The 118,432-nt window shown below is 38.5% G+C and overlaps 7 protein-coding genes and 2 long non-coding RNA genes across 12 annotated transcripts; 4 read left to right on the top strand and 5 right to left on the bottom strand.

Annotated features, from left to right (window-relative positions):
* Positions 1–1,444: 1,444 nt before the first annotated feature.
* LOC131329308 (E3 ubiquitin-protein ligase CIP8) lies at positions 1,445–2,962 on the top strand. Its single transcript, XM_058362390.1, has one exon. It carries the CDS (start codon positions 1,651–1,653, stop codon positions 2,719–2,721), a length of 1,071 nt encoding a protein of 356 aa, XP_058218373.1. The 5' UTR covers positions 1,445–1,650; the 3' UTR covers positions 2,722–2,962.
* Positions 2,963–7,694: 4,732 nt separating this feature from the next.
* Positions 7,695–17,218, top strand: LOC131329504 (DEAD-box ATP-dependent RNA helicase 28). The gene is made up of 19 exons (XM_058362647.1): positions 7,695–8,098; positions 9,108–9,290; positions 9,372–9,440; positions 9,618–9,724; positions 9,841–9,919; positions 10,268–10,441; positions 11,079–11,227; positions 11,322–11,417; positions 12,235–12,337; positions 12,484–12,546; positions 12,845–12,906; positions 13,446–13,542; positions 14,184–14,302; positions 14,388–14,430; positions 14,664–14,765; positions 14,964–15,062; positions 15,161–15,244; positions 15,960–16,234; positions 16,692–17,218. Exons 1-19 carry the CDS (start codon positions 7,781–7,783, stop codon positions 16,705–16,707), a joined length of 2,238 nt encoding a protein of 745 aa, XP_058218630.1. The 5' UTR covers positions 7,695–7,780; the 3' UTR covers positions 16,708–17,218.
* Positions 17,219–18,604: 1,386 nt separating this feature from the next.
* Positions 18,605–25,495, bottom strand: LOC131328843 (uncharacterized). 2 transcript variants are annotated; one of them, XM_058361793.1, is made up of 3 exons: positions 25,173–25,495; positions 24,411–24,495; positions 18,605–21,892 (listed from the first exon to the last, which is right to left on the bottom strand). In XM_058361793.1, exon 3 carries the CDS (start codon positions 21,817–21,819, stop codon positions 18,952–18,954), a length of 2,868 nt encoding a protein of 955 aa, XP_058217776.1. In that variant the 5' UTR covers positions 21,820–21,892; positions 24,411–24,495; positions 25,173–25,495; the 3' UTR covers positions 18,605–18,951. The 2 variants fall into 2 exon arrangements, with proteins under 2 accessions (XP_058217776.1, XP_058217777.1); XM_058361794.1 differs by having other exon boundaries at positions 24,441–24,495; positions 25,173–25,480.
* Positions 25,496–36,102: 10,607 nt separating this feature from the next.
* On the top strand, positions 36,103–37,527 carry LOC131329539 (uncharacterized). The gene has a single exon (XM_058362708.1). It carries the CDS (start codon positions 36,569–36,571, stop codon positions 37,151–37,153), a length of 585 nt encoding a protein of 194 aa, XP_058218691.1. The 5' UTR covers positions 36,103–36,568; the 3' UTR covers positions 37,154–37,527.
* Positions 37,528–41,665: 4,138 nt separating this feature from the next.
* LOC131329071 (ABC transporter B family member 13-like) lies at positions 41,666–51,012 on the top strand. Of its 2 annotated transcripts, XM_058362136.1 has the most exons (10): positions 41,666–43,482; positions 43,948–44,002; positions 44,114–44,289; positions 44,505–44,705; positions 45,323–45,582; positions 46,043–46,356; positions 46,773–46,996; positions 47,476–48,256; positions 48,667–48,908; positions 49,554–51,012. In XM_058362136.1, exons 1-10 carry the CDS (start codon positions 43,204–43,206, stop codon positions 50,763–50,765), a joined length of 3,744 nt encoding a protein of 1,247 aa, XP_058218119.1. In that variant the 5' UTR covers positions 41,666–43,203; the 3' UTR covers positions 50,766–51,012. The 2 variants fall into 2 exon arrangements, with proteins under 2 accessions (XP_058218119.1, XP_058218120.1); XM_058362137.1 differs by lacking the exons at positions 41,666–43,482; positions 43,948–44,002 and having other exon boundaries at positions 44,150–44,289; positions 44,557–44,705.
* A 795-nt stretch (positions 51,013–51,807) lies between these two features.
* LOC131329843 (putative F-box/FBD/LRR-repeat protein At3g49030) lies at positions 51,808–54,977 on the bottom strand. Of its 2 annotated transcripts, none has more exons than XM_058363241.1 (4): positions 54,908–54,977; positions 54,467–54,536; positions 54,132–54,384; positions 51,808–53,034 (listed from the first exon to the last, which is right to left on the bottom strand). In XM_058363241.1, exons 1-3 carry the CDS (start codon positions 54,922–54,924, stop codon positions 54,136–54,138), a joined length of 336 nt encoding a protein of 111 aa, XP_058219224.1. In that variant the 5' UTR covers positions 54,925–54,977; the 3' UTR covers positions 51,808–53,034; positions 54,132–54,135. The 2 variants fall into 2 exon arrangements, with proteins under 2 accessions (XP_058219224.1, XP_058219223.1); XM_058363240.1 differs by having other exon boundaries at positions 51,808–52,739; positions 54,908–54,970.
* LOC131329845 (uncharacterized) lies at positions 51,808–74,527 on the bottom strand. The gene is made up of 2 exons (XR_009200871.1): positions 74,268–74,527; positions 51,808–52,372 (listed from the first exon to the last, which is right to left on the bottom strand). It is a non-coding gene; the product is annotated as an uncharacterized LOC131329845 (long non-coding RNA).
* Positions 59,086–60,550, bottom strand: LOC131329846 (uncharacterized). Its single transcript, XR_009200872.1, has 2 exons — positions 60,311–60,550; positions 59,086–59,385 (listed from the first exon to the last, which is right to left on the bottom strand). It is a non-coding gene; the product is annotated as an uncharacterized LOC131329846 (long non-coding RNA).
* Positions 74,528–76,377: 1,850 nt separating the features above from the next.
* On the bottom strand, positions 76,378–114,662 carry LOC131329841 (putative F-box/LRR-repeat protein At4g15060). The gene is made up of 3 exons (XM_058363238.1): positions 114,504–114,662; positions 76,824–77,719; positions 76,378–76,540 (listed from the first exon to the last, which is right to left on the bottom strand). The coding sequence occupies exons 1-2, from the start codon at positions 114,630–114,632 to the stop codon at positions 76,862–76,864; spliced, it is 987 nt and encodes a 328-aa protein (XP_058219221.1). The 5' UTR covers positions 114,633–114,662; the 3' UTR covers positions 76,378–76,540; positions 76,824–76,861.
* Between the last annotated feature and the right edge of the window lie 3,770 nt (positions 114,663–118,432).

Below are 118,432 nucleotides of genomic sequence, written 5' to 3'. Positions count from 1 at the left end.
TAAACAATTACTGTAAAAATTATGTTTATTCTCTTTTAAGTTGGGTGACGGTATTCGCATGCGTTTCGACATTTGGTTAAGAAGATAATATTGATAAACTTTATAGAAATAAAGGAAATATAAAATTGTAAGAGCTAGAAAATCATATCATTAAATCGAAATTTCTCTCATTCATGTTGACCATGGATTTTATATCGAACTGATAATAGGTTCACTATTTTCACATAGTAATAATTCAGAGCTCTCCAGTAGCCCAAGAAACACAAAGGAGTTATACCATCCCGGCCCGGGCTGATCTTTTAGGAAGCCCGCTCCCACCGCGCTCATGAGTCATGACCCGGCTCAATTCATCCCGTGCATAGTACAGATTTTTTTGCTAGTACTCCATTTAGAAATAGAAAGTCAAGCAAATCAAGAAAATTGGATTTGCCAAACCCTAATACTGATTGGAAGATGAAAGGAGTCTATGATTTACCGAACTAGTGGTTCACTCCGTAATGACCACATGGGATCTGGACACAGAGGAGCCATGCCCTAGCTTCCCTGGCTTGATAACATCCCAACACGATCGTGCGGCGGAAAATCACTTGATACGTGGGCACACTAAAATTTAAGTGCAAAAGACCACATGATCGAATCTCAAAACATAATCCCGCGGCTAAAAATGACTTAGTACATGAATACACCAAAAATTCGGTAAAGAGGACCCCATAAAGAATGACTCTCGATTGTCCATTGTCGAGATGAAATTCGAGCCATCAGATGCATGATCCGACTGCTCGGATCGCACACGCCCCCCAGGTTCTAGGTTAGCAGTGCGTAGGACTGTAAACGAGCCGAATCGAGCCGAATATTAGAATACTCAGATTCGTTCGTTAAGTTTTTTAGCGAACTCGAGCTCGAGCCGAACTCAATGAAAATTATGACGAGCCAAACTCGAACCAAGCTTGCCCAGGTTTGGGTCGAACTCGAGCTTGTTTACGAGCCTTAACGATTCAATAATATCATATTTTTATGTTCATATACAGATCTAAAACTGCAAATAAAATTTTCATTATGTACATAAATATGTTCATATACATATAAAAAGATAAAAACATATACATAAGTAAATTTTTAGTAATTGTAAACGTTTAGACTTGTACAAGTTTTAAAATTTTTACTATATAACTATATAAAATCCCCATGATACACATATACTTCAAGTTCGCGAGCCTAATCGAGCCGAATATTGTTGCGTTTATGTTCGGCTCATTTATGAAACGAGCCTAAAATTGAGGCTCAGGTTCGGTTCATTTAATAGACGAATCGAACTCGAACAAGTCTTTACCGAGTCGAGCCTCGAACAGTTCACGTACGGCTCAGTTCATTTACAACTCTAGCAGTGCGTGCCCATTCTTGAAAGGAAACAAGCACAACAATTTGGGACCGAGTGGTATATCCAACACAATTACTGACCGTCCGATTGCCCACATCACTCCTCTTTTCCTACCATCGCTGCACGACGTGCCACCACACCACACCACCCACAATCAATCAAATCTCATCTTCCACCTCCTCTCTCTCTCTCTCTCTCTCTCTCTCTCTCATCAAGTCCTTCCCACTTCGCACGGGATCTTCAGTCTTCTCCTCATATCCATCCAAGTCGCCATGGCCGAATCGCCGTCGCATCACCAAACCCCATCACCACCGACGGAACCCCAGTCGGCACCCGCACCCGATCCGGTCCAACAGTACTGGTGCTACCACTGCGACAAGCGCGTCTCCGTCGAAACCCTAGCCGACCTACCCGACGTCGTATGTTACGAGTGCAAGAACGGATTCGTCGAGGCAATCGCCCACTCCGCCGCCGCCTCCACCGCCCGTCCCCTCCCATCCGATCTGGTCGACGATCCTTCCTTCAGCAGCCAGTTCCTCCAGGTCCTCCGCCTCATCGCCCAGGCCGCGCGTGACGAAGACGCCCCGCCCCCTCCTCCGTCCGAACACGCGGATCCGTCCGACGACGATTATTTACGGATCGAACTTGACGGCTGGGACAACAACAACGATGAAGACGACGACGACGACGAGGATAACGGCGTCATGGTGAGAAACGAAACGGACGACGAAGAAGAAGAAGGAGAAGAGAACGATCGTCGAGACGAGCGCGACGAGAACGAGGAAGACACGCGCAGGCAGAGGCGGGACGTGCTGCGCCTCCGCCTGCGCGACTTGGCCGCGCGTGCGGCGAATCGCCGTAACAGGATTCTTGACTGGGCCGAGATTCTGATGGGCCTGGAGGACCACTCGATCGAGCTGAGGTTACACGCGCCGGAGATGGACGACTACGTGGGGAATCCGGAGGATTACTTGGACGCGGCGGGGTACGAGGCGCTGTTGCAGAATTTAGCGGAGAGCGACGGGAACGGGAGGAGAGGGGCCCCGCCGGCGTCGAAATCTGCGGTGTTAGGGTTGAAGAAACTGGAAATCGTATCGGAAGATGATTGTGTGGCTTGTGCGATATGTAAGGATTCGGTAAATGTTGGGGAAAAGGCCAAGGAAATGCCGTGTGGGCATGGGTACCATGAGGAGTGCATCGTGCCGTGGCTGGGGTCGAGGAATTCGTGCCCGGTGTGTAGGTTTGAGCTGGAGACGGACGACGCGGAGTACGAGCAGGAGAGGAAGAAGAGAGGGATGGGGAGAGCTGCGGGGATCGGTCCTTCGACTTCTAGTCATGGTTAATTTTTGTGGCTTGGGATATTCTCTTGCTTGTACGCGTTTTTAGTGTCGGAATTGAAATAATGCTTTTCTTACTGCTTTAGTCTCTCCTTCTCCCACTTCCTGAAGAAAAAAAGGAATCTTGCTTTTGTGGACTAGAATTTGGAATGTTCTCTTTTGTTTTTCTTTTCGTTTTGCATATGTGGGGTGTAAATAACAATTCACTGAATTTGACGTTGCTCGCTTTAGCAAGTTTAGAATGTTTGCTTGCTGCTGTCTTTGAGTAGTAACCTCCTGATCGTACGAAGTTCTGTGCTTTTTCATGAGATTGCGTTCGGGTTCGGGTTATATGAAAGTAGGTTCGCTGTGCTTTTAATTTTTCTGTTTCTGTTTCGTAGTTGCAATTTCATCTGTATGCTAGTTTCATGAGTTTGTTCCTTACATTTGGATTCTTAGGGAGTAGAAAACCAGTTCTTCAATCCGTTACTTTGACTAGGAGCTTTTAATCCAGGAAATGGACTGAGTGGTAGGATCATGATCATCAATTCATCATGTAGAAAACCATATAGCATTTAGGTTTCAGATAGTAGCTGGTGTTTCTCATGTTTAGTTACTTACATTGCATTGGACAATCATGTGCGTGTTATTGTACCCGCGCAGCACCACATAGATCGCAGTTGTGCCTCTTTGCACAGAATTGGATTTCATGAGAGGTAGAACATGAAAGGGAAACAGAAGGTTATACATTCCTGCGTTACAGTAGCGTCTGAGAAAGTTACATTATGCCTTCTGCTTCTTAAGTCTAGAAAGACTGATCAACTCTCAGTACTTACATGCAATCCAACATTTATTTTCTGCTGTTTAATTCAACGATTGATCAACTTTTAGTGCTATATGTGCAAGCTGGATTGATGTGCAATTGCTCTCTCTGCACAAGCATGCATGCGCACACACACGAGCGCGCGAGTTCACGCGCACAATAAATCACAATTCTGGACCTAGGTTGTAAGCTAAAGGACTTTGAGACCTTTTCTGTTTGCAATACTCGAAGACAATGAGGAAAAATGTGCTTCTTGTCTTGTGGAGTAGATGTTCTTTTCTTTGTTTAGGCGTCCGTGTTAGATAATAATTTACTCAATGGGAAGTGCTGTTATGTTTATAGTAAGTTGAATTTAATTGCTATGTTCTATCAAGATAGATGTCGTCGACTTACGGTTGTTATCGTGGATTCGTGGCAAAATATACTTAGTTTGTGACTTTGTTTCAGCATGTTACGTTTACATGCATGGGCAAAATAGCACGATTGCTCCTCTTGTAAGCTGCAATATTCATTGGTATCCTAGGTTGATTCCTTGCAATCAAATCTTTTTAGCAAGTGATGTCCCTTTGCAGCATCAGTGATGGCAATTATGTAAAAGTAACAGACAGGTTTGCGCTGCGTATGCTGAAAGAGATGTGGGGGAAGTTTGATACATAAGAAGTTTCAGTAGGATGAAAACCCTTTTTACTGCTCTATTAAAGATGGGTCAATTCTCTCTTATATGCATGCAATCCTTTGGTTTCTTCTAACTGGAGCTCAATACGTTGTATCCAATTTTGTTTGTGCCGGTATGCTGGTACATTGTTGGTCATGATCACCCTTCCCGCTTAAAATTCTCTAGTGATCCTGTGGTCGAAAATGTACCTGGACACCAGCACTAGCTTGTTGGGTACAGAGGATTTGAGGGGCTTCAAACTGTCTGAGTAATGGAGAAATGCAGTTGACGTCTCTCTCACTCTCTCTGGATTCAATTCGAACATCTATTCTGTTTGTGATGGCAGGGATGCAAGTAGGCCTGTCAATGGGCCGGATCCGATCCGGATCCGACAGATCCGGATCCGGATCCGAATCCGATAAGACACAATCCGATCCGGATCCGATAAGACTCAAATCCGATAGCGAGAATCCGGATCCGAATCCGAAAAATCCGGATCCGATCCGAAAATCCGAATCCGATCCGGAAACTTTTTTTACTTCAAAAATTTTAGCCAAAAAAAAATATATTTTTCAAAAAAATACAATTTTTTTTTTCAAAAAAAAATTATTTTCAGAAAAAAAAATTAAAAAATTTAAAATAAAAAATAAAAATAAAAATACAACTTCTTAAACATTTTTTTTTTCAAAATAAAAATTTTACTATTTTTTTAAAAAAAATTAAAATTTTAAAAAAAAATAAAGTTCGGATTCGGATTGATAACGGATTTAATCCGATCCGATCCGGATCCGATCCGGATCCGTATTGAATTACCGGATCCGGATTATCGGATTATCGGATCGATGTTATCGGATTCGGATCCGGATCCGGATCGGATTTTCCGGATCGGATCCGGATCGGATCCGGTCCATTGACAGGCCTAGATGCAAGTCAGTTTAATCACCTTATGGGTATCTTTGTCAACAAGATATTAAGGTGAAAGTTCTGTCCCTCTGACCTCAGTCGCGTTTCTCTGAAGTATCACAGAGACATTATGCAATCTGTATTCACAGGGACCTCCTGTCATGGTGAAAGAGGCAAGAGAAGATTGCAATGTAGTTGCGGGGAAGGCTACATGCACAGATTTTTTACACAATTCCGGACACAGTTGGAACCGTGGATGCACACGAGCTCATATGCATCCAACGGTTCTGGACACATTTGTGTCCGGAGTTGGGTAAAAAAATCCGTGTTGCTAGACTTTCCGATGTAGTTGCAATATCTATGTTCACATTGTACTTCTTGTTTTGGCAATCAATGGTGCTTGAACCGCAAACATTGCACCATTAAATGTGTGTGAGCCCCACACTTATCAGTTTGTGTATTTGTTTGTGCATGTGTTTGTGGTTATAGAATTATTGTTTTTTTTTTTTTTTGGGTCAAGAGGAAAATGGTTATAGAATTATTGTTTGACTATTGCAATTCCATTACAAGTGTTCAAGAGGGCTAACATCTATGTCCCTTTCCTCTCGCAATGGGGGCTACTGTATTGTGAGAGGAGGGGGATATATACCCATTACATAAAATGCCCTTCGAAGACTAGAATATTGTTTCTATACCTAGTGTGACACGAGTACTGTCCCTATCAAATCAGAATTCTGCTCAGTGATTATGTTTGGCCTTCACCAAGGATATGTTGTGGCGGGGCTTTTGATTTTTATATATAAATCGAGTTTATTTCTGGACAAAAAAAGAAAAAAAAAAAAGCTGAACGAATCATGATTGGCGAACCAGAAAATGAAATCTTTCGATTAGAAGCTGAAAATAGTTCATTAGAAATTATTAATTTTCTGTAAAAATCAAACATTTTTTTGACATTTCAAACAATTGAGGTGCGCATACGAAATTGTAAGATCGTTTCGTTTCTTTCTTTGCATTCTCTTCCCTGCATCTGAGCTTCAAAGCTGCATGCCAGTCATAAGGGAAAAAATCTTTTAAATTTAGAATGGACAATGGAGTTGTTATTGTTTAGGCATCCAAAAGGACTTCCTAATAAGTTACACTTCCGTATCCACGGGGACGGTGATCATAATTCCTCGATTACTAGGGAGACAATCTCATCCGAATAGATGGATACCCGAATTGACCCGCACAAATTGAGCTGGTTTTTACCCACTTTTTAACCATGGTTTTGGATTGTAGTTTATTCACACATACGCCCTCATATATAGTTTGTAGAAGCAGTCTTTAGAGAACTGCTTGGGCGTTTGGTAGAGAAATTTATGCATGATTTTGTTGTTCTTTTCTTCTTCTCCTAGCGCTATTGTGTAAGGAACGTCAAACTGGAGGAAGGGAATTCCTTAAGATGGGATGGGATGACTCCAGCCACTGGAACATATATAGAACGGTACACATAAGTAGGTGTTTCGTACCGTCCCAAATACCGATCGAGTTTTTTTTGTACTTTTGTTTGTTTTTTTTTTAAGTAGTTTATAGTGTTGATTGTTAATTCATACTAGCTCTCTCTTTTTTTTGATTTTTACAGGACAATAAAATCGTGTAAAGGAAGGCCAAACAATTTTTCCAACTTCGGAGTAAGCCTCCTTGATGTACTTATTGTACTTTTATGTGCTTGTTAATACTACTATTTTCTTTTTCTTTTCGATCGTACATGGAGGACGAGTCGATTTACTCCATTTCAAGGTATGTGAGTCGATATCTAATCATTGATATCTGCTTTCTTCCAGTGTGTGTACACTCTTTGTTGTATTCTCAATCTCGGAGAAAATGATTTTCAGTTTCTCTTTGATTTCATTTTAGTTTTGAATAAATATGCTATAAAAATATTTGTGCTTTATGAGTATCCGAAATCACACAAACAATAGCGTATAGCAACCTAAAAGGTACATAAAGCGCAAGACTGTGGAGGGCGTAGCAACATGCCTGCTTAGTTTTTTGGAATTGCAGTCTTAAAGTGTTCGACAATTTTAGTTAAATTGAACAAATACGCTCACGTATTTTTGATTGTTTGTTTTTGAATTGCTAAATAAATCTGTGAACGAAGAGTGTGATTTTTTTACGTTTTGTTCGGGTTTTTAAATCTACTTCGTTTTGTGAATGAAGAGTGTGATTTTTTTACGTTTTGTTTGGGTCTTTAAATCTACTTTGTGCATATAATAGGCTCTATGCTAGCATGTTATATACGTAATTGCTTTCATTTATATGCACATCAAAACAGAAGTGATACCCGTCAGATACAGTTACAGTCTAGGTGATATAAAACTCGTCAATTTCGGTTTCGGTTCAGTTTTGGTTGCAATATTTCCAGTTTCGAATTTGGAACAAACCTGAACCGAACCCATCCGCTGCCATCCCTAGACGACGGTTGCTAGTTCTTTGACCCACATACGAATGTAGTAGGGTTTTATTTGTCCAAATTAGGAACTGAAGGTTAAAATTGTTACTAGGGCAGACCTTTTGGGTTCTATATGCAATTTTCCAATAACTCAGGGAAACTGAAGGTTAAAAAATGCCATACGTTCAAAACCCTGCGCCTAAAACCTAACACACACACTCGCCTCCGCTTAAACCTCTCAATTCTGAACCAGATAGCTCTGCAACTGCCGCACATGGAGGAAAACGGCTTCATGTTCGACCCCCCCAGCGACGAAGAACTGGAGCTCGAGCTCGAAAGCAACGAGGAACAAGAAGACGACGAGGAAGAAGTGGATGAAAGAAGAGCCCTAGGTCATCAGAAACCCAGCAAGCCATCGCAATCGCCGTGGGACTTCGCTTCCTACTCCGAATCGGTCGCCGAAGAGCACGCCCGACGCAGCACCACCTCCATCGATTTCAAGATCTCCAAGCACCGCTCCTCCGCCCCTTTCCCCGCCGCCGCCGCCGAAGACGCAGAGGATGACGCCGACGATTCCGAACCTGACCGACAAGTAAGCACGATTCAGATTCTTAAGTTGCTCATTCTTCGTTGAAATTAATCCATACTACCCTTAGTTACATAATGCGGTGCGCTTGCGGAAGCGAAAGCTATCTTCGGAAAACATGCTAAAGTGTTAAATTCACAAGAGCAAGGATTGAGATTGAGTGCACGAGCGAAGGGTGTACTAATAAAGGATTATGCGACTAAGGTGCACATGCGGGTGGAAGACATGCTAAAGTATTAAATTGGCAAGACGAGCGAAGGTTATACTTAAGGGTTATGTGACGAAGATACTCCCAAAAGATTGTCCTCTCTGCAAAACATTAAATTATGAATAATGCATTTTGGTTAAAAAAAACAGAATTTTGGCCGCTAGTTACTGAATATCAGTGATTTCTTTTAATTTATCAAAAAAGTTTGAATTTTTCTTGATAAAAATGCATTTTCTTTAAGTTCGCATATTTTGGAACGGGGGAGTATTATTTAGGGAGATTTTCAGCCCAATCTTATGCTATAGATATCCTATTTATAGCCTGTTTGGATCGAATGATTTGGTAAGAAACAGTTGAACGTTTTAATCTCTTGCTAATAGCTGAGAATGGCAAAGCAAGTTAAGGTCAAAGTTCACAATTTTTGTCGTCAATCGTATACATTCCCATGAATAAAATAGTCTACCTAGAGCGCCCATAGGATTACATGTTTATTCTAGGCTCATGCATTTTGAGAATTATTGCTGCTTGGGGAAAATTTACAGTTTTGAGCATTTGAGGATCTTTATTTTAAGCATATAGTCATTGCTAGATGTAGAACAGTTTTTTGTTTGGAGAAGTGTATGGAAACTTGTTACGAAAATTATTGCTAATCCTAATACCATTGAAATCGTGCTTATATATGCCAAAACCATATCCCCCTTTTTGAAAAAAGGACTTTTTGGTCTTCATACGTTACTCATGGAATATTCAATTACCACATCCCCATATAGGATGATCAAGTAAATTTCTAAATCGTGTATTTTGTAGGAGGATTACAGACCTGATGACGGCGATGACGTGGCTAACACCACTGCAGGTGAGAGTAAGGCGTTCTTTGCGTCGTCTGAAGGAGCCTCGTTTCATGCCAGCTCGTTCATGGAGCTTAATCTGTCTAGGCCATTGCTTCGAGCTTGCGAAGCATTGGGCTACTTCAAGCCTACACCTATACAGGTCTTCTTCTACCTGCAGCTTCATTTATTTTCTTCCTTATGCTTAACTTTCGTGTAGTGAATTATTGTCTTTGGTTTGAAGGCAGCTTGCGTACCACTGGCCTTATCGGGGCGTGACATATGTGGGAGTGCTATTACTGGCTCTGGAAAGGTATGCTGTAGTTGTCAATCCCAATATGTGTTTGCGCTATCGGAGTTTCATGAGTTTGTTTTAGACTAAGACGAGTTTATGAGGTTAATTTGAGGAAGTAAAGTATTGAAGCACTAGATGATAGGTGGCAAATGGCAATAAGGTGAAAGTAACTTATTCTGGTGTTTTTTTCAACAGACTGCTGCATTTGCTTTACCTACTCTCGAGAGACTGCTGTACCGTCCAAAACGTGTTCCGGCAATTAGAGTTCTTATTCTCACACCAACTAGGGAGTTGGCTGTACAGTGAGTGCTTTTGTATCCAAGTTATCTTTATAGGGTTACTATGATTAAATTAGTGTTGTATGTACATTTTATATTCATTGATGAAACCATATTAAGTTTCAAACAATTTCTTACAGGGTTCACAGTATGGTTCAAAAAATTGCTCAATTCACGGATATTAGATGCTGTCTGGTAGTAGGTGGGCTATCTACAAAGGTTTGTATTTAAAGATTTTTAATGGTTTTGTTCCATTTAAACCTGGTTTTGGTAATATCAAATTATCAATGCCTCTTGGGATGGGAAAAAATGCTTTTAGTTTGGGGGAATTGAGATTATCGTTTTTCGTCTATCTAAAAATGCTAGAATGGAAAGCAACGATGCCTTTTCCCTTACCGGTAAACGATGCCTTTTCCCAAACACACACACACCCACACCCACGAACTCACGATCTGCTTCTAATAGGCATTTTGTTGGGATGGGACATCCTTTTCCAGGTACTCATATCATTTGAATTTTCTGGTTCTGTCTGTAAAACGGTTTTTATTGATCCTGAATATATTTCAGACACAAGAGACAGCGTTGAGATCAATGCCAGATATTGTTGTGGCTACTCCAGGACGCATGATAGATCACCTGCGTAATTCTATGTCCGTGGATTTGGATGATCTTGCAGTTTTGATCCTTGATGAGGCAGATCGCCTTCTGGAGCTTGGGTTCAATGCTGAAATTCGTGAGCTGGTATATTCCAAGTTCAGGTTTTTCTTCTTTTGCACTTGACATGCATGATAGATAAATGTGATTGTAGTGGTTGTAATATACTCATTTTATTCACTGATGGTGTATGGTTTTCTCTATCTTGCTAATAAAATTTGCTTGATAAATTTGCTGATGCCTACAAATCATATTTACAACTAAAGAATAAGTGCTTGACATATTTGATTGTTTTTACATTGAAACTGTGTAGTGTGGACCAATCAATAACTAGTATGTCCCCAAAACTAATAAAGTCACATGTCAAGTATGACAAGGGCATTCCCTTCAGATTATGAAACTCAGAATGCTTATAAGTTGACAAAGATTCTCCTTTTTTTTTTTTGTGACAAGGATTCTCCTTGGAATGTGCTTCATGCCTACAGTTCATTGCTAAGTAAAGTGGTACAGGATTTGAAAGCTTGTGGCTATCTCATTTTCCGATTGTCTTAGGACCCTTATCATTACTGTTTTTCATAGGCTTGAAACTCTGTCTGAGTCCAATGCAATCCATAGGCTGCTGATCTCAGCTTGTTAACAACCATGCTCATAGTTTAACATTTGCATGCAGCCCTAACCAAAATCTCCTGTTTATGTCTCATTTTTCTTTCTTGTATTTTTTCAGGTTAGATTGTGCCCTAAACGAAGACAGACCATGCTATTTTCTGCTACCATGACTGAAGAAGTTGATGAACTTATCAAGCTTTCTCTGACCCGACCGCTGCGCCTCTCTGCTGACCCATCCACAAAAAGGCCTGCAACATTGACTGAGGAGTAATACCTCTTACTTATATGGTCCCTTAGCTTTTGCTGGAAGTGTTAAAGTTTAAACTGACGGACACACTAACTGTTGATTTCTTGTGTGCAGGGTGGTTAGGATACGCCGAATGCTTGAGGTGAATCAAGAAGCAGTCCTTCTTGCTTTGTGCTCCAAGACTTTCACATCTCAAGTGATAATATTCAGGTGTGCGACATTGTTAAACATATTGTCACTGGTTGTCTTTGTATTTGAGAAGGAATCATATTGTGGTTTGGTCTTTCTCTTAATATGGTATTTTCATTCATTTTGAGTGCAATTATGAACATATTTAGGTCTGTTTAGACGAAGTGTATCGATTGAGTGGAAACAAGCAGAATATACAAAAACGAGCTAGAGATATGAGTGTATGGTGTCTGATTTTATTGTTGCTTGATAGTAACAGCCCAATCAGATTTTGTTTTACATAGGAGGTTAGAGGAGTTCTATACATAAAGGTATTGGCATGAACACTGAACCACCTTGATGGTCGTATACCTAGCCCCTAATTCACAAAGTAGGTTGGAGTTTGATTTGAAATGATTCAAAGATCAATGTTGATTTTGAAGATTCAAGGTTTAAACGACTTTCTGAAGATAATGTGTTGCAACTTCCATTTTGAATCCATATTCCATCCTTATGGAAACATGAAACGCAAAGGAGACTTGCATCATGAACACCATTCTAGTCATTAGAAGAGAGGGGAACATGAAACGCCATTGTTTAGCAATTTTTCAGAAGTCATGTTTTTAGCTGTATAGTTTGCTTTAAGTTGATCAAAACTTCATATTCCACATCACCTCGCACAGGTGCATGCATAGGACCTTAGGGTTATCAACTTATCAATATAATTGGGAGGTTAACAAAGTCAAAAATGAAACAAACGAGAGTCTCTTCATTCACTTGCAATTTCTCTCATTATTTATTCCTTTCTTCTACTGATGTGGTCTCCGGGATTCCATTGTTTTTACTTTTCCATTGGCAGTGGCACTAAGCAGGCTGCACATAGGCTGAAGATTTTGTTTGGATTATTTGGGTTCAAAGCTGCCGAACTCCATGGAAATCTTACTCAAACCCAACGTCTTGATGTGAGTTGCTAGTTATGTTTATTGTTCTCCCTTGTTCGCTCCCCATTCCGCCTCCAGAATAAATTAAACAAAAAATTGAAGGCAAAAAGCTGATTTCTATTAACCTTATGTTTGTGCTAATGTCTTATGCTTGGTCTTCTGTACAGGCACTGGAGGTTTTCAGGAAGCAACAAGTGGATTTTCTTATTGCAACTGATGTTGCTGCTCGTGTAAGATGAGATTCTTCAACCCAGTGTACTCCTACACTGCCCCCATCCCATCCCAAACCAAGTAAATAGAGTAATATTAAAGTAACATGATAAGAAAAGGGGGATATTAGGATTTATGCCTTGGATGGAAATTTATTTCCTATTTGTTTGAACCTTTGTAAACAGTTTTGTAACCAAAATTTGTGTAGAATCACTTGTTTAACCAACTTTTGATGATCATCTATGAAGTTCACTTTTCAATCTATGTTCCAGTACTGACAAGATGTGTGGCAGCTTATGACTTGTTTGTCTTCTGTAGGGACTTGACATAATTGGCGTTAAAACAGTTATAAATTTTGCATGCCCCCGAGACCTTACTAGGTATACCTTGTCTTTTCCTTGTTACTTTTGAAACTTTGAATTGTTGATTGCTCCATCACTTTCACATCACAGTTTAATTTTCTGCTTTTCATGGTGTGCATACTCTTGCTATCTATGTAACATTTATTTGGTCATCTAAATCCACCCCCTTCTTCGTGGATGGGGCAGGATCCATTTTAGTTGATTACTGTGTTATAAACTTATATTTGTTTTTGCAAGTTCATTTGTTGATTTCTTTTGGGATCATACCCTCTGTGTAGTTTAAGGTAATCATGTCTGTCCTTATCTCAATGCATTTTCTCCTTGGCCTATCTATATTCATTTTACCACCCTGAAATGTGGATCAAATTACTCCTCATGAGAGGCACCTATGACAAACATGACCATACCATCTCAAATGGCTCCTCATTTTATTTTGAGTTGCTGTCACTCCTAATTTTTTTGTAAATTAGTTTTTCTCTCTTGCCACCGTGGCATATTTAGCTTAGTTCAGAATGGCTTCAGCATTTCACCTTTTCCCCTTTTGTTCTTTTATGCAGCTATGTTCATCGAGTGGGTCGCACAGCAAGAGCCGGTAGGGAAGGATATGCTGTTACATTTGTGACCGATAATGATCGGTCCCTCTTGAAAGCCATTGTGAGTCATCACATTCTTCATCATGTCTAGTTAACTTCTTATGGGTTCTATTAATTCTGTTTACGTAGTGGCTTATGCTTCTCATTAGTCTAACTCTGGAAATTTTGTCGCCATTGTAAGCATTATATAGAAGGGATCTCTAGATTGTGGTCGAGAATTCTCATTCTTGAACTTTATCTTTTAAGATTTCACTGCAAAAAATCATTTTGTTCTTCATTTTACTGAAGATCAGTATTGTTTAAGAATTCAATTCTGACAAAGATGCAAACAATTGTCTTATCTTGTTCTTCTTTCAGTCCCTGAACCATAACTAGATCTGTTTCTTGTAGTTTTTATTGGATCTCAAATCAACTTGTGTTTGTCGCTTGTTCTTTAATCTTTTTGGCCATGTTGACATCATCTGGGTGATCATGCTTCCCATGAGTTGTGGAACTCTGGTCCCTGTGGTTGCTCTCTTACTTACGTGAAATTAATAAAAAAAAGGTTGAATGTTGGTGGGAATACGGTGGCTGTAGCTTCCCGTGGTTCATACCATATGCGACTTCATTAGCAGTTTAAAACTCCTGTGAATAGGCATATTGTGCTGAATCTGCTGACAGATGGTGACTGAGAGTTATCGTCTTGTGGTTTTATGGTAACAGGCGAAGAGAGCTGGTTCAAAGCTGAAGAGCCGGATTGTTGCAGAGCAATCTGTGACTAAGTGGTCACAGAACATTGATCAGATGGAGGATAAAGTGGCCGCAGTGCTGCAAGAAGAGAGGTTCTCATTTCATCAAATATCAGTTTGTTTCCGTAATTACTGTCCCCTTCTATGTTAAATTATCCTTTTTTTGTGGTTTATGCAGGGAAGAAATGGCTCTGAGAAAAGCTGAAATGGAGGCAACAAAGGTTTTCATCCCCATTCTCTGCATGTTTTGTTACCCATATATATTGCTAAAGGCAGTTGACTGACTTAGATTAGTGGTATTGTTTTGTTAGTCATTGGCACTAAGTTCAATGTTGTGAATTCTGGAACAGATGCCATGAATGCTTTGCGCCAAATTGAAAACTTTTCTTTTACACAATCTTTTGCTGAAAGCTATAAGTATTTATTGTAACATACATTCTTAATCACTTCACAGGCAGAGAACATGATTGCTCATAGAGATGAAATCTACTCACGCCCTAAAAGAACCTGGTTTGTTACAGAGCAGGAGAAAAATGTTGTAGCTAAGGCAGCAAAGGTAATTTTTTGTTACACAATGTCGTTGAATACTGGATTCATTTGAAGTTCCATCTTCCATGTATGGTTTTCATGTCCTCCCCTAATATGTTTGATATGAGCTGGAATTTGTTGATGTCCAAGGTCCATAACACCATTAGTTGTTTCCAAACGTGATTGAATGACTGTTGATGAGAAAGTCGGAAATCCCTTTTTACAGGAATCTGTGGACAAAGGAAAAAGCTCCGGAAATGAGGTTATTAGTGCCCAAGAAGCGGCTGACCTTAAGATGAAGGAAAAGAGAAAGAGAGAGCGTGAGGTGCTTGTTCTGGACAGTTCATTTACATCTTTCAAATAAAAGATTGCATGGAGTAACTCAAATGATTTAGTACTCACTCGGCTATTTTTGTTAATTAGAAAAATCTCCCGAGGAGGAAAAGAAGGAAACTGGAAGCAGCTAGAGAGAGATTGGATGACGAGAATGATGATGAAGAGTTGCAAGTATGTACCTCACTCTTTTCTCTGTTTTCGTTTGAGAGTATGTTATTGCAGTATGTTTTTGCCTCCTGGATAATCACTTACATGCATTTGAGGGGAGAACTGAGTAATATAGGGCTTTATGTTAAGTTTATGGCTATAATGCCATTTTTGTAAATCTTCAATCAAGAATGTTCTACTGTTGAACCTAGAGTGTGTAAATCTCAATCAAGAATGCTCTACTTTTGAACCTAGAGTGTATAGTTCCTTCTACAGTAATATTGATATTATATCACTGAGCTCATATTGGGGAATGGGGATGTTGTGGGGTAGTTTGGTCCTTTTCGTAGGCTTCTCCAGTTCTGGGGTCCCTCTTCGATAAATGAACTGCACAAGCAATTCTACTGTCATCCAGGTGGCACCAAGCTGGTGCAGGTTGGGCCTATCAGAGCCCAGAACTCAACTAGCCCAAAGATGACCCATGTTCTCCATGCGGCAACCTGGGCTGTGGTGGTGAGCCCAGTACTTTGGAGCTAGTTAGCCTCTTCAACAGGTCGGTCATAGGATCAGGCATCCTTTTCAACGGGCCTTGGGCCTAGCCCAATGAGTTTAGCCCATCAACAGATTATTCAGCCCTCCACAATGGACATGCTTTCAAGTCTTCTTAGTCAAGTAGGTTTTTTGTAAGCCATGCATTCCAAGACAGTTGAGTTATTAATATTAATATTTGTACTTGCAGGGACATGGGAAAAATAAGAAAGAAAAATCTGGGATTTCCCTCATTGACCTGGCTTATCGACGAGCAAAAGCAGTGAAGGCTGGGAAGAAGGCAGCCGATGCAGGTAAGATTGTTCAGAAGAAGAACAAGCAAGTGAAACGGCCTTCACAAACAACCCAATCAAGGACAGGGGAGATGCATGAGCTCTTCCAGAGTGAGATGGGTGAGAAAAAGCAGAAAAGAAACCTTCGTGGAGGTGGTGGAAAGAAGAAGTCCTCGTTTAAGAGCAAGTCACGGTATGCATTTTGTTCCGGAGTTCCAATTTACCAAAATAATCCTTGTTTTGCATGTGTTAGTGTTCATATCATATGAGGTATAAGAGTTAGGGGGCTCGGTTTCTTTGTATTATTATATCATCTGCAGTTGTATGTTACAGTGCTAGCCTAATTGGTTGGCCATAATCCTTCAGTTCTCCTATGGTAGGCTATTTATTGGGCAATAACCCTTAAATTCTGACCTGTGGTAGGTTCACTGCGTTGAATACGTTCTGCTGTCATATGTTACCTTAATACAAAGGAGTTCTCTTTAGCATGAACTTGGAGGAAAATTATAGTTTCTCAGATTTTTTGGAGATTGGGATTGAATTCTGGGTGAAGGGTTAGTTCCTGGGTTTGTTTTGTGCTTGATTATGATGTAGTTTTTGTCATAAATAGTTGGATAAGCGTTTCTTATACTGTCTTTGATTTTCTGCAGGTACAAGCGGAGGTAGTATTGTCGAGAGAAATTGTTGCGATCACTTTGAAGTGCCTCAGAATTGGTTCTGAATCCATGCTAGTATTTTAACGCCGGAAAAGAATGTACCACCACTTTGTCCATCTTCTTTGGTTACAGGAGGAGAGATACCATCATTGAGCAGGCAATCTAACTTTGTTCTTATAGTACAAGGGGTTTGAGGCATCAGCAATAGACGGAGCGGGGTTGGGACTATCAATTTAGCTACAACTGCCGTCAGGGGAAGGGATATTTGTTGGATTTTCGTGCAAATATTGTAAACAGCTTTTCATAGTTTTCTTATGCAGTACTGTATCTTTATTTAAAGTTATAAGAAGTAGGCAATGTGTCTTTAACTACAGAGAATCCAAGACCCGGTTGATTGGGAACGTAGTAACCTCTTTATTTTCATATTTTTCTTATACTTGGTGAAATTCCTGATGTACTTTTTGTCAACTCAAAGTATTGGAATCAACACGTATCTCGCCTGACTTTGCCTTTTGTGTTCCTACAGATGAACTCTCTATAGGGGTGTTTCCGGTAGTGAAAAATTTGTTGATTTTTATTTGTGATCGAAAAGTTTAGGTGTTTCCGATAGTGAATAAGTTGATAGATTTGTGAGTAGAGTTACTGTAGTAAAAATAGTTTTTGTCTGACAACTTTTTTTGTTAATGGAAACAAGACGGTAAAATGTTGAAATTTTTTTTGTTTGTGTAAACGAGATGGTAAAATGCGTTGAGTTTTTAGTGTTTTTTGTAAGTGGAAACGGAGAATCTTTTTTGTTGAACAGCCGGAACTGGCCAGTGCTATCTTCATTGCAATGTGAACTAGTTTAATAATTCAGATCAAATTTGCGGGACTTGAAAAAATACCGGTCGTTCAAATGCGAATCCTACAAAATTTTGATATTATTGAGTAATTGCAATAAACCTACCTTAAACTTTGGTATATTTTCGTGGTACCCCTGAATGTCTAGAACTCAACCCCTTTATGATAGCTCTTTTATGATAGTTCTTTTATGATAGAACTCAAGCCCCGGAGTTAGGGTGTAAGATGGGAAGTTGGAACTCTGTGTGTGAGTAGCGTACTGAATGAGAAATTTAGACTTAACACTGCTCTCATATCCATAACCAACCACTCTTACCCATGCTCATATCCAAACATGGCTTATCCATGCTTCACGTCAAACGCGAAAAGAGAGAACCATTAGAGAAAGAGGAAAAGAGAATGAGTGAGAGATCGAGTGAAGTTGGGAGGGAGAGAGAGAGGGGGGGAACACAGAGAGTTGAGTGGCAGTGGTGGTTGAGGAGGTCGGCGGTGGTTACAACTAGAAGAAAAGCTAGTTGGTTGATGACCGCGGAGAAAGAAGGGGGAGAAAGGGGTAGGGGGAGGTTGAGGTATGTTTAAAATCCAATATGAAGAATGTAAATCTACATTTTTTCGCAATGAAAAGTCCGTTTTTGAAATGCATACACCTAAAAGTAATTTATAAATTGTTGGATTTAAACTTTTCCGTGGGGTAAAGTAGAATTGGGCCGTGCATGAGGGAGGTTTACCACAATTTACCCTTTACATCACCTTTCTCATTATTCACAATTGGTAGGAGAAGAATATGGAATGAAGACTGCACCTTCCAGCATTAAGACTTCTACCTTAAAATCAGGTCTAACAACCCTCTAATCTGTTACATATAGTTGCACAAGAATGGTAAATTTAGCAACTAAAATATGCATGAAACACATTTAGAATACAGTAAATTAGGAAAATCAAGAATCTGATGTGTCATCTGCTCAACCCAGAAGGCTTGATACACATTTATTTGAGATATATTCTGTATCAAGACAATAACATGGAAACACAAGAAAATGGTAAAAAACAAACAAACAAGAGAATCATTTCACTAAATGTCTTTGATATATATAAGGAGAGATTACAGCTACATGTAACAAGCTTTCTATGGTAGTAAGGGCCGGCTATGAACATAGACAAAGCAAAATAAGAAAATAAACCATTTGAAAACAATAAATCCTAACCTTTCCTTTCCTTCTTTGGCAGTTAATCTCATGAATCACATAACATCCACAATTATCGTCTTTATTCACTTCTACAAACTCTCCCTCCCTCCCACTAATTTAAATTAGGATAACCTTCTCTGGATCTCACCTATAGCTATGTAAAAAACATTAGTCTGTTGTGTTTAGTTCCTAAACTGATCCAAAGAGGGGACCCAGATATAAATACCCTATTTCCACGGCGGTTGTTGATGTTTATAGCTAAATGGGTAGGGCTCCCACCCACCATCTGGTTCCTTCCGTTTTCCAACACCACCGGAGCCCGAAGAGGATTCCCTGTTTCCACCTTCAAACATCAAGCCTGAATTCAGATCAAAATGGGACCGAGAAGGCCCAGCACCGTTTGAACCTGGAGGGGTTTCAATCATACCCAGAACAAACTGAGGATGAGAGTAACCAGCTGGAGATGCCGATGCAGAACCCAAAACTTGAGGCACGACAGTTGCTCCTCTAGAATCTACCATGTAATGGGGCCCGTACATGGCCGATGAAAAAGTTACTGCAGGCCCTGTTGGAAGCCCATTGTACCCAAAAACCGGAGGACCCGAATATGGAAATGCAGGACCCACCCCCAAAACACCCCCACTATTTCCCAGACTAAAGTCCAAGGTAGGGTTTACGTTCCTGCCATTTTGCAAGGAAGGAGTTTGAGGAACAAAATCTTTTTGATTGACCTCCACTCTGGTACCCAAGATGGAAATCACTGAATCATGTGATCTGACTCCTCTGGAAGCATTTAACATTTGCAAAGATGACTTACCGAGAAAAAAAGGCTGCACTAGATCTGATGAAGAATCATTCTGAACAGACGGCTGGTCGTTCAAATCAATGTTCCTCAAGGCAGGCTGCATCGATGATGATGAAGTGGAAGGAGACGGACCATCACCATCATCACTGACATGATTAAGATCCAAATTGAACAACCTCTCATGTCTTTTTGTGCTGGCTTCAACTGAAGATTCCCCAAAGGGAAGCCCTGAAGATGCTATGTGTGTATCTTTGAACTGTATTAGATCTGCAGCTTTATTATCATCGCCGGCCTCTGCCACATTCAGATCAAAATCAAGCCGCCAGTCCTGCCGCTGCTTTGAGCCGTTTTGGGTACCATCCGTAACATGAGTCTTGTCATCTTCCAGAATTCTGCGAAAAGCACTGGTTGCAGCGGATCCTTTCCAACCATGAGCGCCCTCAAACTGCAAAGGAGATATAGGAAACCCAGGAGCCGCTGCAGCCCTTGAAGCAGAAACCACGGAGATGGTGGTAGAGTTTGGATTTACAGGGCGATCTATCATATCCTCAGAGCAAAGTTCTTGATTGAGATCAAAATCACTGAAACCCTTCTCTGCGCTAACTTCAGGTTCCTTTTGTGCTGCCGCCTCAGTGACCTCATAGGAGTCTATATCTTGGTTTTGATCTTCTGTTTCAGCATCTAGGGTTTTTGCACTACTTAACAGATCTTCCCCACTTGGAGAAGACACAGTGGACTGATCAGGTCCAGTTGGCACCTCTTTTTTAGATGAGGCATCAAAGGGTTGGATTTCTTTACCACATACACCCTCTGGGCTATCCCGCTGCCCACCTTTTTTACAGGTTTTTTGAGAAGAGCCGCTGCAACTTGGCTCTCTGCTGCGATCGACAACTTCTCTCTCCACTTCTATGGCTACTTGTCGAGCAACCTCAAGAGGATCTAGCATGAGATCATCAAGCTCCAAATCAGACCTGCTCTTGTCAACAATCACATCAGAGCGTTTGAAATCCATTGCAGGTTTCGAAAAATCAGAATCAAATGCCAGATCATCGCTTTCATCACTATCGTGCTCCTTAACTTCATCAGTTGCCCCGCTACATTCACTGGAGAAAGAAGCCTGTGTGTCCTCCTGTTTTGTCAATTTACCCTCCTTGCCGGCAAATTCTGATAGAACACCAGTATTGCAATCTTGACCTTGATTTTCGAAAACCGCTGTGCTGCTGCATTGATGAAGTGGAGATTCAGCATCATCCCTCCTGCTTTTCCCTTCTGACAAATCTGCCTCTGTGCCACAAACAGATGAAACTTGTGGACAAGCTTTGTCTTTCGTATCAACATTGTTTTCAAAGTCCAAATCTGTAACAGATTCCTGAGCATTTGCAGTAACATCATCACCCAAAAGAGAAACAGAAGAAGTTTCCATTGTACCCAAGAGAGGACTTGTCACCTTCGGTATCTTGTTTGATTCATCATTACACTCATTTGAATCAGGAATGTCTGGCTTTTCCTCAATCCCTTGTTGTGGGACCACAGAAGTACTAGTTTCAACTGAGGCAGTTCCTTCCAAATGATAGGACGGGGATTCTTCCTCGACAGAAGAACTTTCTTTAACAGGTTCTAACACGATGGATGACCCTACAGGATCTGATGAACCCTCATCTTTCAAGACTTCGTGATCTGAAGTACTTTCCTTGTTAGAGGTTTGGGTCTGACAATCATCAACATTTTCTGTTTGGAAATTCCCTGAGCATGTAGATGGTAACATTTCTTCCTTTTGTAGTTCTAGAGGTTTTTCTTCATTCCCAGCCTTCTGAAAATCTTGAGGAGCTGTTTCACTGTCACCGTCTTGCTTCCAGCTATCAAACAAGGCCCTAGCCCTATCCTGAACCCTAGAACTAGTGTGGCCAAGGAGATCCTTGACTGTTATCCAAACTCCTGAAGACACTGATGTTTTACAATCTATGTGCAGTTTTTCAAGTGCACGTAGTAATGCAGTGATGGACTCTTCCACAAAGCTTTCACCTGTGTCATTTCCAAACTTTTGAGCATCCTTGAGCCACCTATCAATAAACCAGAGCCCCTCTAACTGAACAAAAAGGTCAAGGCAGTCTCTGTCCTCGGTGGCTGCTATAGTGCTCGCAACAGTAGACCACTGCCTGGTTGCATCACCAACATTCTTCACAATACAGTCTCTCTCTTTCTGCATAACATTGACCAGTTCCTTAACTCGACCAAGAGCAGTAAGCCCATCTTTCATCTCAGTAAGGGTAAAAAAGTCCTCAAGCGTCATAATGCTTCACATGTCACTTAGGACTTCCAAGCATCAAAGATATCCTTCATCTTGACAAAATTACAACCATAGCCTGCAAAACCATTGGATCATAACATGGATAAACACATACTTGTAAGACAGCATCTAAAGCATGCCAAAGGCCCAAACTTGATGCAATCAACTATTTTGCACAAAGTGATTGATTCTGTGAAGTTATGTTCACATTGAGAGTTGAGCACGTCACACCTCTACAGAACTATCCAAATGCTAAAAAGCTGTATGATGTTCACTAACTCAACATAGAAGACTAAACACCATAAAGAATAATGCACAAACTTCCTCATCATATCTACTATAAGCAGAATCAAATGTTGCAGAATCACTTAGAACACCCCTTAAATAGCATCCACAATAAGATAAAGACATTACAGATTTTTTAGGAGATAATATGTGTGGATATTTTAGTGCACCAAGGCCTGTGCATCGGCGTGCCAGCATCAGTATACAATCACAAAATAAGTAACAATTTCAGTAAAAAGTTGCAATACAGAAGTAAAGAATCAACACAGAGATCAACCACTAAATTCATGACTTTGCCTGCATCAGTATGCAATCACGAAATTAGTAAGAGGTTCCATTAAAAAAAGTTACAAAACAGAAGCATGTAAGAACTTGGTTGAATCCTCCCCATAAAAAGTAACAAAACAGAAGCATATAAAAAGTCGCAAAACAGAAGGAAAAATCAACACAGAGATCAATCCACTAAATGGATGATTTACAGGCTTGGTTGAATCCTCCCCATCATATAAGGGTGAGCAAGTAGTATATTCTAGTAATCCCAGGTTCGTGTACCTTAATGCCATAGATAAAGAACGTAATCATTCTATAAACTTATGCCTAATTATAACTGCTCAGAACATATTACCATGTCAGTCATATTAATCATGTGAACAACAATGAGATTTCAGATAAAATAGAAATGACTAATGAGCGAATCGGAAACAGTGTTTATTTATCAGTTATGACATATCAAAGAAAATAACTGGATGGTTAGGTAAAATGGTTTATTCTTGTCAACTTAAATCATATAAAAAGAAAATCCAAGCAGAGCCATTTGGCAACAAACATGGATAGCAGGGTAAAATGGCTTATTATGGTCAGCTCACCAGTTTAGGAGCACAAAATGAAAATAAAATTTACCCAAAGTTACATTGACAACATAAAAGTAACAAGCAACAAGCGAGGTCGAAACATATATGATTATGTGCTTGGGGGATTAAAGTAACCAGAAGAAGAAGAAGTAGGAGAACAAACGACGGAAAAAGATCAAAGACAGAACCATCTTGGATTTAACAGGATGTCATGTTAAAATTTAAGATCAATATGTTGTTTCTTTCCTTTTTGGGAAAAGAGTGTAAAATTGGTCTGCTAGTGTACAGTAGTTTAGGACAGAAAAACACATATTTGTTTCTTTCTTTTTTTCTCTTACTTAAATAAAATATAGTTAACTAGGAATGCCAACGGCTGGGTTTGGAATGGGATTTGCTAGAGATTTTCTAAGCACCAACTCGATCAAAATATCAGAGAGATGGATGAGCGTGTTTGAGATGCACTTGTCTACGACCAAGAAAGGTTTTGCACGAAGTTGAAAGGTTTTAAAATCTACCAAAGGCACATTAGTGCAAGTAAAACAAGAAAAGAAACAGGATCAGGGGTGTAGGATCACAGGAAAACAAACTGATCCTCCATATCATAGTTATTGCACCAAGACTACTAAACAAGGATGTATGCAGACAAACACAAGGAGAAGGGATAGGAATCCATTCAAAGCTAACGCGACCCAAACATAAGACCATACACCATATATTCTAGCAAGCATCCACACCAGATATGGCTATAGTTTTGCTCAAAAGAACTTGATGACCAGCTCGAAGAAGCCATTCAAAGTCCATTTGGACTTTCCTAATAATCGAACATATTGCATCATCATGAATGACCTAAGTCCAAAAGTATAAAAGGATCTCGGAACAAGCTTTGCTGACACTATAAGATGTCAAAAGGTCAAGTTACATATATAGCACCAAAAGGGTACTCATGAAAGAGAAAAAAAATCTCTTCCCACTAAACAAACACGCATTTAACAAATTTTACCATTCAAGTACATATCACTGGACCAGTATACGTATATGTCATGATCCGTTTTCCAATAGATAATTAAACACCATGAGTATGACAATGAAGGACATAACGTGTAGGCACAGAGACCACAATAAGAAGGCATGTAGAAGAACTAACAAATACAAGTTCCCTTCTTTTCACATAGATATACAGGAATATAGAAATCTCATTTCCCCCAAGCACTTCCTCCATCAAAGAATTATATCGCAATGGGAAATATCACTAGATACATATTAACTGCTAAGTTTCATATATACAGAACAAATCTAATGTCAGTCCTCGTATACTACCATTGTTAAGATGATGATGTCAGCATAGGATAAAACAAAAGCCAACAAATGCAGAAATGCAGAAATGCAGAAGCTGACAGCAGCACATTCACTCGTGTCAAAAAAACAACCATCTAATACTGTCAAACAACAGGTAATTACCAGTTGTTCAGTGTCCTGTTGATCAAATACCTAAACAGAAGTTGGGTTTTCCAATCAAAACCACCAAATAAATTGGCCGCCAGTCCTGAAATAAAAAAACAGAACAAGCACATATTCAATAGATGAACAGAAATAAGTTAAATGAAACCATAAGGAGAAAGTCGGATTAAATAACACTGCAAAACTGAAAGCATGCTAATTCGCGGAAAACAATCCAGGATAGTTGGCAAAACAATCTAAAGGCCCAGGCTGAATGTAGCAAAACATAAAATCAAAAACCCCAGAAAGAAAAATTGAATAATACCATGGTATCAAAAAGCACAATAACTCACAAGAACAAAACAGGCGAAATTACAGGAAACAACTAGGGTTTCCTGATAAAAACCCTAAAGGAACAAATACGAGCAAAAGACGAGTGACTACCTGAACACCATGCCCACGGCAGAAAATTCTAACCGTAGAATTCAACTTCAACCCTAGAAAGGAGCAACCTTTGATGATAAAAATCGAACCCTAGAATTCAACCTCAACCCTAGAAAGGGGGACTTGTTGAGCACGCATGTGTGGTGCGAATATGAAGGGAGGAATTATGGCGAAATACCCAATAACGATTACACTAATTAATGCAGCAAGATACTAGTAAATTAAAAACGCCAATCCTCAATTGGCCCACCCAAACACTCAGTCAAATTCAAAAAAATTAGGACTTTTCCCCTAATTACAATAATTAGAACTGCTAATACTTAAAAACCTGAACTTTACCTTGTTCAGAATTCGGAAACCCTAGCCGAGACAGAGCCTCTGGTTGGAGTAGAAGAAATAGACTTCAACTTTAAGCCTAAGCAGCAGCTGGGCGAACAACAAGTAGTCTTCTCTCTCTCTTGATTTCTCTCTCTAAACCTTAATAACTGCTTTACTTGTGCAATCTCTCTCTCTTCTTCTAGTTGGGACTTTATTTTTCTCTCTCTTCTACTTGACAAAACCCTCGGTTTGTCCTGTGTGTGGCCCTTTTCGAACCACAGAGAGAGAGAGAACAACAACCTTTGTTTGTTCTTCGGGGAGTAGTATTAAAGTATTTTTCTATTTATACAGTCGTTTGTTTTCTCGGAATCCTATTTTACCTTGTCAATTTCCTGGTCATCGTTTCGGTCCACAATTGGGCTGTGTTTGGTTAACCTAAACTTATCAGTTTTTTACTATTTGGCCAAATGTATAACACCCAAAACAACCTTTAGTAAATTGTCACGTTCAGCTAAAGAAAATAAGTATTTAGTTTTTGAATTAAATGTGATATATTGTGAGAAAATAACATGACTCGTAAAGCGAAAAATAAGTATTTAAAAATAAGAATCTTAGCGGAACGAGAGTTATCTAAGACAATCAAAATAGCTCACAGTAGGGTTAGTACATTCATTGGTGCTAAAATAATTTTGTCAATTTTTTTTTACTTGTTACTGTTTAAAAAAAATGTTGCACTGATTTGATGGTATAATCTGGCAAAATCTCAACTTTAGACTATTGGATTAAATCCATCTCCTTTTCGATGAAGATCAACCGGTAGCAATGATGGTGACAAATCTCACCACGTCAAAATTGTTGCAAGTTGTCTAATTTGATGCCAAAAATAACAATTTTTAGTTCGCTGGGGAACATGAATTTTGTGGGGGGAAAAAATCTCCCAAGTTATGATTTTGACAACTAATTAATATGGCAACGAATAGCCAAGAATCCAAAAAAAAAAAAAAGAGTCTAAAATAGTCCTTGCAACTTGGTTAAAAAAATCAACAATTTTTTCCCTTTCTTTTTCTAATGGCAAATTGACTCTTATAAATACTCCAAACAGGGCATAGGTAATGCGTGCCTTCGAGTGACAGTCAACACGGCCACGGGTCAGCTTTCGCCCGACGGATCGCCCGGTATTCTTCTGGCGAGCTGGCCAAATAAAAAATAGGTGAGTGAAGAAAAATACTAACTCTAGAAAATGGGATTCAAGGAATTGGCCAGTTGGCTTTATACATAATCAGGGCCGCCTAGAACACAAGGCCACCCTGTTCGATTTGGATTTTAAAAGAGGTTTTGAGTGAAAAAAGATAGATAGAGAAAATTTAATGGAGATAGTGCCCAGGAGTTTTGAGACCCCAGAACGAACTCAGGGACCGTGTTGTTCCCATCCAGGCAGTCCAATTTTGGCAATGAACAACTTAGAATTTATCTCGGCGATGAACAAATGGATGATTGAGATCTGTTCGGCTGAGGAGATGAAGTCTGAGCCGAAATGGACAGCCCAGATGGAGACAATAGAGCCCCCAAGTTGCCCCAAAACGAATAAGGCCGAAAATTTGGGAACTAGGGCTCTCAATTAGTAAAAGTAATATATATGCTATATCAATTGGGTCTTTTATTAATACGAAATCAGCTGTTGTTTTACTGGCGAAAGCTGACCTTTTTTTTAAGAATTTGAAAAGGCGGCAGTGGATGATTGAATCTTGACAAATTTTAATGAAACAGCGAAATGATTAAGGATGAATCTTTAATAGTACTAACAAATTACTATAAACTTTGCCAATTAAAGTATGAATCAACAGAAACATGGGGCATAAATAATTTCTAACTGATTGACTAATATTATAATTTTGCAGTTAATTTTATCTATGAAGTTGTTATAAATTACATAGGGTCTCATTTTACGAGCTCGTATGCTCCTCGAAAAAGTCAGGAACAGTCCTACGCATAAGTTAATGTTTTGCAGTTCTTACAGAAAAAGTATGGATAAAAAACCCAAACAAATCAAAGTTGTTTGATTCTATTTTTGGTTGTTTTGTTTGCAATGAAGAAAGCAAATATATTTTCATTGTTTTTTATTTTCCCCGACAAAACTGATGATAGACTAGTAATTAATTCATCGTTATCGGGTTTTTCCCGACACTAAAATATATTTTCATTGTTTTTTATTTTGGTAATGGAAATCAAATAAAATAACGCGTGGGACTTTTGTTGAAATTCCTTTAAAAAGAAACTAGAAATTTGTTTGCATTGACTGATAATGATTATGCTGTGTCATGGGATTTAAAAAATGACTAAAAAAGCCTAGCCTAAATACCGATTAAAAGTTTTTTTTCTTTAAATTTCCTACAAAATGGATTATATTGATAGAGGTTAGGGCGAAGGCATGTGGTGGCAAGTGGGCTTACTTAAACCCGTTATATAATATGCATTGTTATTTTACAAATTCGACCCTACGAATGTTAGACAATTGGTTCAAAGCCTTCTCAAAAAAATTAATATTTTAGTGAAATATTATTTGCCAAAAAAATTGGTTCGATCAATCTTGTTATCCCGAGACTTTGTTGATAATTTTTGAAAAAGCAAAAAAAGTTTCCACTGATGATTATTATGATGAGTAAGTTTGGGATAATGTCATTTTTGAGTACGATTGAAGGCAAAAAGCACAATCTAAAAGAAGGATGAAGGATGGTGCAAAAAAAAATTTTGATTATGATTTTTCCAAAAGCAGTCTCACTAATTAGTTTTCTTCAGCCCCTTCTAAATTGGAATGCACTACTGAGCTTAGAATTAATGCTAATATGAATAATACCTTTATTTTCATGCCTACCGGCTACTTCCTCCGTCCCATAATGTTTGTCCGGTGTACAAAACAAAGACATAAAAATAATACAATTTTTGCAAAAAAAATTCTATTTTTTTTTCAACAATTCATTAGATATTGATGAGTTTTTGTAATTTATGAAAAAAGTTTGAATTTTTTATTGAAAGAAATGCATTATTTTTTAGTCCTCGTTTTGTGGACCGGACAAATATTTTGGAACAGAGGGAGTACTTTACATCGCCTACTCTGATTTCACGTTTCTATAAAACCTATTCTTACACATCCAATCAAATTCACACATCAATATTGCCTCATGTTAAAATTTTGATCCGAAAAATCAATTACTCATCTTTTTTTTGGTATTATTAATTACTAATCTTTAAACCAGTTATTTTTTGTATTGCTTTACCGCGTATGGTTAAGTATGTTTTCTCAGATTGTAATTTTAAAAAGGGTCTAGACAAGAAAAAAAAAATTTACCATGATATGAAAAAAAAAATTGCTGGGAGGCAAAAAATATTGTAATTAATTTGTTAACAAATACTTCTCAAATTGGTGTGTAATTGAAATGAATCCTTAAAGCGTTTTGGGATTTTATGTTGAGAGGTATGCTCCGTTCAACGGATGAAACAATAATTTATATTTTAAACTATAGCAAAATTGAGGGAATAATAGATAGTCCTGATCATAGGATTTGGACCATGTCCTTTAATTGAGGTGATGGGGAATACATTGGCTATTTGATTATTTCATCTGAATCGTATATTTTGATGGTTGGGTTTGTCGATAACCTATGACTCAACAGGAATCAATAAATGACGAGGACACCACACTTGACTACGACACGTCATATACACCAAATCCATGATCATATTGGCCCATATTTTCATAATATTTGCAAAACTTTCAGTGTATCAGTATTTCAAAATTCATTAATGTCAAAGAATTCGTAGTAAGTGTAGTGATTACACATATTTTACCCTAACTAAGGCATCTTTTAGTTTCACATTAAATTAAAACAATTGGTTAATGAACAAACCAATATCACTGGGTTAGCCATTTACAATTTGGTCTTACACTTAATATTTGATGTAGCACGTGCTCCCAGCTCTTGAATGTTGGAGATCTAAACTCGTTGTATCGGCAACCCTAAAATGTTTAACACACTAATACTACTCCATGCGTCCTCTTTTATTTGTCTCTTTTGATAACATTTATTTTCTTGAATAAAAAAAATGTCTTCATGGATAATTTTCTAAAGTTTTCCACATCATCAGTTAAAAAGAGCTCAATTAGGTATTATAATTGATTTAAGAAAATAAAAAAATAACAGAAAATACGTTATGTTGTCTAAAAAATACATGTATATCAAAATTACAACAAAACAAAAGGGACTAAGAAAGTACTAATTATAGCGATAGTAAAATTATATTGTTTTATTCCAAAAAATACAAAAGGAAAAGGAAAATAATACTTACAAAACGGAAACAGATTTTAAAAAGTGTTTTTTAAAGTAGGCTTTAATTGAGAATAGGTGTTTTCAATCGGTTAAATAACGACTGATAAAAGAAGAAGTGATGGCCGGATTGATTGGTCTAAACTCTAAAGTGATGATCGAAATAAAGAGACATTGGTCCTAAAGCCACTGAAAAGAACTGAGGTTCGGTTCGAGCTGACCGACAGCAATCACTCAAAATGCCCAAGAAAGTTTGGGCCAAGTCAGGTTTTGATTGATTTCATTTCATTTCATTTACCACTGATTCGAGCCCGTTTCCCGATGATTCATTTCTTCCGCCCAAGTCATTAGTTTGTTCCCTGTATAGCGGTGCGGAAAAAAACCCGCGGACCAATGAACCCGATCCGACTTGATTCGAAGGGTTTCGGGTAGGGTTGAACATGTGGTTCAGACAGATATGGGTTTATTTTCTGTTAGAAATAAGATTTCGGTTCAGGGTTCGGATTGGTGCGTTCCTTACCCGTCGGATTGGACCCGATCCGACCAATTCATAAAGCCCAATTTAGTTTTTGGTGCAACCCGACCCGAAGTAAAGAATCGGGCTCGCGGACAATTTTTACCACCTGCGTGGTTTGGTTGCGGGCCTAAATATTCTTACCCAACATGGTCAGATTCAGGTCAAAACCGACCCGCCACGTGCATACCCCTTGTTTCCTGTGGCAAGGGCAGAATTAGGAATTAATTCAACCCTAGGTTGACCGAAATCATATATATATTAATTATAGTTTTAACCATATTTTTATAAAAGCTTTATAATCAAAATTTAATTATGAGAGTAGAAACTTAATCATAAGAACTTTAGAGACAAAATTTAATTATGACCATTTACTAATGTGATCAGAATAACAATATCTTCGTACCGGTTCAAACGAATTAAAAATTGGAGCACTTCATTTTTTTAAACCGTGTTATATATTAAAAAAATATGGTTATAAAATTAAGTGCTCCAATTTTCAATCTGTTTGAATTGGTGTGAAGATGTTTTGTTGATCATATTATTCTAAAGGGTCATAATTAAATTTTGTCTCTAGAGCTCTCATAATTAAGTTTCTGTTCCATAGGGTCCAAAATAAACAGCAGAAACTTAATTATGATAGCCCTAGAGATAAAATTTAATTATGATCCTTTAGAATAATATGATCAGAAAAATAATAAGATCTTCACACCAATCCAAACGAATTAAAAATTGGAGAACTTAATTTTTTTAATTATATTTTACGGAATCTCACCCATCTATCACTGAGGCCTAGATAATCATAGAATCCGCTAGAAAATCATCATCTATTTTGATACAAAGATCAATTTCCACATGCTTCATCGCTAAAAACGCTCTTTCTGTAACAAAAGTGGGTTGGGCTAAATTTTTTGGGCCAAAATTTTACATATATAGTAAATTCTTTTTCTAAGGGGTTTTTTGAAGGTCCACTTGGGCTATAGCCAAGGCATTCACTGGTTCCGCCCTTGCACTATGGTTGCAAAACCCATACTCTATGATCCTGTTCCGTTTGAGTTTTAGGGAGGTTTTATAAGGTACTAGCGCATACATATTCCTTTAGGCCCCGTTTTGGATTACAAAAAAATGATCAGAGCCATTCATTTTGTTTAAAATACTTTGTTAATGGATCTTAAATAAAAATAAGCTCAATTCGGTATCGATAAGGGCGTTTACGAAACATCCAACTTCGTTTTATAATTCAAGCTTAAATTCTAGGACAAAGTTGGATGTTTCATAGACGCTCTAATCGAGATATTGGGTTGAGCTTACTTTTTGTAGGGACTACAAATAACACATTTTAAACAAAATGAGTGGTTTCGATTATTTTTCTGGGACCCAAGGGATATGTACACACTAGTACAATAGCACCGCTCTATCTCTATTTGAGAGTACCAAACCTCTCTAACCCATCCTCTCAACCCTCTATTTATTTGAGAGTATTTGATTTTGATCAATCTATATATATTTAGAGTATCTCGGGTCGAATGTGACAGTTCGGTCACGACTACTATGCTCCGTGGAAGGCCGGCTTTAGTCCCTGAATTTTGTCTGATACGACTGAACCGATGACTGGGCTTATAGGCTCGCAATCGAGATTTGGCAATGATGATGTTTCGGGTTATTAGCAGTTCTAGGTTGTTAACTCGCGCTGAGGATAGACCGATCCTCTCTGGTTCAGCCACCGAGGCTCGGCCAACTTCTATATGCCAGCTTGCCCACTTGTAGCTAACTGTCTTATCTGAATACGTTAGACGTGACGTAATCCCAAATAATTATCACCAAAAATTTGTCTTAGTTTATTCATGAAACATTATCAAACTTAAGTATGTAGGTGTTCTGCTTATTGAACGAATGAACAACAGAGATTGAGTTGATGTGTTATATAAGGTAGCCAAGAATATATAACGTCGTTGAGAATACAACACACTCAAGACAGTAGGGATGTAATTTCAAGTCAATTACGGTATTTTTGTCAAAATTTATTTTTTTTATTTCCCAGTTTGGTCCCTCTTGATTGTAGATCTTGGCCCCTTCCTCCTAAAAATATTTGAAATTTTCCCTTGTTTGTGTAGAATTTGTTAGTTTTCTCAGCATATAGAACAAATAGATGCACCAATCGAGTAGCGTTTTTCAAGCGTATTCACAAAGTGAAATGGTCTCTCTCTCCCTCCTCTTTTTTTTCTCTTTCGGCGCCTAAATGGGCGCTAAATCCAACACACTTTTCTTTTTTGGTAAATTTCACTCAAACAATGACAAAACAGAAGAGATCCTAGGATGGCACGTGCCAAAGGATCCCAATATGTCTCCCTCATGGACGATAAGATCAGTTTCCAAAAAAGTAGGCAAGCGCTACAGGCAAGCTGATGATCAGATGCCGAGTTATAAGAACAAATCTTTTGAGTAATGACGACGTTGTTGCTTAGTGCTCTCCAATTGAGCATCCTTCCCAGAATCCTTTGATAAAAGCTAAGCTAAAGCTATGGCCTTTGGAACCAGATGGTTATGAGAAAAAAGCCACTTTAGAAAGCTGAATCATGATTGTGTTAAAAGTTTGCCTTCGAACCCTTAATTTAAGTAGTTCCAGCGCTGGAATTTGGCTGGCTCGTTCTAAAAGAAGCTTTCATTTCCCTTTATAAACATCTCCCCGCCTATAGGGGCGGAGCCAGGAATTTTGGTTAATGAGGTCAAAAATTATATTCATATGTAATATATTTTTTCTACGCACAAGTCTAAAAATAACTAAATTAAAAGTTTAATTATAAGATCGATATGCACTAATAATTCATTTTTGCCTCATAATTAATTGGCCCCAAAAACTTGTTATATTTGAAAAATATTACATGATAGTCTCATTTCTATCACTATCAACTCTCAAAAAGAAGAGAACGTTTGGAATTTCTATGCACTTAAAATAAGTTGGGGCAATTTAGCTATTTTGACCCCACAAAAAATCTCTAAATTATACCTATTCCTATGAAAATTTGGGGTCAAATTATTAAAAATAGGATAAAATTATACCTATTCCTACGAAAATTTGGCAGCCAATGGGGTCGGCCGCCATTCCTTGTACCCATGTGCCTCCACCCCTACCCACCTATATTTTAATCCACCACATCCCACCGTAAGACTCAGAGGAGGGGTTGGTCGGATGGGAGTATGACAGCCAGTAAAATTCTCTCTCCCTTAATCCTCCAAGGCCGGCTCCCATCACCAAGAAAAATCCCCGGACCCACATGCTTTTTTTATAACCGAGGAACAACTCTATAGTCGAGCCACAATTGAAACTGACTGTGCAACCCAAACCTTAGGGGAACTAACGCAGTCACACCAGTCACGTCCCCCCACTTACTATCAGGGTACTCACCCGGTGGAGAATCGAACCCCTGACCAAGGAAAGTACTCCAAAGTCAATTATTCGCTCTTACCACTGGGACAACCCCTGAATGTATGGACCCACATATTTGTTCGGTCCTTACCTTCGAGGTTTCCAAAATGTGCATATTAATTAAACTAATCCGGACACCCAATTGAAAATGGACTTCAGATTGGTGTTGTGCAGTAAAGTGCACAGCACCGTGCTACGCCCCTTCAAGCCGTCGGATCGTGCATTCGACGGCTCGGATCTCATATCGGCAACCAACGATCTTGAGATGAGATTTGAACCGTCAGATGCACGACCCGACGATCCGAAGGTGCGCGTCACGGTGACATAGAATGACACGTTTTCTGTCTTTAATGCTGAATTGAAAGTGAAGTTGAAAACCAAGATGAGGATAACCATAATAAATCTAGCTGATTAAAAAAAAGGAGACCATATATAATAAATCTAGTGAACCAGAAGATTTGATAGACGTTAGCCATTGACGAGGTTCAGATTTTTCTCTCTCACATGCCGTAGTGCAGGGGGCAAGACAGCCAACCTTGACACTTTCGGTGACCAGAAAATCAGTTAAAAAAACCCCATGCTTAGTAATAGCAGTCCGTACATCAAAGCAAGTGATTTTCAGAAATCCTCTTAAGATAACCGGAAATCTTAGAGTTGGCATTCTTAAGGTTGGAATCTGAGACAACGGAGAGAAAAACATTTCATTAATCAAGCTCGTTTTAGTTAGGGAAATGATTTTTGCATTCTTTCGTTGACAACTACATTGCAATAATTGTATTATAATGATAAGATTATATGTATTTTGAACACCAGAAGACAAATAATGGAATGGTTTTTTTTTTTTTTTAATTAAAAGAGGAGTGCCAAAATCAATTACATTTTATTTACTCTTCCTATGATTATGAGAGATCAAATGGCCGCCAATGTCTAATAAAATTTATAAATATTGAAACTTCAAAAATTATTGCATGGAATTATCAAATTGGACTCCTGGTGGGCCTCACAAGTCCAACTACATGGTTTTGGCACGATAAGCCTATTATTAATCCGTATCGAAGAGAAGAATTAGAAAAGTAAAAAAATTATGATCGAAACCCATGTTTTTTTTTTGAATAAATCCAAAAATAAGGCCTTGTTCTGCTAAGTTTTTTTTTCTTCAAATAAGCACTTATTTTTTGAATTAAAAGTGATATATTATGAAATAGTAATTTATTTTATAAAATAAAAAACAAGTATTTAAAAAATAAAAAATTTAACGGCACCGGGCCTTTAGTGAAAAAGATTTTTTCCGCCAATTGTTTGGTCCAGTCAATTTAATGAAAAGAATACTACGTAGGACCCATTCCCCCCAAATTTCCGCCACCACAGATTTTAATTTAATCAGTTATTTTGGACCCCACCAATCATTCAACCAAACCCAGAACCACGAAATCTGACACGTGTTGCCTCCAGCGCAGCATCATCCAGAAAAAGTATTATTATATTGTGCTGCCTAACCCGATTCCGATTTCCAGTGCAGATGAAATCGTCACCGCCCTCCAAAGTGTGGGACCCACAGCTCACGAACGTGGACGGCTACGATGTTCCCACGACTTTTCCAGTCCGGACCTAGATTCGAGGAAAACCGGGGACACGAATCAACGGTCACAATCGCCCCAACGGCTATTTCCTAATACGAGGATCCAACGGCCGCCGTCGAATTGGCGGTAGCCGCCCAACAGTTTCCCCACGGTCTTCAACGAGGGAGTAGCCGACTGCAACGGTTGTCGGTTAATTAGCCTAAAAAAAATTTAAAAATCTCTAAAGAAAGGGTAAATATCTTCGAGACCCCCTCGTCTGTCGGTTAATTAGCCCTTATCTAAAAACCTTTCATCAGCACCCCTCCTCCCGTTAAAAGTTACTTTCCTTTAAAATACCTCTCATCCCTCGTTTTGCTCTATTTCCAGGCCATCTTGGCAGTTTTTGGCTTGTTTAGGCCATTCTAGGTTCTTAATAATACCATGGTGATGTAATATATGAGGCCCAAAAATTAAAACTTCATTTCTTGAGTTAGGATTACCACCATTGTTGGTGCTTTAATCAATTTATTACTCTCTCCATCCGGATTTAATAGTTTCTTGTTCAATTTTAACAGGATAAAAAATGAGTTATATCTTTAAATTGGTAATGAATTTTATATTCAATATAGATATTGTTTGATAGATCTCAATTAGTTTTATAAACTAATGTTTTCAAAATTACATAAAATATTATAAAATTACAAGATATAATTGATTGAAAAATGGTACGAACTCCCAAAAAGGACTATTAAATCAGGACAGAGGGAGTAGTTTTGTGGAGTACTTTGGAACGACTTTCTCACACTTGTATGTTCGTGTGTGTACATATATATGTGAATGTATAAAATGTGTGAGAGAGAGGGGAATGTATTTGAAAGTACTGGATCTAAGAAGTTTGCACTTCTTTTATTGTCTAGAAAATAAATAATTTGGCAAGAACAAAAAATCTAAGTATAAACTTCTTTTACTTTTTGAAAAGAAAATTTTGAAGGCAATAAAATGTAGGGCACAACTTCACTCTTTCAAAATTGAAAAGTAATCTCGCCAATAATTGCACTCGGTTAACGGCGTTAAGCCCATCTTCTTCACTAATAAATAGAGGGTGCCGATGAAAGATTTTTGTAGAGAAAAAGGTGTCTAGTGATAAAACTCGATAAATGAGGCAGTGTCTTGAAATTTTCCCAACAAGAAATGATAAAGTAAAGTAGCCGTTGGAGTTATCGTCTATTTAAAGACGTCTCGGCCTTACCCAAGAAAGTCACCTTCTGAAAAAGCAGGGTCCCGAAAGATCCTCCATATATCGATACGCAACGCCTTCGTCTCTCTCTATCTCTCTCTCTCTCTCTCTCTCTCCAAGAATCTAACTTTTTTTTTTCTTATCAGAAAGATCTAACCTTGAAGAGGTTTTGTTTATGAATTAAGCTGTTTATATTTACTTTCTAGTGTTTATTAAGTACTTTTAATTCCTCTGTACACAATTTTCTCAGAAAATTTTCAGGCGATTGATCCGTGTTCATTTGAGATCATTGCCCACTAGCTGTTTTTTTACTATTTCTTTCGCTGAAATTTCCATCTAGTTCAATCATTAACCAGTTATGGAAGCAACTCTGTTCAATTCCTCCACAGATAAATCGATTTCTTCATACAAGCAGTTGGGGAATGCTAAGAGAAACAACAATCGGAGTCTCAACTCTTCCAGTTTCCACGGCGGTATCCTCCACGCGCCGCCACTTTCTCTCTCCTACTCGTACCCTCCTCCGCTCTCTGTTTTTCAACAAAATCAGCAGCAGCAGCCACCTCTTCTCCCTCTTCCAATCCCCAAACCAAATAACAACCCTAGGAACCGCGGCATTTCGTGCCCTCCCGTGAACCGGAAGATCAACAACAAGCCGAAGTCCAAAGCGAGGGCGTTTGGCCCGAAAAGAGTTGACGCAGAAAAACAAGTCTCGAAAGCTTCTTCTGCGAGTTTGGTGGTTATTCCGTCGGGCAAGCCGGTGGGACCCGACCCGAATAACCTCCCGAAGGATGCGTACGGGGTTTTTGCTCTCTCTCCTCCGCCGAGTAGCTTGCCTTTGCCGACTTTTTCCCTCAGGCCAAAGCTCCGTTGCAACGCGGAGGCCGCCCCGGGAATCGATGACGGCGCGACTGATAACCTCCGGCGACTTCTTCGACTCCGTTGAGTGATACTAATACTCTGTGTGAACGATGTTTATGGTGTTTTTAAGGGTATTTTTGTGGGTGTAATATTGTGGTCACCGCCTAAGATTTTAAAATGGGGTGCCCAAAGTAAAATGTGTTGGATGGGCTTTGAGGGTAAGATTCTACTTCTTTTTTTTTCCTTTTTTTTTAACCTTTGTACGAATGTAAATGTTTGGATACATCCGATACATGTGAGTTCTACATAGTGTGCGTGAGACTCAGATATATCGGATGATCGGACCGAGACACATATGTGTCCGGTCTATGTTGGGAAAATCCGTCTGTGTCCCAACTAATTTTCCTTTTCTCTTCTCTTCAATAAGAAAAGAAGCAGCTGTTTTACTTCGCTATCAAATCTTTTCAAGAGTACTATTTCTCAACCGTAATCAACCAGTGTTTTGGTGATCTTTGTTTGTAGTTGGAAAATAAACGAACAAGTTGCAGTCTTGGGAGTTTGATTATCCTATTGTTATCTTTAATGGCGAAAAAGATACGGAGTATTTTATTAATCAAATGTAATGACTACAAAAGATTGAAAGGATAAGAGCAAACGGACCCTTGAAATGCTAACAGACCCTTTGGAATTGTGACAAATGAAGAGAAGAGAAAAATGGTTGTTTCTGACTAAATATTAGGGGTGAGTATGGTCCAAATTGATTCGGTTTTACAGTAAATCAAGAATCAAATAAATATCAATGGATTATGAATTTGGAGAACTAAACCAACACACAAAATACATTGAACCAAACCAATCCAAACCATTAAAATACGGTTCGGTTTCAATTTTAAACCATAGTTTGAAGAGGATTAGAGGATAAGTTGTTGGCTGGACAAGATATGAATGCCCTTTAGATTTACCACGTTAGCTTTATATATGGAATAGGAACTGTATAGAAAGTTAGGGTAATTAGTCTTGGTAGTGAATGAATTATAGGAATAGGAACGGAATTGATTATCATGTATAGAAATTTAGGAATTGGACAGGAGAAGTTGACTGATTTGGTGATCCCGTGTGCTTTTTGTTTATAATAAATTAATAACTGTAGGAAATTAGGAATGAGTTGTGATATATAGAAGCTTAGTCTAAATTGTCTTGGCAAGGAAGGAAAACTAAATATTGTAGTGGATTTAAAAGGATCAATAAATTTGGAAAGTAGTTGACTAAGACTCCCATATTTATTGGGTGAATAATAGTTAAATTACATAGACATATAGAACTATAATATATATGTATTATATGGTTCGAATCGGTTTGGAACCATAACCGTGAAACCAAACCATATAATGCGGTTTCTAATTTTTTTAAACTATAACCAAACCATACTACTAAAAAACCAAACCAAACCAAACCTTTCGGCTTGGATTAGTTTGGATTGGATTCGTGGTTTCAAGGATTTTTTGCTCACTCCTACTAAATATCATCAAAAAAATGGACCAATAAAAGTTCATCTTTTCCTTCATTTCTCACTGTTGTTCACCACTTTAAGTTATCAAAACAAGAGGATTTTCTCTTTGGGAAATGATATTGGCATTCTAAAAATTGATACAGGCACTCCAAAAAACAAAGGAAAATAGCTTTGGAGTTACACATAATTTAAAGTGTTTGCATCAATTTTTGAAGTGCCATATCATTTCCCTTTCTCTTTCTGTCCTTTCTCACAATTCAAAGGGATAGTAACCACTGCAAAGAGTCTAACGACCACAACGACGGAACTAGATTAGCTTATACCAGCAAATGTCCATTAATACTAGGAATCGTGGATTGAGTAACCAAATCGATATCCTTCTGTCGGTAACATTCCCATTAGGCCTGAAAGATTAGTTGTCTAATATATTTGGAAGTTGGGAAAGGGAAGAGAAAAGAAGAGAAAATGAGATCGAGAAAGTAAGAGGGAAATAGGGAAATAGTGTATTGTATTCCTTTTGTTTGGTTTTACAAAAAAGAAAAAGAAGGTTGAAGGAAATCTTACCAGAAAACTAAAGAGAAGATAAATTTCTCCTCTCTTTTTTTCCAAAATAAATAAAAAACATTGAAGAGGAATTTTTTTTTTAAATTTATCTCTCTCCTCCTCTTCCCAGATTCCATTCTCTAAGTTACAGTACACATAGGATGGAGCCAATAAGTGGGGGGAGTGACACGGGCGGGCCACCGTGATCCAATCAAAATAACATTATTCTACGGAACACATATTGTTTTGAAGTACAGTATCAATTATGTTAATGGGTGATTAACTTAAAGAAAATGTACTTTTTGGATGTATATAATAGTTAGGGAAAATGACGGTTAAAGACGTGTTTTGATAATTAATACCCGCGGGAAAATGACGGCCCATGACGTGTTTTGATAATTAATACCCGCCAAGGACAAGCTACGAACATTTGTTAATGCTGAAAATGTCATTAGCGGATATTAATTATCAAAACACGTCATTGACTGTCATTTTCCCAAAAAAAGTATGTAGATGGATGATTAACCCAACGCCCTGTACTTGATCCAAATTGAAAGCCCGAATGGTCTAGGGGATTGTCGGGCTTCACGAGGACGATACCATATATTTAGGGGAAAATGACGGCCAAGGACGTGTTTGATAATTAATACCCTCCAAGGACATTTTCAGCATTAACAAATGTACTCAATTGTTCTCAGCATGTCCTTGGCGGGTATTAATTATCAAAACACGTCCTGGGCCGTCATTTTCCCTATATTTAGTCCGATCCAAATACTAACTGTTATGGGCTTTGGTTGGGCTACCAGGGCAACATTTGCCCATCAGGTGTTTGATGTTTGGTCTCAACGGGCTTACATAATGCATACCAACTTGCCAAAAATTGGGAAGTGGGACTAGCTGGCACCCAGCAAGAATTGGAAGTGGGACCAACTTACCAAAAAGGGGTGGTTGAGGTACGAAGTTCTTAGTACTCTCTCCTCCGTATAAAAAAGAATGACAATTTTTAAATTCGTGTCATTTTTCATCGCTTATATCTTTTAATCTATAATGTTTTTCATGAGTTTGAAAATTTTGTATAATAGAACTAATCGAGCATTATCAAACAAGATCCATATTGCATATTTTTTGAGATTCATATTGAAAGATATAAGGAGTTGAAATTGACACAGATATCAAAAATTGATATCCAATTTGGGACTGAGGGAGTATTAAATTCCTAAAATTCATTAATTGGGCAGTTGGGCGGTTTATTACTGTTTGTTGTTAAAGAACTCTACTCTGTGTACTGTTTTACACCTACTGCAGCCACATCTTTCTTTCCTACTTATCCACATACTGTATATTTCTATCGTGTATAATGCTACATACAACAATTCAAACACAACATCTCACATACATGTGGGATCCACACATAGTAGTGTGTGTGAGACCCACATATATGTGAGAGGTTGTGTTTGTGTTGTGTTTGAATTGTTGTGTGAGTAACATTTTTGATTTCCATCACGACTCAAGTTTTTGCCAAGCTTACACGCACTGTATGGACCAATCCAATGTCAACTGGCGGGAGCCGATTAAAGTCGGGGCATAGCCCCACGTGGACTAGCTCATGTACAGGAGTTGATAATAGAGGTTTCGATCGGAGATTTAGGAGGGACAACATCCTAGGCATAAGCATTGATCACCGGGCCAATGCATATATCAATAATGCCAAGTACACAGACACTTGAATATAGACATGTATGGAGTTGTCTGATGCACATGAGTTCTATGCATACCCTCAAAAGTTCACACCAATGAAATTACTCTTACATGCACATAAATCAGCCATAATTTAACTCTTTCATCCTTCACATGAACACGTATTAGGACAAACAGATAGTAGCACTTTTTAATTATTTGGTTCTCTTTTTTTTTTTTTTTGTTCTTTTTCAGTATCGCAGTTAGCAAGATGGTCAGGGGCATTGTATGGCTCTCATTAAGTCACAGGTTCATCTCGAATGAAACATTTTTATCTTTTGGGGGCGGGGCGTTCCAAACACGTTTGGAGGCAAATCTACATAATTTTCGATATTTTTATCAAATCTTACTATAATAACGGTATTTCTTAAAAGTTGGAGTGGGCAGTTGTCCTTGCTCATACCGTGTATTATGTGATTTCTCTTCTTCTTCTCGTAACTTCGATGTCGATGAAGTCAAAAAACGAATACGTCACCGACATCAGCGCTGACGCAACGATAAGAATGAGCTGGCATTTGGGCATAGTATTGCCGGCTCGCAAAAGGTATTAAGAGGCCGCAATATAGTTCCTCCCACTTGCATTTTCCCTTATAGTCTTTCTTTTAACAAACTCAGTTGACAACGACAAGACTTGAATGATATGGCCTCTATGTTTCCAATCTCATAACAGCGGCCCCATGCCTGATTGAGTACTCACAAAACTCTGCATGTGAATGGATTATAATGACAAACCGACCAACCTTTAGGCAGATGCTATGTCATGGAAGCCCAAATGAATAGTCCCCCTTTCACCATTACTCCCAGTCTCCTCCATCATTCGTCCTCAGTCCTTGACTTTGGTTTGGCATGAGCTGGCAATGTCCTGTTGAACTCTCACATGATAATTGAGGGGAATGAAAGCTTGCAGAAACTTCAGTTAGATGAGATGCTGGGTGCAGGGACTGGCTCATCTTACCAAGGTTCTGAATATTGTACCGGACAAAGTATCGGTTTTCCTTATTAGTACAGCATGTGCCAGTACCGGTAAGATACGATTGTCCCTTTCAGATTTAATTACTCGTCAATTTTTTTTTTTTTTGGCATAGCATAAAATTTATTCAAAACAAAAATAAACTTAAAGATATTCAGGTAATGTGAAACGAAATTGCAATTTTAGGATAACGGATTTGCTCAAAATATGGTAGGTATAGGATTCAAATTCTTGACCCAAACTGCATGGAGCCAAAAAAAATTCTTCATGGGGCCAAGTAGGGCACCGCAGAGGAAAGAAAAGAAAAAGAGAGGGAGAATATTATGACTGGTTTTTGAGCTATATAATCGTGATCCTAATACATCATGTATGAGACCCCAGTGAATGATAGATTTAAAGGTTGTATAACACAAAATCAATGGCATTATTGTGTGGTACTAGTAGGATACATCTTATGGGACATTGTAGAAATACTTAGAGATCAAGGGGCAATAAATAACTTTTAGAAACTTAGGAGGGTCTGACACCAAGTAAGTAGTAGGAATAATCATAAAATGAAACGTTACTAGAGAAATTTTTGAAAGTTGGGAGGGGCCATGACCATCTTTGGCCATTAGATTTAGATGGCATTATCCCTGGCTGCTAATTAATTTTCTTATAGAATGGTGTGGCTTGTGGTCTTTTGTGGTCATTTCATCTCAATGAGAAGAATACCCTTACCCTTGTGCATGGGTTTTCTTTCTGCTTGTAGATAGATCATTTTCCTTCCGTCCATATTACACCATACACAAACTTGGTTCAAAATGAATGTGCCACATGCTTTGGGACCACTTCAGTGGTAGGTACAAGTTGGCAAAGCAGCTAGACACTAAGTGTCTGCTGTTTTTCACGCTCTTACAGAGTCGAACCAGCTTTCAATAGTGCTCTACAAACCAGATACCATGGGAGACAGGTTTTTTCTTTTTGTTCTGCTCCTGCTTTGCGGGGCAATAGAATGTTATGGGTAACTGATTCCTTCCGGAAATCCGCTGAGGTCTGAGTCTCTATGGTAATGCACAGGACTCAGGAGCTGTGCCGGTTGCCCCACCCTTTTTGCTATCAAAAAAAGGGGGAAAAAAAACGGAAGAAAGTAAAAATGGGTGAGCCTACAGAGTAAGTTGTCTTAAAATGCGGTGAATAAGTATGCCGACAGCGCCCTCCTATGAGCACCTTACGTTAAAATTTCAAATTTCAGTTAAGAAAACCAACCAGAAACAGCTGCATTTAATGGTGGGAAGTGACTTCCAATCCTCCACAAGCACTCCATGACACAAAAAGTACCTTCTCCACTTTGTATATTCACTTTCTAATTCTTTGCATCAACTCATTCTCTGCAATGGAAGAACTGGAACTTTCCTCTGTGAACAATTCCGAGCCTCCAAAACCGGAGTTGTTATCTTCGGACTCAAATGAAAGTACAAAAGAGACTGTTTCATTCAGAGGACTATTTGTTGCAGCCGACGCGGTGGACTGTTTTTTGATGTTCTTTGGAGGCGTTGGGGCATGCATTCACGGTGCTGCGCTTCCGGTGTTCTTCGTTTTGTTTGGCCGCATGATTGATTCATTGGGACATCTTTCCAAAGACCCACATAGATTGTCTTCGGAAGTCTCCAAGGTGAATTTCTATTTATTGACCATTTTTCTTCTTTTTTCTTTTTATGTTCTCCTACTGCAGCAATTTTTCGTTATTCCATAGTGGAAGATCTTTTCTTTATTGTTAGTATTATTATCAGCAACACTGCAAGATTTTAGTGCTTACTTCAATTTACTTTGTGAAATACAATTGAGTCTATACCTTCAGTTGATGGTGAGAATAGAAGAGGAAAGAAAAGAAATGGGAATCCAATCACTTGTTTTTGGATTAATAATAGAGTTGGGAAATGAAGAAAAATGCTGGATTTTGTTGGTCCAAAATTTTCTCACCCTCTCTCACAAAATCCCCAAGTCTTTCTTTTCTCACCATTCACTGGAGCTGTTAATTTCAACTCTCTGCTCATAGTATTATTCTCTTTTTTCAATTTGCTTTCTTTTCTATTCAAATGTGGTGACATTCAGTTCTTTGTATTCCTCAAAATTCCAGCATGCTCTATACTTGGTTTATCTTGGACTTGTTGTGTTTGCATCAGCATGGATAGGTATGTTGCCGCCTTTTACTTTTGAAATCACTCTTTTCTGTCGATTGCTTTGGTTTCCTTTTCTTGTCATTGGTAGAGTATTAGCAGCTTACAATGACATTCTATTTTTAGGCGTTGCATTTTGGATGCAGACTGGGGAGCGGCAAACTGCTCGTCTACGGTTGAAGTATCTGCAATCAGTGTTAAAGAAGGATATTAGTTTTTTTGATACAGAAGCCAGAGACAAAAACTTAATCTACCACATATCAAGTGATGCAATATTGGTGCAGGATGCCATTGGAGACAAGGTGTGACCATACAAACATATTTTCATGCAGCCTTTTGGCTCTTGTGTCCGTTCATTTCATAGTAAACCACTCACATTGCACCTCATTGTTCTGAATGGATTTTCTCGGCAAAATCTAGTTGTAAATCATCTTCTTCTTCCTAATTTGCCGCCTGCAATTTTAACAAGAGTACTTACTAAATCATCATTGTACTTGACTATTATAATTTGATGCAGATAGGTCATGGTTTGCGATACCTTTCCCAATTCTTTGCTGGTTTTGCAATAGGATTCACTTCGGTATGGCAGCTCACACTAGTCACCTTGGCTGTAGTCCCATTGATAGCTGTTGCAGGAGGGATTTATACTTCTATCATGTCTAGCTTATCAGAAAAAGGTGAGGCTGCTTATGCTCAAGCCGGGAAGGTTGCAGAAGAGGTAATTCATCAGTTATTTAAGTCATTTTTGTTTGCCTCGTTAGAACAGGACTATCTGATTGGAACCATTAATCCAGTAAGGCTGCTGGAAGAGGAAGTCTATTTGGAAAATAGAATTGATATGGGTAATCCACTGCTTAGCTTAGTATTTACAGGTTAGAGTTTCTTACCATAGGACACCATTTTTTGTGTTCATCGAAATGGTCAAAATATTAATTGCCGATCCAATAAAAAAAACTGTCAAAATGTTGATGTGTCCTAATAAATTGAAGTGAAATATTAGCAGAACTGGAAGTTCCAATGTTTCTATCAAAAATTCACCAAAACACACAAACACTACAAAACAAGCCATTGACTTGTTTCAGCATCTATTAGAAAAATCCAACAATTCAGTACCATACATTCCCTCACGTACAAGACATTACAGAAACTTTTTCACTAGCTGACCAAAAACAATTTACCGAAACAAATTTTGATCCTTGCATTAGGAGTGCCAATAGTATGTCAACGTATATGTTACCAATAACATGTGAAACCATAGACACACTGCAAGACTGATTGTTTACTTCATCGAGAGTTAACTAATAGGATGAATATGTTTACTTTTGATTCGAACAGGTTATTTCACAGGTTCGAACTGTATACTCATTTGTGGGAGAGAGCAGATCAATTGAAGCATACTCCAAATCACTTCAAAATGCCCTTAAACTGGGAAAGAAGAGTGGATTTGCAAAAGGACTCGGTGTTGGCTTTACCTACGGTTTGTTGTTCTGTGCCTGGGCATTACTCCTTTGGTATGCTGGTATACTTGTAAGGCATCATGTCACCAACGGTGGCAAAGCATTCACAACAATAATCAATGTCGTCTTCAGTGGATTGTAAGTCCAAACAACACCCCCCACACACCAACCCCCCACCCCCCCCCCCCCCCCCCCCCCAAATGCCTGTTTTTTGAGTATACCTTTTTTTTGAACGGCTTTGAGTATACCTGATAATTAATGGCTTGTTTGAAGCATATGGAATGAAGAGAAAAGGAAGAGAAGGGAAATAGTAGAGAAGTGATTCTTTACCTTGTTGGTTTGCAAGGAGATTTTCTTTTGTTTGATTTTAAGAAGACATGGGCAAGAAACTAGTAAAGAATCTGAGAAATGAGGAAAAGAAGGGAAGTAAGAAAGAACAAGGAAAGAAAATAGGAGAAAAGTAAAACTCTCTTTTCTTACATTTTTCTTCACTTTTTCAACCCATATAAGGAACCTAGAGAAAGGAAGGGAATATAATCGCTTTCCCTTGGGTTCCAAACACAGTGTAACCGATTGAGTCTTTTTGTTGCCTGTGCAGTGCTCTTGGTCAAGCTGCTCCAAGCCTGGCTGCCATAGCCAAAGGTAGGGCTGCTGCTGCAAATATCGTAAGCATGATTGAAGGAGATTCTAACTCTTCTAAAGCATCAAATGAAGGGATTGTATTACCAAAGGTGGTTGGGGATATTGAATTTTCTGATGTGGGTTTTGCTTATCCGTCGCGTCCTAATATGGTATTCAAAGATCTGAGCTTTTCAGTTGAGGCTGGAAAAAGAGTTGCAGTTGTTGGTCCTAGTGGTTCAGGAAAGAGCACTATTATTTCCTTGATTCAACGCTTCTATGAGCCTACTACAGGTGTCTTAAAGCTATCCTTGCAGCCATTTCATTTTCTACCTCCATTTCTTAAGGAAGTACGTAGAATATATTGAGAAAACTACTTACAATAGTGGACATGGTAGTGATGGCGTTGTTTTGGTAGTGTTGCTGATCCGGAAAGGTTTCCATTTTCTCAAATAGTAGATAATAGTTTTGTTTTTTTTTGCAAAATCAACTCATTTTCCTATTACCACAGAAAAGGTTCCAGTTAACTTTTGTTTTCCCTCAGACCAAACATCTGAGAAAATATAGAATACGTTTCCCATATAAACAAACAGAGTGCAGATCTCAAATTTCTCTTTGATCTCAAGTTGCTCAAATTTCTCTTTGATCTTAAAGTAGAATTTTAATAGTTTACAAGAATTTTGTTCTGTGTGTTTTATGAACTGCCATAGGCACAATAATGTTGGACGGACATGAGTTAAGGAATCTGAGGTTAAAATGGTTGAGAGAGCAGATGGGGCTGGTTAGTCAAGAACCAGCACTGTTTTCCACTAGTATTTATGGGAACATTCTGTATGGTAAAGAAGAAGCAGATATGGATCAAATCGTTGAAGCTGCCAAAGCTGCAAATGCACATTCTTTTGTTCAACATTTGCCTGATGATTATCATACTCAGGTAGGTGTTTTTGCTGAGCCTTTCCTGTTTAACAAGACAACAGGATTAATGACTAATTGTTTTTGTTGTCTGGATTTGTTGTAACTTAAGTGCCCGATGTGGAAGACAAGTGGCAGATTTTAGCTTTTTCCACTTTGGTTTTTTTTTTTTTTCCATTGGTTCTGAAAGCTTGATACGTTTGATGGTTGTTTCAGAATCAGTTATCCAGAGCACTTCTCAAAAATTTCTTTGGTTGATGGTTTTTAAAGCATATTTCTACCTTTTAGAAAAGGACCATTGTCACAATGTATCAAATAGACGTCTTCAAATTGCTGAAAACTAATTTTGCTAAAATTCAACAAGCAATGAAAACAAGTGTTCTTTTGTGTTTGCAAAGGTCGTGTCTGAGTAGTGTTCTGCAAACCTCATTTTTTTTAGAACAGAAACACTAGTCTTCAGCACCATCTTGTAGACTGTATGTGACAGTTTGATGGCTTCAGGTTGGAGAGGGGGGAAGTCAGCTCTCTGGAGGGCAGAAACAGAGGATTGCTATCGCAAGAGCGATTTTGAGAAACCCAAAGATTCTACTTCTTGATGAGGCCACAAGTGCTCTTGATGCAGAATCAGAACTCATTGTTCTACAAGCATTGAATACAGTAATGTCCAATCGCACAACGATAGTCATTGCACACAGATTATCTACTATCCGCGATGTAGATTCGATCATTGTCCTGAAAAATGGACAGGTTGTAGAGAGGGGGAGTCATTCGGAGCTGATATCCAAAGGTGGAGAGTATGCAACTCTAGCAGGCTTACAAGTATCAGAACATGCAAAAAGTACAAGTCTTAACAATTCTAATGGAACTTCTAGTTCTCACGAATACCCAGAAAGTGAAGATCATCAGCAGGATTTCAACTCAATCAACATAAAGAAGATGCAACCAAGTGATCATAATGTGGCCTTATCAAAATCTGTTTCACCACCAACAGTTTGGGATTTAGTTAAACTAAATGCACCAGAATGGCCCTATGCAATGCTTGGTTCAGTGGGGGCTATTCTAGCTGGAATGGAAGCTCCTCTTTTTGCCCTTGGAATTACTTATATATTGACTGCATTCTATTCTCCTGATTCCGCCCAAATCAAACAAGAAGTCCAACATGTTTCTCTCATATTCTTGGGTGGTGCACTTATTACTGTCCCTATATATCTTTTGCAGCACTATTACTTTACCTTGATGGGGGAGCGCCTCACTACTCGAGTCCGCTTATCGATGTTCTCAGGTTCTTTTCCAGTAATCTCTCTCTCAAATTCTAGTTTTTTTTTGGATTTTGGATTAGTGGAGCGTAAGGACAAGTGAGGGAGAAGTATTCTTTTATCTTTCTTTTGTGGCAATTTTCGAGACTTATTTGTTTGATAGTCTCGGAAAAGAACCCAGTTTTGAGAAAACATCCAAAAGGCGTTTCCATATTCTTGATTTCATTTCAGCTCCTCGATGAATAGGATACAAAAGCTATTAAGTGTTCAAAGCATTTTTCTGAAAGAGTTGTGCAAAATTGACTCTAGAAACTACAACCACGAAACACAGCCTTTTTTAACCCTCCACAAATCCAAGAACCAAATGCACATGTATATGCTATCTTCTTTGTATTTTTAGTTATCCTGAGACTTTGTGTTTTGTTTTGATTTGTAGCTATCCTTGGCAATGAGGTTGGGTGGTTTGATTTGGATGAGAATAGAACTGGCTCTCTGGTATCAAAGTTAGCAGCAGATGCGGCGTTAGTACGAAGTGCACTAGCTGACCGCTTATCGACTATTGTACAGAATATTGCACTAACTGTCGCTGCATTTGGAATCGCATTTACTCTAAGTTGGCGCCTAGCATCTGTTATTATTGCCACCTTTCCACTACTTGTTGGAGCCTCCATAGCTGAGGTAAAAGTCAAAAAATCATGATCCAAATCATAAATACCGGTGCTCCATTGAAATACTATGCAACTTACGCAAATAATCATCCTCTCTCCTTATCTTTTTATCGGGAGAAATGTACGAGGACTAAAGGAAAACCTTATATTTGTCAGAGAATATAATAAGCTAGAACCAGATGAAATTGGCAAGGAGAAGAAAAAACAGATTAATAAGTCATTAATTTTTCTTTGTCACCGCCAAGTCCCGTTTATTCCAAGATCTTTTACTCTGACTTTTTATTTATCCCTTTCACCAGAATTTGTACTTTTATATTACACAGGCCTGCCAGTTGCAACTAGGCCTTTAAAGTTTGATTTTTGATCCTCCATTAGTCACCTACCTCAAGATGTTCAATCATTTTGATATTGAGCAGAAATGAACATTTATGCTCGTTTATGTTTTTCCAGTAAGCCTCGTACGCTCCCAAATTCTTTTGTCATTTCCTTGATGTTTCTACGTATTTGTTTGAAAGCTAGCCAAAACAATCTAATGACACAAAACTTTTGATCTTTGATGAAAACCTCATGATACTTAACATGTAGTAGTATTCTAGTTCACCAACATCGAAATGTACCCGTTCATATTCTTCCTCTCTTTTTTCTTTCTCTGCAGCAACTATTTCTTAAGGGTTTTGGAGGAGATTATACCAAAGCCTATTCCAGAGCTACTGCTGTGGCACATGAAGCCATTTCCAATATTCGCACTGTTGCAGCATTTGCTGCTGAAGAAAAGGTCTCAATCCAATTTGTCTCTGAACTAAACCGACCAAACAAGCAAGCACTTTTGCGCGGACACATATCAGGTTTTGGATACGGCATTTCACAGTTTTTTGCATTCTGTTCTTATGCTCTCGGCCTTTGGTATGCTTCAATTTTGATCAAGCAACAAGACTCTAACTTCGGAGACATCATTAAGGCTTTCATGGTTTTGATAATTACTGCTCTTTCAGTAGCAGAAACGCTCGCTCTTGCACCTGACATTGTGAAGGGATCACAATCACTTGTTTCAGTTTTCGATATTCTCCAAAGGAAAACTGCGATAAACCCTAATGATCCCGTGTCAAAAGTTGTCAATGAAATCAAGGGAGATATAGAATTCAGAAATGTGGGTTTTTATTACCCTTCAAGGCCTGAGGTGATCATTTTCAAGAACTTGAATTTACAAGTTTTAGCAGGAAAGAGCCTAGCAATAGTAGGCCAAAGCGGGTCCGGTAAGAGCACTGTGATTCAACTAGTCATGAGATTCTATGATCCCATTTCAGGGTCAGTTTTGATCGATGGATGTGATATCAAAAACTTAAATTTGAAATCATTGAGGCAGAAGATCGGTCTGGTCCAGCAGGAACCAGCATTGTTTTCGACGACAGTCTACGAAAACATAAAGTATGCAAACGGAAATGCTTCAGAAATCGAGGTAATGAAGGCAGCTAAAGCGGCAAACGCTCACGGCTTCATAAGCAGAATGCCTGAAGGCTACCAATCTCAAGTGGGTGACAAGGGGATTCAGTTGTCTGGTGGGCAGAAACAAAGGGTGGCTATTGCCCGAGCGATTTTAAAAGACCCGTCGATCCTGCTTTTGGATGAAGCCACAAGTGCATTAGACTCAGCAGCGGAGAAACAGGTCCAAGGGGCTCTTGATGGGCTTATGGAAGGCCGGACCACGATCATGGTAGCCCACCGCTTGTCAACAATATGTGATGCAGATTGTATCGCTGTGCTGCAGCATGGGGTGGTGGTGGAGAGTGGTAGCCACATCCAGCTTATGAGTAGACAGGAGAGTGTATACAAACAATTGGTTAATCTACAACAAGAGAAAGACATATAAGTTCATGTTTAGTTGGTGTTTGGGATGTGTACAAACCACTTAACATAAAGTTGGTAAGCCTATTAAGGAAAGGTTGCAAGTTGAGTACTACAAATTTTTGCAAAATATTTTCAATAGAGTCGAGTGAACTGATCGACATGTTTAACTAGCACCGCCTAACTCAAGCCGAGCCTTGTTAGACATGTTTGGATAGTGATATAAAACTTCATAATGCTGGGGAATAAAGTGAAAACGAGTTACAGTTCAAGCGGTAAGTGTAAATTTACCCCCTCCTCTTTTCTAGTATTGTTCTTAACAAACAGTGCCTAACATGGCCTGTCATTGTCCATCACAAGCTTCCAGAGTCCAGGCCTGGTTTTGGGCCTCAATGGTGCATGACAAACTTTGAAGTATTATTTGTTTCTCTATCGATGAAGATCACACTCTTTTAACAACTTTATATAGGGAGTGCTTGAACATGGGAAAAGTTCGGAGTCGAGGGATTTCAATTGATCATATTAGTATAATGTGCCCACATCGGTGATGAATGTGATGGTCATCTTCTCTTGTTAGTCCAGATATTCTTCCCTTAATCGTGCTAGAAATATCAGATGAGGCTTGCTTATGGGAGCCAGAATTATGAGCTCAGGCTTCTCTCCGAGAATCTGGGTTTGATCTTTCAATGAGAGCAGCAATTTACCACATCTAAGGTGGAAGAGATAACAGAGAATAAAGAATGGTATCAGTCTATTAGAGACACAGGTGACAATACTTCCGAACGTTTCGCTGAAGAGGTTTTGTAAAACAAGTAGAAAAAGTTTCTAGGGCTTTGAATCCGGTTTTCCCATCATAACTTGATTTTGCTGGTTAAGAACTATACATTCAAATCAATTCAAGTTATTCCCGAATAACCGATTGGCATAGACCATCTTCGCGTAGTACAAGTCGTCTTACTAGCACGAGCCGTATCTAAGTACGGTTCGTCTAATAGCACTGCCTTATCCTATAAAGGATAATCTATCTTAACCAACTCCGTGAATCAATACTGAATCATGTATGAAAGTAATGGAAAACATTCAAACCCTCCATTAGAAATGAAAATATCCTTAGGCATACAACATAAGATACAAATGAATAAACCTTAAAGTACAAGCAAAACTCAAACTACTTGGAAGAAACCTTCATCTAACCCTAGAATAGGAGTTTAGCCGGCCATGGAAGGAGAGGACTTCAAGTCTTGGATCTTAGCCTTAGAGAAAATTTTCAGGTCATGCGTTGTCGTGACCATCAGACCAAAAAGTGAGTTGGGTGCAGTTTCTGATACTATTTAAAGAGGAGTATATTCTGCAATCCATTCTGGATGCTACGTCGACGAAATTTCAACAGCTGAAACAACGGGGTTATATGGCCGTGACTGCTTACGAGGCGGAATTCACTAATCTTGCGAAGTATGCACCGCATATGATTCCTGATGATATGCGGCTCCACAAGATTAGTGAATTCTGCCTCGTAAGTAGTCACGGTCATATAAACCTCGCTGTTTCAAATGTTGAAATTCGGTCGACTTAACATCTAGAATGAATTACGGAATATACTTCTCTTTACATAGTACCAGAAACTGCGCCCAACTCATTGTTTGGTCTGCTGATTTGTTCATCGTCCACCAACGCTCAGACTCTCCCTAAAGTTGCTAGAAAAACCTTTTGATGGTCACGGCAACGCATGACCTTGAAATTTTTCTCTAAGGCTGAGATCTAAGACTTGACAGTCCTCGGATCCATTCCCCCAGCAAAAGTCGAAGGTCCCATCTTGAGAAATTCCTTGACATTCGGTTCGTCACCCTAGCCCATAGGAAATGGTACCTAAGGAGGAGGAGGAGGAGGAGGAGGAGGTACCATTCCTGCAGAAGGTGGAGGTCGTGGAGGCAACACATGTTGCTGCAGATTCTGAACCACTCCAACCAGATTGGCCATCATCAACTCCATCCGAGCCATTCTAGCATTGTTATTGTCAGCCAGAGGGTCAGTTGGCCCAAGTTTGTTCCTGTTAATGCGTCTAACGATGGAGAAAATAGTAGGATGAATAAAGATAGACTAGCAAATAAGGCAACAAGACAGAAACAAGATTCTATAAAGGAAGCCAACTGCTAAAAGTACACTGATATTTGCATGACAAAACATAAACATGTTTAATAGAGTTTAACATGTCGACCCACCTGATAGGTCTGCATCATTCATCTGTGAGTTGTTATCATTATCCTCCGCAGGTATTACGTCCATCGCAGGGACAACTGCAGGTACCACATTAGGTACAGGTATAGGGCGTGACCCGGTTCTCATTTCACCAAGATTTCTATCATCAAAGATGTCATAAATGGCGCAACTATAGTCAAAGAAGTTATCATGTAAATCCATGGCCCAGGTAATGTTCAATTCGGTCTATAAATTACATTTAATCATGACCCTTAACTGATCCCCCTGCAGGGAAGGGTTTTGCTGAGATACCTCTAAAATAGCCCGATTCAACATTTGATGGGCCTCGTTTGTGGTGATGTGATGGTATACGCCAAACTGTAACAGTTCGGCTCGAGGATGTAGTCCTGGAAAGAGATAGATGCGATAACCTCCATAGGCATCCATATGTTCAATCGTATCCATTTAAGTCCGTAAGATAATCTCTTATCAGCATATTAAACTACCAGGGATTCATGGAAACGTTCACTAACGAAGCCACGTAACAAGTATTGTCCTTAGTGTGAATCTATTGTGAACATAATCCTACAGCTCTGAAGTTTTTAGAAAATATTCTTACAACGTTTTCTTGGGGTTCCTTCTCGGCCCTAGCCACCTCATCGGGTAAAGATAGATTATTAAGATGACATTTTGCTCTAGACTCTCGAATACGCTTCAGACTCTTCTTCCATTGAGTCTCGTTTGTTTCCGGAAAACGACCACGATCTTTCTTTTCATTAGTGACTCGAGACCTTATCTGTGTCGCTAATGAAAAGAAAGACCGTGGTCCTTCTCCGGAAACGAACGAGATTCAATGGAAGAAGAGTCAGGCGTATTCAAGAGTCTAAAGCAAAACGTCGTCTTAATAATCTACCTTTACCCGATGAGGTGGCTAGGGCCGAGGAGGAACCCCAAGAAGTTCATCCTCATGCCTGCAAATTAAACAAAGGGGATCTCTTACAAACAAAATGTGGCAAACTATTAGAAGAACTTAGATGTGCTAATTGGTAAGTGAACTTTACCCAATTGGTAAAACCGAATTCCATCATTGTAATGAGCAATTATACTTTTTCCTTCTGGATGAGATCCAGTAGAAATTTCTTGGCATTAGCATTTGTACGGTTTATACCCAAAAACAAAAAGAATAATGACTCACATCTTTAAAGGAGATTAAGAATACAGGTCTTTGATGCCCTTGGAACTTGTGCTATCTGCCAGATATGTGAATGCTGACAATCAACTGTCATTTTCTTCAGAACTTCTGCATTTCTCAGCAAATATTCTATCACTTCAAACTCTTGGTTTTCTCTACGTAAGTAAAGAAACTCAACTCCCTTGAGATTGAATAACAAACAATGAGGCACTCTCAGAGGTGGGCTCCAGGATTTGGTTGAAGAAAATCTATTTCCCTGAAGATGAAAAGATTTATTTGTTAAAATTTAGCAAATGCAAACCAATGCCAGAACAATCCTGTAATTATTTTCAACATACCTCAAGAACAAGTGCTTCGAGATTAGGCGAGCACCCAAGAAAGTCATTCAGAAAATTCAAGTTGAAGCCTCTACAGTAAAAGCCACACAGAAGCCTTAGATGTGTCAAATTCTGAGGAGTATGGAAAGTTGTCGGAACATAATCAGTAATATCAGCATGAAACTGCACCAGTGACAACTTACAAATATTACAACACATGGAATAATGTAAAAACCTGTTAGTCAAAACTTTTCACTCGTGGAGGAGCAGCAGGAAATTCTTTGTTTCCTTGCTCCACTGACGAACATACATAACATATCTATAATCCATACATATTCAGGGCAAAACGGGGTTTCACATAATAGATAAGTCCTATAAGTATAAACATGAAAAGAAATTCCTCAATCATTGCAAGCATTTTTCGAAACATTTTCAATAGTAACCAACAGGTGGAAATCTTACCCAAAGAAACTTAACATTTGCAATTCCACGAAGAAGTTTTAGTATGTTGGCTGAATTGATGGGTCTTGAGCCGGACAAATCAATATCGATGCGTGCTTCCAACAAGGATTATAAGTTCACCAATGAAAAACCCTCCGCCCAATAATAGGTGAGATCAAGGTATTCAAGCGTCGGGGTATTAAAAACAAGCTGCTCACCAGGACCTAGATAGGTTACCTCCAGACGCTTCAATGTGGGCACAGAAATGTTCAACACTTCTCCACTCTTCGCATCCACCCTATAAAAATCCAAATATTCAAGAACAGGGCATCCGTGGATGAGCTTCTGAGCTGAATCTCCATTTTCATATATAATGTCCACCATCTTAAGAATCTTAAGACTGGGAAGCCAAACCGAAGCAGGAATTTGTAGGGAAACCATTCCTTTCAGGGTTAGATCCACCAATGTTTTGCAAATGAACATTGTCTGAGGCAACTGAGTAGGAATCTCTCCACATAATGTGAGTATCCAAGCTCTAGCTTTTGAACGTTACGCTTTATTGCAATGCTGATCCATGACTTGACAATGCCAATATTGCAAAATGATTCAAGCTTAAGACTGAACTTTTCCAAACATGACACGTTACTGAGAAGCAATACTGTGCTCACGAAATTCCTGAAACTCAAATCAGCCTCAGCTTCTCCAATATCATTAGTAAAGAGTTCAGAATTGTCAAAGTGAAGGCTGGTAATGTAAGTCCAAAGGTACTGATATCTTGTAGATAGAGTGCTGGTCCTAACAGCATATTTCATCGGAAGGAATGAAAGTATGTGGCACAGTATGGAATCTGGTAACATGCTGATTCTATCTAAGCTCCTTATAGTAAATGAATCCATTGCATTCCACTGATGCTCTTCCTGCAGGTTTTAGTGAAAAATCAAACATCATTGTGAATCGTGATTACTAAGTTGTAATAAACCCAGCAGCATCACTTGATTCACATGGTTTTTGTTGCTTTTTTTCACATCGACTTACAGTTCAAAAACAAAAACAGAAAACCAAAAACATATGCCCCCAAATTAAAGCAACCTCATGTCAATGACTTCTAATTTAATTTCCCTTTTCTACATCAAGAAAACAACCCACACACAATTACAAAACACAGAAGTTAGCCCCCAATCTTCCAATTCTACTACTCATCCTAATTAAACAGCATATCCATTAACAACTGAGAAACAAAAAACAAGAGCCGAGATATATGCTCCTAAAGTGAAAACATTCATTTGGATAACAAAAGAAATACCAACAAAAGAAACCCCCACAAAATTACAAAACATAATCGTTAGTCGAAAAGATGAATTTTATACCAAATTCTAATCCTTCCCAACACCAACAATTTATGTTAGAACTTGTGGCTCATATGTTAATATGAAGAGATACTAAGAAGTTCTAGAAAGAGGCCAGATGTCGGAGCGGAGCGAGTGGAGCAGACGTACCCTGTTTCGTACTGTGATAATAAGAACAACAGCCGCTCTCTCGTTCCGGTGGACGTACCGGGTTTTGGGGAACCACGTATATTCTGTGCGTTGATTTCTTTACTGTTTTCTATTCGCATATCGTGTGTGTGTTTCGGTCCTACAATTTATTACTTAAATAATCTATATATCACAACAAGCGCACAAATACACATTGGTCCATAGGCAATTCGCATATAACCGTTATTAGTTTGACCAATTTATAATGGCCTATATAAAACAACATAAGATAAGCACTAGAAACTGCACACTACCTCTGAGTGAATAACCATCATTATCCTGATTAAATACGCAATGCAATTAGATCAAATTGAGTCCTAAACAAATAGCTACATAATCATGGCCAAAAAATTGCAAACTGCTTTTGGTAGTGATTAACTCTTATACGACAAACTAAATTCATGAAGAATGTGGAGTAAATCAAAACTCAGATGACATGCATGGCTCAGCTCAGCAGAGGTCAGGAAGGATTTTGAACAAGATAACTGACTGATAAGAAAAAGAAAGCCTAATTGAAGTGGTTACCTTAGTTACCTATAACAGCAAGGATGAGAAACTAGCTAGGGTAAAACATGGAAGATCTCTTATCCAGATTTCTGCTCCGATTTCCTCCTCTGGCTCTGCAGTGCTGAACAAAACAATCCCGTTGTCGTTGTGAAATCGCGAGAGGGGAAGCGTGGGTGAGGAGGGGAAAAAAAGAAAGAGAAGGGAAAAGCGTGTTTTAGGTTCACGCTTTCAGAATTAACAGGAAAAGCAATAAAGTTAGGCCAGAAGCAATAATTAGCGGCCATAAGAAATATCTGGCGGCCAAGAGTAATAGTTGGCGTCCAAGAGCAACGTCGTTTAAATGACAGAAAAGCGTGATTTTTAGTTGCGCTTTTACAATAGTTCGCGGCCAGAAGCAATATTTTGCGGCCAAGAGCAATAGTTTGCGGCTAGAGGCCAAAGTTTGCTACTTCGTTTGCCACCGTGCTAGTAGTCGTCGTCGTTCCCATTTCCCCGAAGATTTGTACTCTCTCTCTCAATCCTCTGCGAATTGATTTTGGCCCTCAATTTTCATCCGAATTCTATAGGATTCAATTTTTTTCGGCAATTCTTGTTACTACCAAAGCTATCATTTTTCCTTTCTGGCTTTCTCAGAGTGTTTGGATAAGTTTTTGTGCATGCGAATTTCCAAGTGCAAAAGCCATGCGTTTGATTATCTGGTGGATCTTTGGCTGGTGGATTCTTTCTTTCAGGACGGAGCTCGGTAAGGCAGAAAGCTTTGGGTTTTTATTTTTATTTTTTATACAGTATCAAGCAGTAAAACCACTTGCCAAATTGTGGGTAGATCGTATGGAGAAGATCGTATTGTAAGTAGCACTGGAACTATATTTGATGATCAATTATTTTACTCATTATTGGCTTGTAAACACCCGTAATTGGTCCTTTATAACTGCAGCTGTCGAGGGCTAGACCTTAGAAACTCGGATTATGTAATGTGTATAAGTTCTTCTTTTTGCAATGAAAATGATGAGCTGGTTCTTGTTGCAGTTTTAATTTCAGGGATTGCTTATGTTCACAGTTTGAAGCATGCCTCGGGCAATTTTGTCCTAATCATGGATGCGAACTTATCGCACCATGTAAGTATGTGTTTTGGTTGCTAATGGCAACTATCGGTTCTCTTTTGGTGGGTTGTGTCTGTTTGAGAGACTTGGGAAGAGACTTGGGAAAACAAGTTCATTTTGATGGATATGTCGCAGACTCACCCGATGTCAGGATCTTAAAAATGGGATATTTAGCATTTCTTCTATTCTAGTTCATTTATGTCTAAATTCTCGGCGAAACCAACCAATCTACCATTGGACTCCTTTTTGAAGCATTTCGATTTATTGATAGCTGAGTTGGACCATGCAATGTTCTTCTATCTTGGCGAGTATGCTTTAAGTACCAAAGATACAACCAATGGATAGTATTTGAGTCCAGATTAAGGGACATGTCAAGGATGTAATGAAATATTTGGTAGGACCACGTTGCCTTTCCATCAATGCACGCCGTCTTAGTTATTGCTAGTATCCATGGATGCACACAATGATTGTGTTTACATTCAGTGGGAGCAATTCTCTAGCAGGAATGGAGGCTCCTCTGTTTGCCCTTGGAATTCCTCATATCTTGACTTTATTCTCGGCTCCTGATTATGCTCAAATCAAACGTGAAGTCCAACATGTTTTTCTCCTATTTCTAGGTGTAGCTAGCACTCCTTCCAATTCCTGTATATCTATTTTAGAACTATTACCTTACCTTGATGGGGGAGCGTCTCACTTCCCATGCTCCCTTATCTATTTAGTGTTTGTGTTTGTGATGAAACAGTTTCCGTATGCTTTGATGAAATGTGAAAAGTTCCGATGATATTAGTAGTGGCCTGCTTTCTACCCCATTTTCATAACATAAAGTTTATTATTTTTATTTTTGAATTGCATCATCTTTTATTGCTTTGCAAACCCTCTTTATCGATATATCATAGGTATTTATGTCACGCCCCGCTTTATAATAATTCGGCAGCATGATTTTTACCTAAAAAAAAAAAAAATTTTGTCCAATAACTAAAAACAACTTTCTTTTCACTCCATCATGCAAGGTATTATAAGTCTTAACCAAATAAAAGAAGCATGACAAGCTATCCACTTCCAAACATTTCAATTTTTTTTGATTAGCCTCTATGGCACCCAAAACACCACTTAAACCATACAACTCCAATTACAAAAGGAGGTACAAGTTTTCCTTCTTCCTTGCCTAAAAGACATAACAAAGCATTTCTAGAGGAGAGTTTAACATTTATCATTACATTCTCAAAGTCAAAAACATATACATATAGTCAAAAGATAGCTTTTAAGACCCAACAAAATATCATGCAGATCAACTCGCCAAAGCACAAAAGATATCTCCATCACCTTGTCCATCAAAGCGCATCCTTGCCTTTCGAACCTGTAAGGTAGGGGTGAGCACGACCGCCCACACATAATCTACTAGAAACTAAAAGATGCAAGTGACATGTTTGAAAATATGAATACTCATGATAGCTAGACACAACTCTTAATGAATATAATAAGCTCGAAAGGCCAAAATTCTTCAAACAAAAAAATAAGTCAACACATTAAACTAAGTACAAGAAAGTAAGAGCACATAAAACCAAGGTCCAAGTTATCACAGTTGTGTACCAATCCTAGGCGACTGATCAGGTCCCTAATCATCCAAATTTATGGGCTACTAACCCAAAGGCCTATGGGGCACCTTATCCCGCGCGGGTTTACGGACTATACACCGACGGATAACTCATTATCCATATGCTTCCGGCTACACAACGAGCATAAAATGGCCAAGTCAAACGCCAATACATGGCTCACTAGCCCAAACGTCAAGTATCAATCTCAAATCAATTCCAATAAGTAAATACAACTTGTATCGACACAAATCTCAATCTTTACTTTCAAATCCACAAAGCACTAAACATAGTGTATAAGTGTCTACACTTTTTCAACTCCACCCTCAAAAAATTTCATCAATTATGTCAACAAGAGGTAATCCATATCAAATACAAAAAAATTAATGTGCTCTTCACCAAATACAAACAATTAATCCAAGTACCCTAAACTAGTATATCCATTATCAATCCAATTAAACATAAGCCAATATTTAGACACCACAAATTCTCTAGGCATAATATTTTCTCCACACCCCATCAAACACTAAATCCATCAATTTCAATATACAACTAAAAGTATGAAATTTACATAACCACACAAATTAGGGCTTTTCTTCCATAATCAATTACTACTTAAATACATGAAAATAATCAATCCTCAAACACAATACTTGCATTTTTTTGAGATATCTAGTAGAAAAACCCTACCTCAATTGGTAGCACACAAGAGAGATGAGTGAGATGGTGATGGAGGAAAGCCCACAAACTTGAAATCCCTAGATTCCTCCAAGATCTTGATGTAGATACAAAATGCCCAAGCAAAAGAAGGTGCAAGATGATTTGGTTGTGTGTGGGTGTGTTTGATTGAGAGAGAGAGAGAGAGAGAGAGAGAGAGAGAGAGAGAGCCCACGGCTCTGGGATGGAAAAGAAAAAAGGAAACAGAGAACACTTTGTTCTCTCGGCCAAAAAGCATTTAAGGTGTAAAAGTATTACACCCTACCCCCCTCAAGTCTCTAAATTATCACATAATACTTGCATGTTATAACTTCTTGCACTAGAGCCCCTCAACTAACACTTAAACGAGTAATTAGCTCTAGAAATTTCTAACATTAATTAAACAACACATAGGAGTCTCCCAACACACTCAGTTAAAGGACCGATGAATTCGAACACAGTCAAGAAAATGCCTACACATGCACCTGCACAACTATATTCAAAAATATAATAATTTTTTTTGGCTCATAAAATTCAAAGTATTTAAAATAACGCATTACACATTAAAGAAATATTAAATAAATAAACTTAGACAGGGTTCTCTACAATTTATCCGATTTAAAATGAGGGAGATGTGAGTGTTTTGCCGAAATTATTTATTTTTCAACCAACTAAGTGTAAAATGGTCATATCATTTGATGTACAAAAATATTAGGTTCCAAACTACTTGGGTTAAAAAGTAGGTTTAACAAGCTTTCTAACGGTTCAAACCACGTCAAAATTGGAGTTTGGGATTGTCTATGGCAAGACCGCAAAGTTTGGCCGTTTTATGAACTTTGGAGAATGCGCCTGGGGCTAAACCACGCGCAAATTGGAACCCAATTCCGTTGCCTGAAATGGCTAGACTCCATGGAACCCAATTCAGTTGTATAAATAAGCTTTGGTGATCTCGCGGTCTTGACCCCGCAACAACTATGTGAGTTTGCCTGGGGCATTTGCAATAGCAACCAGCCATTTCTTTGGATGATTAGTCCAGATTTCGCCAAGGGCCAATTGGCAACTCTGCCACTTGAGTTCTTGGAAAAGACTAAAGAAATGGGTCTGATAGCCACATGGTGCCCCCCGGAGCAAGTTCTTGCCCACCCTTCAGTGGGAGTGTACGTGAGTCATTTTGGGACTAGCTCAATGCTTGAGAGCATTTGTGCTGGAGTGCCTATGATCGGTTGGCCGTATTTTGGTCATGACCATCAAGTGACCTGCCGGTACAGCTGTAACCGATGGGTTATCGGGAGGAAGATCGACGAGGATATAGAGAGGGAAGAAGTGGAAAGCCTAGTTTGCGAGTTGATGGAGGGAGCCGAGGGTAAAGCAATGAAGAGGAAGGCGATGGAGTGGAAGAAACAAGCAGTTGAGGCCACCAGTAACGGTGGGTCATCGGCGAAAATTTTCAACAACCTTTTGAAGGCATTATCAAGATCACAAAACTTCATGGATCATCAAATTCTCAGCTCCTTATAAGTTTGGTAGGTTAGGTTAGCCAATGTTACAGTTCTTTTCTTTTCTTGTTGTGCTATGAAGTGCTCAATTAGGTTGGTCTTTAGGGGATTAATGGAGGTGCATGTACACTGGCCACCCTAAAACATCAAAAGGTTAGGTTAGTCAATGATATGTATCCCTGTAATTATGAGTAATGAGTGTTCTTAAATATTAACAAGCAGAGGGTTCATGTCGCATGATAAAAAATTGAGAATTGAACTATTCTTGGACTAGAAAATTAATTAAGAAAATATATACTCTGTAAAAAGGGGGTAATTTTTGCACTTTCCAAATTATTAACCGCACTCTCAAGGGGTGTTGGGAGTGCGAAAATCACCTCCATATTGAATTTTGCACTCTCCTTGGGAGTGCGGTTAAAAATTAGGGGAGTGCGAAAATGACTAAAAAAATTAAAAATCAGTCCAGGATAAATTTAGCCTTTGTCGCGCAGATGATCTTTGAATCGATCTCTCTTCGGCCAACTTTTCATAAATAAAACTTTAATGTTTTAATTGTTCGTTTGCATCGTCTTTCAATACAATGAAAACTTTATTTATCATTATATAATTGGTCTTAATCTGATTTAAAATGAGAGCGATATGAAAGTTTTACAGAAATAATTTGATTTTTGACAAATTGAGGGTAAAATGGTCATGTATTTTGATGCACAAATTATTTTTCATCAAAACTGATTCAGTAGGAAGGTAGATTGGACAAACTTTCAAATGGTTTAAACCACCCTCAAATTGGAGTTCTAGAGCGTCCGGGACAAGTCCGCAAAGTTTGGTATTTTTTGCAGCCTTTAAATGCGCCTTGGGCGCATCATGAACATGCACAACAAGTCCAACTTTGCGAACTTGCTCCGGACACTCCCAAATTCCAATTTGCACGTGGTTTAGACCGTTAGAAAGCTTGTCCAATTTACTTTCTAGACAAAGTAACTCCAACCAAAAGTCATTTGAACATCAAAGTAAGTGACCATTTTAACCTTGATGGGTCAAAATATGATTCATTCTGGTAAAATGTGTGTATGTTTCTCATTTTAAATTGGGTCAAGACCCATTGTATATAAAAAAATAAAGTTTTTAAAGCACTAAAAGATTGCAGAATCCAACCATAAAAATAATTGCATTTCGTTCATGAAAACTGGGTAGAAACAAGATAACTAAAAAAATCGTCGAAGCCACTAAGGCTAAAACACGTTTTACGTTTCATTTGGAAATCAGACTCCTAATTCTATGGTATTTCTTCTTTCTTAAGTATTTCACAGTGTTCATAGAGTATCCACACTTCATCAAAGCGTAGAAAGAACCGTTTTATCATCGACACTTCAGGAAGTCTTCACTTCCCCTTGAGTTCCCTTTGTTATGCTTTTTAGCACTGTAATCCCTTTCTTCTTTCTATTTTGGTTTGGGGCCTGTCTTGTACATAGCAGGTTTTTGTGTTAGACTCTCAAGGATATCCTATATCTCGTTCGAACATGTTTCTTGGTTATTTTCTTCTTAATGAAAAGCAACTTACCAAATCAAACTTGTACTAAAGCTCATTGAGTGGACTCGTGTTGTCCATCGAGTATCAAAACAAAACACTCACACTCGAATTGACGAGAGAAACTTAACGATTAGTGGATCATACGCAATAATATTAAAAAAAAAAACTCTCAAGAGGAGCACCCCTCTGAGCTCGACTCCCTCAAGTTATCTCTCACCCTCACCACAAGTCTCACCTTGGGTGAATCCAGATGATGAAATGGTTTCTGATTAGTTAATGAAGTGTGAGGAGCTCTATGAACCTCGTGGACACTCCTACAAAATAAAGGCGTACCCTAGAACAAGGCAAGTATGAATCAAATGGAACTTAGAATGTGGAAAGGGGCGCATAAACATACTTTAGCATTTGTCGAGCCGATGATCTTTGAATCGATCTCCTTTTGACCAACTTTTCATAAATAAAATATTATTATTTTAATTGTTCGTTTCCATCATCTTTAAATACAATGAAAACCTTATTTATGGTTATATAATCTGTCTTAATCCGATTTAAAATGAGAGCGATGCGAATGTTATAATGAAATGACTTATTTTTTGACAAGTCGAGGGTAAAATGGTCATGAATTTTGAGGCGCAAATTATTTTTCATCAAAACTGATTCAGTAGGAAAGTAGATTGGACAAGCTTTCTAATGGTTCAAACCACGCAAAAAATTGGAGTTCGGGAGCGTCCGGGGCAAGTCCGCAAAGTTTGGTATTTTTTGCGGCATTAATGCGCCTCAGGCGCAATTCAATGCGCCCAGGCGCCCTTCAATGCGCCCCAGGCGCAACATTAACATGCCCACCAAGTCCAACTTTGCGAACTTGCTCCGAACACTCCCATACTCCAATTTGCGCATGGTTTGGACCGTTAGAAAGTTTGTCCAATTTTTTTCTTGACCAAGTAGTTCCAATAAAAAATCATTTATACATCAAAATAAGTGGCCATTTTACCCTTGATGGGTCAAATTTTGATTCATTCTGGTAAAATGCGTGTATGTTTTCTTGTTTTCTATTGGATCAAGACCCATTGTATATCAAAAAATAAAGTTTTTAAAGCACTAAAAGATTGCCGAATCCAACTATAAAAATAATTGTATTTCGTTCATGACAACTGGGTAGAAACAAGACAACTACCAAAATCGTCGAAGCTATTAAGGCTAAACCCATCATACGTTTCACTTGGAAATCAGACTCCTAATTCTAAGGTATTTCTTCTTTGCTTAAGTGTTTCACAGCGTTCATAGAGTATCCACACTACATCAAAGCGTAGAAAGAACCGTTTCATCATAGAAACTTTAGGAAGTCTTTGCTACCCCTTGAGTTCCCTTTGTTCTATTTTTTGGAACTATAATCCCTTTCTTCTTTTTGTTTTGGTCTGGGGCCTGTCTTGTACATGGCAATTTTTTGTGTCAGACTCTCAAGGATATCCAATGTCCCCTTGGTCCATGTTTCTTGGTTTGTTTTCTTCTTAATGAACAGCTACTTACCAAATCAAACTTGTACTAAAGCTCATTGGGTGGACTCGTGTTGTGTGTTGAGGATCCAAACCAAACACTCACACACGAATTGACGAGAGAAACATAACAACTAGTGGATCTTACGCAATAACATTACAAAATAAAAAAAAATAAAACACTCAAGAGGAGCACCCCTCTGAGCTTGACTCCTTCAGGTTATCTCTCACCCTCACCATAAGTCTCGCCTAAGGAGTATCCTGACGATGGAATGATTTCTGATTAGTTAATGAAGTGTGGAGAGCTCTTTGAACCTTGTGCAAACAATTACAAAATGAAGGCGTGCCCAAGAACAAGGCAAGTATAATTAGAATGGAACTTAGAATGTGAAAATTGGCGCAGAAACATACTATAGCCTTTGCCGAGCCGATGATCTTTGAATCGATCTCCTTTTGACCAACTTTTCAAAAATAAAATATTATTATTTTAATTTTTCGTTTCCATCATCTTTAAATACAATGAAAACCTTATTTATGGTTATATAATCTGTCTTAATCCGATTTAAAATGAGAGAGATACGAATGTTATAATGAAATGACTTATATTTTTGACCAATCGAGGGTAAAATAGTCATGTATTTTGAGGCGCAAATTATTTTTCATCAAAACTGAATCAGTAGGAAATTTTATTGGACAAGCTTTCTAGTGGTTCAAACCACGCGCAAATTGGACTTCGGGAGTGTCCGGGGCAAGTCCGCAAAGTTTGGTATTTTTTGCGGCATTAATGCGCCTCAGGCGCAATTCTATGCGCCCAAGCGCCCTTAAATGCGCCCCTGGCGCAACATGAACATGCACACCAAGTCAAACTTTGCGAAATTGCTCCGAACACTCCCAAACTCCAATTTGCGCATGGTTTGGACCGTTAGAAAGCTTGTCCAATTTTTTCTTTACCAAGTAGTTCCAATCAAAAATCATTTGTACATCAAAATAAGTGACCATTTTACCCTTGATAGGTCAAAATTTGATTCATTCTGGTAAAATGCTTGTATGTTTCTCCTTTTCTATTGGATCAAGACCCATTGTATATCAAAAAATAAAGTTTTTAAAGCACTAAAAGATTGCCGAATCCAACTATAAAAATAATTGTATTTCGTTCATGACATCTGGGTAGAAACAAGACAACTACCAAAATCGTCGAAGCCATTAAGGCTAAAACACGTTATACGTTTCACTTGGAAATCAGACTCCTAATTCTAAGATATTTCTTCTTTGCTTATGTGTTTCACAGCGTTCATAGAGTATCCACACTACATCAAAGCGTAGAAAGAACCGTTTCATCATCGAAACTTCAGGAAGTCTTTGTTACCCCTTGAGTTCCCTTTGTTCTATTTTTTGGCAGTGTAATCCCTTTCTTCTTTTTGTTTTGGTCTGGGGCCTGTCTTGTACATGGCAGGTTTTTGCGTCAGACTCTCAAGGATATCCAATGTCCCCTTGGTCCATGTTTCTTGGTTTGTTTTCTTCTTAATGAAAAGCTTCTTACCAAATCGAACTTGTAGTAAAGCTCATTGGGTGGACTAGTGTTGTGCGTCAAGGATCCAAACCAAACACACACACACACACGTATTCACGAGAGAAACTTAACTACTAGTAGATCAGATGCAATAACATTACAAAAAAAAAAAAAAATCACTGAAGAGGAGCACCCCTCTGAGCTTGACTTCCTCAGGTTATCTCTCACCCTCACCACAAGTCTCGCCTTGGGTGTATCCTGACGATGGAATGATTTCGGATTAGTTAATGAAGTGGGGAGAGCTCTACGAACCTTGTGCACACTGTTACAAAATGAAGGCGTACCCAAGCACAAGGCAAGTATGAATAGAATGGAACTTAGAATGTGGAAATTGGCGCAGAAACATACTATAGCCTTCGCCGCGCCGATGATCTTTGAATCGATCTCCTTTTGACCAACTTTTCATAAATAAAATATTATTATTTTAATTTTCGTTTCCCTCATCTTTAAATGCAATGAAAACCTTATTTATGGTTATATAATCTGTCTTAATCCGATTTAAAATGAGAGCGATACGAATGTTATAATGAAATGACTTATATTTTTGACCAATCGAGGGTAAAATGGTCATGTATTTTGAGGCGCAAATTATTTTTCATCAAAACTGATTCAGTAGGAAAGTTTCTTGGACAAGCTTTCTAGTGGTTCAAACCACGCGCAAATTGGACTTCGGGAACGTCCGGGGCAAGTCCGCAAAGTTTGGTATTTTTTGTGGCATTAATGCGCCTTAGGCGCAATTCTATGCGCCCAAGCGCCCTTCAATGCGCCCCAGGCGCAACATGAACATGCACACCAAGTCAAACTTTGCGAAATTGCTCCGAACACTCCCAAACTCCAATTTGCGCATGGTTTGGACCGTTAGAAAGCTTGTCCAATTTTTTTCTTTACCAAGTATTTCCAATCAAAAATCATTTGTACATCAAAATAAGTGACCATTTTACCCTTGATAGGTCAAAATTTGATTCATTCTGGTAAAATGCTTGTATGTTTCTCCTTTTCTATTGGATCAAGACCCATTGTATATCAAAAAATAAAGTTTTTAAAGCACTAAAATATTGCCGAATCCAACTAAAAAAATAATTGTATTTCGTTCATGACATCTGGGTAGAAACAAGACAACTACCAAAATCGTCGAAGCCATTAAGGCTAAAACACGTTATACGTTTCACTTGGAAATCAGACTCCTAATTCTAAGGTATTTCTTCTTTGCTTATGTGTTTCACAGCGTTCATAGAGTATCCACACTATATCAAAGCGTAGAAAGAACCGTTTCATCATCGAAACTTCAAAAAGTCTTTGCTACCCCTTGAGTTCCCTTTGTTCTATTTTTTGGCACTATAATCCCTTTCTTCTTTTTGTTTTGGTCTGGGGCTTGTCTTGTACATGGCAGGTTTTTGCGTCAGACTCTCATGGATATCCAATGTCCCCTTGGTCCATGTTTCTTGGTTTGTTTTCTTCTTAATGAAAAGCAACTTACCAGATCAAACTTGTACTAAAGCTCATTGAGTGGACTCCTGTTGTGCGTTAAGGATCCAAACCAAACACTCACACACGAATTGATGAGAGCAACTTAACTACTAGTGGATCATACACAATAACATTACAAGAAAAAAAAACACTCAAGAGGAGCACCCCTCTGAGCTCGACTCCCTAAAGTTATCTCTCACCCTCACCACATGCCTCGCCTTGGGTGAATCCTGATGATGAAATGGTTTCTAATTAGTTAATGAAGTGTGGGGAGCTCTACGAACCTTGTGGACACTCCTGCAAAATGAAGGAGTACCCTATGACAAGGCAAGTATGAATCGAATGGAACTTAGAATGTGGAAATGGGCGCAGAAACATACTATAGCCTTTGTCGCGCCGATGATCTTTGCATCGATCTCCTTTTGACCAACTTTTCATAAATAAAATATTATTATTTTAAATTTTCATTTCCATCATCTTTTAATACAATGAAAACCTTATTTATGGTTATATAATCTGTCTTAATCCGATTTAAAATGAGAGAGATACGAATGTTATAATGAAATGACTTATATTTTTGACGAATCGAGGGTAAAATGGTCATGTATTTTGAGGCGCAAATTATTTTTCATCAAAACTGATTCAGTAGGAAAGTAGTTTGGACAAGCTTTCTAATGGTTCAACCCACGCGCAAATTGTAGTTCGGAAGCGTTCGGGGCAAGTCCGCAAAGTTCGGTATTTTTTGCTGCATTAATGCGCCTCAGGCGCAATTCTATGCGCCCAGGCAAGCTTCAATGCGCCCCGGGCGCAACATGAACATGCACTCCAAGTCAAACTTTGCGAAATTGCTCCGAACACTCCCAAACTCCAATTTGTGCGTGGTTTGGACCGCTAGAAAGCTTGTCCAATTTTTTTCAAGACCAAGTAGTTCTAATAAAAAATCATTTATACATCAAACTAAATGACCATTTTACCCTTGATGGGTCAAAACATGATTCATTCTGGTAAAACGCATGATTGTTTCTATTTTCTATCGGATCAAGACCCATTGTATATCAAAAAGTAAAGTTTTTAAAGCACTAAAAGATTGCTGAATCCTACCACAAATATAATTGCATTTCGTTCAAGAAAACTGGGTAGAAATAAGAGAACTACAAAAATCGTCGAAGCCACTAAGGCTAAAACACGTTTTACGTTTGATTTGGAAATCAGACTCCTAATTCAAAGGTATTTCATCTTTGCTTAATTGTTTCACAGTGTTCATAGAGTATCCACACTTCATCAAAGCATAGAAAGAACCATTTCATCATCAACACTTCTGGAAGTCTTTACTACCCCTTGAGTTCCCTTTGTTCTATTTTTTAGCACTGTAATCCCTTTCTCTTTTTTTTTTTTTTTTGGTTTAGGGCCTGTCTTTTACATGGCAGGTTTGTGTGTTAGACTCTCAAGGATATCCAATATCCCGTTGGTCCATGTTTCTTGGTTTGTGTTTTTCTTAATGAAAAGCAATTTACCAAACCAAACTTGTTCTAAAGCTCATTGAGTGGACTCGTGTTGTGCGTCGAGAATCAAAACCAAACACTCACACACGAATTGACGAGAGAAATTGAACTACTAGTGGATCATACGCAATAACATTAACAAAAAAAAAAAAACACACTCAATAGGAGCACCCCTCTGAGCTCGACTCCCTCAAGTTATCTCTCACCCTCACCACAAGTCTCGCCTTGGGTGAATCCTAATGATGAAATGGTTTCTTATTAGTTAATGAAGTGTGGAGAGCCCTATGAACCTTGTGGACACTCTTATAAAATGAAGGAGTACCCTAGAACAAGGCATGTATGAATTGAATGGAACTTAGAATGTGGAAATGGGCACAGAAACATACTTTAGCCTTTGTCGTGCCGATGATCTTTGAATCTATCTCCTTTTGACCAACTTTTCATAAATAAAATATCATTATTTTAATTGTTCATTTCCATCATCTTTAAATACAATGAAAACCATATTTATCGTTATATGATCTGTCTTAATCCGATTTAAAATGAGAGCGATACAAATCTTATAATGAAATGACTTATTTTTTGACCAATTGAGGGTAATATGGTCATGTATTTTGAGGCGCAAATTATTTTTCATCAAAACTGATTCAGTAGGAAAGTAGATTGGACAAGCTTTCTAATGGTTTAAACCACGTGCAAATTGGAGTTCGGGAGCGTCTGGGGCAAATCCGCAAAGTTTGGTAAAAACTACAATTTGCGTGTAGTTTATGCCGTTAGAAAGGTTGTCCAATTTACTTTCTAGACATGCAAAACAAGTCCAACTCCAATTTGTGGTTTAGACATTTAGAAACTACACAATATGCCAAACTTCGCGGGCTCATCTCAAACACTCCCGAACTCCGATATGTGCGTGGTTTAGACCGTTAGAAAGCTTGTTGAATCTACTTTCTAATCCAAGTAGTTTGGATTCTAATTTATTTGTACATCAAAAGATATGACCATTTTACCCTTAGTTGGTTCAAAAAATAAATCATTTCAGCAAATAACTCATGTCTCCCTCCTTTTAAATCGATAAAGACCTATTATATATTGATAAAAAGAGTTTTAAAAGTACTAAAAGAGTTTGCACTATTTTTGCTTTCAAAATTGTCTTTTAAATATTGTTCATTGATGGCAGTTGGGTGTGATTGGCATTGACTAAGCTCAGTTCTTTGACAACCTTTCTGTGAACCAAGTAAACAAGTACAAACAAACTGGGGCATCCCAACAGAGTACTGAAGGAGGAACAAGTATCTAAAGACAGAAACATACCCATCCCTAACTTTACAGGTCCATTGGCTCGTTATTCATTATCCCACACAGAGTAATGAAGGAGATTGAGGGCTTGCTCAGGACCTTTTAATGGTCAGATATGTCATTCGTAAACGGGTGGATACCTTTATTTGGATTGATAACTGACATCTTTTAGGCCACTTTTTTTTTCTTCCAGAATTTTGGTTCATATTAAAGACTTGATGGTGTAATTTAGCAAGTCAACTCGTTGGTTTTGTGGTTTTAAAGTGTTTCTCAAGGAGCCTTTGGGCCTTACCCTTGGTGCAAGGCCTGTTAAAAACAAAGGAATAGCAATATATCTATCTACCTACCAAGACTGTATAATAATACATAGGTTTCATTTTCATTCGCAAACCACGTTCTGCAATCTGCAGATGATCAAATGACTCTTGCTGTTCAAGAAAAAATTACGTAGACACCTGAGAAACAACGTGCCAGCCCAATACCAAATAATCAAACCTGTACGCTCTCTAGATGAAGGACCGGATCGACTTCTCTGCAATACACCCCTTGCACCGGACTGCATGAGATTTTGGCCATCGATTTCAACAATCAATGGTTTGATTCATATCTCTTTGCGGTAGGACATGTAGGTGCACTAGCCTTTGGATTGCAGAGAAGCCAACTCCATTTGATGCACTAGCGGTAAGAAATGTATGTGAGTGTTTTGCTGAAATTATTTATTTTTCAACCAACTAAGGGTAAAATGGTCATATCATTTGATGTACAAAAATATTAGGTTCCAAACTACTTGGGTTAGAAAGTAGGTTCAACAAACTTTCTAACGGTTCAAACCACGTCAAAATCGGAGTTTGGGAGTGTCTATGGCAAGACTGCAAAATTTGGCGTTTTTGTGAACTTTAGAGAATGCGCCTGGGACGCAATGATGTGCGCCTGGGGCGCATATAGGTGCGCCCACAATATGTCAAACTTCGCGGTCTTGTCTCGAACACTCCCAAACTCCAATTTGTGCGTGGTTTTGGACCGTTAGAAAGCTTGTTGAATCTACTTTCTAACCCAAGTACTTCGGATTCCAATTTATTTGTACATCAAAAGATATTACCATTTTACCCTTAGTTGGTCGAAAAACAAATCATTTCTGCAAAACACTCATATCTCCCTCCTTTTAAATCATTTCACTTTATAGTGTCTTTTGATATTTCACTTTATGGTCCTCATATATAATAGCAGTGCCATTCAACTATATCCTTTATGACAATACAGAATCGAATGGTCAATACGCCATCCAGATAACTCAAAAGGCAAAGAAGTACCACAGTGGTATCCACAGACCTACCTGGTGCTATCCAGCCGGTCAAAGCATCTTCAATCCCCACATTTTCAGGATTGCTAATTGTTTTGTTTCTACGAGGAACTACAATATCATTCAAATTGCTTACATTTCACCTCATTAACATTTGGAATGTTGATCGTTCTGTTTCACCTTCAGGTTATTGTATTTGAACATGGAATTGTAGTTTTTTGTGTTCAACTTTCATCCGTAGAATACATATGATGGGTATGCATGAAGACATTCACTATATTTGCTTCTTTGTATGTGAATGTGGTTACATAGCAAGAACGAAAGAATCGAATATGTGGAAGTAAGATTGGAAATTTTTTACTCAAGCCTTAGAATATTATAATGATGATGTTAACTGCCTAGTGATGGGATTTTATAATCCTCCATTTGATCCACATGGTCTGATCTGATACATACATGCAGGTATAAAGTTGGGTGTGACTTGCCTGGGAAGTATAGGGTTGCTCTGGACAGTGATGCTCTATAGTTTGGTGGACACGAGAGGCCAAGGGGCCCTTTTCGTTTTTGTTTTTTGAATCGTTTTCATGTTGTTTCTGGCCATTCAATTGCCGCCTGTGTTCAAGCAGTCTTCATAGGCCATATCCACTCCAAAGATGTTATGGGTGCGGGCTAATCTGCATATGAACCTCAAAATGGAACTCTTTATTTTGCTTCAAAAAGATGTAGTAGGAACTAATTCTATTGTGCCAAAAGTGTTAGTACTACAGTTCGATCATCTACTGTATGATTTAGTGCTCTGAGTAAGATGATAGACTCCGGTCACAGGTTTCACAAATTAAAAGTTAAAACTCTATTGCCTTAATGACCAACCTTCAAGACGACTTTTTCCATTTGTATTTCCTTCTTATTAACGTAAAGTGGCCACTTCAGTTCTCGTTGGTCAGAAATGTGCTGGACCCTTGATGGGTTTCGTTAGTGAACATCAATTCCATTACTTATGACGCATGTCTGATAATATAATGGATAATTTTGTTTTGCAGGTGGGCCATGACGTTGATCAGTTCACATCCCCTGAAGGAATTCCTGGAGTGCCTGAAACGAAATTCAGTAACCGTCCCAACTCCTTCAACTCAAAGTACTCTCACCAGCATGCACTTGTGTGGTATGACTCTCTTTTTGTATTTTCTGTTTCTATCGTGATGATTATGTAGAAGGCTGAATTTCCCTTCTTTTCATGAAAAGGTTTACCACAGAGTTGAGGAAGAGTTGGTAAAAACTGATGAGAGCGATACAACAAGTGTAAGCGAGTCAGCTATCACTAATGTTATGGCCAGTAATGAGAGAGTTGAAGATTCAGCTCCTGATGAAGATTTTGCTGTTGATCCATGTGAGGCAGAAGATTTAGAAGTGGAAGAGACGGGAGAAGGCACAATGGATGATTGATAACATCCCCTTACTTCATATTATAACTCGAATCGATCTAAAAATGCAGCCCACTCATGTGTACGTATTGCAGTGCGAGTAACTAAGCCAAAAGGACCTGTCACGGCATATAATCGCCAGAGTATGGATAGTTATAGAGATCTGTCCCAGGATCTTTTTGTTTCTAAAAGGTTCCAGCTTTGTACATAATTGAGTTTCATATTTTGCTATTGCAGCACCTTATAATTCTTTTTTCTGGAGTTTTTACTCTTTCTATCTAGTTTTGTTCAGTGGACTTGCATAACAGGAGTAAAGAAACTGACACAACGCAACCGAACCCACAGTTGAGACTTGCAAGTGTCTTTACCAGAGCAAGGTAAAAACGCATAAAACTGACTATGTTCACAGTACAGCAGAACAAAATGGGAAACACTACCTCACACGTCTAATCTGTTGGGAACCCAATCAAATTGTTGCACTCCAAGAAAATCAACCACTAAAACCTTATGCTGAAGTTGCTGGTTCTCCAGACTTTGATTTATTATAGAGTTGGTTGGCACTCCTTTGTCAGAATATCGGATTTCAGCAACAACCATATTTTCTTGTAGTGTTGTAGTCAACTCCATTGTGGGTGATTCATCAAGCCCAAACGCACAAACCTCCAATGCACAAGCACCATATTTTCTTTTGTTCCTCCGCAACCGCATCCGAAACAATTTCAGTATCCTCTTGTACACAAGCATCGATGTCAATTTCGTCTTGATCTTCAACTTCAGTTTTGACCTCTCCCACGGCTTCTAGCTGCAATAATTTGTTCTGCATGATATTGTTTTCGCCTATATTTTTCCTCCAACAATTTGCTCATAATTCCAACAATTGCCCAACTCACTGTTTGGTCTGCCAATTTGTTCATCGTCCACCAACGTTCAGACTCTCCCTAAAGTTGCTAGAAAAACCTTCTGATGGTCACGGCAATGCATGACCTTGAAAATTTTCTCTAAGGCTGAGATCTAAGACTTGACAGTCCTCGGATCCATTCCCCCAGCAATAGTCGAAGGTCCCATCCTGAGAAATTCCTTTAACATTCGGTTCGTCACCCTGGCCCATAGGAAATGGTACCTAAGGCGGAGGAGGAGGAGGAGGAGGAGGAGGAGAAGGAGGTCCCAGTCCTGCAGAAGGTGGAGGTTGTGGAGGCAACACATGTTGCTGTAGATTCTGAACCACACTCCAACCAGATTGGTCATCATCAACTCCATCCGAGCCATTCTAGCATTGTTATCGTCAGCCAGAGGGTCAGTCGGCCCAAGTTCGTTCCCAATAATGCATCTAACGACGGTGCAAGTAGTAGGATGAACAAAGATAGACTAGCAAATAAGGCAACAAGACAGAAACAAGATTCTATAAAGGAAGCCAACTGCAAAAAGTACACTGATAATTGCATGACAAAACATGAACATGTTTCATAAAGTTTAACATGTCGACCCACTTGATAGGCCTGCATCATTCATCTTTGAGTAGTTATCATTATCCTCCGCAGGTATTACGTCCATCACAGGGACAACTGCAGGTACCACATTTGGTACAGGTATAGGGTGTGACCCGGTTCTCGTTTCACCAAAATTTCTATCATCAAAGATTTCATAAATGGCGCTACTATAGTCAAAGAAGTTATCCTGCATGTAAATCCATGGCCCAGGTAATGTTCAATTTTGTCAGTAAATTATATTTAACCACGACCCTTAACTCATCCCCCTGCAGGGAAGGGTTTTGCTGAGATTCCTCTAAAATAGCCTGATTCAACATTTGATGGGCCTCGTTTGTGGTGATGTGATGGTATACGCCAAACTGTAACAGTTCGGCTCGAGGTTGTAGTCCTGGAAAGAGATAGATGCGATAACCTCCATAGGCATCCATATGTTCAATCGTATCCATTTAAGTCTGTAAGATAATCTCTTATCAGCATATTAAACTACCAGGGATTCATGCAAACGTTCACTAACGAAGCCACGTAACAAGTATTGTCCTTAGTGTGAACATAATCCTACAGCTCTGAAGTTTTTAGAAAATATTCTTACAACGTTTTCTTGGGGTTCCTTCTCAGCCCTAGCCACCTCATCGGGTAAAGATGGATTATTAAGATAACGTTTTGCTCTAGACTCTCGAATATGCCTCAGACTCTTCTTCCATTGAGTCTCGTTTGTTTCCGGAAAATTACCACGATCTTTCTTTTCATGAGTGACTCAAGACCTTATCGGTGTCACTAATGAAAAGAAAGACCGTGGTCGTTTTCCGGAAACAAACAAGACTCAATGGAAGAAGAGTCAGGCGTATTCGAGAGTCTAAAGCAAAACGTCGTCTTAATAATCCACCTTTACCCGATGAGGTGGCTAGGGCCGAGGAGGAACCCCAAGATGTTCATCCTCATGCCTGCAAATTAAACAAAGGGGATCTCTTACAAACAAGATGTGGAAAACTATTAGAAGAACTTAGATGAGCTAATTGGTAAGTGAACTTTACCCAATTGGTAAAACCGAATTTCGTCATTATAATGAGCAATTATACTTTTTCCTTCTAGATGAGATCCAGTAGAAATTTCTTGGCATTAGCATTTGTACAGTTTATACCCAAAAACAAAAAGAATAATGACTCACATCTTTAAAGGAGATTAAGAATACAGGTCTTTGATGCTCTTGGAACTTGTGCTATCTGCCAGATATGTGAATGCTGACAATCAACTGTCATTTTCTTCAGAACTTCTGCATTTTTCAGCAAATATTCTGTCACTTCAAACTCTTGGTTTTCTCTACGTAAGTAAAGAAACTCAACTTCCTTGAGATTGAATAACAAACAATGAGGCACTCTCAGAGGTGGGCTCCAGGATTTGGTTGAAGAAAATCTATTTCCCTGAAGATGAAAAATTTATTTGTTAAAATTAAGCAAATGCAAACCAATGCCAGAACAATCCCGTAATTATTTTCAACATACCTCAAGAACAAGTTCTTCGAGATTAGGCGAGCACCCAAGAAAGTCATTCAGAAAATTCAAGTTGAAGCCTCTACAGTTAAAGCCACACAGAAGCCTTAGATGTGTCAAATTCTGAAGAGTATGGAAAGTTGTCGGAACATAATCCGTAATATCAGCATGAAACTGCACCAGTGACAACTTACAAATATTACAACACATGGAATAATGTAAAAACCTGTTAGTCAAAACTTTTCACTCGTGGAGGTGCAGCAGGAAAGTCTTTGTTTCCTTGCTCCACTGACGAACATACATAACATATCTATAATCCATACATATTCAGGGCAAAACGGGGTTTCACATAATAGATAAGTCCTATAAGTATAAACATGAAAAGAAATTCCTCAATCACTGCAAGCATTTTTCGAAACATTTTCTTTCAATAGTAACCAACAGGTGGAAATCTTACCCAAAGAAACTTAACATTTGCAATTCCACGAAGAAGTTTTAGTATGTTGGCTGAATTGATGGGTCTTGAGCCGGACAAATCAATATCGATGCGTGCTTCCAACAAGATGATAAGTTCACCAATGAAAAACCCTCTGCCCAATAATAGGTGAGATCAAGGTATTCAAGCGTTGGGGTATTAAAAACAAGCTGCTCACCAGGACCTAGACAGGTTACCTCCAGACGCTTCAATGTGGGCACAGAAATGTTGAACACTTCTCCACTCTTCGCATCCTCCCTATAAAAATCCATATATTCAAGAACAGGGCATCCGTGGATGAGCTTCTGAGCTGAATCTCCATTTTCATATATAATGTCCTCCATCTTAAGAATCTTAAGACTGGGAAGCCAAACCGAAGCAGGAATTTGTAGGGAAACCTTTCCTTTCAGCATTAGATCCACCAATGTTTTGCAAATGAACATTGTCTGAGGCAACTGAATAGGAATCTCTGCACATAATTGTGAGTATCCAAGCTCTAGCTTTTGAACGTTACGCTTTATTGCAATGCTGATCCATGACTTGACAATGCCAATATTGCAAAATGATTCAAGCTTAAGACTGAACTTTTCCAAACAGGACACGTTACTGAGAAGCAATACTGTGCTCACGAAATTCCTGAAACTCAAATCAGCCTCAGCTTCTCCAATATCATTAGTAAAGAGTTCAGAATTGTCAAAGTGAAGGCTGGTAATGTAAGTCCAAAGGTACTGATATCTTGTCGATAGAGTGCTGGTCCTAACAGCATATTTCATCGGAAGGAATGAAAGTATGTGGCACAGTATGGAATCTGGTAACGTGCTGATTCTATCTAAGCTCCTTATAGTAAATGAATCCATTGCATTCCACCGATGCTCTTCCTGCAGGTTTTAGTGAAAAATCAAACATCATTGTGAATCGTGATTACTAAGTTGTAATAAACCCAGCAGCATCACTTGATTCACATGGTTTTTGTTGCTTTTTTTCACATCGACTTTACAGTTCAAAAACAAAAACAGAAAACCAAAAACATATGCCCCCAAAGTAAAGCAACCTCATGTCAATGACTTCTAATTTAATTTCCCTTTTCTACATCAAGAAAACCACCCACACACAATTACAAAACACAGAAGTTAGCCCCCACTCTTCCAACTCTACTACTCATCCTAATTAAACAGCATATCCATTAACAACTGAGAAACAAAAAACAAGAGCCGAGATATATGCTCCTAAAGTGAAAACATTCATTTGGATAACAAAAGAAATACCAACAAAAGAAACCCCCACAAAATTACAAAACATAATCGTTAGTCAAAAAGATGAATTTTATACCAAACTCTCATCCTTCCCAACACCAACAATTTATGTTAGAACTTGTGGCTCATATGTTAATATGAAGAGATACAAAGAAGTTCTAGAAAGAGGCCAGATGCCGGAGCGGAGCGGAGTGAGTGGAGCAGACGTACCCTGTTTCGTACTGTGATAATAAGAACAACAGCCGCTCTCTCGTTCCGGTGGACGTACTGCGTTTTGGGGAACCACGTATATTCTGTGTGTTGATTTCTTTACTGTTTTCTATTCGCATATTGTGTGTGTGTTTCGGTCCTTTAATTTATTACTTAAATAATCTATATATCACAACAAGCGCACAAATACACATTGGTCCATAGGCAATTCGCATATAACCGTTATTAGTTTGACCAATTTATAATGGCCTATATAAAACAACATAAGATAAGCACTAGAAACTGCACACTACCTCTGAGTGAATAACCATCATTATCCTGATTAAATACCCAATGCAATTAGATCAAATTGAGTCCTAAACAAATAGCTACATAATCATGGCCAAAAAATTGCAAACTGCTTTTGGTAGTGATTAACTCTTATACGACAAACTAAATTCATGAAGAATGTGGAGTAAATCAAAACTCACATGACATGCATGGTTCAGCTCAGCAGAGGTCAGGAAGGATTTTGAACAAGATGACTGACTGATAAGAAAAAGAAAGCCTAATTGAAGTGGTTACCTTAGTTACCTATAACAGCAAGGATGAGTTACTAGCTAGGGTAAAACATGGAAGATCTCTTGTCCAGATTTCTGCTCCGATTTCCTCCTCTGGCTCTGCTGAACAAAACAACCCCGTTGTCGTTGTGATGAATACATAGAAATGAGTTCACGCTTTCAATAAAAGCGACGAATGAAAGCGCGAGAGGGGAAGCGTGGGTGAGGAGGGAAAAAAAAAAAAGAAAGAGAAGGGAAAAGCGTGTTTTAGGTTCACGCTTTCAGAATTAACAGGGAAAGCAATAAAGTTCGGCCAGAAGCAATATTTAGCGGCCAGAAGCAATAGTTAGCGTCCAGGAGCAACGTCATTTAAATGACAGAAAAGCGTGATTTTTAGTTGCGCTTTCACAATAGTTCGCGGCCAAAAGCAATATTTTGCGGCCAAGAGTAATAGTTTGCAGCAAGTGGCCTAAGTTTGCGACTTCGTTTCCACCGTGCTAGTAGTCGTCGTTGTTCCCATTTCCCCGAAGAATTGGACTCTCTCTCTCTCAATTCTCTGCGAATTTTGGCCCTCAATTTTCATCCGAATTCTATAGGATTCAATTTTTTTCGGCAATTCTTGTTAATACCAAAGCTATCATTTTTCCTTTCTGGCTTTCTCAGAGTGTTTGGATAAGTTTTTGTGCATGCGAATTTCCAAGTGCAAAAGCCATGCGTTTGATTATCTGGTGGATCTTTGGCTGGTGGATTCTTTCTTTTAGGACGGAGCTCGGTAAGGTAGAAAGCTTTGGGTTTTTATTTTTATTTTTTATACAGTATCAGCAGTAAAACCACTTGCCAAATTGTGGGTAGATCGTATGGAGAAGATTGTATTGTAAGTAGCACTGGAGCTATATTTGATGATCAATTATTTTACTCATTATTGGCTTGTAAACACCCGTAATTGGTCCTTTATAACTGCAGCTGTCGATGGCTAGACCTTAGAAACTCGGATTATGTAATGAGTATAAGTTCTTTTTGCAATGAAAATGATGAGCTGGTTCTTGATGCAGTTTTAATTTAAGGGACTGCTTATGTTCACGGTTTGAAGCATGCCTCGGGCAATTTTGTCCTAATCATGGATGCGAACTTATCGCACCATGTAAGTATTTGTTTTGGTTGCTAATGGCAACTATCGGTTCTCTTTTGGTGGGTTGTGTCTGTTTGAGAGAGACTTGGGAAAACAAGTTCATTTTGATGGATATGTCGCAGACTCACCCGATGTCAGGATCTTAAAAATGGGATATTTAGCATTTATTCTGTTCTAGTTCATTTATGTCTAAATTCTCGGCGAAACCAACCAATCTACCACTGGACTCCTTTTTGAAGCATTTCGATTTATTGATAGCTGAGTTGGACGATGCAATGTTCTTCTATCTTGGTGAGTATGCTTTAAGTACCAAAGATACAACAAATGGATAGTATTTGAGTCCAGATTAAGGGACATGTCAAGGATGTAATGAAATACTTGGTAGGACCACGTTGCTTTTCCATCAATGCACGCCGTCTTAGTTATTGCTAGTATCCATGGATGGACACAATGATTGTGTTTACAGTTCAGTGGGAGCAATTCTCTAGCAGGAATGGAGGCTCCTCTGTTTGCCCTTGGAATTACTCATATCTTGACTTCATTCTCGGCTCCTGATTATGCTCAAATCAAACGAGAAGTCCAACATGTTTCTCTCCTATTTTTAGGTGTAGCTAGCACTCCTTCCAATTCCTGTATATCTATTTTAGAACTATTACCTTACCTTGATGGGGGAGCGTCTCACTTCCCATGCTCGCTTATCTATTTAGTGTTTGTGTTTGTGATGAAACAGTTTCCGTATGCTTTGATAAAAAGTGAAAAGTTCCGATGATATTAGTAGTGGCCTGCTTTCTACCCCATTTTCATAACATAAAGTTTATTATTTTTATTTTTGAATTGCATCATCTTTTATTGCTTTGCAAACCCTTTTTATCGATATATCATAGGTATTTATCCGATTTAAAATGAGGGGGATGTGAGTGTTTTGCCGAAATTATTTATTTTTCAACCAACTAAGTGTAAAATGGTCATATCATTTGATGTACAAAAATATTAGGTTCCAAACTACTTGGGTTAAAAAGTAGGTTTAACAAGCTTTCTAATGGTTCAAACCACGTCAAAATTGGAGTTTGGGATTGTCTATAGCAAGACCGCAAAGTTTGGCCGTTTTATAAACTTCGGAGAATGCGCCTGGGGCTAAACCACGCGCAAATTGGAACCCAATTCCGTTGCCTGAAATGGCTAGACTCCATGGAACCCAATTCAGTTATATAAATAAGCTTTGGTGATCTCGCGGTCTTGACCCCGTAACAACTATGTGAGTTTGCCTGGGGCATTTGCAATAGAACCCAGCCATTTCTTTGGATGATTACACCAGATTTCGCCAAGGGCCAATTGGCAACTCTGCCACTTGAGTTCTTGGAAAAGACTAAAGAAATGGGTCTGATAGCCACATGGTGCCCCCGAAGCAAGTTCTTGCCCACCCTTCAGTGGGAGTGTTCGTGAGTCATTTTGGGACTAGCTCAATGCTTGAGAGCATTTGTGCTGGAGTGCCTATGATCGGTTGGCCGTATTTTGGTCATGACCATCAAGTGACCTGCCGGTACAGCTGTAACCGAGGGGTTATCGGGAGGAAGATCAACGAGGATATAGAGAGGGAAGAAGTGGAAAGCCTAGTTTGCGAGTTGATGGAGGGAGCCGAAGGTAAAGCAATGAAGAGGAAGGCGATGGAGTGGAAGAAACAAGCAGTTGAGGCCACCAGTAAAGGTGGGTCATCGGCGAAAATTTTCAACAACCTTTTGAAGGCATTATCAAGATCACAAAACTTCATGGGTCATCAGATTCTCAGCTCCTTATAAGTTTGGTAGGTTAGGTTAGCCAATGTTACAGTTCTTTTCTTTTCTTGTCGTGCTATGAACTGCTCAATTAGGTTGGTCTTTAGGGGATTAATGGAGGTGCATGTACACTGGCCACCCTAAAACATCAAAAGGTTAGGTTAGTCATGATATGTATCCCTGTAATTATGAGTAATGAGTGTTCTTAATTTATTAACAAGCAGAGGGTTCATGTCGCATGATCAAAAATTGAGAATTGAACTATTCTTGGACCAGAAAATTAATTAAGAAAATATATACTCTGTAAAAAGGGGGTAATTTTTGCACTTTCCAAATTATTAACCGCACTCTTAAGGGGTGTTGGGAGTGCAAAAATCACCTCCATATTGAATTTTGCAATCTCCTTGGGAGTGTGGTTAAAAATTTGGAGAGTGCGAAAATGACTAAAAAAACTAAAAATAAGTCTAGGATAAATTTAGCCTTTGTCGCGCCGATGATCTTTGAATCGATCTCTCTTCGGCCAACTTTTCATAAATAAAACTTTAATGTTTTAATTGTTCGTTTGCATCGTCTTTCAATACAGTGAAAACCTTATTTATCATTATATAATTGGTCTTAATCTGATTTAAAATGAGAGCGATACGAAAGTTTTACTGAAATAATTTGATTTTTGACCAATTGAGGGTTAAATGGTCATGTATTTTGATGCACAAATTATTTTTTATCAAAACTGATTCAGTAGGAAAGTAGATTGGACACGCTTTCTAATGGTTCAAACCACGTGCAAAGTGGAGTTTGGGAGCGTCCGGGGCAAGTCCGCAAAGTTTGGTATTTCTGGCAGCATTAATGCGCCTCAGGCGCAATTCTATGCGCCCAGGCGCCTTTCACTGCGCCCCGGGCGCAACATGAACATGCACAACAAGTCCAACTTTGCGAACTTGCTTCGAACACTCCCAAACTCCAACTTGTGCATGGTTTGGACCGTTAGAAAACTTATCCAATTTTTTTTCTAGACCAAGTAGTTCCAATCAAAAATCATTTGTACATCAAAATAAGTGACCATTTTACCCTTGATGGTTCAAAATATGATTCATTTTGGTAAAATGCGTGTATGTTTCTCATTTTCTATTGGATCAAGACCCATTGTATATCAAAAAATAAATTTTTTAAAGCACTAAAAGATTTCCTAATCAAACTATAAAAATAATTATATTTCGTTTATGACAACTGGGTAGAAACAAGACAACTACAAAAATCGTCGAACCCATTAGGCTAAAACACGTTTTATGTTTCATTTGGAAATCAAACTCCTAATTCTAAGGTATTTCTTCTTTGCTTAAGCGTTTCACAATGTTCCTAGAGTATCCACACTACATCAAAGCATAGAAAGAACCGTTTCATCATCAAAACTTCAGGAAGTCTTTGCTACCCCTTAAGTTTCCTTTATTCACTTTTTTGGCACTGTAATTCCTTTCTTCTTTTTGTTTTGGTTTAGGGCCTGTCGTATACATGGCGGGATTTTGTGTTAGACTCTCAAGCATATCCAATGTCACCTTGGTCCATGTTTCTTGGTTTGTTTTTTTCTTAATGAAAAGCTACTTAAAATCAAACTTGTACTAAAGCTCATTGGGTGGACTCGTCTTGTGGGTCGAGGACCCAAACCAAACACTCACACACGAATCGACAAGAGAAACTTAACTGCTAGTAGATCATACTCAATATTATTACAAACAAACAAAAAACACTGAAGAGGAGCACCCCTCTGAGCTCGACTATCTCATGTTATCTCTCACCCTCACCACAAGTCTCGCCTTGGGGGAATCCTGATGATGAAATGGTTTCTGATTAGTTAATGAAGTGTGGAGAGCTTTATGAACATTGTGGACACTATTACAAAATGAAGGCATACCCTAGAAAAAGGAATGTATGAATCGAATGGAACTTAGAATGTGGAAATGGACACAGAAACATACTTTAGCCTTTGTCGCACCGATGATCTTTGAATCGATCTCCTTTTGACCAACTTTTCATAAATAAAATGTTATTATTTTAATTGTTCGTTTCCATCATCTTTAAATACAATGAAAATCTTATTTATTGTTATATAATCTGTCTTAATCCGATTTAAAATGAGAGTGATACAAATGTTATAATGAATTAACTTATTTTTTGACCACTCGAGGGTAAAATGGACATGTATTTTGAGGCGCAAATTATTTTTCATCAAAACTGATTCAGTTGGGGAGTAGATTGGACAAGCTTTCTAATGGTTCAAACCACGCGCAAATTGGAGTTGGGGAGCGTCTGGGGCAAGTCCGCAAAGTTTGGTATTTTTTGCGGTATCAATGCGCCCCAGGCGCAACATGAACATGCAAACCAAGTCCAACTTTGCGAACTTGCTCCGAACACTCCCAAACTCCAATTTGCGCAAGGTTTAGACCGTTAGAAAGCTTGTCCAATTTTTTTATTGACCAAGTAGTTCCAATCAAAAATCAATTGTACATCAAAATAAGTCACCATTTTACCCTTGATGGGTCGAAATATGATTCATTCTGATAAAATGCGTGTACATTTTGTATTGGATCAAGACCCATTGTATATCAAAAAATAGAGTTTTTAAAGCACAAAAAGGTTGCCGAATCCAACTATAAAAATAATTGTATTTCATTCATGAAAACTGGGTAGAAACAAGACAACTACAAAAATCGTCGAAGCCATTAAAGCTAAAACACGTTTTACGTTTCATTTGGAAATTAGACTCCCAATTCTAAGGTATTTCTTCTTTGCTTAAGTGTTTCATAGCGTTCATAGAGTATCCACACTCCATCAAAGCGTAGAAAGAACCGTTTCATCATCGAAACTTCAGGAAGTCTTTGCTACCCCTTGACTTCCCTTTGTTTTGTTTTGTTTTTTGGCACTGTAATCCCTTTCTTCTTTTTGTTTTGGTCTGGGGCCTGTATTGTACATGGCAGGTTTTTGTGTTAGACTCTCAAGGATATCCAATGTCCCCTTGGTCCATGTTTCTTGGTTCGTTTTTTTCTTAATGAAAAGCTACTTACCAAATAAAACTTGTACTAAAGCTCATTGGGTGGACTCGTGTTGTGCATCGAGGGTCCAAACATAACACTCGCACAAGAATTGACGAGAGAAACTTAACTACTAGTGGATCTTACGCATTAACATTAGAAAAAAAAAACTGAAGAGGAGCACCCCTTTGAGCTCGACTCCCTCGGGTTTTCTCTCATTATCACCACAAGTCTCGCCTTTGGTGAATCCTGATGATGAAATGGTTTCTGATTAGTTAATGAAGTGTGGAGAGCTCTATGAACATTGTGGACACTCTAACGAAATGAAGGCGTACCCTAGAACAAGGCATGTATGAAATGAATGGAACTTAGAATGTGGAAATGGGCGCAGAAACATACTTTAGTCTTTGTCGTGCCGATGATCTTTGAATCGATCTTCTTTTGATCAAATTCTCATAAAACAAATATCATTATTTTAATTGTTATATAATCTGTCCTAATCTGATTTAAAATGAGAACAATACGAATGTTATAATGAATTAACTTATTTTTTGACCAATTGAGGGTAAAATGGTAATGTATTTTGAGGCGTAAATTATTTTTCATCAAAACTGCTTTAGTAGGGGAGTAGGTTGAACAAGCTTTCTAAAGGTTCAAACCACGCACAAATTGGAGTTGGGGAGCGTCCGGGGCAAGTCCGCAAAGTTTGGTATTTTTTGCGGCATTAATGCGCCTCAGGCGCAATTCTATGCCCAGGCACCATTCAATGTGCCCGAGGCGCAACATGAACATGCACACCAAGTCCAGCTTTGTGAACTTGCTCCGAACACTCCCAAACTCCAATTTGAGCATGGTTTGGACCGTTAGAAAGCTTGTCCAATTTTTTTCTTCACCAAGTAGTTCCAATAAAAAATCATTTGTACATCAAAATAAGTTACCATTTTACCCTTGATGGGTCAAAATATGATTAATTCTGGTAAAATGCGTGTGTGTTTCTCATTTCTATTGGATCAAGACCCATTGTATATCAAAAAATATAGTTTTTAAAGCACTAAAAGATTGGGGAATCCAACTATAAAAATAATTGAATTTCATTCATGACAACTGGGTAGAAACAAGACAACTACAAAAATCGTCAAAGCCATTAAGGCTAAAACACGTTTTACGTTGCATTTGGAAATCAGACTCCTAATTCTAACAAATTTATTCTTTTCTAAATTATTTCACAGTGTTCATAGAGTATCCACACTACATCAAAGCGTAGAAAGAACCATTTCATCATCAAAACTTCAGGAAGTCTTTGCTACCCCTTGAGTTCCCTTTCTTCTATTTTTTTACACTGTAATCCCTTTCTTCTTTTTGTTTTGGTACGGGGCCTATCTTGTACACGGTAGGTTTTTGTGTCAGACTCTCAAGGATATCCAATGTCCCCTTGGTCCATGTTTCTAGGTTTGTTTTTTTTTTTTATTAATGAAAAGCTACTTAAGAAATCAAACTTGTACTAACGCTCATTGGGTGGACTCGTGTTGTGCGTCGAGGACCCAAACCAAACACTCACACACGAATCGACAAGAGAAACTTAACTACTAGTAGATCATATGGAATAACATTACAAAAAAAAAAAACACTGAAGCGGAGCACCCCTCTGAGCTCGACTCCCTCAGATTATCTCTCACCCTCACCACAAGTCTCGCCTTGGGCGAATCCTGATGATGAAATGCTTTCTGATTAGTTAATGAAGTTTGTAGAGCTCTATGAACCTTGTGGAGACTCTTAGAAAAAGAAGTCGTACCCTAGAACAAGGCATGTACAAATCGAATGGACCTTAAAATGTGGAAATGGGCGCAGAAACATACTTTAGCCTATGCCGCATTGATGATATTTGTATCGATCTTCTCTTTTGACCAACTTCTCATAAAAAATATAATTATTTTAATTGTTCTTTCCCATCATCTTTAAATACAATGAAAACTTTATTTTTTGTTATATAATCTGTCCTAATCCGATTTAAAATGAGAGCGATACGAATGTTATAATGAAACGACATAATTTTTGACCAATCGAAGGTAAAATGGTCTTGTATTTTGAGGCGCAAATTATTTTTCTTCAAAACTGATTCAGTAGGAAAGTAGACTGGACAAGCTTTCTAATGGTTCAAACCACGCGCAAATTGGAGTTGGGGAGCGTCCGGGGCAAGTCCGCACAGTTTGGTATTTTTTGCGGCATTAATGCGCCCTAGCCGCAATTTTGTTTGCCCAGGCGCCATTCAATGCACCCCAGGCGCAACATGAACATGCACACCAAGTCCAACTTTGCGAACTTGCTCCGAACACTCCCAAACTCCAATTTGCGCATGGTTTGGACCGTTAGAAAGCTTGTCCAATTTTTTTCTTGATCAAGTAGTTCCAATCAAAAATCATTTGTACATCAAAATAAGTGACCATTTTACCCTTGATGGTTTAAAATATCATTAATTCTAGTAAAATGCGTGTATGTTTCTCATTTTCTATTGGATCAAGAACCATTGTATATCAAAAAATATAGTTTTTAAAGCACTAAAAGATTGCGAATCCAACTATAAAAATAATTGTATTTCGTTCATGACAATTGGGTAGAAACAAGACAACTACAAAAATCGTCAAAGCCATTAAGGCAAAAACACGTTTTACGTTTCATTTGGAAATTAGACTCCTAATTCTAAGGAATTTATTCTTTTCTTAAGTATTTCACAGTGTTCATAGAGTATCCTCACTACATCAAAACGTAGAAAGAACTATTTCATCATCGAAACTTCAGGAAGTCTTTGCTACCCCTTGAGTTCCCTTTGTTCTGTTTTTTGGCACTGTAATCCCTTTCTTCTTTTTGTTTTGGTCTAGGGCCTGTCGTGTACATGACAGGTTTTTGTGTTAGACTCTAAAGGATATCCAATGTCCCCTTGGTCCATGTTTCTTGGTTTGTTTTTTTATTAATGAAAAGCTACTTACCAAATCAAACTTGTACTAAAGCCCATTGGGTTGACTCGTATTGTGCGTCGAGGACCCAAACGAAACACTCACACGCGAATCGACAAGAGAAACTTAACTGCTAGTAGATCATACGGAATAACATTACCAAAAAAAACACTAAAGCAGAGCACCCCTCTTAGCTCGACTCCCTCAGGTTATCTCTCACCCTCACCACAAGTCTCACCTTGGGTGAATCCTGATGATGAAATGATTTTTGATTAGTTAAGGAAGTGTGGAGAGCTCTATGAACCTTGTGGACACTCTTACAAAATGAAGGCGTACCCTAGAACAAGGCATGTACAAATCGAATGGAACTTAGAATGTGGAAATGGGCGCAGAAACATACTTTAGCCTTTGTCATGCCGATGATCTTTGAATCGATCTCTTTTTGACCAACTTTTCATAAATAAAATATAATTATTTTAATTGTTCGTTCCCATCATCGTTAAATACAATAAAAACCTTATTTATTGTTATATAATCTGTCTTAATCCGATTTAAAATGAGAGCGATACGAATATTATAATGAAACGACTTATTTTTTGACCAATCGAAGGTAAAATGGTCATGTATTTTGAGACGCAAATTATTTTTCATCAAAACTGATTCAGTAGAAAACTAGATTGGACAAGCTTTCTAATGGTTCAAACCACGCGCAAATTGGAGTTGGGGAGCGTCCAGGGCAAGTCCGCAAAGTTTGGTATTTTTGGGGCATTAATGCGCCTTAGCCGCAATTCTGTTTGCCCAGGCGCCATTCAATGCGCCCCAGGCGCAACATGAACATGCACACCAAGTCCAACTTTGCGAACTTGCTCCGAACACTCCCAAACTCCAATTTGCGCATGGTTTGGACCGTTGAAAGCTTGTCCAATCTACTTTCCTACTGAATCAGTTTTGATGAAAAATAATTTGTGTCTTAAAATTCATGACCATTTTATCTTCGATTGGTCTAAAAATAAGTCGTTTCATTATAACATTTGTATCGCTCTCATTTTAAATCGGATTAAGACAGATTATATAACGATAAATAAGGTTTTCAAACTCCAATTAGCGCATGGTTTGGACCGTTAGAAAGCTTGTCCAATTTTTTTCTAGACCAAGTAGCTCCAATCAAAAATTATTTGTACATCAAAATAAGTGACCATTTTACCATTGATGGTTCAAAATATGATTCATTCTGGTAAAATGCTTGTATGTTTCTCATTTTCTATTGGATCAAGACCCATTGTATATCAAAAAATGTAGTTTTTAAAGCACTAAAAGATTGCCAAATCCAACTATAAAAATAATTGTATTTCGTTCATGACATCTGGGTAGAAACAAGACAACTACAAAAATCATCGAAGCCATTAAGGCTAAAAAACGTTTTACGTTTCATTTTGAAATTAGACTCCAAATTCCAAGGTATTTCTTCTTTGTTTAAGTGTTTCACAGCGTTCATAGAGTATCCACACTACGTCAAAGCATAGAAAGAACCGTTTCATCATCGAAACTTCAGGAAGTCTTTGCTACTCCTTGAGTTCCCTTTGTTCTGTTTTTTGGCACTGTAATTCCTTTCTTCTTTTTGTTTAGGTCTGGGACCTGTCTTGTACATGGCAGGTTTTTGTATTAGACTCTAAAGGATGTCCAATGTCGCCTTGATCCATGTTTCCTGGTTTTTTTTTTTCTTAATGAAAAGCTACTTACCACATCAAACTTGTACTAAAGCTCATTGGGTGGACTCGTGTTGTGCGTCGAGGATCCAAACCAAACACTCACTCACGAATTATGAGAGAAACTTAACAACTAGTAGATCATACACAATAACATTACAAAAAAAAAAAAAACACTAAAGAGGAGCACCCCTCTGAGCTCGACTCCCTCAGATTATCTCTCACCCTTACCACTAGTCTCGCCTTGGGTAAATCCCGATGATGAAATGATTTCTGATTAGTTAATGATGTGTGGAGAGCTCTATGAACCTTGTAGACACTTTTAAAAAATGAAGGCGTACCCTAGAACAAGGCATGTATGAATTGAATGGAACTTAGAATGTGGAAATGGGCACAGAAACATACTTTAGCCTTTGTCGCACCGATAATCTTTGAATCGATCTCCTTTTGACCAACTTTTCATAAATAAAATATTATTATTTTAATTGTTCGTTTCCATCATCTTTAAATACAATGAAAACCTTATTTATCATTATATTATCTGTCTTAATCCGATTTAAAATGAGAGCGATACGAATGTTATAATGAAATGACTTATTTTTTGACCAATTGAGGGTAAAATGGTCATGTATTTTGAGAAGCAAATTATTTTTTTATCAAAACTGATTCAGTAGGAAAGTAGATTGGAGAACCTTTCTAATGGTTCAAACCACGCGCAAAGTGGAGTTCGGGAGCGTCCGGGGCAAGTCCGCAAAGTTTGGTATTTTTTGCGGCATTAATGCGCCTTAGGCGCAATTGTATGCGCCCAGGCGCCCTTCAATGTGCCCCAGGCGCAACATGAACATGTAAACCAAGTCCAACTTTGCGAACTTGCTCCGAACACTCCCAAACTCCAATTTGCGCATGGTTTGGACCGTTAGAAAGCTTGTCGAATTATTTTCTTGACCAAGAAGTAACAATAAAAAATCATTTGTACATCAAAGTAAGTGACAATTTTACCCTTGATGGGTCAAAATATGATTCACTTGCAAAATGTGTGTATGTTTCTCATTTTCTATCGTATCAAGACCTATTGTATATCAAAAAATAAAGTTTTTAAAGCACTAAAAGATTGCCGAATCCAATTATAAAAATAATTGTATTTCGTTCATGAAAACTGGGTAGAAACAAGACAACTACAAAAATCGTCGAAGCCACTAAGGCTAAAACATGTTTTACGTTTGATTTGGAAATCAGACTCTTAATTCTAAGGTATTTCTTCTTTGCTTAAATGTTTCACAGTGTTCATAGAGTATTCACACTTCATGAAAGCGTAGAAAGAACCGTGTAATCATCGACACTTCAAGAAGTCTTTGCTACCCCTTGAGTTCCCTTTGTTATGCTTTTTAGCACTGTAATCCCTTTCTTCTTTTTATTTTGGTTTGGTGCCTGTCTTGTACATGGCAGGTTTTTGTGTTAGACTCTTAAGGATATCCAATATCCCCTTGGTCCATGTTTCTTGGTTTGTTTTTTTCTTAATGAAAAGCTACTTACCAAATCAAACTTGTACTAAAGCTCATTGAGTGGACTCGTGTTGTGCGTCAAGGATCCAAACCAAACACTCACACACGAATTGACAAAAGAAACTTAACTACTAGTGGATCATACGCAATAACATTACAAAAAAAAAATATACTCAAGAGGAGCGCCCCTCTGTGGGCATGCGTGCCCGTTTTCGGAATTTCCGGATTCCGAGACGCGAGGCAAGGGGCCCGGGTCGAGGGAGCGCGAGCGGGGAAGCAAGCGCTCGCAAAATACAGAGTCGCCACTCGGGTTTTGAAGGTTCGACACCCAAGGAACCGTATTTCGAAGCACTTGCCGCGCTGTTTGATTTGAAAAAGTTAAGGAACTGATCCGTCATAACCATATCTGGGTTCGGGAGCCAGGTTACGAGAGGGCAAGGGTTCTATGGCACCCCTCTCGCCCAATCCGGAGATTGGTCTCTACTTAGGCATTTGCGAAAGATGTTTGTTTGCGATTCTGTTTCATTAATCAATTTTTAGCCATTTAGGGCGGGGGAACAGTTTAAGGGGATTAAAACTGTAACATGTTTGCAGGATGTGATAAGATATGGCATGGGTTAGTGAGATGACAAGTAATAAATGGAATGAAGTTCAAAACGTTGATCATATATCAAAACAGCGCTGTGTATGATTTTGGCACAAACGAACAGCCAGCTTGCATGCATGAGTTCATCTGCATGCAATCGAACCATCGCGCGACATAACAATATACTCGCGCGAGTATTGACGCTTTACCAATAGTTTGAATTTCACCCCCTTCTGGGCTCTGGAAGGACCAGTGCTCACCCAGGTGCAAACCAAGCAGTTTATGGGTACTTGAAAGTAAACAATATTACAGCCAATAGATGGAAATATTATGAAAATGCAACCCCTAAACAGTGGGGGTGTCTAAACAGAGGCCAAGGCCAGGTTGCTCATGCAAGGGCAATCCCTGAAAGACAGAGAACCATCGCGCGACAGAGTGAGACAGCCGCGCGATTGTTCAGACTGGACTTCCAGGAATTGCTTTGCATACTTAGGGCTCTGAGACATGTTCAGGAGCATCCCAAAAGCATTCCAAACAAAGAGGTGTTATAAACTAAGCCAAAAAAAATGACTTTCAACATGCAAAAACAGCAAAGCAGTGAGCTAAAGCTCCTTAAAAGACTTTTAAAAGACTACAAACACAATAATAAACTTAAAAACCAGGGTCCCTTCCCCACGTGGTCCAATCTCACGCAGACAGAATTGTCGCGCGAGGATACGGGACCATCGCGCGAGGGTTTTCCAGCTAACAGCCCTTGAAACTCTGCCAGCTTTAGGGCCAGAACTGGTATTGATTACCAGCCTTGACCCTGCCAGCCCCCTTCAGGGGTTCGAACAGTGAGCAGAAAGATATTATACCTTTGCTTGAGTGCCTTGGAGATGGCTTGAATGATGAGATGGTGAGATTTGGAGGGTGATTATGTGGGAGTGAATGGTGTGAGATACTTGTGCTTGAGTTTGCCTTCTTCTTTCTTAGAGAGAGCTTGGTAACCCTTTGCAAGGATGCATGGGGAGGGGGGGGGGGTATTTATGGAAAGAAGGGGTTAGTGGATGGCTAACCAAGGCCTTGTAACCAGCCAACAATGCTGGTTACAAATGCTTGGTGGAGGAGTGGGTGGCAAAGGTGATGGGAGAATGGGGGGTGAGGTGGTGCAAGGGGAGCCCCCCCAGAACGCTGTTCAGCCGAGAAAATGGGGTCACATAGGCCTGTAGCCCCCTGACCACCACGCAATCTGGGTGAAAATGACAGGTGTTGACCATCGCGCGATGAAGTGAGACCATCGCGCGAGGGTCCAGCCAACCCCGCGAGGGTCAACGGTCAAAGCTTTGACTTTGACCACCACCTGGCAAATGAACCATCGCGCGAGGGTCCTAGATTATCGCGCGACATTCAGACCAAGGTCCAGGTTCTGATTAAAGGTTTTAAAGGCTAAGGATGGGTTCCTCACATGCCAAACTCAAGCCATTCCAAGTTCTCGAGACTGTTTTCGACCTGATTCATCATCGGGGAATCAAGAAACCGAAGAAGAAAGTAAAACGATCGGGAAGTCAGATTGGGGTGTCTACACCCTCTGAGCTTGACTCCCTCAGGTTATCTCTCACACTCACCACAAGTCTCGCCTTGGGTGAATCCTGATGATGAAATGGTTTCTGATTAGTTAATGAAGTGTGGGGAGCTCTATGAACATTGTGGACACTCTTGCAAAATAAAGGAGTACCCTAGAACAAGGCATGTATGAATCAAATGGAACTTAGAATGTGGAAATGGGCGCAGAAACATAATTTAGCCTTTGTCGCACCGATGATCTTTGTATCAATCTCCTTTTGACCAACTTTTCATAAATAATGTAATACCCACCCCGGATATTTTGGTATTTCAATTACTTTTAATTGAACTATATATATTGGGAGTTAAAAACCGTAACCAATAGAACTTGCGAGGGTCTTGTGGGTGATTTATGACAAGAACATAAGTTAACAAAAGGTCTCGCTTGCACACAATAATCTTTTTATAGGTTTACAAATATCATGGGGGAGATATTTCTCCCCATTCTTATATCTTGAACGTGTAGAGAGAGAAAGAGAAGGAGTGAGAGAGAGAAACAGATGAGAAGAGGAGAAGAGGAGAAGAGAAAGAAGAAGAGAAAAAGGAGGAGGGTCTGTTCTTCACGAAATTATTCAAGGTAAAGAGCTGGTCATTCGGGAGGTGCCGAAAGCTTAGTTTGGCATACTTCGGTCGACACAAAGGTGAGTGTATTTGATATGGTTATGTTCAATAAGGTATTACATGGTGGTGATTGTAAATCATGCTATTTGGGATTTAGCTAATGATATGTCTTTGTTGGGTGTTGATTGTACCCGCTAAATGATTGTGGAGTGAGTCACACCATATCGTAGGCCATGCCGTCTAATTAATGGTGAATAGGAATGGGGTGTGCGGGACACAATACCTTGGGTACATGGGATGTGACAGACGTGTCACTGTATGTTGGTGTTTATACATGTGGTTATATACATGTGGTTATATACATGTGGTTATACAATTGAGTACTTATGTTGAGTTTTGTGTGGTTTACATTCAAGTAAGGTATTCCTTCGGGTTTTGTGGTATTTTATTGAATGTATTCTATATCTTACACACTCTAGTTTTCCTTTTTGGATTGCCAGGTCACAGGTGGTCGTAGAGTTGGTCCACTACTGGTCGGCATTTTGGGGACACTTGGATTAGTATCGAGTGTTGGTGTTTTTGGTCGAGTTGGTTGTAATTAATGGATCAAACTCTGATTTTTGTTAAACTCATTTTGTGACTAGTCTTGTCAAGTACTTTATGACTTCAAGTTTTTAATTATGTGGGAAACTCCGTTAATGTTTAATTACTTGTATTGGGATAAAAGGCAGCAACTTATGTACTATGTAAGTTCGTAAAGTTGTTGACACCTTGTTTATATTAATGTTAAGTCTTCCGCTGGGGTTTTACTCTCTTTCGTGTATGGTTTGTCGTTTAGTTGTTGTTCTTTGGTGTGGAATGCCATGTGGTCGTGTCAGTTCATGCCCACTTCGGGTGTCGTTCCGGGGCGGGGCGTGACAAATAAAATATTATTATTTTAATTGTTCATTTCCATCATCTTTAAATAAAATGAAAACCATATTTATTGTTATATAATCTGTCTTAATCTGATTTAAAATGAGAGCGATACGAATGTTATAATGAAATGACTTATTTTTTGACCAATTGAGGGTAAAATGGTCACGTAATATTAGGCGCAAATTATTTTTCATCAAAACTAATTCAATAGGAAAGTAGATTGGACAATCTTTCTAATGGTTCAAACCATGCGCAAATTGGAGTTCGGAAGCGTCCGGGCCAAGTCCGCAAAGTTCGGTATTTTTGGCAGCATTAATGCGCCGAGGCGCAATTCTATGCGCCCAGGCGCCTATCAATGCGCCCCGGGCGCAACATGAACATTCACAACAAGTCCAACTTTGCAAATTTGCTCCGGACACTCTCAAACTCCAATTTGCGCATGGTTTGGACCGTTAGAAAGCTTGTCCAATTTTTTTTCAAGACCAAGTAGTTCCAATCAAAAATCATTTGTACATCAAAATAAGTGACCATTTTACCCTTGATGGGTCAAAACATGATTCATTCTGGTAAAACGCGTGTATGTTTCTCATTTTCTATCGGATCAAGACCCATTGTACATCAAAAAGTAAAGTTTTTAAAGCACTAAAAGATTGCGGAATCAAACTATAAAAATAATTGTATTTCTTTCATGACAAGTGGGTAGAAATAAGAAAACTACAAAAATCGTCGAAGCCAGCAAGGCTAAAACATGTTTTACGTTTCATTTGGAAATCAGACTCCTAATTCTAAGGTATCTCTTCTTTGCTTAACTGTTTCACAGCGTTCATAGAGTATCCACACTACATTAAAGCGTTGAAAGAACCGTTTCATCCTCGAAACTTCAGGAAGTCTTTGCTACCCCTTGAGTTCCCTTTGTTCACTTTTTTGGCACTGTAATCCCTTTCTTCTTCTTTTTTTGGTTTAGGGCGTGTCTTTTACATGGCAGGTTTTTGTGTTAGACTCTCAAGGATATCCAATATCCCCTTGGTCCATGTTTCTTGGTTTGTGTTTTTCTTAATGCAAAGCAACTTATCAAATCAAACTTGTTTTAAAGCTCATTGAGTGGACTCGTGTTGTGCGTCGAGGATCAAAACCAAACACTCACACATGAATTGACGAGAGAAATTGAACTTCTAGTGGGTCATACGCAATAACATTACCAAAAAAAAAAAAAACACACTCAAGAGAAGCACCCTCTGAGCTCGACTCCCTCAGGTTATTCTCACCCTCACCATAAGTCTCGCCTTGGGTGAATCCTAATGATGAAATAGTTTCTTATTAGTTAATGAAGTGTGGAGAGCTCTATGAACCTTGTGGACACTCTTATAAAATGAAGGAGTACCCTAGAACAAGGCATGTATGAATCGAATGGAACTTAGAATGTGGAAATGGACGCAAAAACATACTTTAGCCTTTGTCGCGTCGATGATCTTTGGATCGATCTCCTTTTGACCAACTTCTCATAAATAAAATATCATTATTTTAATTGTTCATTTCCATCATCTTTAAATACAATGAAAACCATATTTATCGTTATATAATCTGTCTTAATCCGATTTAAAATGAGAGCGATACAAATGTTATAATGAAATGACTTATTTTTTGACCAATTGAGGGTAAAATGGTCATGTATTTTGAGGCGCAAATTATTTTTCATCAAAACTAATTCAATAGGAAAGTAGATTGGACAAGCTTTCTAATGGTTTAAACCACGCGCAAATTGGAGTTCGGGAGCGTCCGGGACAAGTCCGCAAAGTTTGGTAAAAACTACAATTTGCACATGGTTTAGACCGTTAGAAAGCTTGTCCAATTTGCTTTCTAGACATGCAAAACAAGTCCAACTCCAATTTGCATGTGGTTTAGACCGTTGGAAACTACACAATATGTAAAACTTCGTGGGCTCGTCTCGAACACTCCCGAACTCCGATATGTGTGTGGTTTAGACCGTTAGAAAGCTTGTTGAAATCTACTTTCTAACCCAAGTAGTTTGGATTCTAATTTATTTGTACATCAAAAGATATGACCATTTTACCCTTAGTTGGTCGACAAATAAATCATTTCAGCAAATAACTCATGTTTCCCTCCTTTTAAATCGATAAAGACCTATTATATATTGATAAAAAGAGTTTTAAAAGTACTAAAAGAGTTTGCACTGTTTTTGCTTTCAAAATTGTCTTTTAAATATTGTTAATTGATGGCAGTTGGATGTGATTGGCATTGACTAAGCTCAGTTCTTTGACAACCTTTCTGTGAACCAAGTAAACAAGTACAAACAAACTGGGGCATCCCAATAGAGTACTGAAGGAGAAACAAGTATTTGAAGACAGAAACATACCCATCCCTAATTTTACAGGTCTATTGGAGCTCGTTGTTCATTATCCCTCACAGAGTAATGAAGGAGATTAAGGGCTTGCTCAGGACCTTTTAATGGTCAGACATGTCATTCGTAAACGGGTGGATACCTTTATTTGGATTGATAACTGACATTTTTTAGGCCACTTTTTTTTCTTCCAGAATTTTGGTTCATATTAAAGACTTGATGGTGTAATTTAGCAAGTCAACTAGTTGGTTTTGTGGTTTTAAAGTGTTTCTCAAGGAGCCTTTGGGCCTTACCCTTGGTGCAGGGCCTGTTAAAAACAAAGGAATAGCAATATATCAATCTACCTACCAAGACTGTATAATAATGCATAGGTTTCATTTTCATTCGCAAACCACGTTCTGCAATCTGCAGATGATCAAATGACTCTTGTTGTTCAAGAAAAAATTACGTACACCTGAAAAACAACGTGCCAGCCCAAAACCAAATGTTCAAACCTGTATGCCCTCTAGTTGAAGGACCAGATCGACTTCTCTGCAGTACACCCCTTGGACCGGACTGCATGAGATTTTGGCAATCGATTTCAACAATCAGTGGTTTGATTCATATATGTTTGCGGTAAGATATGTATGTGCACTAGCCGTTGGACTGCAGAGAAGCCAACTCCATTTGATGCACTAGTGGTAAGATATGTATGTGAGTGTTTTGCACAAATTATTTGTTTTTCAACCAACTAAGGGAAAAATGGTCATATCATTTGAAGTACAAAAATATTAGGTTCCAAACTACTTGGGTTAGAAAGTAGGTTCAACAAACTTTCTAACAGTTCAAACCACGTCAAAATCGGAGTTTGGGAGTGTCTACGGCAAGACCGCAAAGTTTGGCCGTTTGGAAACTTTAGAGAATGCGCCTGGGGAGCAATGATGTGCGCCTGGGCGCGTATAGGTGCGCCCACAATATGTCAAACTTCGCGGGCTTGTCTCTAACACTCCCGAACTCCAATTTGTGCGTGGTTTGAACCGTTAGAAAGCTTGTTGAATCTACTTTCTAACCCAAGTAGTTCAGATTCTAATATATTTGTACATCAAAAGATATTACCATTTTACCCTTAGTTGGTCAAAAAACAAATCATTTCAGCAAAACACTCATATCTCCCTCCTTTTAAATCAATAAAGACCTATTATATATTGATAAAAAGAGTTTTAAAAGTACTAAAAGAGTTTGCACTGTTTTTGCTTTCAAAATTGTCTTTTAAATATTTGGTAATTGATGGCAGTTGGATGTGATTGGCATTGACTAAGCTCAGTTCTTTGATGACCTTTCTGATTTCTGCTGCAAAGCAGCTGATTTTGATGGAAAAACTATAGTAATTGCTGGGCTGGATGGCGACTACGTGAGGTTTGTCGTACAAATCCTTTTCCTTTCTCTTCCTGATAAAAATTTGGGTCTGCTTGTTTCATTAAAAAATAAGGTCCTATTTTGATGATGTACTGCTTTTTGCTTGGAGTATTTTACATCTATAGTTCCAGCTTCCCTTCTAAAAATAAATGGTGGCCATATCTCTATGATACTTATTTGTATGTGTAATCAAATGTTTGTTACAGAAAGAGCTTTGGTTCAGTGCTTGATATAATTCCCCTTGCTGATTCCATAAGTTAACCAAGCTGACAGCCCGAAGTGAGCTTTGAGGCAAGCAGGCGTTTTTCACCCTACGGAAGACCGGGGAGACAGAGACAGAGCTGATTGGTGGTTCTGATGTCTAATATGACTGTCTACGCCAGCACTATGTCAATGGACAAGCTGTTGTGGAAGCAATGCAGAATGTCCTGAAACCTTGTATAAAAATTCAAAGTGGCTCTCACATGGAGGAAGTTGCAGCTGTTTAGCGATATCTCTACTTCACATCCTAATATTCCTTTTGGCTTCAATGTATTTCAATAAGCTGTCTGGAATACTTGTAGAATGTGGATTTTCTGATATTTGTTTACGGTTCAGCATTTGCTTATTTTTACAGAAGAAACTTTGTTGCTTGCAATTTGATCATTATTTGGCACTTGATCAGTAGTTTTGCCTTAGAACTTCATGCACGAAAGAAGGTATATAAGGCAGCAATGCAGCTAGTTTGAGGCCATCCATAATACCAATGACAACAGATAAACATGCATTCTACCTAAGTCATCAAGAATTCGATCAGACTTGCAGATTTCCTAAGAAGGCATGAAACATTGTAACCCCTTACATGGATTCCGATCTGGATCATAAGTATAATTCTGCTAACATTAGTGTCTACACGGAAAGATGGAAACATTTAATCTGAGACTTTGCGTTTTTCTTAAGAAAATGCAATCAACAAGCTAGCTTAGGATGGGTGATTTTAACAGACACATGCAGGTTGGATATATACAGGGACATTGTGTGATACTGTGATTCATTTATTTTCATCTACAGTAGCAACTATACTCATCGAAAATGTTCTCCCAGAACTTTCAAAAAATAAAACGTATATCATTAACTGTGCATATATCTGTGTTAGGACAAATACTGAATCCAAATTCACCTTCTTCCCAATGTCAAGTGGTCCAAGTGGATGGACGTATTGGATTAGAAACAACTATATTGAAATAAAAGAAACAGAAATGTAGTTTCATCATTATCACTAACAACTTCAAAGTAAGCATGGCCTACAGGGAACCAAACCAAAAAAAAAAACGAAAGACTAGACTATGCGTAGTTGCTGGAACAAGTAATGGCTGCATCCCGAAACTTCACCTCAGAATTTGGAAATTGGAAGCTGCTCCTCATCATAATCTACCTCGGACAGGAATTGTCCTTTATAAGATCAGCGGCTAAGCATCTTTCCCTTGGCTGGCCTACGCATTTCTCGATGAAGGCCTTCAATTCTAGATCACTAACTATGTTCAAGTCTTGAGGCTTCACTCCCGCTGTCACCTTCTTGTATATCTTGGCTATACTATCACACTTGCTATATGGTATATCCAGCGTCGCCATTTCGAGAATGCACATTCCAAACAATTAAATGTCGACTAATTCACTGTAATCTTCCTCATACAGTTCTGGTGCCATATACTCTGGGGTCCCCAACAATGAATGTGCCTGATGGGTTTCGTCTACAATAGTTGTCAAACCTAGATCACCAATCTTGACCTAGACATCAAATCAAATCAAGTTTAGGTCTTGACATCAGAAAAGCAATTCGACAAACAGAACTACGCTCAACTAAGGTACCCAATGACTTCACTTCCCTTTTGTTTGTTGTAGCCACTAATTAGTTCCAGTAACAGACATTTGCTGTCGTAAAACATGGTCATGCTAACAAGTAACAACCACCCACTAAAAATGTAGAACTTCAATACACATTTTAAGCATTTCAATTCACTTTCATATATTTTCCTATCATTTCTCATACTCCAACAAACACCTTAACCCACATGTCCAGTAGGCTGTGGACAGCATTTTCTTGATAAAATATCATTTCATTTTATTGGTCAATTACAACTAGAAAACCAACAAGAGATTACTACTTCAGAATTTTAAATTCATCCGCACACTTAGCAACCAAACTAGGTTTCATTAAGTTGAAAAAGAGAAACAAACCTTTCCGACGTTTCCGTTGATGAAAATATTACTGCAGTTGAGGTCTCTGTGAATGATGCAAGGATCATGGGTATGGAAATAATCCAAACCCTTGAATGCCTGTTGCCTCAATGCCTTCATTGACACATGGCAATGCTTCTTCCCGTAATCCCTAAGATTCCCGGAAATGCATGCTTCACTAATGAAATTAAGGGTGCAATGCTCATCGTCCCTCAAAAAACCATAGAGAATAATGTACTCAATCTTCAATGACTTCAGCAAAGCAATCTCTGCCAAAGCCTCTTGATGACTGAGGGATCATTACTAAACCTTCCTAACTGAACCTGATTCCATGCCACGTTTGTTCCTTCCCATTGATCAAATTTCCTGCAAACTTTCTTGATAGCACCAGCTCCAAGGAGGTCGCTATACTGCCCAAACCTTCCAGATGGATCAACTACAATAATGGTTCTTTTGTCTTCCTCGGATGGATCAGAACTTTCAGACAGAATATCAAATATATGTCTTTCAGGAAAAATTCTAGGAGCGGGAAAAGACACAAGGCAAACACTAAGGGAGAGAAATAAAATGCCTGACGAAAAAACCTCGAATCAGTTCACAACTGAAGAACAAGAGAGCCCAAGTTGAATCTGTAAACAAGCAAAATAACAAGTATTGATGAAAAATACAATTCCATGAAGCGGCACACTTTTAGGTTGAGATATTTAACTTTTCAAATCAAGATCATAACTGCTCAGTCTAAAGTTTGATAGCAGTTCAGCAACAAAATTTCTCATCAGTAGACATAAAATGATAGAAAGTATAGTGGAACACAAAGGAATACACTTTGGTGGCAACCGAAATGATAGAAAGTATGGAAGACCAAACCATTAGACATGTAGTCCTCAGAAAACCAAGCAGTTCAATGTAATTTGATTTGAACTCAGGCCCGTGAACTTATTATCATCTAGAAATGGCTGAATTGAACAAAACAACACAACACGAACACTATTTCTCCCCAAGGAAAGCAGAAACAAAAACAAAGTTAAATAGTATATTGAAAAGAACCAAACTCTACGTAGTCAAAAGAGAAGTAGAGAACATGATCACTACTCTTTCTAACATTGCAAAAAAATCTCAGTAAAAGAAAGCGATAGGGTAAATTCTACACCAAATGATCCTCTGCTATTTTGGAGATACAACAGGTTTTATGAAGGGAAAACTTTTTCTCCCTAAGTCTATGTGGTGTTCAAGTCTTACATACTTAGCAGCTAGCACTAAACTCATTACAAAATCGTATCAATTTATGCAATAGAGTTTATCGTAAGGATCTTATATTTTCCCTCTTCAGATATTCTAGGGATACCTTCAACATCCAAAACAAGAAAACCAGAAACCTACGTTTGGGGAATAAGAGGGTGAAATTCATTGCTGCAGCGTAAAACTGCGATCCATTAATATCTATAGCTGTCATATGAACCAAGCTACTCGAGTTTCGAGTGCTTACCAATTGATCAGGATGATTTTTTCCATGGATGCTACACATTAAAGGATAAAAAATGAACAACTCGAATGACATGTGCACTGTACATGTACGTTTCTTGGGCAACGAAACAATGGGTCGTTCAAATACATATTTTAAAGCTTAAGTTTTCAAACCAAGGTTGACTATAATTATGAAAACTGGTTGAAGTTTTTAGCCAAACTTGCAAAACCCACTATTTAGCTCGACTAGTTTACATCCCACCAACATCATTTGTTCAAGTATCTACTCAGACCTAGCAATGTTAGCCAATTCTCAAAGAAAAATTGTCACAATCTGCACCCTTCAAAACTAAACTGACAAGAAGACTAAAAAAAGGGGAAACAGAATCAAGCGGCCATTTTCATTTGCATGGCCATCATTGTAGATACAGAAACCTTGGCAAACCAGACCGGGGGGAAAAAAAAAAAAAAAACACTACGCGGTTGATGGTTCAAGGTCATACAAAATCCAATTGAAACACTAGACCAACAACCCACAGCACCAAATGTGATGAAGAACTCAAGAAAGGGAAAAAAATGAATCAAAGAGCCATTTTCATTTGTCACCATCATAGATACAAACCAGAAACAGAATTTCATACTATGTTGCAATTAGTACTGAAATCTAGCCCTCCAATCCATTGAAGGCGTCGAGTGGAAAATCCAAACAAAAAGTCTAAAAACTCATCTTTAAAACACAATTCAGGGCACAACTGCATCCTAGTGTGTATCGGCTGCGGACACAGTTGTGTTAGTAACATTGCTCAAATCCAAAAGCTCAAATCTTTTCTCGATCACAACACAAGCGTCAAGTATTTTTGATAATTTTCAAGATGATTCTCTTATTTATTCAAACTGGGGAGGGAGATTTGGGTTTCATTCAATGTGGGCATGCTCATTAATATAAGCCAAACTTCTTACTAATTCTTTCCGATGAGATACTGATTGCTATTCTATTAGCATGAATTCTTCCTAAAATAATGATTTCAATGAGGTCTAGAGTATGAACGATTCAGATCGTTGAAACGTTAAACACGATTCCACAAATCTTCAATTTCTTGATGAGAAGCCATGTCAAAAAAACTTCGCATCTTGAAAGCACGTCAAGGAATTATGTTTAATCAAAGTGAACTCTCGTGTTTAACTTGTTTTTCGACCAAATAAGGGTAAAATGGTCATATCATTTGATGTAAAAAAATATTAGGTTCCAAACTACTTGGGTTAGAAGTAGGTTCAACAAGCTTTCTAACGGTTCAATCCACGTCAAAATTGAAGTTTGGGAGTGTCTATGGCAAGACCGTAAAGTTTGGCTGTCTTTCTGAACTTTAGAGAATGCGCCTGGGGCGCATAAAAACTACACAATATGTCAAACTTCGCGGACTCGTCTCGAACACTCCTGAACTCCGATTTGTGCATGGTTTGGACCATTAGAAAGCTTATTGAATCTACTATCTAACCCAAGTAGTTCGAATTCTAATTTATTTGTACATAAAATGATATGACCATTTTACCCTTAGTCAGTCAAAAAATAAATCATTTCAGCAAAACACTCATATCTCCCTCCTTTTAAATCGATAAAGACCTATTATATATTGATAAAAAGAGTTTTAAAAGTACTAAAGAGTTTGCACTGTTTTTTATTTCAAAATTGTCTTTTAAATATTGGTAATTGATGGCAGTTGGATGTGATTGGCATTGACTAAGCTCAGTTCTTTGACGACCTTTCTAATTTCTGCTACAAAGCAGCTGATCTTGATGGAAAAACTATTGTAATTGCTGGGTTGGACGGCAACTGGAAAAACTATTGTAATTGCTGGGCTGGACGGCAACTACTTGAGGTTTGGCGTACAAATTCTTTTCCTTTCTCTTCCTGTCCTGATAAAAATTTGGGTCTGCTTGTTTCATGCAAAAATAAGGTCCTATTTTGATGATGTACTACTTTTTACTTGTAGTATTTTACATCTATAGTTCCAGCTTCCCTTCTAAAAATGGTGGTCATATCTCTATGATGCTTATTTGTATGTGTAATCAAATGTTTGTTACAGAAAGACCTTTGGTTCAGTGTTTGATATAATTCCCTTGCTGATTCCATAAGTTAACCAAGCTGACAGCCCGATGTGAGCTTTGTGGCAGTGGGCGTTTTTCACCCCACGAAAGACTGGGAACAGAATTGATTGGTGGTTCTGATGTCTATAAGATTGTCTGCCACCAGCACTATGACAATGGACAAGCTATTGTAGAAGCAATGCAGAATGTCCTGAAACCTTGAGGTTGCAATTGTTTAGTGATATCTCTACTTTCACATCCTCATGTTTCTTTTGGCTTCTATGTATTTCAATCAGTTGTCTGGAATACTTGTAGAATTTGGATTTTTTTATGTTTGTTTATGGTTTACCATTTGCATATGTTTAAGAAACGTTGCTGCTTGCAATCTGATCATTATTTGGCACTTGATTAGTAGTTTTGCCTTAGAACTTCATGCACGAATGAAGGTAAAAAAAGGCAGCAATGCAGCTAGGTTGAGACCATCTAGAATACCAATGACAGTGGACAAACATGCATTCTTGCCTAAGTCATCAAGAATTCGATCAGACTTGCAAATTTCCTAGGAAGGCATGAAACATTGTAACCCCTTACATGGACTCCTATCTGGATCAAAAGTATAATTCTACTTACATTAGTGTCTTGACAGAAAGATGGAAACATTTAATCTGAGGCTTTGCTTTTTTCTTAAGAAAATGCAATCAAGAAGCTAGAATAGACGGGTGATTTTAACAGATGGATCCAGATTGGATATATGCAGGGACATTGTGTGATACTGTGATTCATTTACTTCCCTCTACAGCAGCAATTGTACTCTTCGAAAATGTTCTACCAAATCTTTAAAAAAAAAAACGTACTCCCTCTTCCGTCCCTTTTTAAGTGTCTTGCTTTGTAACTTCAAGGAAATTTTTTTTGAAACCCTCATCTTGAACACCACCGCCGACGAGCTGGAGCTTTTTTCCAGAGTCATCCGACCCGTTTATAGGTGAGTAGCTTAGTCTTAGATCCCAATTTTCTTATGTACAAAGTGGATTTGAACCACAAATACTCAATCTCTCGAAGTACTTTTTCTCTCTACATGGATAATGGATGTGGGGATGAAAATCAGTGTTTGTGGCTTTTTTTTTGGAACTCACTGTTTATGGTTATGGAACAAGAACGTGGGCAAAGCCCACGGGAAAGAAAAGCATTTCATATGCTTGACAGCTTGACCCAGTGAGATCAAATTCTAGTTCCGCCACTGTGACAGACTAATAAGAAAAAGCCTAATTGAAGCGGTTACCTTAGTCACCTATAACAAAAAGGATGAGAAACTAGCTAGGGTAGAACATGGAAGATCTCTTACCGCTCCGATTTCCTCCTGTGGCTCTGCTGAACAAAACAACCACCCCGTTGTCATTGTGAATACATACAAATGAGTTCACGCTTTCAATAAAAGCTACGAAGAAAGCGCGAGAGGGGAAGCGTGGGTGAGGGAAAAAAAAACCAAGAAAGAAACAAAGCGTGTTTTAGGTTCACGCTTTCCGAATTAACAGGAAAAGCAATAAAGCGCGGCCAGAAGCAATAATCAGCGTCCAAGAGCAATATATGGCGGCCAAGAGTAATAGTTAACGTCCAACAGCAAAAGGTTTGCTACGTCGTTTAAATGAGAGAAAAGCGTGATGCATAGTTGCGCTTTTATAATAGTTCGCGGCCAGAAGCAATATTTTGCAGCCAGAGGCCAAAAGTTTGCGACTTCGTTTGCCACCATGCTAGTAGTCGTCATTCCCATTTCCCCGAAGATTTGTACTCTCTCTCTCTCCCAATTTTCTGCGAATTGATCCTGGCCCTCAATTTTCATCCGAATTCTATACGATTCAAATTTTTTTTGGCAATTCTTGTTACTACCAAAGCTATCATTTTTCCTTTCTGGCTTTCTCGAGTGTTTGGATAAGTTTCTGTGCATGCGAATTTCCAAATGCAAAAGCCATGTGTTGGATTATCTGGTGGATCTTTGGCTGGTGGATTCTTTCTGTCAGGACGGAGCTCGGTAAGGTAGAAAGCTTTGAGTTTTATTTTATTTTATTTTATATCAAGCAGTAAAACCACTTGCCAAATTGGGGGTAGATCATATGGAGAAGATAGTATAGTAAGTAGCACTGGAACTATATTTGATGATCAATTATTTTACTCATTATTGGCTTGTAAACACCCTTAATTGGTCCTTTATAACTGAAGCTGTTGAGGGCTAGACCTTAGAAATTCGGATTATGTAATATGTATAAGTTCTTCTTTTTGCAATGAAAATGATGAGCTGATACTTGATGCAGTTTTAATTTCAGGGACTGCTTATGTTCACGGTTTGAAGCATGCCTCAGGCAATTTTGTCCTAATCATGGATGCGGACCTATTGCACCATGTAAGTATGTGTTTGGTTGCTAATGGCAACTATCGGTTGTCTTTTGGTGGGTTGTCTCTGTTTGAGAGAGACTTGGGAAAACAAGTTCATTTTGATGGATATGTTGCAGACTCACCCGATGTCAGGATCTTAAAAATGGGATATTTAGCATTTCTTCTGTTCTATTTCATTTATGTCTAAATTCTCGGCGAAACCAACCAATCTACCACTGGACTCCTTTTTGAAGCATTTCGATTTATTGATAGCTGAGTTGGACCATGCAATGTTCTTCTATCTTGGCGAGTATGCTTTAAGTACCAAAATGCAACCAATGGATAGTATTTGAGTCCAAAATGCAACCAAGTTCATTTTAATGAAATATTTGGTAGGACCACGTTACCTTTCCATCAGTGCACACCGTCTTGGTTATTGCTAGTATCCATGGATGCACACAATGATTGTGTTCACAGTTCCGTGGAAGCAATTCTCTAGCAGGAATGGAGGCTCCTCTGTTTGCCCTTGGAATTACTCATATCTTGACTTCATTCTCGGCTCCTGATTATGCTCAAATCAAACGAGTAGTCCAACATGTTTCTCTCCTATTTTTAGGTGTAGCTAGCACTCCTTCCAATTCCCGTATATCTATTTTAGAACTATTACCTTACCTTGATGGGGGAGCGTCTCACTTCCCATGCTCGCTTATCTATGTAGTGTTTGTGTTTGTGTTTGTGATAGTGTTTGTGATGAAACAGTTTCCGTATGCTTTGATAAAATGTGACAAGTTCTGATGATATTAGTAGTGGCCTGCTTTCTACCCCATTTTCATAACATAAAGTTTATAATTTTTATTTTTCAATTGCATCATCTTTTATTGCTTTGCAAACCCTCTTTATCGATATATCATAGGTATTTATCCGATTTAAAATGACGGAGATGTGAGTGTTTTACCAAAATTATTTGTTTTTCAACCAAATAAGTGTAAAATGGTCATATCATTTGATGTACAAAAATATTAGGTTCCAAACTACTTGAGTTAGAAAGTAGGTTCAACAAGCTTTCTAACAGTTCAAACCACGTCAAAATTGGAGTTTGGGAGTGTCTATGGCAAGACCACAAAGTTTGGCCATTTTGTGAACTTTGGAGAATGCGCCTGGGGCGCAATGATGTGCGCCTGGGCGCCTATAGATGCGCCTGAGGCGCATAAAAACTACACAATATGTCAAACTTCGTGGGCTCGTCTCGAACACTCCCAAACTCCGATATGTGCGTGGTTTGGACCATTAGAAAGCTCGTTGAATTTACTTTCTAACCCAAGTAGTTCAGATTCTAATTTATTTTTACATCAAAAGATATGACCATTTTACCCTTAGTTGGTCGAAAAATAAATCATTTCAGCAAAACACTCATATCTCCCTCCTTTTAAATCAATAAAGACCTATTATATATTGATAAAAAGAGTTTTTAAAGTACTAAAAGAGTTTGCACTGTTTTTGCTTAGAAAATTGTCTTTTAAATATTGTTAATCGATGGCAGTTGGATGTGATTGGCATTGACTAAGCTCAATTCTTTGACAACCTTTCTGTGAAACGAAGTAAACAAGTACAAACAAACTGGGCCATCCCAACAGAGTACTGAAGGAGAAACAAGTATCTGAAGACAGAAACATACCCATCCCTAATTTTACAGGTCTATTGGAGCTCGTTGTTCATTATCCCTCACAGAGTAATGAAGGAGATTGAGGGCTTAATCAAGACCTTTTAATGGTCAGATATGTCATTTGTAAATGGGTGGATACCTTTATTTGGATTGATAACTAACATCTTTTAGGCCGCTTTTTTTTTTCTTCCAGAATTTTGGTTCATATTAAAGGCTTGATCTTGTAATTTAGCAAGTCAACTCGTTGGTTTTGTGGTTTTAAAGTGTTTCTCAAGGAGCCTTTGGGCCTTACTGGTGCAGGGCCTGTTAAAAACAAAGGAATAGCAATATATCTACCTACCTATCAAGACTGTATAATAATGCATAGGTTTCATTTTCATTCACAAACCACGTTCTGCAATCTGCAGATGATCAAATGACTCTTGCTATTCAATAAAAAATTACGTAGACACCTAAAAAACAACGCGCCAGCCCAATACCAAATGATCAAACCTGTGCCCTCTCTAGATGAAGGACCGGATCAACTTCTCTGCAGTACACCCCTTGCACCGGATTGCATGAGATTTTGGCCATCGATTTCAACAATCAATGGTTTGATTCCTATCTCTTTGCGTTAAGATATGTATGTGCACTAGCCGTTGGACTGCAGAGAAGCCAACTCCATTTGATGCACTAGTGGTAAGATATGTATGTGATTGTTTTGCTGAAATTATTTGTTTTTTGACCAACTAAGGGTAAAATGGTCATATCATTTGATGTACAAAAATAGTAGGTTCCAAACTACTTGAGTTAGAAAGTAGGTTCAACAAACATTCTAACGGTTCAAACCACATCAAAATCGGAGTTTGGGAGTGTCTATGGCAAATCCGCAAAGTTCGGCGGTTTTGTGAACGTTAGAGAATGCGCCTGGGCGCATATAGGTGCGCCCACAATATGTCAAACTTCACAGGCTTGTCTCGAACACCTTCGAACTCCAATTTGTGCGTGGTTTGGACTGTTAGAAAGCTTGTTAAATCTACTTTCTAACCCAAGTAGTTTGGATTCTAATTTATTTGTACATCAAAAATATTACCATTTTACCCTTAGTTGGTCGAAAAATAAATCATTTCCGCAAAACACTCATATCTCCCTCCTTTTAAATCATTTCACTTTGTAGCGTCTTTTGATATTTCACTTTATTGTTCTCGTATATAATAGCAGTGCCATTCAGTTGTATCCTTTATGACAATACAGAATCGAATGGTCAATACGCCATCCAGATAACTCAAAAGGTAAAGAAGTACCACAGTGGTATCCACAGACCTACCTGGTGCTATCCAGCTGGTCAAAGCATCTTATATCCCCACATTTTCAGGATTGCTAATTGTTTGGTTTCTACGAGGAACTACAAAATATCATTCAAATTGCTTACATTTCACCTCATTAACATTTGGAATGTTGATCGTTTTGTTTCACCTTCAGGTTATTGTATTTGAACATGGAAATGTAGTTTTTGTGTTCAACTTTCATCCGGAGAATACATATGATGGGTATGCATGAAGAGTCTTCACTATATTTGCTTCTTTGTATGTGAATGTGATTACATAGCAAGAACGAAAGAATTGAATTTGTGGAAATAAGATTGGAAATTTTTTACTCAAGCCTTAGAATATTATAATGATGATGTTAACTTCCTAGTGATGGGATTTTATAATCCTCCATTTGATCCACATGGTCTGATCTGATACATACATGCAGGTATAAAGTTGGGTGTGACTTGCCTGGGAAGTATCTGGACAGTGAAGCTCTATAGTTTGGTGGACACGAGAGGGTAAGGGGCCCTTTTCGTTTTTGTTTTTTGAATCGTTTTCATGTTGTTTCTGGCCATCCAATTGCCGCCTGTGTTCAAGCAGTCTTCACATGCCATATCCACTCCAAAGATGTTATGGGTGGGGGCTGATCTGCATACGAACCTCAAAATGGAACTCTTTATTTTGCTTCAAAAAGATGTAGTAGGAACTTCTATCGTGCCAAAAGGGTTAGTACTGCAGTTCGATCATCTGCTGTATGATTTAAGGCTCTGAGTAAGATGGTAGACTTCGGTCACAGGTTTCACAAATTAAAAGTTACAACTCTATTGCCTTAATGACCAACCTTCAAGATGACTTTTTCCATTTGTATTTCCTTCTTATTAACGTAAAGTGGCCACTTCAGCTCTCGTTGGTCAGAAATGTGTTGGACCCTTGATGGGTTTCGTTAATGAACATCAATTCCATCACTTATGGCGCATGTCTGATGATATAATGGATAATTTTGTTTTGCAGGTGGGCCATGACGTTGATCATTTCACATCCCCTAAAGGAATACCTGGAGTGCCTGAAACGAACTTCTGTAACCGTCCCAACTCCTTCAACTCAAAGTACTCTCACCAGCATGCACTTGTGTGGTATGACTCTCTTTTTGTATTTTCTGTTTCTATCGTGATGATTATGTTGAAGGCTGACTTTCCTTTCGTTTCATTAAAAGGTTTACCACAGAGTTGAGGAAGAGTTAGAAAAAACTGATGAGAGCGATACAACAAGTGTAAGCGAGTCAACTGTCACTGATGTTATGGCCAGTGATGAGAGAGTTGAAGATTCAGCTCCTGATGAGGATTTCGCTGTTGATCCATGTGAGGCAGAAGATTTAGAAGTGGAAGAGACAGGAGAAGGCACAATGGATGATTGATAACATCCCCTTCTTCATATTATAACTCGAATTGATCTAAAAATGCAGCCCACTCATGTGTACGTATTGCAGTGCGAGTAACTAAGCCAAAAGGACCAGTCACGGTATATAATCGCCAGAGTAAGGATAGTTGTAGAGATCTTGTCACACCCCAAAATGAGAAGTGACCGGCCATGAACCACAAGACCAAAACTCGTAGAACATGCAGCCTAAAATTTTTTTTTATATAAACTCCCGAGCAAGGATCCACCAATCTATCAACCATTTTCTTTTTCTTTTTCTTTTTTTTTCAGAACATCCCCAACCAATAAATTCCATAAAAAGAATGGGGCACAAACATCCCATGAACCAACCAACATCCACTGATCCAACCATAATAAAAAGAATCCATTATTTGACAAATGTGTCGAATGCGGAAGCGATTATTAAAATTAAAAAAAAATAAGAAAAAGATGAGACACCCTAAGGAGGTCAACAAATGCCGCCAAAGTCCTCCTAACTACCCAATTTGCCTGAAAAAGAAATTTGAATAAATCCGTCAGCTGACGAGCTCAGTGAGTAGCAAAGCATGTATATTAGAATAAGGTTCTGAAACAGGAATTAAAATAATTTACCATGTCAATATAAAATTTGGCATAGAGGTGAACAATAAAATAATCAATTAATCCGATAAACGATTGATCCGATAAATCTTAATGGTGTTCTCAATCCAATCTCCAACAACAATGGGGAACCACAACCAAAACCAATAGTACCAAATGCCAGTGAATAAATGTCTCATAATTGGATCCAATATCTTATCTTTGAGTCACCACGAGTAGGCAGCCCGTGGAACTTTTCCCAAAGAACGACCCGGCAAAAGAAAGCCGTTGAGCATTAAAGTCACCGGCCTAACCTGGTCTCTTCTCTAATGGCCAGAGTCACCCGCACACAGAGGATTAATTTCCCTGGACTTTCCAAAATGTGTTCCCAACAATATCCACAAAGTTCTCACCAAAAGATTTATTCAGACAATAAAAGATTTCACCAAATGTTTTCCCGCATGCCGATTCAAGTAACCAAATAAACAGTTATGGGTTTCCAATTCCAATCATAAAATCTTCTAAACAATAATTTAAGGGACACGGGGAAGTTCGAAAATACATAACATGCTTAACTACTCACCTGAGTCCAAAGGTACTATAACCGAACAATGCAAAACGAAGTTAACCTGAACAAAAGAATAATACAAAATAATTATCTAAACTGTATATACATTGACCATGAAACTAGCTAGAGAACAATGTATCAATAGATTACCCAAACCCCAATCTAGGTAACTAATACTCAGTACCAACCCGAAACGACAAAACCCAAATTGATTTTTGGTTCCAACAATATTTCTCCCATGTAGCCACCTGTTTCCCTTCCAAAATCCACTTGTCCACGCATAACCTATGTAAACAACACATGTACGTACAAGTTACAATACAAAATCAAGGCCCATTGTCATGATTCCTTTCACCACTATTGTTAGCAAAGTCATAACCCCACACTTGGCCAATTCTCCACGCCACACAGCCATGCACAATGCCCACATCACACAATACACCTTCACTACTCCATTTAATCTCCCAATAACTCCTTTGTTCGATACTTCACTCTAATCCATGTACAACAAAGAACGGAAAAAGGAACAAGAATAAAGGAAACATGTGCCGCTTACCCGATCGAGAACCAGCCGAACTGTTACGTCCTTATAGCTTTTGCCTTTCCCACACAAGGTTCTCTCAAACTTCTTATCTCAGACGTTCTCTCCAATTCAAAAAAACCCTACTCCGTTAAAATATCTCTTAACGAGCGACTTTATAAAAACACCCACTAACATAATGCCCCTAATTTGTAGCTGACTAGATAATTAATGTAACTAACTGATATAGACTAATTACTGTAATTAATAATTATACTTATACCCTCAAACTAATAATAGCGCACATAGTAACTATATTGCGCAGAAAAGAAAATTGCTAATTAGGACCCACACAATAAAACTCCCAATTAATAAATGACCAAAATAATTAATAAGACAAATAAAATTTCTAGGCTGTAACAGATCTGTCCCAGGATCTTTTTGTTTCTAAAAGGTTCCAGCTTTGTACATAATTGATTTTCATATTTTGCTATTGCAGCACCTTATAATTCTTCTTTCTGGAGTTTTTACTCTTTCTATCTAGTTTTGTTCAGTGGACCTGCATAACAGGAGTAAAGAAACTGACACAACGCAACTGAACCCACAGTTGAGACTTGCGAGTGTCTTTACCAGAGCAAGGTAAAAATGCATAAAACTGACTATATATTCACAGCAAAGCAGAACAAAATGGGAAACACTACCTCGCACGTCTAATCTGTTAACTCTACACTAGTGTAAAGTGTCAAATTATAACTGAAAATGCAATAACAGAGCCTGTAAACACATAAAACAAATTGGGAAACAGGAAGGGAGAAGCTAGAGAAGCTATAAAATTTCAGAAAAAATAACGAGCATATAGAGTCATTTTCCCATGAGCAAGGTTGTTTTGGTGAACCAATTTTGCCGAGGAAATATTAAAGTAAAAGATTGTCAAATTACAAGTAACTCATTTCTGAATTGTAGTGGTGCTACGATTCCTTGAGTGACTTCGATGATGATTCTGTAAACAAAACTCTAGCGGCAAGCCCTTTCACACTTGCAGAATGAGAGGATATCATCAATGAGAATTGGTATGGAATATGCTTCTCGAGTCCCCTCAATGCAGCCTCAACACCTGCTTCTCCTATCATTTAAGTAAATTCAATAGTACAGTACAGTACAGTACATAAGCAACCATATCACCGATCTATTATGTTTTCACATGGACCTCGTAGTTTTCTATAGCTACTCCATATCCAGTGTTGCAGAATTGTAGAACCTGGTTGAATTACAGTTGGGTAAGTAGTTCAAGCAAGTTAATCAACTAAATATGCTAAGATACATGTGAACAGTTTGTCGTCCTGAAAAGCACATGCTTTGGTTATGAATGGTGACATTGACATTCTGGAGAATCTGGACATGGCAACAATTCCATGAATAGGTAAGCACAGGTAACATGTCTGTCTACCAATTTGTTCTAACAAAGTAGGGTGGCTTGATGCTCCAAACTTGCAGTTATGGAGGTTTCTTACTAGTGACATTTAATTTCTCATGGATATATAGTCCACTGCTTCACCAATTTTCCATTTTTCACCTATCACATTGCATCAAGGGAAAAAATTATTTAGGAAAAAAAACAGATCAAATCAAGTATGCACCTAGCAAAAGAATAAATAGATTATCATAGTAAAATGCTGAAAGAGAGACGAAGTACTTCCTTAAAAGTACTTCCATCCAATAATTTTGGAGATGTATGCAAAGAACAAGTGCAGAAACAACCATGCCGATGTCACAGCATCCAACCACACTTCCTTGGGAAGGGCCTGTCATTGTGATGGAAAGAAAGGTTCTCCAAGGTAAGAACCTAAGGAACAAAAGACAAATTGAATGGACCACATCAGATGGTTTTTGAGTTCAAACAAAAAGTGCATGTTGAAAAGAGAAAAGAAACGCAAGACCTAGTAGGATAACCTTACGGAGTGCGCTAAACGAACTCTCACCTTATCAAGTTCAGCAACATCCTCATACGTATTCATCATCCTTAGTCGGTTGGAGTTGAGCATTTCCACCGAAGCAATGTAAAGCATGTTCAAAGCAACCTGCAATTGAAGAAAGCAAGCTAACTGCATTAATATGTATGTCGTTATATTTTTCTTGCCAGGACAGGTTGAAAAAGATAAGACAAAGAGAAGCATAATAGAACCAAGTTTTGTCATTTAGTCTTGCAATCAATAAATGGAACGGTAAAACATGTAGATCCGATTGAGATATCAAGATTTCTGCTCCAATTTCTTTTTTTAGAACTATACCTTTCAGCATCATAAAGATCATGCTTTTGAGTCAAGACTATCAAAAAAGCTTTGTTTGAGTGCAACAGTGCTCACAACCTAAGTCACATAATACGCGTGGGCGTGCTTGAGTAGAAGGACAAGCGTGAAAGAGTCTTTCAAAAAATTTCCAGACTAAAAATTCGCGAGATCGCGAGCACAAAGCGAGATTGAGAGCGATTGCAAAGGTTCCTACCCAAGGATTATATATATTAGCTCGCAACAGCTCGTACAGTAGTAAACAAATACTTTTTTTTTTGAACATGTCCTTGGATTAAACAAACTGCTTCATTACATGTCTTTAAGCAAAACAGAATCCAAATCGGGCGGAATACAACCCGTATGAAACAAGATTTTCCTATCTAAACATCGAGACGCAATCCAGTGGGCAGCCTTGTTGTTTCCTCGAGCACACCATCCAAACGTCCATTTCCTTGTTCACGCCCACTCCTGGATGTCGATGACAAAGGCAAAGCCACACAGGTTGCTATTTACTGTTGTCTTTGCCGTCGTCCTGAAGCTGCCCAGTCTGCCGCTCTCCAGGTGCCAAATTTTTGCAAGGATAGGTATAATTTTTATCCCATTTTTACTAATTTGACCGCACTTTAAAATTTATTTTTGCCTCAGTTCATATAAAGATTTTGTACTTAGGAAAAAAAGGAGTCACAATAAAATCTCCACTCACAAAATTCCCACACATAGCACTAACAAAATGATTTCGTTCGACGATCAAATTTCCCAAACATATCGCTAAGAAAAGGGTTTCGTTCGACAATCACTCTTTAGACTCTTCTCCAGTTCTCCTAATCTCTGTTGACTGCTCTGCACCATAATCATATGTGTGACCAATTGATGCTTGATAGTTTGGTTGTATAAATAGAGAAAGATGTTTTTGAAACCATTACAAACAATGCTATCATCCATCATTTTCAAAGTATGAAAAGTCGTCGAGGTTAATTGTAAATCGAAGCGAAGTTTTGTTATTAATATATATATACAGTCATTTTCAAATAAGGTGGTCCTTATTTTAGTTAAAATAAGGACCTCTCCATTTCTCCCATTTTCCGTTTGAATTTTGATGATCCAAGCCGCTCAATGTGTTCAGAACGTGATTTTAAAGGTATTTGCGAGGAATCGGAAAAAAAAAAGACCGGGAAGGTATTCATCTGAGCAGTTTTTATTTGAACCGTTTGATAAAAAATAAACAAAAACTGCTCGGATGAAGCCCTTCCCGATCTTTTTTTTTGCTGATTTCTCGTGTGTACCCTTAAAATCACGCTCTGAACACATTGAGCGGCTCGGATCATCGAAATTTGATCGGAAAAGGGAGGTCCTTATTTTATTAAGTTAAGGTGGTCCTTAGGAGAAGGGGACTCATATATATATATATATATATATATATATATATATATATATATAATATCTACTTTTTGATTAATTTGTTAATCTTAATTGTTTCTTTCAATTAGCAATTACAAAAGTGAATTACACATAGTTCAAATTAATTTCCGACCCCACTTATCGAAAATCCTGGCTCTGCCACTGCCTCTTCCAGACTCTCTCTCTTCCGCTGATTCTCGTTTTTATCTTCTTGGCCTTCAGAAGAGCTTGCCTTAATCAGCTTTTATGCTGTCGAGTGGGTTTGTGATTTTTGTTTTAAGGCAATGTCGATGGGGACTCTTACCGTGAAAAAAGAGAAAGATGGGGACTCTAACCTTTAAGAATTGGTCAATTGAGAACTTTAAGCTGTTAGGCGAGCTTGGCATGTTAATTGACTTCCTCTGCCCCGCACTACTTGTCTCGTTGATTAACTTACTTATTCATGAACAATCAAGTTAATTTTTTCACAAACTTTCTCGTAATATACTTATACTTATTCATGAACAATCAAGTTGATTTTTTCACAAACTTTCTCTATGAGATGAACGGTTCAAATCATCGTTGTGAACCCATGATAGGGATCAATAAATAGAAGTTTGGACTTGGTATGGTGCTGACCCCAAGGAGTAGCATGTTTATGAATGCACTGCCCTTCCGGGGTCCATAGTTAGTTTATTGGGCATGATAGTACGTTTTTGGTTTATGACACTGAACATAAAATTACAAAGAGCAATTCAATTACGAATGCACGCTAGACCAATCGCATGTGAAAGGGAGTGGAAAGTAAGGCAAGATGTAGCACGGAAGAAAACATCAAACTCGTGACCCACGGAATCAGCCATCCGACCTGATATACAATGCATATTGTATAAGTAAAATTTTGGCCTACTTAAGAATGAGAAGAAACTATTCTTCGAAGATAATATCTACATATGAAACTGCTATAAGAAAAAAGTAATTCCATATACGGTTAAAAATCAACTACTGCCAACTATCTAGCTAGTTTGGTCAATTTGAACAAAAATGACACATCGTTGGTGCAAGGACTAGGAAAAAAACATTCAGTTCAATAGCTCTCTCACATTCCTCTCTTTTCTAGTCCACCCATTGCTTGTCTGCTATCATTTCCTTTACAAAAAACATCAGTCTTGTAAGCGAGTGGTTCTGAAAAGCACAACGCTTCCAGCTCTATCTTTTTTTCAGACTCTAACATCTTCTGCAATTCATATTCCAACCTCGGATTGATCTTCACGTACTCCTCTTTCAGCAATTGTTCGATATTCTGAATTTCTTTTTCTCCCATTCTCAATCTGGCATCCCGGAGGATGCCACAGGTGTCTATTTGACTAGGTAAAAGCCCCAACAACTTAATATTCGGAACTGTCAGCCGTCCACTATCAAATGAGAGAGTCTTCGATCCGTATTTGTAAGTTGAAAAGATTCTAATGCTGAAAGCATTGCAATCCATCAATGCAAATGCCGGCAAGCCTAACTCGTAGCGCATCCTATGGATAAACAACCTAGTCAACACACCCGGTTGGCCTCTCCCTGCACAATAATACAAGGAACTTTGATGTGAAAGTTTTCTTCGACCAATCTTTGGAACACTGTTTCCTTTTCAACTACAAGTATGAATTGTGCCCCAATATCCTTCATCTCTGTAATCAAATCCATTCTCCTTGCAATAAGTCTTCCCGTTTCACCTTTAGCAAGACAATTTATATATAGTGATTCCTCCTTGTTTGTAATGAACATGTCCGATCACCAAACCGTTTTCGGCGGCTACGATGTATAGACTTGATCTAGTACATTTGAACAAACAGCACAAGCTGTTTACAACTGTCGTGACCCTCGTTGAATTTTGAAGACATCAGGACGAAGGTAGAAAATTTCACGCAAACTTAAATGCCTGTTTGATTCTAAGGCGTGACGTATAAGACTTAAAACAAATTATCGAGGCCCGTCTTTTTCCATGTATTTCTTGTTTGTCGGTGTTGTCGCTATAGTTTTGCTTGAAGGTGCCCATGCCAAGGACCCATCTTTTGAGTTTGTGCGAAAATATCATGTTATTGTGCCGCGTGGGAACTTCAATTACCATTTTGATGTCCGAATTGACACGGCGATCCATAAATGTATGGATTTTTTTGAGCATTTCTTCTCTTGGTATGTCCTCCACTTCAAAGTACGGTGGTTGGATTTTCTTGTTAGCAGTCTCGGTCAGA

The sequence above is a fragment of the Rhododendron vialii genome, chromosome 6a (assembly GCF_030253575.1).
Source record: "Rhododendron vialii isolate Sample 1 chromosome 6a, ASM3025357v1".
Lineage (NCBI taxonomy): Eukaryota > Viridiplantae > Streptophyta > Magnoliopsida > Ericales > Ericaceae > Rhododendron > Rhododendron vialii.
This window is presented reverse-complemented; position numbering and strand designations above follow the sequence as displayed.

Bases quoted from the DNA above. Each gene is read 5' to 3' on its own strand.
- LOC131329843 (XM_058363241.1), bottom strand. The intron at 54,385-54,466 runs GTATGTTGAAAA...TTTCATCTTCAG, and splicing joins TCGAAGCACTTGTTCTTGAG to GGAAATAGATTTTCTTCAAC.
- LOC131328843 (XM_058361793.1), bottom strand. From the start codon at position 21,819: ATGACGCTTGAGGACTTTTTTACCCTTACTGAGATGAAAGATGGGCTT.
- LOC131329539 (XM_058362708.1), top strand. From the start codon at position 36,569: ATGGAAGCAACTCTGTTCAATTCCTCCACAGATAAATCGATTTCTTCA.
- LOC131329071 (XM_058362136.1), top strand. From the start codon at position 43,204: ATGGAAGAACTGGAACTTTCCTCTGTGAACAATTCCGAGCCTCCAAAA. The intron at 44,003-44,113 runs GTATGTTGCCGC...TTCTATTTTTAG, and splicing joins GTTTGCATCAGCATGGATAG to GCGTTGCATTTTGGATGCAG. The intron at 46,357-46,772 runs GTGTCTTAAAGC...GAACTGCCATAG, and splicing joins CTTCTATGAGCCTACTACAG to GCACAATAATGTTGGACGGA.
- LOC131329308 (XM_058362390.1), top strand. From the start codon at position 1,651: ATGGCCGAATCGCCGTCGCATCACCAAACCCCATCACCACCGACGGAA.
- LOC131329841 (XM_058363238.1), bottom strand. From the start codon at position 114,632: ATGCAGTTAGCTTGCTTTCTTCAATTGCAGGTTGCTTTGAACATGCTT. The intron at 77,720-114,503 runs GTGAGAGTTCGT...TAAAACCTGCAG, and splicing joins ATGTTGCTGAACTTGATAAG to GAAGAGCATCGGTGGAATGC.
- LOC131329504 (XM_058362647.1), top strand. From the start codon at position 7,781: ATGGAGGAAAACGGCTTCATGTTCGACCCCCCCAGCGACGAAGAACTG. The intron at 12,338-12,483 runs GTGAGTTGCTAG...TCTTCTGTACAG, and splicing joins CTCAAACCCAACGTCTTGAT to GCACTGGAGGTTTTCAGGAA. The intron at 13,543-14,183 runs GTGAGTCATCAC...TTATGGTAACAG, and splicing joins GGTCCCTCTTGAAAGCCATT to GCGAAGAGAGCTGGTTCAAA.